Source organism: Ictidomys tridecemlineatus, chromosome 2 (assembly GCF_052094955.1).
Source record: "Ictidomys tridecemlineatus isolate mIctTri1 chromosome 2, mIctTri1.hap1, whole genome shotgun sequence".
Lineage (NCBI taxonomy): Eukaryota > Metazoa > Chordata > Mammalia > Rodentia > Sciuridae > Ictidomys > Ictidomys tridecemlineatus.
Genome location: NC_135478.1, coordinates 66138768 through 66282946, shown reverse-complemented (window position 1 = coordinate 66282946; position 144179 = coordinate 66138768). Strand labels below are relative to the sequence as shown.

At 38.1% G+C, this 144179-nt stretch overlaps 1 protein-coding gene across 1 annotated transcript; it reads right to left on the bottom strand.

Annotated features, from left to right (window-relative positions):
• Positions 1–22682: 22682 nt before the first annotated feature.
• LOC144368135 (biotin--protein ligase-like) lies at positions 22683–131594 on the bottom strand. The gene is made up of 6 exons (XM_078026742.1): positions 131517–131594; positions 120744–121711; positions 115692–115874; positions 109633–109677; positions 23226–23431; positions 22683–23022 (listed from the first exon to the last, which is right to left on the bottom strand). Exons 1-6 carry the CDS (start codon positions 131581–131583, stop codon positions 22683–22685), a joined length of 1809 nt encoding a protein of 602 aa, XP_077882868.1. The 5' UTR covers positions 131584–131594.
• Between the last annotated feature and the right edge of the window lie 12585 nt (positions 131595–144179).

Here is a 144179-nt window from a genome sequence, read left to right as displayed (position 1 = left end):
TTTTTGTTTGGGGAGAGCATTATATTGCAAATAACCTGAGTGCTCTCCTTACCTGTTGAATATAGTAAATCTTTCTCCATACTTTTTTCTCCTGATATGGCCTTTTGGTTTTGCATGCACAAAGATGTGGACCCATTTTGTTTGGTTATAAAATTGGTAACTGAAAAAGGACAATTTCCTCAGAGACTCCCAGGATTTTGCTGCTGGACTCACAAGGAGTGATGCAGAGAACAATGGCAATTTCTTAGGATGCCAGGCCCTCAGATGATGAGGGAAAGTGCCATTTCAGAGCCTGATTCAGTGGCCTTGTACCACTTTCATTTTGGGAAAACTTAGTGGCCACTTAAAGCCTGTTGCTTGGAATTATCCACAGATCAGTGAGTTATGCTGGGCCCATGTGTGAAAGAGTGAATGCTTCACCATTTCACAGAATTTTCCCCTTCCTTAAATTTTTAACATTGTTGAGTCCATGATTACATTTCATTGCTTTTTAAAAATATTCACTTTTAGGAGGCCATCCTCCAAGATGGCAAAGCAGAGGAAAGAGGAGCTTCCCTTGTGCTCTGCTGCTTGGAATTTGAATGACATAAATAAGGCTTCATAATAAGGTGAGTGTATGAAGAAAACCATTATCAATCATTATTTGTATGTTCAAGATTTGGAGAATCCCAAAGATTCTAGTGCAGTGAACAAAAGATATAAGAAACTACACTAAGACCTTGCAGAAACACTGGTGCTATGTCACTACAAAGAAAGGAGAAACAAAATGGGAAAGAGAAACACAATGGAAAAATTCACACACAAAAAGTGCTCTGTGTTTCTCACTTTGTAGGTGAGAAGGAGACCCAGCTTTGGGGATTATACCGAGTTTTGCTTCTATGGGAACCTGAGAGTCCTTAACAAATGTTTTCATCTGTCTCAGCCAGTGTTTACTGTATGACCTAAAGCACAGCTCTCAAATCACAGTCCCAAAGCATTCCCAGAGAATAGTGGATCCGAGGGAATTTGGGACAGAGATATAGAAGAAAATACATCCTGTTTACTCTTTAAGGTCAGTGACACAAGAATGACCAGCAAAAAAGGGTGAGGGAAATTGTGCAGGCAGGAGTACATAAGGTAAAATAAGTGTGATTATAATAGAGACAGAAGAATGCAGTCCAATTTCCTTTAGAGCTCTGTGGCACCAATGATCAACTGCAAAGGGTAAGGGAAGATTGATCAGGTGGGCAGAATTACATTGGGGATGAAGACTTGGAAACCAAATTTGGGTGGTAGATGGGCTACAGGAACCCTGCCTTGAACCATCCACCCAGAGGTCTGTCAATCCACCCTGAGGAGAACTCTGAAGGCAAGAGCTTAACTTCTACTCTATCCAAGGGGTGCAAGGATTTAATCTCTCCAGAGTACTTACCCGTAACAAAGATCCAAAGGCATGAAGAGTTTTGGTCACAAACCCAGTAAAAGGTCTTTCAGTTCCAATCCCTCTGTACTGACTGGTGAGTAAGCAGAGAAGCTGAGAGCAGGTTCAATGGGCTAAAGTTCAAATTTACTCCAGCAGATGGAGTGGAAAAAAATCACAAAAGAACATTCAGCTGAACCTTACCTAGTTCAGACTCCTTCTAAGAGGCACAGTAAGGGACAGAAAGATAGTTTGGTATAGAAAGTAAATACAGAATTTCAGGTACCTCAGTTGGAAATTTTCAATATTTTTAAGAAAGAACTTTTTAAAAAGCAAAAGAAGCTACTTTCACATCTGGCAGAATAGGTTTTAAGCCAAAATTTTTCAGAAAAGACATAGAAGGTCACTTCATTCTATTTAAGGGAATCATTCAACAAAGAGATGTAATTGTTTAAATATGTATGCCTCAAACATTTTGCACATATATACATCAAACAAGACCTACTCAATATAAAGAATAAAATAGACTTTTGTACAGTAATAAGGGGTGACTTCAACACATCTCTTACACAGATAGGTAATCCAGACACAAAACAAGTAAAGACTTTTCAGAACTTAAAAAATTCACATTAATCTTATGGATATAAGAGATATTTATAAAATATCCCATACATTAATATCTAAATTTATTTTCTTCTCAGCTGCATATGTAAACTCAAAAATAGACCATATTTTATGAAACCAAATAAATCTTACCAATTATAAAAATACAGAGGTAATTCCTTGAATCCTATCAGTTCATAATGAAAAAGATAGAAATTAGTAATGAAATAAAAAAATCATTTTAATATCTGGAGATTAAAATATAAGCTTTTGAATGATAAATGGAATCATAGAAGAAACCTGGGAAAAACAAATTCTTAGAGGGAAATGAAAACAGAGGTACAACTTATAAAAATGTCTGAGACATTATGATGGCCTTTCTAACAGGCTATTTTATGAAATGAAGTGCCTATATTTAAAAAAAAGAAGGATTGTAAATAAATAATATAATGTTACACCTCAAAGTCCCAGAAAAGGAAAAACAAACTCATTCCAAAATCAGTGGAAGACAGAAAATTATTAAGATCAAAGACAAAATTAATGAAATTGAGAATAAAAAAGATACCAAAGTTTAATGAAGTGCAGAGTTGTTTTTTTTGAAAAGATAAATAAGATTGAGTATCCCTAACCAAAAGAGAGAGAAGACTCAAATCAACAAACTTAAAAATGAAGAAGATTCACCACAAACACTGCGGGAATCCAGTGCATCATTAGAAATTAGTTTGAAATTATATACTTTAATAAACAGGAAAACCTAGAAGATATAGACAAATTTCTACACACATATGATCTGTTCAATTTGAACCATGAAGATGTAGAAAGCCTAAATCTACCGATATCAAGCAGTGAGATAGAAGCAGCAAGTAAAAGTTTTCCAACAGAGGAAAGCTCAAGTCAGATGGATTCTCATCTGAGACCTTCCAACTCTTAAAGATGAACTAGTGCCCTTCTACTGAAAAACAAAACTCAAAGTGGATGCAGCACTACACTCATATAATCCCAGCAGCTGGGAGGCTGAGGCAAGAGGATCACAAGTTCAGAGCCAACCTCAGGAATATAACAAGACTGCATGCAACTTAACAAGACCTTGTCTCAAAATAAAAGGTAAAAAAGGACTGGGAATTTTTTCAGTGGTTAAGCACACAGGCTTTAGTCCCTGGCCTCCCACCCACCCCCCCCCCAAAAAAAAAGAAAAGAAATAATGCCAAACTTCCTCTAATGATTCCTTGATATAAGAAAGAAAGAAGCACTCTCAAATTTATTATATAAAGCCAATATCACACTGATATCAAACATGACAAAAATACATCAAGGAAATAAACAACAGACAAATATTCATGATCAACATAAGCACAAAAATCCTTAATAAAATATTAATAAATCACATTCCAAAACACATCAAGAAAATAATACACCATAATCAAGTGAATTTCATCCCAGAAATGCAAAGTTGGTTCAACATACACAAATGGATGAATGAAATTCACCATGTAAATAGAATTAAGAACAAAAATTAATGTAGAGAAAGCCTTTGACAAAATATAGCATCCATACATGTTAAAAACTGTGTAGGAACTAGGGATAAAAGTAATTCACCTCAACATTATAAAAGATATATATGACGAACGCAAAGCAACAACATCAAGCTGGATGAAAAGATTATGAAAATATTTTCTCTTAATCAGATACAAGACAAGGATGTATGCTTATTACTCTTATTTAATAGAGTTCTTGAAACTCTAGTCATAGCACTGAGGCTAGTAAAGGAAATTTCAGACACACAAATAGGAAACAGACAAGTCAAATTATCGCTGCTTGTGCCATGATCCTATGTCCAGAAGACTCCAAAACTCCATCAGAAGCCTCTGGAGCTGATAAACAAATTTAGCAAAGCAGCAGGATACAAGATCAGCATAGTGAAATCAATAGCTTTTCTATACTTGAATAATAAACCAGATAAGAAAGAAATCAGGAAAACTATTTTATTCACAATGACCTCAAAAATTTTGGGAAGGGGGATATATGTAATCCAGCTGCATGAAATGAAATAAAATTAATTCAAACCCCTATTCCTCACCCTGAATAAAACTCAACTCAAAGTGGATCAGAAACTTAAGTACTATAATAGAAACCCTGTGCCTAAAAGCAGAAAAAGTAGGTGCAAATCTTCAACATCTTGGCCTACAATATGACTTTCTTACTGATATCCCTAAAGAACAAAAAGTAAAATCAAATCAACAAATGGGATGGATTCAAACAAAAAAGCTTCTTCACACCAAAGGCAACAATAACACAATGAGAGAATCTACAGAATGGGACAAAATCTTTACCACATGATCCTCAGATAGAGTAATAATCTCCAGGATACATAAAGAACTCAAAAAAACTTAATACCAAAAAATAACAAATAACCCAGTCAATAAATGGGCAAAGGAATTAAACAGGCACATCACATAAGAAAAAGTACAATCAATCACAAATACATGAAAAAAATTTTAACATCTTTAGCAATTAGAGAAATGAAAATCAAAGCTTCTCTAAGATTTTGTCTCACCTCAGTCAAAATGGCAATTATCAAGTACACAAGAAACAATTGACATCGGCAAGGATGTGAAGAAAAAGATATACTCAGACATTCCTTGTGGGAATGAAAGTTGGTGCAACTGTTGTGGAAAGTGGTATGGAGATACCTCAGAAAACCTGGAATGGAACCATCATTTGACCAACTTATCTCACTCCTTGTTTTACACCCAAAGACTTAAAATCAGCATATTACATTGATACATCCACACCAATGTTTATAGCAGCTCAACTCAAAATACCTAAACTTGGAATGAACCTAAGTGCCTTTCAACAGATGAATGGATAAAGAAAATAAGGTGTGGGATTCTACAACATGTACAAGTAGAAATATGAGAAATTATACTCCATCTATGATGATGCATAAAGTACATTAAATGTCACATATAACCAATTAAAACAAATTTTTAAAAAGTTTCTGCCCAAAAAAGGAAAGAAGCATGAGGAAAGAGCCTACACAATGTAAGAAAATACTTGCCATCTACTCCTCTGATAAAAAATTAATAACAGAATATATAAAGTACTAAAAAAACTTAATACTAAAATATGCAAATAACCTAATCAATAAATGGGCAAAATAACTAAACAGACATTTCTCAAAAGAAAAAATACAAATAGCCAACAAATACAAGAAAAAATGTTCAATATTTCCAACAATCAGGGAAATGCAAATAAAAAGTCATTGAAATTTCATCTCAATCCATTGAGAATGGCAATTATCAGGAATACAAATTAATAAATGCTGAGGAGGAAGTGGGGAGAAAATGTAAACTCATATACTGTTGATTGGTTATATATTAGTAAGTGTACTCGGGAAAGCACTTTGGAGAATTCCCAACAGACTAGAAGTGGAACGACCACATGATCCAGCTATTTCATGTCTTTGTATTTATTCATAAAGAACTAAAGTCAGCATACTATAGTGATACAGGGGCCTCAATGTTTAGAGCAGTGCCATTCACAATAGTCAAGTTATGAAACCAGCCCACGTGCCTATCAACAGATAAAGAAAATGTGGTGTATAGACACATGGAATTTACTCAGCCACTAAGAAGAAAAAAAAAATTGTGGCATTTGCCAGTAAGTAGGTGGAACTGGAGAACATCATGCTAAGTAAAATAAACCAGGCTCATCAAGTTAAGGGTTGAATGTTTTCTGTCATGTATCACAAAGAACAAAGTAAGGGGGGAAGAAAGATAGAGGGACACCATGAAAATAAACAGGAGCTAATCAAGTATATTACAGACTTGGGACTAGGAGGAGAGACAGGAAAAGGGAAGAACCATGGAGTGAAATTTACCAAATTATGCTCTGTACATATGTTAATATACCACAGTGAATTTTACTTTCATGTATACCTACCTATAAAGCACAAATCTAACAATACAAAAATATAAGGAACATCAGAAGAATAGAAAAAAATGGGGGAGGGAGAAGAACAGGAAATGAGGAATTAGTGGGGACTGCAATGAAGCAAATTTTGTTCCACACTGTATGATTATCTCAAAATCAACCCATTATTTGTGCACTAATATAAAACATTAAAAATTTACTTTTCATTTTTGCACCTAACTTAAAATTATGTTTGATTGGCACGTATAACATAGAGTTTTCTTGCAAAAAACTTTAAGATAATTTTAACTACAACTATAATGCACTAAAAAATAAAAAAAGATAATTTTTAAAAATTCATGTTCATTTGGAAGTTTATAATTTCAGTCAATCTTAGATGGAAGGAAAAATCTGAGATTAAGTCCTAAACTCATCTGAATGTGAAAAAAAGAAAAAAAAACATAAACCAGCTTAAAAAATACTGACTATGCTTGTCTGGAATTTTGGTAATTCTGGGTTATCTAGGAGTAATTGTTAAAAGTAAATAAACTAGATAAATGTGATTGAAATATGTGTTTATAACTGTGTTCTTTATGTACAGTCTATGTAATGTGACAAATATAAAACATGACTTATTTCTAAGAAAATTTAAATACTGAAACATTAGTAGCTAAATAATGTTTTTTTAAATAATTATTTGCTCTTTTTAGATACATGACAGCAAAATACATAGATACATATGTGGAGTATAACTTCCCATTCACTTATGTTTTTTTTTAAATCCTATAAAGAACATATATTTGAGCCTATTAATAAAATGTGTTCTCATCAGTTGTTGGTGTGGGGAAGATGATGGGATTTCATTAATAAGCGAAATGACTTAAACAAAATGTCTAGGGATTAAGGACCATAAGGAGCTATATTTTAATTTTATAACTTCTGAACTAAGCACATTGGTAGAAAGAGTGGGTGAGCTCTCAATCCAAAGATCTATTGCTAGCCTATCATGCACACATCAAGAATCCAGATATCATATAAGATTTTCTGTTAGATGTGAGTAGTTTATGGCAATCCATGAAGAATCCACAGTCAAACGGATGTTCAGAAGGGCTTCCTCTCTTCATCCAACTTGCCTTTCACATGGGACATGGATCTTGAATTCTGTCACCTCAAGGCATCCTGCATTGTTGTCTCTTCTGGGCTTACTCCTGGACACTTTCTCCATTCTGGATGGCTTGATGACCTAAACAAGGAAAACAAAAACTGTTTCTTTCCCTCCATAAGATTGGTCTATGAAGTATCAAGACACATTATAAAGAACTGTAACAATTAAAGACCTTTGGTATTTGACATGCAAAAACCAACAAATTGATCAGTGGGAAATAATACCCACTAATAGAACTCATGTAGCCAAGCATTTGTTTTATGAAACTTATTTTTCAAATTAAGGAGAAAAATAGACAAACTGCTAAATTCTTCTGGGACACTTAGTGAACTATTTGGATCTCAGTAATTTGCTGAGGCTGACCTCAAACTTGTGATCCATCTGCCTCAGCTACCTGAATTGCAGGGATTATAGGCATGTACCTACCATGCCTGACCTCATTATCATTTGGGAGGAAAAAAATCTTTAAACCTTATTCCCCATCCTGAAGCACAGATTCTCTATGCAGTATCAGGGAGTACAGAGATAAATAGTACCCCTGTGTCCTGTGTTCTGAGGAAATGACTACAGAGTAGAGTAGGCATGTGCCAAGATGTAGTAAACACCTTCCTCCACACTTTTTGAGGATAATAATGGGGTGGGAGCAATCTAAACATTTTTAAAAAAATATTAATCACACATTTTATGTCCAGACAATCAAAAGCAGGATTTTGGGTTTGTGTGTGTGTGTGTGTGTGTGTGTGTGTGTGTGTGTGTGTGTGTGTTTGTTGAAGAAATGAATGTGAAATTCAGTGAAGTAAGATGAGGGTGGAAAAGCAGGAAGTGTTCTAATCATAAATGGCACTGGGTATCCACCTGTTGTGATCCTACAGTGAAGGCAAGTTAGGGAAGGGCTTTTGATTGTTTTACATCAGGGAATTGAAAATGACTGTTGTACATTGGATGGAGGTGAGATTGGAAGCAGGGAAAATGAAAGAGTGACAAAGCTCTATATGATGGGAATGAAGGGAAATTTCATCATTCCCTCAAATACAAAGACATATTCTCAGGGCCCATTTAGTGCCAGGGGTAATGCTTAGTGCCAGAGCTACAACAGTCAAGAAGGCAGATGCAGTCTGGGGGCTCTCAGGTTTGGTTCAGTGTAGTTTAGCTGACAGGAAAATCAATATAGGGATTTACAAGGGACAAGTGTCTGTTTTGCATTTATCCTGTGAGTTCTGCGTTCAGGGTATGTGACCAGGAATGACTTCAGGATATTGAATTATCTAAAGGGGCAGGATAATCAGTAGGGTATAAAGACTATGTGGGGCAAATGGAACACCAGAGGATATTTGACCTGACTAAAAATCTTCAAATTCCACCTAAAAATCCAGGAACTTGGAAAACTGAGAAAGGATTAGAAGTTGTAGGCAGTCACAGAACTTTAGTGAGACCCCACCTCAAAAGAAATAAAAGGACTTGGAATGTGGCTTAGTAGCAAAGCACAAAACACCCCTGTGTCCAAGCCCAAGTACTAAATAAATAAAGAAATAAGAAAAGAAACTTCAAATAGTGATGATTAATGATGCTGGTAATTAAATTTTGTACAGACTTTTTGCCCATAGAATATGGGGTTTTACTATATATATAATCTCCTTTGAAAAAGATTTAGGAGGAACAAAGTATAAACTTATAATTGTTAGCTGATTTCTTGGCATCATTATGATTGAGTGAACTAAATGCTGTGGTATGGGAGAATGAGGCAAGCAGCTAAAATTTATGTGGACAAATTTAGTTGATGGGCAATTGTTATCAAGTCTTCTCAACAAAACTCAATGTCCTAGAAGCCAATTTGCTAAGTGATCGCTTTTCCAAATTCTCTCAATTTATAGGGTGTGGTTTTAACACTTTGACAGAAATCTTAAATAGGCTTATTGAACACGTTTACTTTGGGTCATGGAGAAATGAAATGGTACTTTGCTTTGTTTTCCTATTGAGTACTGAAGCCAGGGGCACTTTATCACTGAGCCATAACCCCAATACTTTGTATTTTACTTTTTAAATTTTGAGACATGATCTTGATTAATTGCTGAGGGTCTTGCTAAGTTGCCAGATGGCCTTAAACTTGTGGTCTTCCTGCTTTGGCCTCCTGAATAGTTGTGATTTCAGCTGTGCACCCCTGTGCCATGCAGGAATTATGTCTTTTTAAATGTTCACCTGAATGTTGATGTTTCTGAGCCTGCACTATGCTGTTCACACCTCTATCATCACATGGCTCCAACTACAAGACCTGATGTGTGCTGAGCTCTTACCATGGTGGGAATTTTTAAATTGTTCTTTTTTAGTTTTTGGGTATCATGAATTGAACCCAGAGACACCTTACCACTGAGCCATATCCCCAGCCCAGAGTCAGGTTCTTGTTGAGTTTCTTAGGGCCTCACTAAGCTGCTGAGGCTGACTTTGAACTCAATATCCTCCTGCCTCAATCTCTCAAGACACTGGGATTACAGGCATGTACCACCACTCCTGGCTCCTTGTGGGCATTTGTAACAAGAATGAAGGACTCAGAAAACATGTTCTGAAGGCAAGCTTCATATAAAGAATGTGAAGTAGGATAGCAAATACAAAAGAGATTGGCCAATATGTGTGATAGCTAGTGAAAATTACCCATGAGACTGGGCCATGTGGAGCTGATTCCTTGGGGTGAATCATGGAGTGAGCTCCGAGGAGAGCCTGTCTGGAGCTGAGGAAAGAGTGAGAACAAGGCAGTGAGGGTGTCTGTCCACTAGTTTTGGGAAGCTGCTTGATGGAGGATGGGAGGAAAGGCAACTGGTGTGAATTCATGGTACTGAGAAAAGAAGGAAACAAAGCTGATGGGAACTTTGAATTATTGGGAAACAAGTAAAATCAATCTAAGACCTACCATTTTATTGGATTGATAGAATAATTCAGCAAAATAAAATTCTGAAATAGTTTTTGACACCAATGGGCCAACTACATTTTAAAAATAACAACTTTATAGACAATAAAAAAAAGAAAACTGTTATCTTTGACCTTTAACATTATCTCTTACAAAATATGTACTTATAGTCTAGCTAAGTACATAGACACAAAAATTACTGGAATGGTGGGAATAAGATACCTCCACCCTTTTGCTCCCGATGAGTGAACCAGGGGTCATTAAAACTGAGTTACATCCCGAGTCCTGGATTTGTATCTTGGTCAGGGTCTGACTCCATTGCCAGGCAAACTTTGGGTGCTCTGCCTCAGCCACCTGAGGTGCTGGGTTCTATGTTTGTGGCACTGCAACCACTGTTTTCTTTTTTTTTTTTTTACTTTTTTTTTTCTTCTTTACTTTTTTTTCTTCGTTGAGTGTATAATGAACATGGTCACACCAAAATAAGGTCAGAACTCTTCAAAAGCTGGTTTGGTTTTCTATGATGATTAAAAATGCTTGACCACTATGAAAATGTACAAAAATATGAAATGAAAGTGAAAAAATGAAAACTGTCTTTTTAAAAGTACTTTGAAGAAGAAAAAACAAAGAACCATTCTGTGTTGCAAATTCACATTGAGGTCTCGTTGAGTGGAGGGAGAGCTCACGTCATCTGTCAATGGTGCTGACCAAAGTGGGCAGGTGGGACTTTCTACTGGAAAATGACCAGTTGAGATTGAGATAGGGAGTAAAGGATGACTAGGTCACATGACATTTAAAAACATCTTAACTTTTCATTGTTTCTCTCCTTGTTTTCTTTTTCTTTTTCTTTGGTGCTGGGGACTGAACCCAGTGGTCTTGTTTACCACTGAGCTTCATCCCTGGTTCTATTCATTTTCTATTTTGAGGCAGGGTCTCACTATACTACTGAGTCTAGCTAAAATGCTGAGGCTGAGGCTCCAATTTGTGATCCTCCTTCCTCAGCTGCCTGCCTGTGTTGCTGGGATTACAGTCCGGTGCCACCATGCCTGGCTTCGTTTTTCTTTCCTTGCTGTCTTGGCATTGGTATCAACATTGCCATACACATACACATGCCTTCAGCTGCCTGTTTGCCATAGGCACCACAGCCTCCTCCTTGACATCCCCATCCCCTTCCTCACCACCACCTTCCTGCCCTTCTTCAGCTACTTCATTGTCTGCCTGGCCTCCTGTTCCCCATCATCCTCATTAGCATTACCATTGGCAGGGGCGGTTCCATTCTGACTCTGCCACAATTTCCTTTTTCTCACTGAAGTCCTTGGTGGTGATCTCAGAGCTGGTGCACATGGCTGTATTTCACATGGTGGGAAAGTCATGATTCCATGCAGAGGGTCCAAAAAGAAAACATGAGACTTAGATTTTGGAGTCAGACCTGAGTCCAAGAGTAAAGAAGGCCATCAGCAGAGGAGGCTGTGGCTAGGGGGAGTGGAATCCTAGAATAATGCCAATGGATTTGGAGCTGCTGGTGGCTCAACCCAATTTTGGTTTGCTCTACTCCCTCAGTTGCTAATCTTTTTAAAGCCTTCTCTTTCCCAAAATATTCCGCCACATACTCTAAATCACCTTTATTGTCTCACATGACAGGTTGAGTTGCTCAAGCAGAAAGCACAGGACCCATCTGCAGTCATACCCCACGAAATGACCTCCATGAATTTATTTGCCCATCAATCTGTTCCTTGTGCCTTTTCTTCATTTTAGATGCAGAGATACCATCTATCCTGGGATCAAGTTAGAAAACCACATTCCTCTCCCCTGCCCTTTAAAATTTATCTTCTGTAGTGCTGCCATTAACTTGCCCAGTTGCAAACTTATTTTATTTATTTATTTAGGTACTAGGAGTTGAACCCAGAATCATTCAACCAGTGAGATGCAAATCAGCTCCCTTTTATATTCTATTTAGTGATATGGTGCCACTACATTGCTTAGGACTCTGCTACATTATGGAAGTTGGCTTTGAACTTGTGATTCTTCTGCCTCAGAGCCCTCTGGGATTACAGGTTGCACCACCATGCTTGGCAAACCTTATTTTTCTCTGATTTATCTTGTTGTAGTCAATCTCCTCAGAGTTTGACATCAGGTAATTTAGTTAATCACTTTGAGCTTCAGGACTCATCTATATAATCATGTATATCCCCATAGGGCTGCTAGGAAATAATGTGGGAAAAATCAGTTCCAGCTGCAGAATTAGCCTTCAAACATTTGGAGGTTCAATCCCCAGGAAGAAAAAAGAAAAAAAAAAGTCATTTGTTTCAATAGAAAGAGAGGCAGGCAGATTACTCTGATTCAGAAGAATGAGAAACAACTGTTAATCATGGGTTGCATTCTCTACACCTGAAGTACAAAAAAAAAATCTTCAAAGTATTATTACCTCCTTTCCACATGTGGGAAAGTACAAAGTCCCAGAGCTGTGAAGAAAATTCAAAGGCCTGCAGTTTCCCCATTTGTGAAATGAAGATTTTTGCTCTCTATCACAGGACTCTATGAAGAACAAGATGAATTAAGCAGGCTCTGTGGTGCATACTTGTAATTCCATACCTGTAATTTTGCGGCTGAATCAGGAGGATTGCAAATTGGATGGCAGAACTCTAACTCAAAAAAAAAAATCCTGAGGGATGTGGCTCATTGGTAGAGTGTCTCTGAGTTCAATCCACAGTACTGACAAGAAAAAAATATGTATCTATTGTTATTTTTTTGACCACTGATCTAAAGATCATAAAACATAAGTGTTATGTCTTATAATGTTCCTATTGTTCCTATGTGCTTATTCAATTTCAATCTGTACCCTCTTTTGCTTCTGAGCTCAGAACTCCATAATCAATACCCTATCAAGTGTTGCAACTCATCTTTGAGTAAAGAATGATGAGAGTGTGATAGAGGAGCACAAGGGTTTAGGTTCAAGATCAGGGACATACTATGGCTTAAATTTATGTGTTCCATTGAACTCAAGTCCAGGTGGGGAAAAATGAGTACGCTATGGCGGGGGGGTGGGGGTAGGGGGCATCAGGGGGTGCTGGGGTTGTGGCTCAGAGGTAGAGCGCTGGCCTCAGCACTGCATAAAAATAAAGATATTGTGTTCACCTGAAACTAAAAAATAAGTACTAAAAAATATACCCTACCTTATATAGATGTTATACGGATTAAATCTGATGAGTTTCAGTGGGTGCTCAATGAATGGAAGGTAGGATTTCCTGAGGTAGGTGTTAGGTTAAACATAATCAGATGTGTCTAGGGTGGGTTGCAGGCTAGGGCGGGACCAATTGTGCTGGCCATGCCTCATTGGGTGGGCTGCTTGTGTCTATCAGGGGCCAGGCCATCTGAGGGCGTGCCTTGGGCGGGCTGTATTAATGGATGCTGCTCCACAGTTGCTCACTTTACCATGGAGAAAGCCTAGGAGCAGAGATTCAACATGACTTCTAAAGGTGAGGTTCTTTGGTGGAGGATTAAGATGTGTTTTTTCATGGCAGGCTGTGGACTGAATGAGCTAATGTTGGGGAGTGGGGGTTTTTCAGCTGCCTTCTTCTTTCCCTTCTCCCCCTTCTCCCGTCTTTCCCTTCTCCCCCTTCTCCCCATTCTCCCTTCTCTCCCTTCCCCCTTCTCCCTTCTCCCCCTTCTCCCTTCTCCCCCTTCTCCCTTCTCCCCCTTCTCCCCCTTCTTCCCCTTCTCCCTTCTCCCCCTTCTCCCTCGCCCCCATCTCTCCCTTCCTTCTCCCTTCTTTCTTCTCCCTCCCTCCTCCCTCCTCCCTTCTCCCGTCTCCCCCCCGTCTCCCCTCCCCCGTCTCCCCCTTCTCCCCTCCCCCGTCTCCCCCTTCTCCCTTCCCCCGTCTCCTCCTTCTCCCTTCCCCCGTCTCCCCTTTCTCCCCCCTCCCCCTTTCTGCCCCCTCCCCCCTCCCCCTTTCTGCCCCCTTCTCTCCCTTCTCCCCCTTCTCCCCCTTCTCCCTCGCCCCCATCTCTCCTTTCCTTCTCCCTTCTTTCTTCTCCCTCCCTTCTCCCTTCTCCCTTCTCCCTCCCTTCTCCCTTCTCCCTTCTCCCGTCTCCCTTCTCCCCCTTCTCCCCTCCCCCGTCTCCCCTCCCCCGTCTCCCCCTTCTCCCTTCCCCCGTCTCCCCTTTCTCCCCCTCCCCCTTTCTCCACCCTTCCCCCTTTCTCCCCCCTCTCCCTTTCTCCCCCTTCTCTCCCTTCGCCCCCTTCTCTCCCTTCGCCCCCACGGGTGCCCTGTCTCTCCCCCACTATCCCCCCGTTTTCCCCATTTACCCCATCTCCCCCCTCTCCCTCCCATCTCCCCCTGTTCCCCATCTCCCCCACCTGTCTCTCTCCCCCACCCTTCCCCCATCTCTTCCCCCTATCTATTCCCCCCTATCTATCCCCCCCTGTCTCTTCCCCCCTGTCTCTTCCCCCCTGTCTCTTCCCCCCTGTCTCTCCTCACCCCCTGTCTCTCCTCACCCCATGCCTCTTCCCCCCTGTCTCTCCTCACCCCTGTCTCTTCCCCCCGTCTCTCCCCACCCCCTGTCTCTTCCCCCCTGTCTCTCCCCACCCCCTGTCTCTTCCCCCCTGTCTCTCCCCACCCCCTGTCTCTTCCCCCCTGTCTCTCCCCACCTCCTGTCTCTTCCCCCCTGTCTCTCCCCACCCCCTGTCTCTTCCCCCCTGTCTCTCCCCACCCCCTGTCTCTTCCCCCCTGTCTCTCCCCACCCCCTGTCTCTTCCCCCCGTCTCTCCCCACCCCGTCTCTTCCCCCCTGTCTCTCCCCACCCCCTGTCTCTTTCCCCCTGTCTCTCCCCACCCCCTGTCTCTTCCCCCCTGTCTCTCCCCACCCCCTGTCTCTTCCCCCCTGTCTCTCCCCACCCCCTGTCTCTTCCCCCCTGTCTCTCCCCACCCCCTGTCTCTTCCCCCCTGTCTCTCCCCACCCCCTGTCTCTTCCCCCCTGTCTCTCCCCACCCCCTGTCTCTTGTCTCTTCCCCCCTGTCTCTCCCCACCCCCTAACTCCTGCCGCGTCTCTCCCGCCGCGTCTCTCCCGCCCTTCCGCCCCCCCCCCCCCCCCCCCCCGCCTGGGTCTCTCCCGCCCTTCCGCCGCCCCCCCACCCCCGTCTCTCTCCCCCCCCTCTCTCCGGCCCTTCCGGGGCCCCCCCCCCCCGTCTCTCCCGCCCTTCTGCCCCCCCCCCCTGGGTCTCTCCCGCCCTTCCGCCCCCCCAGTCTTCTCTCCCCCTCCTTCCTTTTTTTTTTTTTTTGTTTGGTCCTAAGGATTCAACCCAAGGCCTTTTGTAGAGGAGCACTCTACCAACTGAGCTATATCCCAAGCCCCATTTTTTAATGGGCGGGTTTGGGAGCCAGGGATAGTCCTTGTTACTGACAGAATTTTCTATGGCTGCTGCACAGTGGAACTGGGGAGCATGGCTACTCCAAAGCCTTTTATATTTAAAAACTAGCTCCTGGTTACATTACGTAAAAGGGATTTCTTAGAGATATATGGAAGTATTTTCAGGGCAACTATGTTTGAGATTCCCATTAAATCAATGAAGGGAAATGCCAAGGAGATGAGGCAAATGATAAGGTGGATCAAATAAAATAGCCAAGAGCTGCTCGGTGTTAAGGTGGAGGGATAATTTATGTTATTTTCTTCTTTCCTGTGAGTTAAAAAGTGGGCTGGTTGCCATGATATGAACCTGTGATCCAGACACCACAGAGGCTGTGGCACGAGGATCCTGGCTTCATGGCGAACCCAGGTGTTTTAAAAGTTAATGGGGGTGAAGGCAGTAAAAGGCTGGGGAAAAATATAAATAAATAAAAATTAGCTAAATAGGCTAGGGGAGGGGGGTGGTTCAATAGTAGAATGCTTGCTCAGCATTTTAGGTCTGCAAATGTGAGGCAGTCGGAGGTCCTGGGTTCCATCTGGCTACTTTCCCATCAAAAAATTAAAAAGTAAAGAAACACATGGGTAGAGCTTAATGGTGGGGTGTTGCCTAGCAAGCCCAGGTTAAGGATTCCATTTCCAGAATCCCAAGGCAGGGAGGGCTGAGAAACTACATTGCAAGAATTTTATGAGTGGACCTGGGGACTGTTTTTCAAGTACATAATTTTTTTAATCTACTGTAAAATTCAGAAATAAATTGGAACTTTTGAAACCTAGGATAATGGAAGAGATTTTTGCATGCGAGCTTTTTGAGGAAGTGCACTTACAAAAGTCTTGATTTTGGTTCTAATTTCTTTTTTCAGATGAGCCCTAGTTCAGAGGCGAAGGTTATAGGGTCAGCTGTAGCTGTCTTGCAACTTACACATGACCTTCCTTCCCAGCTGTACAGAGTAGACCCAGGAGTCCACTGGCCACATGGACATAGAAGGAAAAACATGCATCTAAGGGCCCCCCAAACAGTGATAACTCAATGGCAGTCACTGTGGGATGTGAATCTGCCATGGATCTCTGGTAAGCAGGTGGCAGAGTCCTGCTTCTAACCATGGAGCTAGAGTGATTCAAAGTACTATCTCTTTTATTGCTCCTCCTCCTACTGAGCTTTCTTTTGAAAAATCTCAAGTCTTTCAAATATTTTGAATCAAGCACTTTTGTTTTTCAGAAAATCTAAGCGTTTTTATATGAGTTATGGGGTAGGGTGTGTGATAAAAGAGACCAGAAGCTTCCCTAGAATCTTGGTGGAGCTCATCTGAACACCCCAAGTGTGATTTTGCTGTGAATAGTGTTTTGTTTTGTTTTTAATTGTAAATCACCACATAGGTGTTGTTTCTAAACATGGGGAACTTGCAATCTCATGGCTAGTTCCTCCTGCTGTGCATCTAAGATGGTTCTCTAGGACAAGAGGTTGAAAAGTGGTCCTGCATGTGAAACGTGGGGGAAACTTTCTGTCTCCTGGGTCCTATTATTAAAAGCATTGCTTCCTTTACTCTTAACAGCCCCTCCTAGAGAGGGAGAAGCTTCAAATGTACTCTGCAGAGTTCACTGTCATGACTAAATACTGTGTTCAATTTATTTTTGTAAAGGAAATTGCACTTTGCTCCATAAGACAGAACACAGAACGCCTGTATTTTAGGGACAACTGTATATCTCATTAAAAATATGTCCAAAAAGAAAAAGAAGCAATTCCAATCAGGCATTGCTTATGGTGAGGGTTGTTTCTGAGAAATGTATAGGAGATTTTTGTTGTGTGGACGTCATAGAGTGCACTTACATAAACTAATATAACTCTGATGTCAATCTTCACTTGATGATATGCTCTGTGGCATGACCATCATATATCCAGTCCATCCTTCACCACAGCATTGTTACTTGGTGCATGACTAAGAGTAAAATAGCTCTGGGTTCAGTCCAACTTGAATGAAGTCTATGATGAACCCCCTGAAGTTGCTGTGTGAAAAACTTAAGCTCCATGGAACAGCATTGTGAGCTGTGGTCTTTAAGGCCAGGGAGGCTCCATCCCCAGAGTGAATTAACTCTGTTATGTGGAGTGGGTTAGTTATCACAGAAGTGGCTTTGGTGTAAAGGTGAACTAGGTTTGTCTGAAGTGTATAGATTCAGGTCTTCTCTTTTGAGACAATTTCCTTGCTTTTATAAAAATTTTAATAAAACATCATGTACAATTTACCCTCACCACCATTTTTAAATGTACACATCTGTGGCATCACGTACATGACATTGTCCTGTAACAATTACCAGCAACTGTCCACAGAGCTCTTTTCATCTTGTAGAACTGATTCTTTGTAATGCCTCAATGTCCCCTCCACAGCCCCTGAGGACTATCATTGTATGTCTCTGACTTTGACTACTCTAGGTACCTCATACAAATGATACTGCTGGATAGCAGAGTTCTTTTTTGTGTGTGAGCACGAACCATATTTTTTGTCTCAATCACTACACCATTTTGTCTTCCCACCAACAGTGCATCAGGGGTTCCAGTTCCTCTGCTCCTCCTCTGCAGCTGTTTTGTTTTGGTTATTTGGTTTGGGGATGGTAGCTGTCCTAACGGGAGTGAGGTGTTATTTTACTGTGGATGTGAATTTGGTTTCCCTAATGATTGGTAATGTTGACCATCTTTTCACATGCTTAATGAAAATGTTTATCTTCAGAGAAATATATATTCCAATCCCGTGCCCAGTTTAAAATGGAGTTCTGTGTAAGTTGCTGCTCTCTGTCTTGAGATCAACACTGTCAGATGTGACTTCCAAAGAGATTCTCCTATTCCACAGATTGTTCTTGCCTTTTCTTCATGTGACCTTTCATGCCACAGTTCATTATTTAGATGTAGTCCAGATTCTTGTGTATGTGATTTTGGTGACATATCTAAGAAATCAATGCCAAATTCAATGTCATGAATCTTTCCCCCAAGTTTTCTTTCAGAAGGTTTTATGCTTTTCTAGCTTTATTTTATTTCAATTTTGAGTGAATTTTTCCCTATGGGGCGAAAGGTCCAACTTGATGCTTTCATGTGGATATCTGGTTTTCCAAGCACCATTTGTAAAATCCTGCATATTTTTTCTTTTGAATCAGAAATAAGTGTTCCATTTTTGTTTTCTATGGAAGAATGGATGCCTTTCAAGTGGATTAGTTCACCCAGAGAGGAGGGGAGGACAGAAACGGGGAGGGCCTATTAATCAAACATTTTTATACATGTTTGAGCTTTTCACTACAGAATCCCATTATTTTGTACAATGAACAATGCACTAGTAGCAGTGAACAGGGATGCAATGCATGTCATTGTAGTGACTCCTGGAGCCTAAGGCAGAAGGATCTCAAGTTTGAGGCCATTGTGTGGGAAGGACCCTCTCTCAAAATGAAAACAAAAAGGACTGGGATGAAGCTCTGTGGTAAAGCCACTAGGAAAGCTGCTGGGTTTATCCCATACCCTTCTGAAAAATACCTAAAGACCAAGCCAATGAAGGGAGGAGGAGGAGGAGGGGGAGGAGGAGGGGGAGGAGGAGGAGGTGGAGGGGGAGGGGGAGGAGGAGGAGGTGGAGGTGGAGGGGGAGGAGGGACAACGACTATTTTTCTTGTTTGTATATATTACAGGTGTTTGTGTGTGTGTGTGTGTGTGTGTGTGTGTGTGTGTGTGTGTTTTCCTCCCTCCATTGTTCTACTGCTTTGACTTGAGTTTTCTCTTTTCTCTTTGGTAGTAACATGTTTTGACTTCCTTGTCATTTCCTTTTGTGTCAATTGTGTAGCTCTTTTTCTTAGTATAAAGAACATCAAATTTACAATATTTTCATGTTATTACTAACTTCAGTCTCATAAAATCTCTATTTTTTTACAGTGGTATCCCACACTTTATGTTCTCACTTTTCTTTTTTTATTTTGTTGTTGTGCTGAGATTGAATGCAAGGATGCTCTACCACTGAACTACATGTCCAGCCTTTTTGCTTTTTCTATTTTGAGTGTTAACCAGTAGAAAAGTGTTTACCTAGCATACCCTAGGCCCTGGCTTCAATCCTCACTACCACTAAACAAACCAACCCTCCATACAAACTCTTGACAGCCCATTGGAGAGGGGTTAGAAAAGGGTCATGTAAACATGCTCCACAAACTTTAAGTATTACTTATTTGATTGCTATTTTAAATGGTAAGCTCACTTTGCGTTTTTTCTCTGTATTATGAAGTTCAAAGTGGTCATAAAAATCAATACTTGTCCCATAGCAATGTTTGCTCCCTATTTTATTTAATCTTATTTCTCCCCTACTCCTCCACCAACCACTTAAACTGTGAGGTATGAGATTGATGTGAGCTGGTTTATGGTACTTTCACAATTACTATTATGACTGAGCATTTTGCATTTTTCTTCTTCCTATTTTTAAATTTTTGTCACACTAAAATCCTTTCCTACCTTGTAGAATATAATCTCATGTCATCTTTATATTTTTAAAGATAGGCCCTTAAATCCTCCCCCCTTTTTTAATGAATAAGGTGTGAGGCACAGCTCCACCTTTTAAAAATCTTGGTCAACAAAAAAATATTTTCTTTCTCTGGATGCCTCTAGTATTCCTCAATTCTTCTTTCTGTTACCATATTTTTTTTCAATGTCTTCAGTTGAAAATCGTCATGAGGAAGTAGGAGAAGCAAAACAGGAAAGTGGAAAAAGAGAACTGTGGTGCACATTATAAAACATGATTTGGAGATTGTTAATTTATCATTTGAACAGAATATGTACCTGGATTTTTCCGTCAGGGAGGAACTGACCAAACAAATGCATTGCCACATATGTGAAATCAAGGTAAGTCAAAAGTCCAAAAGTTACATGAACATATCTTTCTGTAGATGATACAAGAAATACAAAGAATTTTTTAAAAACTTTCATGCCATTTCTTCAATAGGACAGTGTTCATAATTGTCATGTATTCATTTCAGTGTGGATATGAATGTATAGTATGACTTTTATGGAAAAATCAATTATTGTGAGGCATGTTTGTGAGTAGGCACCAATTAAGATGCTCTTGTACTTATCCAGGATAGAAACTGCAGGTTTTGATCAGGGTGCTAGCTGTGGAATTCTACGGAATTAGGAAGATGGAATATTTTAAAGGTAGTTTGCAGAGATGTTGAGTGCTCAATGAGAGGAGTTAAGGGTGCCTCTAAAATTTTGTCCTGAACAGTTTTATGCCAGGGGAAAGCAATTATTTTGTTTGTGTCTCACTCAGGGCACCTCCTATATTAGTAGGTACTTAGCCATTTGTTAGGTGAGCCAATATTTTGGGGGGGGAATTTCTTATATGGTTATTTTTGTAAATCACTGTTACAGTTGCACAAAATTTTACTACACTAGGATTGCCCTAATATACACTGAAGTAGGTTTCTATATCTATATCTATATATCTATATCTATACATCTATATCTATATATATCTCTATCTATATCTATCTATCTATCTATCTATCTATATATATATATATATATATATATATATTCTGTCATTATCTATGGTTCATTGAATGTTTTGGTTTCTTGATAGTAGAACATTTTCTTAGAGGAAATGAAATATAAGAACAGTATTGGAACATAAATGAATAGCAAATACTATGTAAGCATGAAGTTATTGTTTTATAAATTTTCATGAATCAGAAATATTTTAAAGTTCTTGAAAAGCAATGATACTATATAAATAAGTAGAAAATCTGAACAAGATAATGACTGGAGAGGAATGTGAATTGAAATGAGGTACATGTGCTTAGAGAAGGCCCATGTGATCAGGAAGCGAGCATGGTTGGGGAGAGGACCCCAGTAGGTCTGAATGTGAGACAGGGAGCACCTGCCTCTTGGTTTAGTCATTATGTAACCTATCTGCCACCTGGGTCTGTTATCACTGAAAAATTATAGATACTTGTACCCCATCTTTCTGTGTACAATTATATTGGGAAGATAAAATGAGAGCATGTGGCACCCAACCTGCATGCCCAGGTGACTGTCAGAATACTCTGGATTAACAAACAGGGCTCTCAGCTCACTGCAGGAGCCTCAAGGAGTTCTTGAAGTTGCAGAAGCTGAACCTGTGGCTTCAGTTTAAGTTCTGTTTCAGTGAGAACCTGGGCTGCTCTCTACCAACTTGCTGTCCATCTAACACAAAAGGTAGCCCATTTAGGAGGGTGGAGGTATCCAAATAAATTTTTGTCAGGGAAAGATTCTGCCAAGAATGTGAATTGGAAATGGAATGCACAGCAACAGGCACATTCACTGTGAGCACAGTGGGAGTTGAGGGCTGGGGGAGATTTTTAAAGTTAAAAGTAAAAAGAGCTACAACACATATTTCCAAAAATGAGAATTGGCAACTGTGGTAAAGAACAAGGGAGATGTGAGTCCAAAGTTAAACAGACAGTTTCTGGAAACACATCCCTGCAGAAGTCTGTCCTAAAAGGCTGAATTCCAGCAGACTCTTGTAAATTCTTGTCCAGCAATGCTGGCTGAGATGTCTTCCTTCATAATGTCTTGGCTTGGTTTGTTGGTTTGCTGGTGAGGGTGAACACACATGAAAATCCATTGTGATGCCAATGACACTGTCAAATTTCAGAGGACCCAGGCTGTCCTGGCAGGGTATAATATCCTGAAGATTCTGTTCTGGTTCAGGGAGAGCAGCAGCCTGCAGACCCCTCCATACAAAGTCACTTTAGAGGATCTTATTTCCAAGGTGGAGATAATTTGTGAGACGGGGCTGTGCAAGATGGATCTAGCTAGAGCACACATTGGTTTGAATCTGGCAAGTGCTGTCTTTGTGCCTGTTGCTGTGGTAGTGGCTGCATGAGTCCAACTTTCTCCAGACGACTACAAGAGGCACGGTCAGGGATCTACCACTAGTGGATACTGCTACCCATCCAGAAGACACTGAGAGTTCAGGAAGCTGTGAGGAAAGGGGGTGTCAGCTGGGATAAAGGGGGGCTGTATGAAGGATAGGGGGAGTTTTTTTAATTATTATTTTTTTTAATTTTGAATGGCATTTGGGATTTTTTAAAATTGTTTTTCTTTGTTTTTGTTGTTTTCATGGAAGTTTTCTCCACTGACCACCTTTATGTGCAGATTCAAGAGAGTCTTAGCTCTGACCCTGAGGGGATGATTATAGGATGACTTCTGACTATAGCTGTCTAAAACCGCATGCCAAGTACTTCAGGTCAAATTTCAGCCAAGTCATCAAATTGTTCATAACCCTCACCCAGATCTGCTCAGTTTGGGACCTGGGCTACTCTCTAGCCCATTCCTGTCCATCTAACACAGAAGACACTGAAACAAAACTCATCTCCATTTGTGGAGGAGATGCACACTGAATCTGAGGACTTGAGTTTTCTCCATTCTTTTGACAACCTGCATCCTGGTCTTGTTGAAGGGAGGAAACCTGCTGCCCAAAGTTGTCATGCTTCTGACACATTAGAAGTGGGTCCTGAACTGGCAGCTTCTCTTGGTAATTCTGGAGCTGTTGCAGCTGTGGATTATAATATCCACAGTCACTCTGATGCTGTGCTTCACACAGATCAGAGAGCTCCATGTCCTGCTGCTGCTGCTGCTGCATCTTTCCCTGCACACTATCAACGCAGGGCAAAAGCAAGTCATCAAATAGCTCATACCCCTCACCCCAGACCTGCTGATTTGGGGTCCTGGGCTGCTCTCTAGCAAATGACTGACCATCTAACACAAAATTCTCTGGGAGAAAACTCATGTGCATTTGCAGAGAAGATGCACATTGAATCTGAGGACTTGAGTCTTCTCCATTCTTTTGACAACCTGCATTGTGCTCTTTTGAAGGGAGGGCAACTGCTGCCCTAAGTCAGCCTGCTTCTTAGACATTAGAAGTGGGCCCTGAACTGGCGGCTTCTCTTGGTAATTCTGGGGCTGTTGCAGCTGTGGATTATAATAAATCCAGTCACTCTGCTGCTGTCCTTCACACAAACCAGAGAGCTGCTGGTCCTGTGCTGCTGCATCTTTCCCTGCACACTGTCAACATAGGGCAAAGGCAAGCACATGCTTTGCTGTCATTCCCCTGTTGGGATCATGGCCCTCTCAAAATGCTGCACAGGTGAAGCAGGATGACTATACATGGTTTGACTGAAGCTGGAAGAAGGTCCACTTCCTCTGGCCTCTTGAACCAGTGAAGTACAACTTGGTTCCATTCTAATGCCTGTGAACAGAGTCATATGAGCCATTCTCTTCATTGGGAAGTCTCCATTTCTCCACAGGAAAGTAGCCCGTTTTTCCCTCTGGAGACTGCTGGAGGCAAGAAGGCTGTGCAGTGGCTCTGTTGTCATATTGCATCTGGGCCTCCTGGTGACCTAAAACAGAATGATGCCCTTGGACAAGAAAATCGTGTCATCTCCTGGCAAGAGATGCTGTTTCTCTAAGTCATAGTCTGGATCTTTTTTTAAATTTGGTTTCAAAATAAAAGAAATTCTCAATAATATATTTTATAGTGAAGCTTATTTTCAGCATTATCACTGATTTGCTCATTGACCTGGAGTAGACACAAAAAGGCAATCCATCCTGGGCTTAACCTGCAGAATAACCTCCATGATTATGTATAGTTAAAATTCCAAACCCCCAACTCTTTCCAGAATCGGCTCAAACCCTTCTGTCCATGTGAACACAGGCTTTTCAGTCTCCCAGAAACCTATTTGCAACCTAGGAGAGCACCAGGTGTCCTGCACACTTTCCCACAGCCTCTTGATTTTTTTTTTCCCAAGTGGCCCCATCAACACCCATTCATGACTCCATGTCCTGTAAGATTATTCATAAATTTGTTGAATTTAAAAGCCATAAACAGAAGAAGCAAAAGTTTGTCAAAACTGGACAGTGCATTATAGATGTGATCCTAACAAACACATAGAACAACTCTAGTCAACATTTTTTCTCCTGCATCAATTGAGGATAATTGCAATGCCAGACATAGTCCCCAAAGCTTTCAGGTATGTGTTTAAAAATGACAAAATGCTTTTTAGACTATGTAACTTAATTAGTTAGGGTTGTAGAGGCACACAGTCAAGAGTGTCTGGAAGCCTTTGGATATTTGATCACTGCTGAAACCCATCTCCAAACCAGAATGAATTTAGGTTAACATCTAGAAAACTCTTTGATCTACACTTAGGAGATTTAAAATTGTAACTATACACAACAAAATTGGTACCTCTAAACACATGCTTTCATTTTCCCTTCCAACATAATTAGACATTAAGAAAATCAGATGTGAGCATCCATAATTTGTCAGCAGGTTGGTTTAAAATTATGAGACCAAAAGGCAGATGCTCCCCTTCTCATATTTAGACCTCTAAGGATCCTCTTCCGGACAATGATTGCTTCTGCGTCACATGGGCTTATTCTAAACAGTTGCACTGCTTTTCAAACAATTTCCTCTCCCAGTCATCATCTGGTTATGATTTTCTACTTCTTTGTATAGCATCATTGACTTGCAGGATGTTTGAAATGTTTCCAGTTCATGCAACTTTTGAAATACAATAACTACATAGCTGGCAGAGAATTTGCTATTTTATTTTTCAACACTGTTATTACATTCCCTTATTTTCTCTAAGAAAATGTTCTAGTCTCAAGCAACAAATATTTTCAGTAACCAATGGATATTGATAGAAGAGAGATGCAAACCCAGTTCACTCTACCCTAGGGAAATCCCAATACAGTAAAGTTTGTGAAGCTTAAAAAATAAGCCACAAAAATCATCAGAAATTCCCAAAACAAAATATTGGCTCATGTCCCAAATGGCTACAAAGTATCTACAAATGCTATGAGGTGTCACATGTGGGACATAATTGAACCAAGTCCTTTCTCCTGCACCTGGGGTGATCACCTCCTGGCAGTTAGATTGGAACATCATACAAAGTAAATCACAACTAAAAACCTCTAATGTCTCTGCCAAAAAACAAATCAGAATAAATTGAAGTGCCATCCTTAACTCTTCTCACAGAATATTCTACATCTTTGCAAACTATTCTTCTGACCTTTAAAATATCCAGTCTTCACAATTTTCCATAATTCCATAGCCAGCACCATGATCAAAAACTGGCACAGTTCCAATTCTGAATACTTACTGAGCATGTTAATGGTGCCTATTTCCAAAATTGCCTCATAGTTCTTGATTTTTTTCATAAAAGTAACATCATAAATTCACACCACACTGAAATGAATCTGACAGGATCAACAATATCCTTTGTAAAGAAATGACAGGGGACATTTTCAAACAATCTTTGCATTTTCTGTATTATATACAAAAAGATATGTTCATGTAAGTTTTCCAAATTATGACTTGCATTATTTGAACTTATGGGGCTAAGCATTTGCTTGGCCAGCTCTTCCCGAATCCCCAAATCTGGGTAGGAATTCTGTTCAAATGATCGATTAAGAATCTCCAAGTAATGTTTTGTAAATGTGTGTCATGGTTTTCCTATTCCTCTTTCCTGTTTTGTTTCTCCTACTTCCTTAGGACTATCTTCAACTGAAGATGCCAAAAGTATAGAAACGGAAAGAAAAATATTGAGGATTGCCAGTAGCATTCAAAGGAAAAAATATTTGTTCACCAAGATTTTTATAATGTAGAGCTCTGCCTCACACTTATTCATATTAATAACACCAAAAATGGATTAACTGCTGATCCATAAAAATATGAGGAAAACATGAGATTATGATCTGCATAGATTTTTAGTCTTACCAAAATTCAAAATATACAAATAGAGACAATAAATAAAAAAATGCTCATTCATAAAAAATGAGGAAATACAGATAAACCAGCTCAAATCAATCTGATAACCAACACTGTAAATTGTTGGTGGAATAGTAGGGAAGGAATAAGGTTATAAAACTAGGAAGGAAGCATTGGGATGGGACAAGTATTCATCACAATGACCACTTTGATTTTTTGCTCATATGATGACATTCAAAGTAAGCTTAGCCTTCAACATCACAAATAAAGGATACTTGAAGTTTTGGGAGCATGTTTACATGACTTACAGGACCCTTTTTTAAACCCTCTTCAATAGAATATCAGCCTTAAAACAATGGACATAGCATGGCACATCAGGTACACAGAGTATGTTTGTTTCATGATAGGATTGGATCCAGGGCCTCAAGCATGCTAGGCAAATATTCTACCACCGTGTCACACTCAAAACAAAACTAGAAAAAAGGCTAGGGATGTAGCTCAGTGCTACATCACCCTGGGTTCAATCCTAGCACCACACAAAAATAAAGGAAGAAAAATGAGAACATACAGTGGGGGATAGTACTGTAAAGGCACAGTATCTTTATGAGATTGAAGTTAAGTTAGTATTAAGAGGAAAATAAAATATTGTGACTTTAATTTTCTTTTCTGTAAGAAAAAGATATACATAATTGATAGAAAGAAATTGAGAAGAAAGTTGGAACAACCCAATACCAAACATAAAAGTAAAACCCCAAGTAAAAGCAGTAGAACAAAGGTGGGAGAAACACACACACACACACACACACACACACACACACACACACACACACACACACCTGTGAAATATTCCAAATAAGAAAAATGGGAGTATTAGCCATAATCCCTTCTCCTTGGGCCTCTCTCTCTCACGAGTGGCTTCGTTTTCCATTATTTTTCAGATGGAAGGGGATAAATCCAACTGCTGTCACACTAGCTGTACACAGAGCTTTATTTCAGCCCTTTATTATTTTTCATTTAGAGACGGGGTCCTATAAAGTGTCTTCAAACTTGAGATCCTCCTACCTCAGGCTCCAGGAGTCACTGCCATGCCAGACATGCTCCCCATTCGCTGCTACTGGTGAACTATTTATTGTACAGAATATTGGAATTCTGGGAAACATGCTCAACCATTCATAAAAACATTTTAGATTGATACACCCTCCCTGTTTCTATCCTCTTCTCTCTAGATGAAGGAATCCAATTGGAAGGCATCCATTATTCCATAAAAGACAAAAATGGGACATTGTTTTCTGATTCAATAGAAACACTAGACAGGATTAAACCAAAAGCACAAATAAAAAAATATTAGACTACCAGCAAATAAAGAACTGTGCTTGAAAGGACAGAAGGAAGAAAATAAAAAGACAATCTGTGGAATAGGGGAATCCCTTTGAAAATCACACCTGATAGAGTGTTGATATAAAAACAAAAGAACTATATCTCTAAAGTGGGCAAAGGGTTGGAATAGCATTTCTCCAACAAAGATAAACAAATTGTCATTAAGCGTGTGAAAAGATTGTCAATATTACAAATCATTACGAAAGCCAAATTCAAATTCACAGGAAAATAGCACCTGAATCCCATCACGAAGGCTACTATTCACAAACCAAATAACAAAAACAACTGCAGAGGATGAGCAGAGGAACTGGAACCCCTGAGGCACTGTGGGTGTAAAGACAAAATGGTGTAGCTACTATGGAAAAAAATATGGTCATTGTTCATAAACAATTAAAAATAACTATATTACCCAGCAATATCATTTGTATGAGGTACCTAGAGTCATCAAAGTCATCAAGACAAAAATACAATGACAGTCCTCAGGGACTGGAGAGGGGACACTGGGGGATTGTGCTTTAACAGTTACAAAATATCAGTTCTACAAGATGAAAAGAGCTCTGTGGACAGTTGCTGGTAAGGGTAACAGGACAATGTCATGTACCTGATGACACTGAAGTGTACATTTAAAAATGGTGGTGAGGTAAATTTTACATGTTTTATTAAAATGAAAACAAACAATAACGCAAAGAAAAAAGACCCAAAAGAGAAAATTTGAATCTGTGCAATTTACACGAACATAGTTCACTTTTGCAGTAAAGTCACTTATAAGGTAACTAACCTATTCCTGAAAAAAGATTTAATTCACTCTCAAAGTGGAGCTTCTCTGGATTTAAAGGTCCCTTTTACAAATAAAGTTCCAGGACACATAAATTTTTCACACAGGAACTTCACCATTGACTCCATTCCAGTCAGACTGAGCCCAGAGCTATTCCCTCTCAGTCATGCAGCAAGTAACAATGTTGTGGCCAAGGATGGACTGGGTATATGATGGTGATGCCTCAGGGCATACCATTGAGTGACTATTGACATCAGAGTTATATTCGATTTTGTAAGTGCACTCTGTGATGTCCACACAAGAAAAATCCCATATGTTTCTCAGTAACAATCCTCTCACCATTAAGCAATGCCTGATTGGAAATATTTTTTTGATGATTTTATTATGAAAAATACAATTCCTCTTAAAATACGGGCATTTTCAGTTCTGTCTTATGGAGCAAAGGAAAATTTTAAATAGAAAAAAAATTTGAACATGGTATTAGTCATCATGGTGAGCTCAGGAGAGTACAGTTGAGGCTTCTTCCTGTCCAGAAGAGGCTGCTGAGAAAAGAAGCAGTACCTTTAATATTGGGACCTAAAAAGTTTCTTCAACTTTTTATAAGCAGTACCACTTTTCAACCACTTATTTTATAGAACCATCAAAGATGTGCAGCATGAGGCACTAGCCATGAGAATGCAAGTTTCCCATTGTTTGGAAACCACACCTAAATGGGAATTTAAAATTTAACAACAACAACAAAAATCACCTATTCACACCAAAATCACACCTGGGGAGTCCAGATGAGCACAGCCAAGTTTTCAGAAAACCTTCTGGTCTGTTTCATCCCACTCACCACCCAATAAATCATCTATAAAAGTCTCAGATTTTCTGAAAATCAAATGTTCATGCTTCAAATGTTTGAAAACTGTGAGTTTTTAAAATGAAAGCTTAGTAGTAAAAACAGCTACCAAAGATCTAGTCCTGTGGACTGCAGTAGCCCCATGGGTAGAAGCAGGGCCTCTGGTGCTACTTACCTGAGATCCATGATGACTGTGTGGAGAAATTTACATCCCAAACAAACTGCTGCCATTCAACACTGTTGTTATTGGGGAGAAGAGGGGTTTCTTGCACATTTTCGCCTCTGAGACTATGGTGCTCAGAGGACTCCAAGGTCCAATGTGGACATTTGGGGAGGAGGTTCATGTATAAGTTGCAAGACAGCTAGAGCTGAAACCACAGCCTTCACCTTTCAGCAAGGGCTCATCTAAAAGAAAGAAATCCGAACTACAACAAAGACTTTTGAACTTTTACTATGCACACAAAAAATGTGCCAAAATATCTACTATCCTAAGTTTACATTTTTCCAATTTATTCCTAAATTCCACAGAATATTAAAAAAAATCTGAACTCGAAAAACAATCCCCAGCACTACTCAATAAATTCTTCTGGTATATTTTCTCACCCCTCACCCAGCTTTGGGTTCTGGAGATCTAACCCAGGACTTGGGACATGCTAGGCAAGTACCCAGTCATTCAGCTATGACCATGTATATGTTTGTTTTTTGTTTTTTGTTTAGTGCTGGAGGAGGCAAGAAGGAACCCAGGGCCTCACACATGTGGGCTCCTGCCTAGTAGGCAAGCACTCTGCTACTGAGCCAAACACGAGCCTATCCTGTTGATTTGTATTTATTTTTCTCTTTGCTCTGTGCCCTTTACCAACTCTATCCTCATAAATATCTAAAACTCTTAGACTGACCATGAAGACAGAATACTCCCCTCTCAGCTATCTACATAGCTAGGATGACAGCCACACTCTACCATGCCTGGCTAACTCTTCATCTCACAGGAAAAGAGAAAGAGAACAAGAACCCAAAGAACATATCCCTGGACTTCAACCCAGAGCAGTACCTGGTCAATCTCATTTGATCCACTCAGCCATGCTGCACATCTTCTAGGCATGCCGCTTCTTCTTCTTTTTTTTTTTTAAGTGGGACTACCAGATATATGGTATGGCTGGAAATATTTCCAAATATCTCTAAGTTTTATTAGAAATCTCTTGCATGCAGTCCACACCCTGCCATGAAATACCATATCTCAGTCTTCCACCAAAGAACTTCACATGGAAGACATGTTGCACTTTTACTCTTCAGGCATTCTCCCTGGTAAACTGAGGAACTCTGGAGCAGCATCCTGAATATAGCCCACCCTAGACACACCCACAGATGACTCCACCTCTGAGTTATGATGCCAATACCCATACCATGCCCCCAGCCCCAGGCCCAGTCAGTGTCCCTGGGGAAGCAGACTCAGCCCTGCCCTAGCCCACAGTACAGTCTAGACTCCCCTGATGATGTTTATCCTACCTCTTCCAATCCTAGCTTCCCTTCATTGAGCACCCACTGAAACTAAACTTATTTAATCTCTACAACAGCCATATAATGTTGGTACTATTTTGTGCCCACTTGGACTTGAGGGTAACAGGAATGGAGCTGTTTACGCCTTCCAGAGCCACTGACCTCAAACCTCCTCTCATCACAATGTCACAGCCCACACATACTATGAGTTCTGACAGTCTTGACTAAAAGATGAGCCACATCATTTGAAATAGTATTGCTTAAGTCATATTAAGCTTAGAACTAGGAGAGACCATGCACTGGAATTGAATAAGAATATTATAAGACATAGAACTAATGTTTTATGAAACTTAGATCATTGTTCAAAAACAAAAAAAAAACCACCTTTTATTCTTGTTTTCAGTAACACATCATGAACATACAGGCACTCTACCCTTAACTACATTCACAGTCGTTTTTTAGTTTTTTATTTTATTGTTTCATCTCAGCAAGTTAATGGCAATAGTGCAGAAATTAAAATTTTAAAACAAAAACTGCTGAAGGGATCCGGTTTTCTAACTTAATTCAAAAATAGACAGTTTATCTGTTACCAAAAATGAAGAAGAGGCCCAACAAACAGATTGATGGGCAGTTAAATTCATGGAGGGCCTGTCATAGGCTATGACAGCAGATGGGCCCCATGCTGTCTGCTTAGGACAGTACCACTTGAAACTCTCCCCAGCTCAAAAAAAAGAGAAAAAAGTTAAATATACAAATAAATGTCCCATGACCTGGTCATCCTTCACTTCCTGTTATTAGCTAAAGTCGGTCACTTTCATGTATGGACAATAACTGGTTCTAAGGAAACCCACCTCACAACTTTGGTCAATACCACCAACAGATGACATGTTCTCTCCTGCCACTCACCAAAACTACAACATGACTTTGCAAGACAGAAGGGTCTTCCTTTATATTTCTTCAAAGTACTTTAGAAAGAAAAACTTGCAATTTTTATTTTCATTTTATATTTTTGTACATTTTCATACATATTAGGCATTTTTAATAACCAAACCAGCCTTCAGAGCCTTTATATATTTTGACCATGTTCAATATAATCTCAAAGGAGCACAAAGAAAGTTTTAAAACAAAATGAAAATATGACTGCAGTTGCACAAATCTGTAACCCCAGCAACACATATGACTGAGGCAGAACATCCAAATTCTGCCTGGCAATGGAGCCAGGCCCTGGCCAAAAAATAAATAAAGAAAAAAAATCAACATCTCGCTATAAGACTCAGTGTTAGTGGCCACTGGTTCACTCCTAGAAGCAAAGTGGAAGTGGCTATCTTATTCTCCTCATTCCAAAAATTTTTGTGTCTATATACTTAGTTAGACTAGGGGTACATTGTTTGTATGAGATATTCTTAAAGTTCTGAGATTAAAGATCCTTTTTTTTTCTTTTATTATTCATAAAGTTGTGTTTTTTTAAATTTGTTGGTGTTTTGGTATGAAATCATGTTGTTCAATATTACCCAAGATTATTATATTGCTGAGTTCTTCTAACAGTCAAATGAAAAGGTTGGACTTATATTGATTTCTCTGGATTTTTCCTTTGTTTATCCCAGTAATACAAAGTTTCCATCACCTTTGTTTCATTCCCTTCTGAGTATCCTGAATTCAAGCCAGGAAGTGACCTATTTGCCTCCACTCCTCCATCAAATCCACCTGGACAGACACCCTTGCTGCCTTGTTCTCATTCTCTTCTCAACACCAGTCAGGCTCTCCTTGGAGCTCACTCTGTGATGTACACCAAGGAACCAGCTCCACATGGCCTAATTTCATGGGTAATTTTTCTAAGTCATCAAACTCTCCAGCCAACATTTTCTGTTTCTTTTCCTAGTCCACATTGTGTATGTGAGGCTTGGCTTCAGAGCATGTGATCTATGTCCTTCATCCTTGCTATAAATGCCTGTGAAGGTAAGAACCCACCACACATAAGATCCTGCAGATGGAGCCATATGATTATGGAGTTTTGAACAGCAAAGCACAGGCTCAGAAAAATCAACATGCTTGAGAACTCTGTTTAATTGTTTTAGCTGTAGATGAACACAATGTTTATTTTATTAATTTATTTCTATGTGGTACTGAGGATCAAACCCAGTGCCTGACAAACAGGAGGCAAGCACTTTGTGATCAAGCCAAAATCCCAGCCACTCTGGTCAACTTTTAAGAATACATAATCCCTGCATGGTATATGGGTGCACACCTGGAATCACAAGTACTCAGGAGGCTGAAGCAGGGGGACTTAAACTTCAAGGCCAGTCTGTACCTTAGTGAGAAACTAAGTAACTAAATTAGATCATGTCTAAAAATTTTTAAATAGAATAAAAATGACTGCTGAAAAGGCTCAGTAGCAAAGTACCCCTAGGTTCAATATTAAAAAAAATAAATAAAAAATAAACCCACAATAACACTTCTTTGTTTCATGATGGAAAGTAAACATGTTCTATAAGGCTAGCTAACATTCCTGTGAAAGTCTCAAACCACACTCCATGAATTGGATGCATTTGGCAAACTGAGGACTCAACATTTGCTTGTAGAACATTGAATTTTGTTGAGATGATTTGATATCACTTGACCATTCACTGAATTTGTATTTTGTCCACCTAAATTTTAGCTGCTTGCCTCAATCTCCCATACCACAGCATTTAGTTAACTTAACTATAATAAGGAAAAATAGCTAATATTTATTAGTAGATACTTTGTTCCACCTCTAACCTCTTCAAGGGTACATAAAAACCAGTATTCTTTGGGAAAAAATGGAGTACATACTTCAATTATCAACAAAATTAGTCATCATTACTCAAAGTTATTTATTTATTTATGTATTTATTTATTTATTTATTTATTTATTTAGTACTTGTACTTGATCCAAAGGTCACTTTGCTACTAAACTACATTCCAAGTCCTTTTTATTTTTTTATCCTGAGGTAAGTTTCCCATCTGCTGTGACTGACCTAGAGATAGCCACCCTATTATAGCCTCCCGTGTCTATGAAAGTCTAGGTAAAATTTGAAGACTTTAGTCAGAAAATTATCCTCTGGCATCCCCTTTGCCCCACAAAAGTCTCCACACTGATTATTCCTTCCTCTTTGTTCATTAGTCAATGTCCTGAGGATATTCCAGGACACAACCCCTGAATGCAGAATATCACAGGATCAAGGGAAAATAGACTCTTGTCTCTAGTAAATGCCTATGATTGATTTTCCTGTGAGGTGAGCTACAATGTATCAACTTGAGAGCCACCAACTGCATTTTCCTTCATCACTGTTGTACTTCTGGGACCAGGCATTGCCACTGGCACTAAAAAGGCCCTCAGAAATATTTCTTCCAGTGGACCAATGATTATTGTGGCACATTTGAACTAAATCACATGTCATTCTTGAAGGAGGACATGAAACTTTATTTGTCATTGCAGGTGAGAAGGGCAGCAAGCAAGTCCCTTCTGCAATCTTTGACACTGTGCTGATAATGTAACTTTGTATGGCTAAAACCCACAATATACCAGTAAGTAAAGGCATAGCAATGTAAGAACTGCGTCAGTACACACTCAAGAAACATGGGGACAAAACAGAGAACATCTTACATTGTATAAAAGGAATATTTTTCAATGGCTATGTGTTTGTAATTCTGTTGTGCTAAGCAGAATGGCAGAGACAGGGTCTTCTCATGGAAGAAGTATTTTTATATGAAATGGAGTCTCAGGGTTAAATGAAGTTTGTTTTTTTCAAGGCAAATATAGTTTGACCCATAACTTCCCCCAATCTCTAGAACTAAATAAACTTTTGATTTCTCTTAAATTAGGTAAGCATTTCTCATGGCCATGCATATACATTAACGTGACTGGTGAAATTTGGTTTTTCTACCAGCTTGGGCCTTACAACATAGTCCTACCAAGAGGAAAAACCATGATGCCCTTTTTTTTGAGTCTTATCTTTAGAGCATGGCTGGGTTCCCTGAGGGCTTTCCATTCTTTTTTTAGGACACACATTTGCTCTTTTGACTCAGGTGTGATGAATAAAGTCCTTCCAAAGAGTGTTAGTCCTTCTTTTTAGAAATTTAATCATAGTCTCTGGGCTGGAATGGATGTGAAAAGTCCGCAGTCTCACAGGACTGGTTCTTTCAAAAAAATTTATGAGCTTTAGGTTGAGCCTGTTGGAGAGACTTAGCTACAAGTTGGAGTAGAAGCAGTTTATCTTGGTACTGGTGGATGTAGGGCCCTGGAGGCAATAACATAATCCACCAGAGGAGGTCTCTCAATTTCTGGATCCAAGCTGGCTTCTATTTCTGTGTTCCAACCCAATCTGATTCTAAACCAGTTTTTCTGGTCTCTTGGATAGTGCTACCTATATTTTAGCCAGGCATCTACACTGACTGTCTTTAATTGTTTTTTTTTTCATTTTCAGCCTCTAATTTTAGGTAGACCTACTGCTGTAAGAAGAAGGGAATTGAAATGACATGGCTTGGTCAAGCACGTTGGAGTCACCTTTTAGAAATTTAAATATACTTGTTTATATTTAAATTTAAATTTAAATATAAACACATAGTAGAATTTTTTTCAATGATCACAGCAATTTTAAAACTTTCTGATTTACCAAACACATATAGACATGCAAACACATGGTATACATACATACACAAAACAAACCAACAATCAAAGGCTTTGTCGATTTTTAAAAACATTTTACATTGAGAGACAACCCTTTTAAATTGGTCTCTGAACAAATAGTGTGTATATACAAAACCTCTGTATTTGGATAAAATAGGATTGATCTGAAAAACACATTATCCTATGCAGGCCAGATAAAAATTATAAGCTCAGAAAAAAAGTACAATTATAAAAGCCTTCTTGGCCTCTGGCCTGATGTAGCCCTCAAATGTTAAAAGCATCCAATAAGAGAAAAGAGGGCTTATGGGCACTCAGACAAAGAGGATTTGGATTTTTTTAATTGTAAGGGAATATAGACAAAGGCTGTGTCCACACCCCTTTGTGAAGGGATTTCCCAAAGAAGCAGCAAGGGAGCCTGCTTCCATCAGTCTAACAGTTAAACATTTTGGGGAGAATTTTCTTTTTTAAAATTGGGTCCTGTTGTGCCTTGTATGGTGGCATTTTTTTCTGGATTCTGTGGAACTCATTAGAGAGTACAGGACAGAGTATTCTGCTCTAATATCCACTGCAAGATTGACACATAGGCACCATATCTTGAGTGTTACTATAGATTCATAGGGGCTGAAAGGTATCTCTGTGTTTTATATCTGGTTCTAAACCAGCTTTTCTGGTTCATTGGATAGCAGTACCAATATTTTAGCCTGCCATTTTGTAGCTTTATCAGTTGGGCTTCATGGTTCTTAAAAATCGTCTGGGCCTCCTCCAATAGTTGGGATGTATTTATGGTGGCAAATTTTATTAAAGCAACATGAGGGAGCAACAAAGAGAGAAGGAGGGAGCTATAAAATTATTTTGACTTTTTCTGAGTCTCAGCCTAGAAGAAGTTAAATAGACTTTTTGAAAAAAATCTATATTTTTACATTAGTTCTCTTCTGAGCCTTTTTGCAGTCATGTATATTCCAGTGCAAGCCTTAGTGAGGTTCCTAGGGCTTCTTAACCATTTCCTCCACAATCCAGTGTTTTGTAATCAGGCCAGGTTAGGACATCAAAGAATATGGTCAGGAACAGAGACAGACATGAACAAACAAGAGACAGACCTGGACAAGACACTCTCTCCACCAATACCTGGCATCAGACCATCCCCAAGGTCTATTTACTGGCTCAATGTGTTAAACATCCTGTCAAAAAGTGCTAGGGTTACATGTCTGAGCTGCACCAGATACTCTTTCACAGGTTTGCTTGAATCCATGGACACAGGGTGTCCAGACCACTCAGCCCAGAGAGCTCTCACAACTTCAGAGGAATGGCAACCCTCTCTGTAATCCAAGGATCAAGATTCCCTCATGCCCCAGAGCCCCAGTTCTGACACCTGAATTATGGCTGTAGCTTCCAAATGTTGTGGTACATGGGAAATAAATGACTGGGTTAGTCTTGAAGCAGGACAAAAAATTCTATTCACCATGGAAGGGGTGAAAGGCCAGCAAGCAACCTTTGACCCTTTGCAGAATGTAAGGTACATATTGATAGCTAAAAATTATAAGCAACTAGTAACTCAAAACCATGCCAACATAAGAACTTGGTCAAAGTGACCTATCTAAGAGAATAGTACATCCCCCCCCCATAAAAAAGAGAGGAATAAAAGAAGAACATCTTCCATCCTCTAAGAATAAAAGAAACATTTTTTTCAGCTGCTATACATTGCAAAACAGGGTGTGCTAAGAAAGATGGGAGAGGTGGGTTTTCTTTTGTGAGAGCTATTTTTTATATGAAATGGCATCTCACTGTAAAATGGAGTTTGTCTGCTCAAGGCACCTATAGTTTAAGCCATAACATGATGAAATCTTAGAGAGCTTTCTCAATCATTCATTTTCCCTGCTTCCAACTTCACCTCCATCCAATATACACCAGTCATTTTCAATTCGATAATGGAAAACAAACAAATGAGAAGACTTTACTAACTTGCCTTGGCTGAAGGATCACAACAAATTGATACACAATGTCCTTTAGGACACTTGCTGTTTTCCAGCCTCATCTTCCTCCACTCACTTGCATAATCATTTATGCATGCCAAAAATGAAAATTAAAAAATAAGTAAATTAAACCAACTGCTCCTGATTCTCTGGATGTATGATGCTTGAATTATATTTTTAAAAATTTGTTCATATTGCCCTTTCTCCATTATGGTCCTGAAAAAATGTGGAACAAGAGGCTTGCTACATCTTGGCACATGCCCATTCTACTCTCTAGCCATTACATTAGAACACCCCTGTAGGTATTCTTTATCTCTGTACCCTGTGATACAGCATTGAGAATTTGTGTTGAGGGATGGGAGCAAAGTTTAAAAATATTTTCTTCCAGAAGATAACTAGGTCAGCCATGGTGGGTGAATGCCTGTGATACCTGCAACTCAGGAAGCTGAGGCAGAAGAGGTCACAAGTTCAAGACCACCCTGAGCAACATAGTGACACCTGTGTCAAGATAAAAAGTACTGGATTAGAAATGTAGGTCAGCAACAGAGAGCTTACCTACCAAGTACAATGCCCTAAGTTTAATCCCCAGAATCATTTAAAAGAAAGAATGAATGAATGAAAGAAAGAAAGAAAGAAAGAAAGAAGAAAACAAATTCTCAAAGCAAATAAAATTTAATAAACACATAAGGAAATGTAATATAAACAAGGGCTCTTTTAGAAAGAAAAAAACCTGACATTTAAAAAGGAAACAACTGAGCAATATGTCACAGGAAGGAATACTTCAAAATTCATATACTGAGATCAGAATTACATACTTTCAGAGCCCAAGACAGTACATGAAAACTATAGACAAACAAATTCTGACAAATGTTGTGAAAAAAGTATTTACCAAATTCTAACAAACTGAATTCAGTAATGCATTTCAAAATGATAGGACTAAGAATATAACTAGGAGATAGGGTATGTATCTAATGCTCATAAGGTTCTGGGTTTTATCCAATAAACACACACACACACACACACACACACACACACACAAATGGAAAACAAATAAAACCCTCATATACAATGACCAGATGGGATTTATTCCCAAACTATAAGATAATTCAATGCGTGAAAAATCAATGCAATCTGTTACATTCATAGAAGGAAGAACAGAAACCACATGATTATTTCAGCAGATGCGGGGGGGGGAAGCACTTGACAAAGTTCAACACTCATTCATGGTAGAAACAATTAATGAATCAGGAGTAGAAGGCATCGGTCTCAGCCTCATAAAAACTATACAAGAAAAGCCCACAGCTGACACCACACTTAATAGTGAAAGACTGGAAGCCTCTCCTCTAAAATCAGAAATGAAGCAAGGATGCCTAGTCTTGGCACTTCTATTCAACAGAGGAGCTCTATGAGCATTTAGACAAGAAAGAGAAATAACAGACATCCAACTTAGAAAGAAAAGGTAAAACTATCTGTTCATAGATTACAGAAAGAAGCATCCTAAATGTTCCTCACAAAACTTTCAGACATGACTTAAAAATTCATCAAATTATAGGACAAAACTAAATTATATTCCTATGTGCTAGAAATGAACATTCCAAAACAGAATTGAAGAAATAAATCTTATTACATAAACAACCAAAAAAATGAAATAGGGACTGTGGTTGTGGCTCAGTTGTAGAGTGCTTGCCTAGCACATGTAAATCCCATGTTTGACCCTCAGCACCACATAAAAATAAATAAATATACCAAAGGTATTGTATACAGCCACAACTAATAAATAAGTATTACAAAAAAACCAGGTGGCATCTGGGATACTTAGATAAGGTACCAGTTCTATCACCTCATCAGCTACAACTTTTATGATTCCCATTTGTGGCTAAAAAATTACAAGATGAAAGCCTGTCATGTCATTACTGAAACTGCATTGCTTATTTTTTCATAAGGCACTGTCAACTGTTCTCCTTGGTTGACATGGGCTTTTAACAATAATGAAACAAAAAGAGAGAAAGAGTAATGTATCATTTCACGGCGATGGGACAAAGCTCCATAACATTACATCCAGATGAGGTGAAGATTCATTAACATCAATTGTACAATTGTCCTGTTTCTTGAAATTGTGAAACACCAGGAAAGTTGAAAAGTGACATAAAACAAATGCGATTGAGAAAAAAATATATGTGCAAAGGACACGCCTGAATCAATTTTTGTACAAAGTATCATTATCCAATTTGTGGATTATAAGCTCTTAATAATTAAGAAGTAGAGTGGACTTCCTTCTACTCTCTTATTCTTTGTAGGGTTTCCTTCATTATGACTGTCTAACTGTATAAAAGGAGAGGAAGAAAGAGGAAGTGAAAGTCAAATGAAGGATTAATGTAGCAGAGGGGATGGCACACCATGATCCGTGTCAGGAGTACGTGGAGCCCTCAGGGCATGAGGTGAAATTCTAAGAGAATCAGGAAGAGTATTTTTTTTTCAGATAGAATCAGAAAGAGCACAAAGATGAAGAAATAGGCCTACATTAAAAAGTTATGAGTTGAAAGAAGAAAGCAATAGGAACCAATTTCATTTTCTTTTCTATTTCTCTGTCAAACAGAAAATAGCTATTTGCATTAAAAATTGCCATAAATATCAGAACTATTCAATACCAAGAAAAATAAAGAAACTATAAAACCAAAAACCTTGGGGATCTAAATATGTCTTGGCTTCAGGAAATTACTTTCAAAATAATGAGCATTTTTCCCCTCAAAACATGATCAAATTGTACAGTTTCTACTTTTGTGGAAAGTGGAAGAAGAAACAGAATAAGAAATAGAAAGATTGGTAAAATTTGTGTTGATGTAAATCAAAGCTATAACAGGTGACTAAAAAGAATGTTGGTGAACATTTATAGAAGCAGTACAGTTTTAAAATGTTTTATTTATTTCCCTTTTTAAAAGGGTAACTAGTAGATGGAGGTACACACGTAACTGAATTACAGCAAGAGGTCTCTCAGTTTCTTGTACGGCCTGCCTTTGGATACTAACCTGAGAGACCTGAACTAAAATCTGTTAAAATCAGTGAATTTATAACTGGCTGCACAATCTACCTAGAAAATAGGGCTTAACTGATCACATAATTCATGTCCTTGGTCCTGATCCATTCAACATTTGTATCAACCAATCAGATTCTCAGACTTGTGATCTGGGAATAATTTTTGTCTATACTTACATATCTGTTTCTCTATCTCAGAACTCCAGAAAATGGGGGGAAAGAAGGAAAATGATACTTGTTGGACTGCAGGATCAGTAAAGAGAGGAACGTCTGCAGAATGAAATGATGAATATATTATAATACTGTGGGGATAGAAAGAAGTAAGGAAAAGAATGTGGATTAAATAAACAAGCCACACCACATAAATGTACAATCTAGGAGCTGGGCATTCATAATAGTAAAAGCCTTTAAAATTTAAGGTGATAATAAACCTATATATTACTATATGCTATAGATGCCAATGTAGTCCAAAGCTAATCTAATTCTAGGCTGTATTAACATAAACTTAACAGTTGCTTCTATTTCACTTTACTTGGGCTAGACCATACCTGGATTATGGGCTTCATTTCTGGGCATTTATTTACTCTTTCACGAAGACACAAACAGGAACATGTTCAGAGAACAAGCAGTAACAAAACTGGCACATGACTAATACATAAAGGAGATGTGGTTGGATCAGGAGAAGAGGAATTGGGATATAAGAGGTATTTATTTCTTTATTTTTGTAGGTAAGTATGTACTGGAGATTGAATCTAGAGTGCTCTTCCACTGAGCTACCTCTCAAGACCTTTCTATTTTTTGAGACAGGTTTTCACTAAGTTGGCCAGGCTGACCTGGAACTTGTAATCCCCCTGCCTCTGCCTCCTAAGTCACTGGGGTAACAGACATGCACCATCACACCTGGCATGAGAAGTACTTTAAATAGAGTTAACACTGAGTATAAAGCACAGTGCATAACCCCTACCACCGGAAGTGTATTCAGTTTCACTAGGTCACCTGTTGTTGAGGGATATAGCCAATAATAGTTTGGACAAGCAGGACCTTGGAGCTCATTCTAACCTTGGGCTGCAGGATTTTTATAAACTCACTTAAGGATTGTCCTATGGAAGAGTAATTAGTTCAGAATACAGGACTAAAACTAAACATACAGGAAATAGAGAAAAGTCGACACTGATTCAAAGGCAGGAGCAATAATATTTGCTCAGTAAATGAATTGTTTGTAATATTTAGGACTGCCTAGAATCAGAAGTCTGCTTGTAAGAGAGTGAGCTCCTTGTCATTGGAGGTGCCTGAATAGTATTTGGAACCATAAATTTGGATACCCCTGAGGAGGTTTAGGCAATTGTCTGGCTGTAGAATTTTGTAGTTATGGGAGAACGTTTGATAGAGCAGAAAGTGAATTTCTCCTAACCCTATTATCTTCCTCCTTGCCACTCTCTTAAAATAGAACATGATATTTGTCTGGAAACTCTTTATGGCATTGTCAAAAGAGTTTTTTAATTCTAATAAAAGCTAGCTTGCAATTCCTACATTATTGGTAGTTAAAAACACAGTAGGAAAAAAATCTGTAGATGTACATAACTCTTTTGCATAAATGGAAATATAATCAAAATTATATATATTTTTATATCATCTTTTTTTGAACACTTTGGACCACCCTTTCAAATTCTTTGTTGCACTCAGAGAAATCAGGTTTCAATTCTTTTTATTTATTTATTTATTTATTTTGGAGAGGGAATACCATAGATTAAACTCAAGGGCACCTGACTACTGAGCCACATCCCCAGCCCTATTTTGTATTTTATGTAGAGACAGGGTCTCACTGAGTTGCTTAGCACCTCACTTTTGCTGAGGCTGGCTTTGAACTTGCAACTCTCCTGCTTCAGTCTCTGGAGCTGCTGGGATTACAAGCCGGCACCACCGCACCTGGCTTCAAATCAGTTTTATAATAAGGAGGACTCAGAAAAAAATAATCAAACAATATGCACTGAAATGAGTTCTCCCTCTGAAGATTTGTCAGTACAACTATTGGAGACAATTCCAAACAATCCATGCCCTTGTTTTTTTATTGATGCCTCAATAAGGCAATTTTGTTATAATATTTAATAATTTTTATAATTTTTATAAGGGAAGATGTTTCCATTAATCCACCTATAAAAACCCAGGAAACACGTGCAGTGTGTTAAAAAATAATTGTTTCTAAACACGTGCTGACTACTATTTGTAAAAGAAATCATTTGATTTTAAAGAAAGCCACACAACAACTTTATAACACGATTTTAAATATCCATGAACTTGAGCTGTGCCCTGTACAGGTATCTAAACTAAACTGCCTTAAGTAATCAGCTAGCATATAGGGAAAAAATCTGGCATAAATTTTTAAATTTATGGCATTTTCCTCAAAGGAGTGACTCTCTAGGGTTATCCTTCAAAGTCTGTGATGTTTCTAATTTTAAACATATTATCAAGGGATTAAAACTTATCATTAAAACATTATTTACTTGTTAGTCTATTCTATATATGACAGGTAACTTCTGAAAATTTCTTGTTCTATAATTTATATTTTAGACAAAAAATTCTTAAAGAAAATATATATTATATTGGAATATTGATATAAAACTACCAAGTTTGAACTAATACTAATTTTAAACTTTGACCAGACTTGGTATACTAATAAAACAAATTCTCCAGTAGTACCAGTGGACAGTCACCTGTGTAAGAATTCCATGTAATTTTAAACCAAATGGTATGTAAATCATGTTAAAGGCCATAATATTATATTTTCCCAGGGAATAAATGATTTAGTATCAACTGTTTTGTGACCCACCTGACTGCATGTTAAGATGGAAAAGTTCATAGTATCATAATATCAGAAGTAGAATAAACTTAATATTGAAAAAAGTCCATTACCAGCAGGGATCACACCTGAATGTCAATAAACAAAGCAGGCTGGGTGTCCCTGTACGTAAGCAGAATTTGCACCCCACTTATAGCAAAGGAGCTCCATTCAGTTTCTGCCAGCTCAAAGTATAACAAAAAGCTGGACCCAAGAGTGCCAGATCTGCCCATTTTCCAAGAGAAATTTTTAAGATTTTAATATAAATTATCCAATATCAAAATGTTTGCAACTAATTTAGAAAAATCAATAAGATTTATCTACTACTGGAACCTGGTCCATAGGCAACCAGTTTTGCAGCCTCTAATCTGTTCCCTTGAGTATTATTAACTCAAAATACAGAGAGAAGATTGCACAAAACAGTGCAAACATTCCAATAACAAGGAAAAATAGAGACATTGAACTCTTTTCCCCCAGTACAATCCAGGATGTTAGTCTCTACACTGAAAAAAAAAAAAAAGCTCATATAAGTTGTGACAGTTTCTCAAACTACAACCATGTCGGCACATGCCATTTCATTTGACATATTTTAAAAATCTAGAGTTATGGTCACATTATTATACAAAATTCTGGGTAGATATCCGGACTCAAACTTTGCATTCTTCCCTGACACTTTTTATTAGAAGGACACGGCTCCAAAGTGGAAGTAATACCACAGACCAGCATAGAGTTACAGCAGGAGTAGTCACCACTGTAATGGTGATATGAAGAGCTGTCTCCATTTCAATTCTGTTTGACTTTTCTGCCTAAAAACATAAGATGAAGGGTGAAGTTGTAAATCTTCACATTAACTTTCTGAACAGATCCAAAGTATTTAATAGATCTCCAGATAGTCCTTTCTTCCTGTAACTCCTCAAAACCCATTTCCTTTTACAATATTATGGAATAATTGTAAATGACTACTAAAATAAAAGGTTACAAGACTGAAAAGTAATTTCATACTGAGCAAAAATATATATACAGAGAATGGCTTTCTAACATTGTATTCTAGAGTTCCCTAACAATGAAGAACCTTTAGCAACTTTGCTTTGTTGACACAAAGCAAAGTTTGTATCTATGCCCCCAAATAAAAATGGCATGTGTCGTGGGGTGAAGCTTCATGTGGCAGAGAGATAACAACAGATGGTTAAATGGTAGAATAGTATCTGCCACTGTTTTCATCAAAATTAGTTATTATCAAATATATTATAAATTATTTCAATGATGAGAACATAGTATGACAGAAATGTAAAACAGTGAAAATGGTTAACTTGTAACTAGTGGTTTTCTGCCATATGATGGATAGCAGCCATTCTCACAAAACAAAATAATTTCTGGTTTTCAAAACACACCTGATAAAACTATGCTAATGATTTATAAGCTTTTCAAAGCTTATCTTCTCAAAGAACAGTTCAGTAGGATAAAAATGAGTTGAGGATGGGGTAGAATCAAGGCTAAAAACTATAAGACTAAAATTTTTGTTGTCTGCAAGGAATATATCAGAGGCTCCTCAGGATTTTGGTACTGGCATTCTAAGACCTTTTAGACTTTCTCAACCACTAAGGAAGAAAAGGAAATAAGATACCTAAGAAAAGCGACTGACTTCTCCAGAATTGTTTTCAACTTTTCTCTAACATTAAAGTCAAGGCAAACACTTGTCCCTCAAAGGCTATGATGGAACTATCTAAGATTTCATCTCATCCCAGTTATAATGGCAATTACCAAGCATACAAACAACAATAAATGTTGGCAAGAATGTGAGGGAAAAGGTACACTCATACAATGCTGGTGGGACTGCAAATTGTTGCAGCCACTATGGAAAGCAGGATGGAGATTCCTTAGAAAACTTGGAATGGAACCACCATTGACCCAGCTATCCACTTTTCTGTTTATACCCAAAGGACCTAAAATCAGCATACTACAGCAATGCAGCCACTTACTTCACTGTTTATAGGAGCTTAATTCACAATATCTAAACTATGAAACCAACCTAGGTGCCCTTCAACAGATGAATGGATAAAAAATATGTGGTATATATATACACAATGGAATATTACTTAGCCTTAAAGAAGAATGAAATTATGGCATTTGCAGGTAAATGGATGGAGCTGTAGACTATCACGTTGGGAAAAATAAACCAATTCAAAAAAAAAAAACCCAAAATGCAAGTGTTTTCTCTGATATGCAGATGCTAATTCACAATGGTCATGGGGGGCCTAGGGAAGAATAAAGTTACTTTAGATTAGGTAGAGGGGATTGAAAGGAGGGGAGGGGGTTTGAGGGTAGGAAGGGTAGTAGAATGAATCAGACATTATTACCCTATGCACATATATAACTATATGACCGGTGTGATTCTACATTACATACAATCAGAAGAATGAGAAATTATACTCTATTATATATGATATATCAAAGTGTATTCTGTCATATATAACTAATTAAAACAAAAACAAAACAAAACAAAAAAAAACAACTGTTAGTGGACTGTACCTGGGAGTCAGAATGATCTTTGGTGTGCTAGTCAAGAATGGTCACTGAGGGCTGGGGTGGCTCAGTAGTAGAGCACTCGCTTAGCAAGTGTGAGGCACTGGGCTCTATCCTAAACACTACATAAAAATAAATAAAATAAAGGTATTGTGTCCATCTACAACTAAAAAAGAAAAATACATTTAAAAAAATAATGGTCACTGAGCTTGTCTCCCTGCAATTTTGGAAGGGAACAATACAAATAGTTTTCCTTGTTTATTAAATGTGCAAGAAAAAAATTAAGCACTTAATTATTAAAGGTTAATTATGTTGTCTTTAATTCTAAAATTCCACACCAAATAGAGAGCCATTTATTTTTTTTTAAAAAAAGGAGTTTATGAAAGATATATTGAGTTATCCAGAAAACTGTACAGATTGCTTTGAACACATACCTACCTTTTCTTAATAGGGATTAGAATATAAATAAGAATAGGTTCATATTTATTTGTTTTTAGAGCTTGCACAGGTAAAAAACCTGTACTTGTGGACAACTCTGTTTCACAGATATTACAGGCAAGAGACATTATGGGTAAATATACAAATAAATGTGCATATAAAATTTATCTATAGTTAGTCTAAGAATTAGTCACACAGAATGAAGCATAGTACAGCATTTTAAATAACTGGTTGCAAAAAAAGGCAACCATTTGATAACTATTAGTCTGAGAAACAACTTGGGAAACTCTCAGAAGACAATCAAAACCACATAGCAGATGTAACTTAGAATGAAGGTATGTCTCAGAAGATTCCCTGGTTGGTTAGCACATGTGCATCCGCCCAGCCTTCATCCTGTGTGTCCTATCTTATGAGTGAAAGAATTTCCTTTTGGAAATCCTGAAAATCTCTCAAAGTGATGTCTCCTCTTTGTGATGGTGAGGTCAAAATTCTGGAAAGAGATTTCAAGGTTGGGCCACAACTAAAATAGTCTAGATAAACAGGTCGACTCAACTTCTAAAAATAGGAAGCATGACAAAAGGCCCAAAGAGTAAAAATAGACTAGAAAACAATTGAACATTATTCTTAATTAAAAATTGGATGGTATCTCTCTAAGCCTTTCTTCCCTCTGCCAACAAACTCAGACTATTCAGGCTGATGCATTCTTTTGAAGACATGGCGAAAGAAGTAAGAATTGCCACCTGTTGTTTCCTTGTACTTCCTAAAGTTACAGTTAGTTCCGCCATTGCACACCACAAACGTGGGCTTTAAGCCAGAACAGCATTGTCACTGTGCTGTGGCAATTTCTTTCTTCTTACCTACCCACCATAATTTTCCTATCTTATCTATCTATCTATCTATCTATCTATCTATCTATCTATCTATCTATCTATCTATCTATCGTACCAGGGATTGAACCCAGGGATGCTTAATCATTGAGCCACATCCTCAGCCTATTTTTTTTTTATTTTGAGACAGAGTCTCACTAAGTTGCTTAGGGCCTTGCTAAATTGCCATCCTCCTGCCTCAGCCTCCTGACCTTCTGGGATTACAGGCATGTGCCATCAAGCCAGGCTTAATTCTTAATTCTTATAAATTATTTCAGGCTGTAAAGTTGACTAGAAACAGTGATTTAGGTCATTGATGTTCTGGATGCTGCATTGGAGGTTTTTAATCCCACCTTTTCATCACTGACACCTTTATCAGCAGATTCATACTGAATTCACAAGTTAATAAAGCATGAGGAAAACTCCTACAAGTTTTTATGGTAGTGGCATTGTGAAAACAACAGTGTTACTTTAGCATTATTACTATTACTATTATCCTCTGTGCTTAAAAAATAAAAAAGCATCAGATGTGATGTGGTGGTACACATTTGTAATCCCAGTAGCTCAGAGACAGAGGCAGGAGGATCACAAGTTTGAGGCCAGCCTCAGCAACTTAACGAGACCCTAAACAACTTAGTGAGATTCTATCTGAAAAAAAAAATTAAAAGACTGGGGATGTGGCTCAGTGGTGAAGTGCCCCTGGGTTCAATCCCCAGAACCAGGGGGGGGGGAAAGAAAAGAAAAAGGAACACTATTAGCTCATTAGTGGTCAGCAAAGGTTTATCTTAATATCAGCCAGCATTCTTCAAAGTTTAGAGATGAAAAGTCAAGTTTCCTTACTCTCTCCAAAGTCACCGCATGACTGCATTTGAATTTGGACCTTGTAACTGACATCTTTCTTCCTACAAAGCCGGTCCTGTTTGCCAACTGTGATTTACAGACTGTGTCTGCTACAAGGAGCTGCTGGACACATTAGTCAGGTGTGCTTATGAAAGGATGCTGCTGTCTGGCATTAAATGACTTTCCAGAGACCCATCTCATCCAGACCTACAGGAACTGTTCCCCCTGAACATGACCTGTCAATGCATAAGCCCTTGTTCCAGCCCTTCTACGAGGAAGAATCAAAAAGGGCCTGCTAGCCCCTTCTCTAAATTCCAATGCAACACTAGAATGCCATTTCATACTTTCTTGATTTCTTTTGGTTAATTCACTTCAAACATTTCCAGCTGCAATATAATTCTGCACTTGATGGAAAAAAAAATGGGTGCAATAATGTTGAATTTTGTTAAATTGCTTATAAATTACTATATTATTATTTGCAATAGGCTCATTTTAATAAACACTTCCAACTACAATTTAAATTGAAATTTTTGCCTATTGCAAATACAAATTAGAATACTGACTAAAAGCTTACTCTTTTATATAATATTGAAAGTCACCAATTCAAAATCTACCATTCCCTCCACATTTAATTACATGCTTCAGTTGCAGTTATCAATGCAAATAATTGCTCTAATTTATATAGTTATGACAAATCTAAGAATCTTGTATCTAAATTCAAACAAAAACTAGCTTGCTGAAATATAAGGCAAAGTGAATAACATCTTCTGTATAGTTTTATATTTGAGGGAGGATCATTAATGTGCTACCTATCAAGGAAGTCTTTAAATTACTTATTTAATATATTACAAAAGGCACCACTTATAGTGAAAGAAATAGAAATAATATTAAATATATGTAGATATATATTCTGTTTCATCTAAAATCTTTCTACTCAATTTCAAGAAGAATGTGAAATGGTGCACATTAATCTAAAACAATGTAAAGTATGTGTCACAAAAAGTAAAAATAAGAATATTGCAGTTGAAGTAAGATGTGTGGATAAAAGTGTGGACAGAGGAAAACTTCCCTTTACTTTGTAAAATGGAACAAAATAATTATTTGACACGAATGTTATTGTGCTTAAAAGAAGGAAGTCCAATGGTTATTTAAAATTGGTTATCTCTGTGTCCTCTATTCTGTACCATTGGTCCACCCACCTGTTTTGGTACCAGTACCATGCTGTTTTTATTACTATTGCTCTGTAATATAGTTTGAAATCTGATATCGCTATACCACCTGATTCACACTACCTGCTTAGAATTGTTTTTGCTATTCTGGGTCTTTTATTTTTCCATATGAATTTCATGATTGCTTTATCTATTTCTACAAGAAATGCCATTGGGATTTTGATTGGCATTGCATTTAACCTATAGAGAACTTTTGATAATATCGCCATTTTGATAATGTTAGTTCTGAACAGGGTATATTTTTCCATCTTCTAAGATCTTCTTCTACTTCTCTTTTTAGAGTTCTGTAGTTTTCATTGTATAAATCTTTCACCTCTTTTGTTAGGTTGATTCCCAAGTATTTTATTTTTTTTTTGAGGATATTGTGAATGGAGTGTTTTTCCTCATTTCCGTTTCAGAAGTTTTGTCACTGATATACAGAAATGCCTTTGATTTATGCGTGTTGATTTTATATCCTGCCACTTTGCTGAATTCATTTATTAGTTCTAGTAGTTTTTTTGTAGACCCTTTTGGGTCTTCTAGGTATAGAATCATGTCATTGGCAAATAGTGATAATTTAAGTTCTTCTTTTCCTATTTTTATGCCTTTAATTTCTTTCATCTGTCTAATTGCTCTGGCCAGTGTTTCAAGAACTATATAGAATAGAAGTGGTGATAGGGGGCATCCCTGACTTGTTCCAGATTTTAGAGGGAATGCCTTCAATTTTTCTCCATTCAGAATGATGCTAGCCTGAGGCTTAGCATAGATAGCTTTTACAATGTCGAGGTAAGTTCCTGTTATCCCTAGTTTTTCTAATGTTTTGAACATAAAGGGATGCTGTACTTTGTTGAATGCTTTTTCTGCGTCTATCGAGATGATCATATGGTTCTTATCTTTAAGTCTGTTGATGTGGTGAATAACATTTATTGATTTCCGTATATTGAACCATCCTTGCATCCCAGGATCATTGATCATAATGCACAATGTTTTTGATGTACCTTTGTATCCGATTCGCCAGAATTTTATTGAGGATTTTTGCATCTAGGTTCATCAGAGATATTGGTCTGTAGTTTTCTTTCTTTGAGGTGTCTTTGTCTGGTTTAGGAATCAGGGTGATGTTGGCCTCATAGAATGAATTTGGTAGAGCTCCCTCTTTTTCTGTTTCCTGAAATAACTTGAAAAGAATTGGTATTAATTCTTCTTTAAATGTTTTGTAAAACTCTGCTGTGTACCCATCCGGTCCTGGGCTTTTCTTGGTTGGTAGTCTTGATTGCTTCTTCTATTTCATCCATTGATATTGGTCTGTTTAAATTGTGTGTATCCTCCTGACTCAGTCTGGGCAAATCATATGACCTAATAAATTTATCAATGTCTTCACTATCTTCTATTTTATTGGAATATAGGTTTTCAAAATAATTTCTAATTGTCTTCTGTATTTCTGTAGCATTTGTTGTGATATTGCCTTTTCCATCTCGCATGTTAGTAATTTGAGTTCTCTCTCTTCTTCTCTTCGTTAGCATGGCTAGGGGTCTGTTGATCTTATTTATTTTTTTCAAAGAACCAACTTTTTGTTTTGCTAATTTTTTCAATAGTTTCTTTTGTTTCAATTTCGTTGATTTCTGCTCTGATTTTAATTATTTCTTGCCTTCTGCTGCATTTGCTGTTGTTTTGCTCTTCCTTTTCTAGGGCTTTGAGATGAAGTGTGAGCTCATTTATGTGTTGGTTTTTCCTTTTTTTGAGGAATGACCTCCAGGCGATGAATTTCCCTCTTAAGACTGCTTTCATTGTGTCCCATAGATTCCGACATGTTGTGTCTGTATTTTCATTTATCTCTAAGAATTTCTTGATTTCCTCCTTTATGTCTTCTGTAACCCATTGATCATTCAGTAACGTATTGTTCATTGTCCATGTGATGTAGGATTTTTCCTTTCTTCTTTTATCATTGATTTCCAGTTTCATTCCATTATGATCTGATAAAATGCATGGTATTATCTCCACCCCTTTATATTTACTGAGGGTTGCCCTATGGCATAATATATGGTCTATTTTTGAGAAGGATCCATGTGCTGCTGAGAAAAAAGTATATCCACTTGATGATGGTTGATATATTCTATATATATCAGTTAAGTCTAGGTTATTGATTGTAATATTGAGGTCGATAGTTTCTTTATTCAACTTTTGTTTGGAGGATCTGTCCAATGGTGACAGAGGTGTGTTGAAGTCACCCATGATTATCCAGAATTCTTCACCAGAAGATGTGCTGAGATTAGACTTAGATTTCATTTTAATATCTGTGTGGTCATTAACAGAATCTTCAGTTAAAGGCTCAGGCATTCCACTAATGTGTTGTTGCCCTGTTAATACAGGGGGTTTGCAAACTGTTTCCTCTTACTTCTAAATATTTTAAATGAAAGTTTACTTTATTGGATTACTCCATTTATTCAATAGGGATAAATTCACTTATATAATTTTTTATATTAAAGAAAAACAAGATTTAAAGTGTTACGATGTAGGCAGGGTCGTTATTCCTTAACCTTTCAAAATACCTCTTTTTTTCTTATTCCATAAGCATACCCATTCAATAAGTAACCCTGACACATAATTTACAACACTGAATTCCAAGGGAAATATTGTCCACATATCCACCATTCCTTGTAAAAATAATTTATTTTCCAAATTGACCCACATCAGGAGAAATTTTAAAAGGTACATGGGTTTAATTCAAAATATCAACTATTAACAGTTTAAAGGGTGAAAGAGAACACTCAAAAGGAGATCTCTAATTGGATAATATAAGAAGAACATTTGAACATTATAATGAGCTTGCTGCATCCATGCCAACTGTGCTGAAACTGGGAGCATTAAAATAATTTTCTCACAATTTATTTCTTTCATTATGTTATATTCATTCCCTTTTATAGGCAATACATTCAAGACCCAATGAATAGTGTATTCATTGATTCTAAAGAGGAAGGTAAGGGTTAAATAAATAAGAACATCAAATTAATATCCAGGCCTAAATGTTTTAGCAGGGCTAAAAATCTGTTTAATCATTTAAGTCAACAAAGGTTAAGATAATAAAATAAATTTCTAAATGCTTTCCTTTTCTGAAACTTAATCTGTCTTGCTGAAGATGTTTTAAAAGATACTATCAGCTTTGCATAGTCCCAGCTGTTATGAAAATTTACTTTGAATGTACTAAGAAGAGAATGGAATTTTATGAAAATAGCTAAGCAGAGCTCCTGGGTGGTTTATTGAAACTGTGAGAGCTTAGGACTCATTTTAAACCAGCTGTTGGCTGATAATTTAAGACCAATAACCACTAAATCTCTTATTTATCAGGGCTCTGGGTTATTTGGCAATGTAATGATAACCAAATGATTAGGAAACTAATATACAGTGAAAAGATAACTTACAGTGTTTGTTACTTTTATTGCCTCAGTTTGATGAATAAATTTGCCACATTTACAGGACCATTTCCCAATTTTAAAAGACAGTATTAAATATTAAAACAGCTTTGCTTATTGTTAAGGCTATGTTTTCAAGTCACTAAAACAGACCAAAGAAATATGAGCCATTATCATCAAAGTTTGGGTAGAACTGTGATTCCCAGGGCTGTGGTTCATGATGAGGGCAGATACCTTTATGAACTGAGCAAACAAAAATTTCACTTAATGAAGAGAGATAGTGGTAGCAATAGTGGATGCAGATGAAAATGAGAAAAGCCTGAAGAGTCTTCAGTGTTTTCTACTTGACAATGAGGTCCTGTTATTGATTGAAAAATGTAATTTGATTTTTGCAGAGAAGCTCAGAATAAAAGCAGAATCAACAAAATAGCCCATAGAACATACAAATAGCTTTAAGAACAGTAGAAAACAGACTTCATTCATCAGATTTTCCTGGAGAAAAAAAAATTACTAATTGCATGTATAACCAGGATCTTGGTATATAATTTTCCAACAGTGCCATTGAGTTGAGAAGTCAAAACTGTATTATAAGAATGTAATTGGATGATCTTGCATTGTTGGATAAGAGTCAATGTTGCCCTGCTTACCTATGTTCTACCTAGAGAAGTTCTAGAAGATTACTATGTGATATTCATTCATTACTTTTTGGAGGGCTGGCACTCCATGGGTTTTATGGACAGTGCATATCATAATTGCAAATAAATAAAAGATACATATTTGTGTAGTATTCTCCGACTTTTTCAATGTAACTCACAGAAGAATGGAATCTCAAAGTCAGAAAGGGACCTGGCCACCATCTGGAGGCAGTCTGGCATTGTGGAAACAGCAGACTTTGAAATTTCAATTTGGGTCCCAGCATTGTCTTGAATAAGTCACGTCCCTGCTTGATGCCAATCCTCATCAGAAAAAAAATTCATATTCATATTTGTTCCATTAACTCACAGAATTTCTTTTGAGGATAAGTGAGAGAAGCCTATATAAAATGTGATCTTGTAAGTATTTAGGTTCAAATTCTGGTTTGGCCACTCACTTCAGTTATTTTGGACAAAATAGTTAAGTTTTCTAAGTCTAGGTTTCCTCAATTATGAAATGGGAATCTAAAAATAACTATTTCATAGGGGTGTTGAAGTAAGCTATATCTTTCATATAGTTCAGTTATTAACATCATTTAAGAAGAAAAATTACATATCATCACTATTTTTATTTTATCCATACATGCTTTTTATTTAATTTTTTTCAGTACTGAGGATTGAATTCAGGGCCTTGCAACTGCTCTGCCACTGTGCTACATCTCCCATCCTCCATAGATACTTCTATAACCTCTGTTATTTCACATTGATGTTGATGACTATCTTATTTACAGGGAAGCAGTCTGGTCCACCAGAAATAGTAAAAACTAGAGGGTATCAGAACTGGATTTGAATTCCATTGCTACCACTTACAAATTGTGTCAAATTGGGCAAGTTACTTCACCCCAGATTCCTCACATGACATCCTGGAAGAATAATCAGTCAAGATTTGGCAAGGGCCCATTATAGATTTTTCACACATCATTTTACTAATCCTTATCATAACCATAATGACAGGGAGTAGTAAAGTTAGAATTTGATCCCTGTCCAGCCTGACTCCAACCCATGGAGGCAGTAATTTCGCTCACAGCATCTACACTTCCTAATTTTCTCCTGTTATCCCATCTTACTCAACTGTTGAAGGCCTAGAGATGAAGTCTAAAACTTGTCAACAAAGGTAGTCACCAAGCGGTAAGACTAAGTAATAAGAAATTACAATTATTAGATAAGGTATTCTTTACTAGGCCCACCTTCCATTCAGTCTAGGAATCCCCTACAACTCCTGACAGCAGGTCATTCAGCCCCTACGAGTCATTATAGGAACACATCATAGTCTTCTAAACTTGATGTTGCAAAGCTGTGAGGATGAGATTAAGAAAATCAAGCCTGGGCTGGTGACGATGGCCCAGATAAAGCACCATCTTCATCCTCCAGGCTTAAAACCTACCTGCAGAAGTGTGATGTGTGCAAAAAAAATGAATCAACGTTTAATGGAAAAATCTGTAATGACATCTCCCTAGGAACTGAACAGGGAAGTGCAATTCTAATGCCATAATTCATTCATCTGCAGAAATCTAATACTGCAATTTTATAGTCTTGAATAAAACCAATTGATATTTACAATTGCTATGCTGTACCTACAATTGTAAGCTTGAAACCGGCTCAGAGGAGACTGATAAAAAGCTGATGCCCAAAAAAGCCTTAGCCTACTTTCTTCCGCATTCAATCATATGCCATCAACTGTGTTCAAAGATGGTTAACTTGCTTCCCATTTACCTTTTAACTTCATGTCATCTGACTTCTCTACTCTCAGTACTTAACAAAGCATATCCCAGGACTCCAAACACCAACCCAGCAGCTTTTTATGGACCTCATTCCTGGGGCTATAGATTTACCCCTATCTATAATAATTTTAAAAAATTATAAAGACTATTCTGTTGGCCACGTGTCTTTAAACTAGTTCTTCCTACAGTATTCACACTCTGCACTATCATGGCTCTACCTCTGAATGTCCCCTGTCTTTGCTGACAACCTGTCCTAGTCCCACTCCCCAAATATGGATATTTCCAAGGGATTCATCCTAGGCAGAGTACTTCCTTCCCTCCCTCTTCCTCCCACCATTTTTCTGACCCTAGCCTTTCACTTCTCACTCAGTGACAGCTCAGTTCTGTAATTGTCATCTCCAGTGATAGCGCCACTTCAGAAACCCAGTATCATGTTTCTCTTTGCTATAATATCACAGTGAACTATCTCACTGAGATCACAAATTAAATATAACTAAAAATTCAACCAACGTATCATTTGTCCTCTGGATTTTCTTCTGATTGATTTTATGATGTAAGAAAGCTGGAAACTTCCAACCTATCTTTATCTTATTTTTTAACTTCAGCTATTCCATCCAGTTAGCTTCAAGTTCCAGTATGAATTTTCACATTTTAAAATGGAATCTTTCAATTTTTCTTCCTGAGATTACTTTTTAAAAAAATATTTAACCTTCACCCAGGGTCACTGATTCTGGGTGAAAATCTAATAGAGAATGAACCCATCTCTCGCCTTTTGCTTTAAGATCTCTCTCTTGTCAAGTTTCTTCTACAAATGCCATCCCTGGATTTTCCTTATTTGTGTGTCTAGGCCTTAGCTTGGCACTTATGGAAAACTGTATCAGTGAGATGATCTGGCTTTCCTTTTCAAATTTCATTCTCCTTGTCCCTTCCATTTTGGGATAACTTTGTGACAGTGTGACCAATGAGACATAAGCTGAAGTCTGCTATGAAATTCATGGGGGAATTTCTGCTTGCTTTCTTTTATCCACCCTGCTAATATAGACACAGATATGATGAGTGGACTTGAAACAGCCTTCTTCCTGCAATTGTGAGAGAAAGGCAAAGAGATTCACAGAGACTTTCACAGTAACATCATGAACTATATAACTAACATCACCAGTTGTCTTCTCCATATTTGTTATTATGTGAGAAAAAATAAACTCAAACCCTCGCTCCTGTGGGGAAAGTGGAGTTTTCTTCCATATTTTGGTGATCCATTCAGAATCTCTTGCTTGCTTGTCCAACTTGGCTCCTCCCCATTGCTGAACTTCTCACTTTGATACTAAGTTTTCAGCTCAGCATGCCCCCTTGTCTCCAGGGATGCTTGATGTTCCATGATGAACCAGCTTATCCCTTCAAGTGACCTCCATGCTGAAAACCAGACAGTATTCTTCTAGCCTGGATTCTTCAGACCTTGTCCTGGATGACTGATATAGTTTCCTGGTCTATTTGGTCACCCTACTTTCAATCTTTCCCAATTTCATTTTACAGTAGATACCACCACAATTAGATTTTTATAAAGAATATTTGGTAATAAAACCCAATGGTAATACACATCAAATGATGTACTAAAATATCTTCAGTGGTTCCGTACTGCCTGCTTAACTAGATATTCAAATACCCCTATAGTATCACTTTATTTAATCAGCCTGATTACAATTTTTCAATATTTAACCTATTTTCTTAGAAAATAGAATGTTCTTGTTCTTTAAATGGATCCTTTGATCTTCTACTTCTATAATTTTGTTTAAACTATTTCCTCCCCCTAGAATGTGTAATGTCTTGTTCTTCATTTTTTCCTCTAAAGATAACCCATTTATCAAGTCTTAGCTCAAGTGTCTTCTCTTCCACAGCATAATAACTTAATTTGGAAAATTTTTCACTTTTCTAGCATCTCTTGGAATAGCTACTTAAGGCACACAACATAATCACATAGTTTTACTGAGGCACTCCTGAGATTAGCAGCTTCTTGAGAGAAGAAATGATTTAATAATACTTTATACATATGTTCAATAAATATTCATGAAGTCTTTTTTCTATGTGAAGACGGTGCGAACAAGAGAGATAAGGTCCTTCTTCTGTAGTTTATGTTCTCGGGATCAAGGGGCAAATTTTACAGACAACAAGTAAGGGAATAAATAAACAAAATAGGATCATCTCAGATTCAGATTGGGCAGTGAGAGAATTTTTCCCCAAGGAGGTGGTATTTGAGATGAAACCTCAAATGATAAGAAGAACCAATCGCAAGAAGACTGAAGAGCAAGTAGGAAGTTGCTGAGTTGGGTCTGACTATGATGTGCCTGGAGAACACAGGGAGGGCAAGTGGATGGAGGATGGTGGGCAGGTGGGGGAGGGACAGGGAAGGCTAGTATGACATGAGGTTGCAGAGGTGGTAAGGGCTGACCTTGAAGGTCTGTGAAGGCCAAGCACAGTGGCTTGGATTTCATTCTAAGGTTTTAAAAAGGGAGTAATACGATCTAATTTACAATGTAGAAAGATCTCTCTGGCGGCTGTGGAGAAAACGGATTATATAGGGTCAAGAGTGGAAGCAGGAAGATTAATTGGAAGACTTCTGCAGTAATCAAGGGTATGATATAATAGCAGGTTGGATTTGGTGGTTATAGAAAAGGAAAGAAAAAATGGACTCACAGTCTCCATGATATTATGCATGGTAAGTTGAAATATAGCGTTCAACACATATATGCCTTAATATGTATCTACTTCCAAATAGTTTCTCATTCTTCATTTCTATCATACCTTTGAGTTTTTCTGGTTTGGATCACACAATATGGCTTAATATACCCCTGTTTGGCATTTGAAGAGCCAAAGAGAAACATACAAAAAAAAAAAAAACAAAACCCTTATATAAATTTAAGGAAATAGTAAGGGATCTACTACCAAAAGTCACAACCTGAAAAGCTGGAGTTTGGAGGGTCATATTGCTAAGTTAAAGAAATAAATCCTTCGAAACAAAAAGTAGAACTCAAAATGTGTGATAGGATGAAAATGAATGGGGTATTCAAATACAAAGACTGCATTAAAATAAAAAAGAGTCTCCAGTTAATACTAATTGCAACAGTGTGCCTTAATGATTGATAGGATAATTAATTTTCATTGAAATTGAAGATTCTCCAGTTCTAACTTACTCTTGCTTCTCTGGAAATATGAAATCTTCACATTACTATCTTTACATGATAAATTTCCCCGATAAGTAAGCTAACACTACCTTAAATATTATCTTACTAGAAAGGAATGTTTATAAAATTCTAAGAGCACTGAATGTGACCTGCTTTGTTTCTAAATTAGGAATCTGGGGAAAGATGAGTAAATTCAGTGGGTTCTCATTCTCTTTCACATATGCCTTCCAGTACATTTAGGATATTGCCTATGAAGATTCATCCTGCATTATGAATTAAATCCAAATTCCTTCATTACAAAGTAAAATCCTGGAGAAAATAGGATGATTTTTTGCCACTTTTTCACCCAAATCGTGTGAAACTTGGCCCCAGTCGGTGTGAAAACTGGCTGAAATCTGTATGAAAGGCAGTCTGGGTTTGTCAAAGTAGTTCATGAACTTTGAACAAACTTTCAGGGAACCGAGTCCAAGTCTTAGTTTGTAATGCAACATGAAACCAGGTGAATTTCAGAAGATTTCAAGTTTCATCCTGAAAATTTGGCCTAGCTTTATAATCAATCATCACTCTTGGTCACGATGAAAGCCAACACACCTTTTTGAAAACGAGAACTGCATGCAGACTGATGACAGCTAAGCTGCGAACCACCCCTTCACTTCCTTTGCCAAAGAAGAGTTCTCAGAATGGAAACAGTTTCCCTCTTACCTGGAAAGGCAAGTTGAGTGATTTTGGCATTGGGTGTAGAAAGAAATGATAATCAATATGTGGAGACACGCCTTGTGAAATGATCATCACCTACAGAGCAAGTGGCTAATGTCTAATCAGTTCAAGTGATGGGAGATTTATTCCATTCCCTTCTATGCAGTAGATAAGCATGATGTTTACTCTCTTGACCATTAAGATCACTGGCTAGAATAAGTACTCTGAAAACTCTCCAAGGCGTAATCATTATTTCTATATGAAGAATGAAGGATAAAAAGAAAAGTAAATCAGAACGTAACTTCTATCTTGTTCAAGAAACACAAGGAGATAAGAAGACAAAAAACTTTCAGGTTTGCATCAACTGCAGTTTTTGCAAAAAACAAACCAATGAACCCCTGAAAGCTCTATGCAGTATAAATGAATCCAATAATTAACTAAACACAGTACACTTTACAGAAAGACCACATAGTTTCTGTTTTCAACCTGAAAGTTTCAAATGTGTTTCCACTGGAAAAATTACTCTCTTCAACCAATTACTTGCTGTTGTGCATAGTGACATGAGAAAATTAAAAGGTATGTCTGAACAGAGCCACTACATCATTGGAACAGTATGTCTGAACATTTGGATAATAAGGCACAGATGTGAAGCAGAGGACTTGGCACTGCCAAGGTAACAACAAAGCATTCACCATTGGTTATAATGGTTTAAAGGGCCATATTTGAAAAGAATAAAAGATTGCCCTTCCTCCCACTATGCTAAATCATGTTACACCTTTTATCTGCCTAAAAATATGAAGAAAATCAGACAAATAAGTATTATTCCAACACAGGATAAAGAATAAATATGTAGAATACATTAATATTTTTATCTATAATAAAGCACATTTATGCAATAACACGTAAAGTTTAACTTAAAAAAAAAAAAGACCACATGGCCTTTATGTTGCAAAACAATGCATACAAACCCAAAGGACTCAACAGTCATTGGGAAGGTGGCTGCTGAGGACAGCTAGAAGTGATGCTGCCCCTTAATCAGTGGTCTAATTATTGCAGAATGTTTTACTCATGGGCATCAGGTTAAGATAATGCATAAGATATATACATTAGTCATTATTAAGCTTTTTCACTTACAAGCACTGTGGTATTTGTGTCAGTCATTACTAAATCATGCAGCACGAGGGCAGTTATGACAGTGGGGTACTTTCATTAAGTTTGGAGCAAGAAACTAATTTTCTGCCCAGAATAGGAAAAGTACAACTTACCCAAGGTCCCTGATCACCCTGTTCTCCCTGTATAATTGGAAGATAAGATGACAGCTTTAGCCAAAATCCATATGTGATACTTCTTAAAAAGGTCAAAATATAACACAGTACAGGGTCATGCCAATATGAATTTCCACTAAATTAGTTTTTGTCATGAATTTTCTTGCCTTATCACCTTTTGGACCAGGGGGGCCCTGAAAAAAAACAGAGAGAGGAGAAAAAAAAGTGTAATTTAGAAAAAACAATTGCAGCTTGAATAGATCCATTAGGTCAGTAGAAGATATATACAAAGGGCATGAAGATACAGATGACAATGACATTTCTCAATACATTTTGGTTTCTGAACTATAATTGTATTATAATTGGAATATGAAAATGGCAATACGTGTGTGTATGTAGACATTCATGCAGTTATGTTTCATCATCAGAATGTGGTATGTTGAATGGATTTTCACAAACTTAACACACCTATGCAAGGAGATCTCAGTTAAAGAAAACACTATCAGCAAGTCAGAAGCTGTCCTTGCCATTACTCTGTACCACTTGTTAACTGCTATTCTGACCACTGGCAACTTTATATAAGTGAAATTACACAGTAAGTGTCTGCTTGTTTTTGATCAAAGTGTATGCAGTTTATTCATAATTTGTGCATAGTTGTAGATGGCTATTACTGCTTTCTAACATTCCACTGTATGAACATAGCATAATTCATTCATTCATTCTCCTGTTGATGCCCATTTGTTTCCAGAAGGTTAGAGGCACTGGGCTAAAAATAGTGCTACAACAAACAGCCTCATACAAGTATTTTGGTGAAAAGTTGTATTCATTTCTGTTGGGTATATAGCTAGGAGTGGAACTGTTTGGTAATAGGAGTATACATGTTTAATTTTAGTAGGTCCTGTCAAATAGCTTTCCCAAGTGGCTTCTGCAATGTACACCCTCATCTGCAATGTATGAGAGCTTCAGTTGTTCCACATCATCATCAATACTTGGTATTTTCTATCTTTTTCACATTATATGTTCTGATGGGGGTGTAATAATTTCAGGTTTTTTAAAAATTTGTATTTCTTCTTGGTTCAGTAAGTTGAACCACCTTTTATACATTTATTGGCCATTTTACATCCTCTTTTATAAACTATGCACATCTTTTTCTCTTGTTCCATTGAATTGTTCTACTGCTTTGCTATAGTTCATTACACATTACCCATTATATGCCATGCATTTGTATGTAGATGGGTAGGGATATATAGTAGAGCTCTTTACATACAATGAATGAGTCATTCATCAGCTATGTTAATGCAAACATATTTTCCCATTCTGTGTACTGCTTTTATATTTTCTAAATGTTTTTTTAAATGAATTTTAAATAAATTCAATATAACTTTTTTTCTTTATAGTTGTCTTTTTCTTTTTTGTATTTCACTTAAGAAATCATTGCCTACTCCAATATCAAGAAGAGATTCTTCTACATGTAGTCTAAAAACCAAAAGCTTCATTATTTTATCTTCCATATTTGGATTTGAACTCATTGGGAACTGATTTTGTAAATGATAGGTGATAAAGTTAGGATGCTTTTTTCTCTAAGTGGATATCAAATTAACCAAACACCATGTAAGGAAAAGGCCTCTTTTCCCCATTGAGGTACTAGGTTACCTTTGTCATCAATCAGGCGACCATACATATATGTCTCTTTTCAGAAATTTCTTCTTTGGTGGGCAGCTGTCTATTCTTTAGGCACTTTGAGATTTTCTCTGCCTTTGAACAAAAACACTAATGGGAAATACTCATTCTAGAGGTATTAATTATGCTGTCTTCTCTAGTTCTTAAATATGAAGTCATGTTTTGTGGTTCAGCCCAACCTAAGGATCTGGAGCATTTTTAAGTCACCTTTAATCTCTCAGCTGTTTGTAGCAGGATTGGGAGACAAGGTCAAGCTCAGATAGGAGGTAAAGTCAAGGTTACTAACCCCTATCTTAACTTTCCCTTGCTGTTCCTCTGCAGGTGGGCACATAGCAATATTCCATCTAAATACTTTCTTCTGCTAAGAGCCAGTCATAGAGGAACTACTCTAGCTAGAGCTGAGAGATTATCATGAAATTAAGAGTAACAGATCAGGTCTCATGTTTTGTTTATTTTACATTGACAAAGAACTTTCACCTGTTATTGCTTAATCTTTCCCACAATGCAAGGCAGAACTTATTATGGTAATCCTTACATAAACGTCCCAAATGAAACTCAAATCTTATCTATGTTAGGCCTCTTATGAGTCTGTCAGGCTTCTAATCCAGTCTTCATAACTTCAAATGCTGGGGTTTTGATACTAAAGCTCTTGAACACAGATCTAGAACTGCATTCTCAGAGTCATGTCAGGTATCTGGTACCTGCCCTCAGCATTGTGCCCTCTGAAATGCCTCCCAACTACACATTCCCCACTGCCATGGACATTGGTCCCAAGACCTCAAGAGTCTAAATGAGAGAAAACAAGGAGATCCGGAGGGTGACAGGAAGCTATACCATGCGATGACCTTGATAAAAACCTTTCACTCAGATCAGTACAGGAAAGGGACCTGGGAGTGGTAGGGGGGAGGGATGGGAGCAGTGCTAGGGACTGATATTGGTCATTATTGCATGCATGTATGAGTATGTAACAATAAATCCCACCATTATGTACAAATATAATGCACCAATAAAAAAAAAACACGGGGGAAAAACATAAAAACCTTTCTCTCTTATCTGCAAATTATTTTATCACTGAAAAAGGGAAGTGAGAAAATTATTCTTTCTTAAAAGAGAAAATTATTTTTCTTAATGTTTTCAGTAAAATTTTAATATCCTTATTAATATTTTCAATAAATCAAGTTGTAAGTAAAAATTATAGTCTACCTACTGTCTGTAAAACTAAGGAATTTACTTGGTAATTTTAACACATACAAATGTTCATTAATTCTGTTTAAGTCGAATTCTATTTTTGGTAGAGCAAAGGAAAGAATAGTGAGGGGATTCCTACCATCATATTTATGCAATAGAATGAAGACTCTAGTCTTGATTTAAGTTGCATGTCATTGAACTCTATTTTGACTTTTACATACATCTGTTGGATGTTTCTAAAGAGTTCACCAATGTTCTGAGTACTGATAGAGCATATATTGGGAGAGGCTGATTTAGAAAGATGTGGTCTGTCCCTGTCCTTAAAAAAATAACTGGTTTAGCACAATTTACTGGCCTTCAGGAAAAATGACTCCTAGTTAAGTCCAACTACTTTAAGGTCAGCTTTTAATATAGACTATACCCAGGTTTTTCCCCTCTTCCCCTGCCTGCTTTTGCTAATAAGATTTCAGAGGCCAAGCCTTCCAAAGGCACTCTGTGAGGTTCTAAGGCATGTTGTCAAGCTTTTCTGTAAAAAAAATTTTTACAGTAGGGAACAGAAGCAACTCCTTTTCTCAAAGTCCTATGACCAAGACAAAAGCCTCGCGTATCAACTAGTGCTCTATTGCTGGAGCGCCTGGAGCAAGGACGCTTAATTCATGAACACATGAAATCTTGCACTCAAAACTGAGCAATAAATACTGCTGCTTCAAGGGCGGGTGTTTCTGAGCAGACAGCATGGCGTCCTGACACCTGCCAGCTCAAGACAGAAGCCAAGCCGAGGTCAACCTCCACTCACAGCTGTGGTGGCTGCTTGGGACACTCAGCCCCCACGTGTGTGTGGGATTAACAGCAGGTGTTTTCTTATGTTCTGACTGAAATCCCACTTTTCTTTCTGAGTTGAATTTCTTCACTGAAACCTGTATTTAATCTGAAGACCAGAGTGGGCCACCTTTGTAAACAGCATTTCAAAATTTGGGATCTGTGGTTGTTTTCTAAGCCAAAACATTACAAATTTTTAAAAAAGAGAGAGTTCTTTGATTATTAACTTTAGTTAGATCATGATTTCAGTTTTGCTTTGTCTTTAATTTAAAAAAAAAACTCATTACTATTTATTAAAGGATAGAGACCAATACAAATTAATAACTCTAATTGATTTATAGTGTATCAATAAATGGCATTTTGTTGTTTCCAACAACACCAAGTTTATCAATCTAAGATGTATTTGTTGTTTGGGTAACAATGTCAATGTCTGGATGGTTAACTATTGGTAAAACCAAGTTGAGATCAATGAAAAGATGAAATAAGGCAAAATTAGTATCGTAACTAACTAGGCTGTGAGTCACAGATTTATATCAGGTTTCTTTGGGGATTCCCCACTTTCTTGTCTTCTCTAGAATGTTGGAATTTGATCTATAAAAGATGTATTAAAGCACACTTTAATAAATAAAAAATTTGAAATGATTTTTCTAGATAGATTTATGCATAAATTAGGTCTCATTACATAAATTCTAAAAGGTACTAGTAACATTCATATTTATTAGTGTTGATAGTAGTTGGAACATTTCTTTTAGAGCATTGTTAGTGTTAACAATGTGGCACTCAGTTAACTGGTTTGCTGACACACTCTTTATAAATTTGGGGGGCAAGCTTCAAAGTAGCTCTTGTTCAAACAACTTTAAATTCAGCAATTATAGTGTACCTTTCTGTTTGTTCCAAGTTGTTGATGTAGGTCTTGTCCTATATTGATTCTAGTCTCCCAAATCTATATCTTGCCCAACAACTAAGGTTTTAGCTATTTTTCCATTCTCTATTGTCTATTTCAATTAAATGGGAAAACTAAACTAAAAGCATAAAGAAGTACAATGAATAACACTCAGGAAAATATTGGATTTTAATCTACATTACAGAAACTGAAATGCAACTGGCAGAAAGAGAGATTCATATGGTTTGAGCATCCCCCAAAATGGTCTTGTATTCATTAGAACCATACATTTTACTTCTTTTCTTTTTTTTATTTGTTAAATTTTACTTATTTTCAACTGGAAAAAGTAAAGAGGGACTAATTTTTAAGATAACAATCATGAAAACAAATTCTGCTAGTTCTACTAAAGCTAGGAAAAAAGAGAATAGGAGCAAATCCTAGGAATTCTTGGCAGCCAGGGCTGATGGGATAGAAGTGAGGTTATGATTTCTAGCCCAGAAAAATGTAGATAAGTTTATTTTTCTGGGCTAGAAATCTAACAATTTTTTTTCTGGTTAATCTTTTCATTACTGTAGAATTATGAGGACAAGCAAGTCGATTCTCTAAGCATTTATGGCTTTCATACAGGAATCTGGAGGAGGGACATATAAGTCAAGTCTTAGTCTATGGGATAAACACCGTGTTGTGGGAGAATGGAGAAGAAGAGGTAGGAGAGCTGGAGTTGAAAGGTGCTACTGTGATGTTATCCAGAGTTAAGGGAGCCTGGGAGGAGTGCTCAGACAGATGGGAAGGTGTGTCTAAGGGTGAGAAGGATACTGTGTTATCAGAGAAAGACAAAGAGGTTGGGACAGTAAGAACAGAAGTGGAGTGGGGACTGGAGATAGGGAATAGTGGAAAAGAGAAAAGCTGATCAACTATACCCAGGTGTCTAGTCCGATTCTGTCTTCAATTTAATAAGAGGAGATGAGATGAAATGAAGCCTGCTTTGCTTTGTGGCACTCAGAGCAGGGAGTGTTAGGGCTCCCTAGGAAGTTGTAACTTTAGTCCAGGAGAGAGATGGTAAAGGTCTGAATTAAGTTATGGTGGTGAGGACACGTGGAAAGTTCTAGATTTGGGAGACATTTCTGAGGCAGAACCAATGAGACCATCTAACTGATTGGACAGGGAGGCCACTGGCAGATCAACATGGTTTGAGCAGGTCCTGCTAATTGGAACAGTTACAGTTCTGTAAACTTGCAGAAGAGCATTGGCCTAAGTCAGTTCAATCTAGACCAATGCAGCAGTTCAGAGCGAAATGAATCATATCAGGTTTAATATCAGTGTTTAGGGTTGTATTTCAAATCCAAAGTGTTGGTAGCTTCAGATGGTCTAATTGAAAATAGGAGAGAGAGAGAGAGACAGAGACAGAGAAGGAGACACAGAGATAGAGAACTGTCATCACTACCAAGTAAGAGGTGCACAGATGATACATTACAGACACTGTGCCACCACCACTCTGAAGCCACTATTCTTCCTTAATTTCTGCAAAGAGGACATCTTTATTGCATTTCCAAACAGACTATAATATTCCCATATTTTAAAAGAATATTTTTCCTATTCTTTCAAAAAGTAATAAAACAGGATCTCCCACCCCAGCAGTTCTCTGGGAACACAGGGCAACGCCTTGGTCTGATGTTGGTCTTCTTTCTGAAGGGCTCAGGCACTCTTGCAAACATCATTTTATAAATATTCACAGTGTCCCAGGGAGGAAGAAACATGGAATATCCAAATTTTCTCTTGCATTAACTAAAATATAAGAACTAATTCTACTGATTGTAAGACTTCTGCCTTCTCCTTAGATCTGTTACTGACTTGGCCAGGGGTATAACGAGATGTGCACTCAAACCATATACTTATAAAGAAATTGAATTTGAGATGCTAATTTTTAACAAGTATCTGAATGTGCAGAAAACCATACTGCAAATAGTATTAATGATTGAAAATTTAGTGTTTTATTTGAAAAATACAATAATCTAATGATGAAGAGAGTAAACCTACTGATGTCCTTAAATCCAAAGGAGTCTTGGAATATGTCCCGAGTGATGGTTGGAAACAGACTATGCAAGTTTAATATAGTTTACCTCCTTTGTTCAGGAATCATTGTCAAAGAAAACAAAACAAAAACTTCATTGTAGTTTTCACCACATTACTTTAATGAATAAAACAAGACTGAACTTCAAGTCCTAGAAACACCTAGTTACCTCTACCTTAAAGTAGGTGCTCAATTAATTCTTGCTGAATCGAAACAGAAAGAACGCAGTAAAACTTTCTGCTGTTCAAAGCAGAAACATATAAAGAATAATAGAAGAACCAGATTAGCTGTTTATTATAGTGTCAAACTCTGCTAAGCCAGGGAAGGGAATTATAGCTATAAACAGATTTATAGCTTCAGACTTTACACTTTTCATTTTACATTGAAGATTAAAAGTGACCAAGCAGAAGGGGGTAGATATAAAGCAAAATTCTGAATATCAAAAACAGCTTTACTTACTAGAAAACTAATTTTTATAGCTATTATTTTCTGGACATTTTCTGGAGTGAAACAGTAACTCAAAGGTCTTTTGTGACATCTGCTTGCACCCTGAATGAGGGACTATATGTGGCCATGGTCAATCTTAAATCCTAAGCAGCTGCCACAAGAAAGCAATTAGTGGGTCTAGCACTAGAAGAAAATTTAGAAAATCCAAACATTAAAAAAGAACTCTGAAAAGTAAGACTGATGTTATGAAGTGAAGGGCTTATAAAACAGTGGGGATCAGGGACACTCACTCTGGCTTTCTTTTCTAACACAATACAAATTAAATACAGTCACATTGCTTCTCCTGCCAATAAAAACTAAAGGGTCTATTCTTCCTAACATCATTATTTGCTCTAAATGTTTTAAGATATTGCAAAAATTTTCTTTGATTAACTTTGAATTTTTTATACTTATTTTTAAGAGGTCAAACAAAATGAACTCCATGGTGAAAGACTTGGAATTCTAAACATTCCTTTTGTGGAAAGAAAGTATCATCTTGCTCTCCATGTGGCCATAGTAGCCCCTGTGATTTTACAACTCATGGCGTAAGCTATCCGCAACACTCTTATATCTTGATATGATTCAAATGTATTCAGAGATACATCCATCATTAAACCTCAGGTTTATTTTATAATCTATTTCAACATGTTTCCTAATACACCAGTCCAACATAATTTTGTCCAGGCTTCTTACAAAGGTTAAGATGATTTGAAGGTCAATTTGATTTTTTTGCTTCATTTCTAATATCTTATTGAGCAGTATACATTTTGTGAAATGCAGTTGTGCACAACACAAGGACAAAGGCAAGATGTCCTTTAAAGCCCAAGGAGATATTCAGAAGGAATGAAAAAAAATCCCTTACACCTGTCAGGTGTGACACCTGTCAGGTGAGTTTAAGAGAATCTGAATCTCAGGACATGGATATGCTTCTCAAATTTCCAATGTAGACTGGATCTTCCTAATTTTGGCTGGTGGCTAAGATGATCAGAAGCTCTTACTAGAAGCTTCAACAACAACCACACCCTGCATGTTTGGATTCTTCATTATTTTCCTCCTCTCTCTCAGTGGAGTGAACATAACATTGCACCTACCCACCTGCTTGTCTGCTCCCCAACATGGCCCTACTTGTCCTTTTCCTCAAAACAACATGACCATTCCCTTTGACTTCCCCCCAGAATCTCCCAACACATTCACTGACTTTCAAAGACAAGAGCACCATTCCCTCCTTTAAATGTACTATCTTCTCTCCTAGGAATTCCACCAACTTCCCAATATAATAAATAGGTTAGAGGAAAAAAAAGAAATTAGATTTGTGGGAAGAATGAAGAGGGAGCAGAGAAATCCTATTTTTATTGTCTGGTTTTGGGAGAAATAAAGGAATATGAGGCAAAATACATACTGCTCCTAGGGGCACTGCTCTCCATCAGGAAAGGAAAGCTGACATATGGAAGGGAAACTGCTCTTCTAGTCCTGTAGGACCTGGCAAGGATCGATCCTGGGCTAAGCCAAATAAACTGGAGCTTTGGGAGAAAGGGCTGACAAAACCCATAAATGTTCTGATTGCTATAATTTGTGCCTCAACTTTTTTCTTTTCACTCAACTCCCCTTCGTTAGCTATCAAATACACCCCCAGGCTTCAACTTGACTTATGTCCTCAACGCCTTTTTAAGCTACAGTTCTGTATTTTCAACTACTCGCCAGATGTCGAAGCCGAGATAGACCATTGTTAGCTCAAACTCAACCTTCTCAAACCAAACTTCTCCATTTCTGCTGCAAGACGATCATGATTACAGACTTTCCCACTTTTGTTAAATACACAACCACTCCTCCCGGCGTAAAAGCTGAGTTTCACATTTGATTCAGCAAATTTGATCTAAGTCAAGTCCTGTAAGTTTTATTTCCCATAAAATCCCTTGAATCTATCCCCATCGGCCCATGCTGGCTGCCAGCATCCTTGTCCACAAGCCCCTCTTGATGTTTCCTGACTCTACTCCACCCTACATGCTTTGGTGAAGCTTGGTTTTCTCTCTGGGCATGGTGGCACATACCCATAGTGCCAGCTACTTGGAAGGTTGAGGTGGGAGGATCACTTAAGTACAGGAGTTTGGGGCCAGCCTAGGTAACACAGTGAGACCAACACAGGGAGAACATTTTTTTTCTAAAGCACATTTCTGAACATATCATTCCTCAGCTCAAAAAACTTCAGGGGCCCATTTGAAAACCCACCGAGCAGAAGCAGCCCTGGGCAACAATAATTAATGGGTGTAAAAGCCATTTGGCAGCACTGCTGACAGAATCAACTAACTGATCAAACAGTATGTGCTTCCTGATGTAAACTAGGAAGTAGACTGTGCCTTTAAAACATGTTTCCTAAATATTGAAACAAACTTAACAAAACCTCTAAATGTAACTTGTAGTTTAGAAAAAATACAGAAAATAGGGGAATGAGTTAAACAACATCATAAGGAAATATTTAGACCAATACAGAATGTGAGAATACACACACACACACACACACACACACACACACACAGGACAAATGTCTTAGAAAAATTTTTAAAAAAGGGAAACTACTATAGAATACCAGAGACTGAAGGATTTTAATAATTAAAGGCTCAGTGTAGGCTTTGGGTGTTGATTCAAACAAAGCATTTGTACAAAGACATTTTGTCAACAAATGGGGGGAACTTGAATTCAGACTGGGTATGATGATATTAAGGAATTTTTCTAAGACTGTTGATGATGTTAAAATACACCAATTAAAAAAATGATAAGAGTGTGTGCTTAACATGCGTGAAGGTCTGGATACAATCTCCAGCATAAATAAATAAATAAATAAATAAATAAATAAATAAATAAATAAATAAATAAATAAATAAATAAATAAATAAACAAGTGGAAAGGATGTATGAAATAAGATTAGAATTTGTATTTCTTAAAGCTGAGTGACAGGTGATGTGTCTAGGTCAGTTTACAATACTATTTTCTTTTTTGAGTGTGTTTGAAAAATTTCCATAAGTAGTTACCTATTTTTAAATTCATTTAAAAAGGTCCTCTGATTCCTACCAAATCAAGAGTGATTGTGCCTATGTCCAATTCCTTTATAACCTGCAGTTAATTTTCCTTTTTGCCTTATTTCTCCTCTCCTCCAGCCAGCCTTGAATACCTGCTGTCCCCAGAGTGACCTTTGTTCCTGCCATTTTCTGTCAAATAAACATCAAAAATGATCATATTGTTTGGAATGATTAGAGCACATCTTTTATAACACCTCTTACCTGGCAGCTCAACTATGGTGCTACTTAGAGTCAAAATAAGCAGGACACTTTTGAGTTTCTGAAGGAAATTTCTGTCCTTTCAGTAAAGTCCCCTCTCCCTGGCCCACCCCACTTTGGTTATAGATCTCAATTTCCTTAGTATCACCTCGTCCTCCTTTCCATATGCCCTTTCCTGTGTTTCAACTCCTGAAGCACAAGCTCCTCTTTCATGAAAGTTGGCTCACCCTGCTGGAAGGAAGGTTTGTTCACCCTAAAATACTACTTCCTAGGCAGGAGAAGTACAGTCTATCCTCTTTGCTGGGGAAGAAAAACACTGACCTTGGAGTTTTATATGTGCTAGCACATGACCTCTGGCAGGACATCTAAATTCTTTAAGCCTCAGTTTCTTCATCTGTAAGATGGAGTGAAGATAATTACCTCCAATGGGAGCTCAAGGAAGCAATTAAAAGACCAGGGTTTTCTGTAAAAGTTACTTCCTTTCACATCTACTTTAATTCTAGTGTGTAGTTTTGTTCCTTCTACATGGTAAATATTTAATAAATACATTAGCAGGTTTCCTGCAACTGTTACTCACCAGGGCCAAAATTAGTATTCTCTTAACAGCCTGTTGGCAATCAAAAAGTGACCGATACCTGTGTGCTCAACTTGCTTCTAAGAACTGCTAGTGAATACATGAGAATTCAGCTAGAAATTTTATCTTTGGGGATCACTATGATTTCTCATCTGTTGACTCATGACACTAGTTCAGAAGAAGTAAGACTAATAGCAAAAAGGCACAGTAGTGCATGCCAGTGATCCCAGCCACTTGGGAGGCTGAGGCAGGAGGAGAGCAAGTTCAAGGTCAGCCTGGGCAACTCAGCCAGACCCTATCTCAAAATAAAAAAATAAAAAGGACTGGAGATATGGCTCAATGGTACAGCACCCCTGGGTTCAATTCCCATTACAATCAACCTTGCATTGTCTTTGGGGGTGAAATAAACAGAATTCAATGAGTTCAATAGGAAAAAAAATTCTCATAAACCTAGGCAGATAGTTTTGGCTCCTGTCTTTTCCCTATGACTCCAGACTTTGAGAAAGAATGTGCTATTTTTCAATCTTCCCCTCATTCAATACAAAGTCACTCCTAAAATCACATCAATGCTGCTTTAAAAAAAACACAATGCTACTTAAATGACTAAATGACCTCCTACTTGCAAACCTAGTGACGGTATTTCACAAGCCTGGGTGCCTTCCTTAGCTTTGTTGGCAATGCTTTCCTCTGGGGCTTCCATCTGATAGTGCTTCCTTGGTCTCCTTCCTCAATCCTCTTCCTTTCTACACTCCATAACTAATCTCACCCCTAGCTTTTCTTTCCCCTCTACATTCACTTCCACACTTTCAGCTACTACTTTCCAACTCTATTCCCAGCTGTGGCTTCTCTCCAGGACTCTACTTGTGTCCACCCTACATCTTCTCCCAGATAGCATGTTCTCATCTTAGATCACTATGTCCACCATTAAGACCAGCTAGTTCTCTTCTGAAATTGCATACACTTTCTTCAGGGCTCTACTGGCCCATATTGAGGCTTTGTATTAGTTAGATAAGGAGGATTTTCCTCTGGATGGTGGTAGCCCCAGGCCAAGGTTCATGACTTGGCAAGTAGAGCATGAAGTGATTTTAGAGAGTACCCTGCCCTTGGCTGAGCCCCCTTGTACAGTGCACAACTTACACAAATGTTAAGTGGCAGGCGTGGTGGTGAGTTTATGGCAAGTATAATATTTCTTTCAAAAACTCAAAACCCTACTGTGCCTTTTCTAAAATTCTCCATAACTCATGTTGCCAGGTATGATGCTTCAAGAAAGGTGCCTCAACATGATAACCAATATTTATTTGAATATGTCAATTGAGGATGTATCATCTCTGAATTACACTCAATTCCATGTATTTCTTATTAAAAGAATTTTTTTTCTAAATGTAAATTATTAAAGTAGATTTCTACATGACTTAAGATCTGAAATAATTAGCACAAATATGCAAATATACTGGTCATTTGGGTAGGGGAAAAAATACCCGAAGCCATAAATTTCACTTACAGCGGGAGAAAAGTCTTATTCTTTATGTTAACTAGGTTTAAATGTATCCAACAAAAAGAAGGCCTTTTAAAAGTCTGAGATGGCTCAAAGTACATTGATTTTATTTCAATAAAGAACAAAATTTTGAATTTAAACTCTGTCACTAAAATTCTTTGAATTAAAACGCTATAATTAAGGATAATTACATTATTTAATTCAAAATTTTGAATTAAAACACTATCATTAAGAAGAGTCATGGGGCTGGGGTTGTGGCTCAGTGGTAGAGTACTCGCCAAGCACAGGCAAGGCCCTGGGTTCGATCCTCAGCACCACATAAAAAAGATAAATAAAATAAAGGTATTGTGTCCAACTACAACTAAAAAATAGATATTAAAAAAAAGAAGAGTAATGGGCTAGGGTTGTGGCTCAGGGGTAGAGCACTTGCCTAGCATGTGTGAGGCAGCGAGGCACTAGGTTCAATTCTCAGCACCACATATAAATAAATGAATAAAATAAAGGTCCATTGACATCTAAAAAGTTAAAAAAAAGAAGAATCAGTTACACAAATTTGTACATAACTGTTCGTTTTACAGAAGGTCCTATACTCTAACCATATCCAACAGCGATAATCACTTTTCATGAATTTCCTAACTTTCAGATTGAATTAATTATCTAAAACATCAAATATTTTGAACAATTATAAGATTAATTCTTTATGACTGTTTCAGTAAGTATTCATAAGAGAAGTACATATGTGAGTGTTTATACACAAATAGACTTTAACAACGCTGATTTAAGTGCTTCATTAAGTTAGGTATCAAGTCAAAACCAATCATCCTCATTTTACATTGAAAAACTGAAGGATAAAAGTTAGATAACCTGCCCCAACTCATCTAAGTTGTAAGTGGTAGACAGAATTTAAACCTAGGAGTCTACATCCAGAGCCCACACCCTCAATTCCATGTGTGTGTGTCACATGCTACCTTAAAATAGACTTCTAGTTCACGGGATTAGACAAAGGAAAAAGAAACAAAGGTGGAATGCTAATAGGAAAGACAGTAGAATGGATTAGACACAACTTTCCTATGTTCATTATGAATACACAACCAGTGTAACTCCACATCATGTACAACCACAAGAACGGGAAGTTATACTCCATGTATGTAAAATAAGTCAAAATATACTCTACTGTCACGTATATCTAAGAAGAACAAAATAGATAGATAGATAGATAGATAGATAGATAGATAGATAGATAGATAGATAGATAGACTTCTAATCCTGAGTAACAGGAGCAAGGCTTTGGCTATCACAATACCTGATCTTAAATTACACTACAGAGCTATCATAACAAAAACTGCATGGTATTGGCATAAAAACAGAAACAAAGATGAATGGAATAGAATGGAATACACAGATACAAATCCACATAAATAGTCACCTGATCCTTAAGGAAAGGTGCCAAAAATATACACTGGAGAAAAGACAGCCTTTTGAGCAAATGGTGCTGGGAAAACTGGATATCCATACATAGAGAGTAAAACTAAATCCCCATCTCTCATCCTGCAACTAAAAATAAATCAAAGACCTAGGGATTAGACCAGAAACAGCCAAATTGCTAGAAGAAAATATAGAGGTAACACACCAAAACATTGATGCAGTCCCTAACTTCCTTAATAAGACTCTTAATGCTCATGAAATAAAACTAAGAATCAGAAAATGGGACAGCATTAAATTAAAAAGCCTCTGCACAGCAAAGGAAATAAGACTGTGGAGAGAGAGTCTAAAGACTGAGGGAAATTTTTTGCTAGCTACTCTTCCAACAGGGATTAATAATCAGAATATATAAAGAACTGAAAAAAAAAAAACTTTTACACCAGAAAACCTCATACACTCAATAGATGGGCCAAAAATATAAAGAAACATTTCTCAAAAGAGGAAATATAAATAGTAAGCAAATACATAAAAAAATGTTCAACATCCATAGCAATCAGGGAGATGCAAATCAAGAGTATACTGAGATTGCATCTTACCCTAGTTCGAATGCCAATCATTGAGAATACAAATAATGATAATGCTGTAAGGATGTGGGCTAAAATGTACACTTATATATGGCTGATGGGACTGAAAATTAGTACAAACACTTTGGAAAACAGCATAGAGATTCCTCAAAAGACTGGAAATAGAACCACCACACAATCCAGCTTTCCTACTCCTTTTTTATCCAAAATAACTATAATAAGCATATTATAGTGATATGTGCATACCAATGTTTATAGCAGCTCAATTCACAATGTCCAAGTTATGAAAACAACCTAGGTCCTCATCAATATATAATGGATAAAGAAAATGTAATATACATACACAATGCAGTTTTATTCCATTTATATAAAGAAGAATAAAATCATGGCATATGCTGAAATGGATAGAATTAGAGAATGTCATACTAAGTAAAATAAACCAGATTCAGATTGTCAAGGGCTAAATTTTTTTTTCTCACATGTGGAACTAAGGATAAATAAAGGAATTTAAAAAAGGGAATCTCACAAAAGTAGAAGGAAGATCAGTAGAATAGGAACAGGGGAACAGGGGGAAGGAAATGGGAAGAACTAGGGAATCAAATTGAACAAATTATACTAGGCATGAATATACCACAGTGGATTCCAATTTTATATGTAACTATATTGCATCAATTAAAATAAATAAATAGAAGGAAGAGCAATAGAATATAGGAAAGGGATGGGAGAGAGGGAAGAAAATGGAGTAAGTGAAATGGAGGCTACATGCATTTTATGAGTGTGTCAGAATGAACCTCACTACTGTGTGTAACTCTAATGCACTAAAACTTTTTAAAATTAAAAAATATATACTGCTAAAAGCTGATATCTTCAGTTAGTTCATCCATTTAATCATATGCACATAAATTATCATTAAATACAAATTAGTAAATGCATATATATTTTTTTCTTTTTCTATTTCTTTTTTTATTAGTTGCTCAAAACATTACAATCATCTTGACATATCCTATATCATACCTTTGATTCAAATGGGGTATGAATTCTTATTTTTCCACGTGTACAGATTGCAGGATTACATTGGTTATACAGCCACATTTATACATACTGCCATACTAGTGTCTGTTGTATTCTGCTGTGGGACTGGGGGTATAGTTCAGTGGAAGGATGCTTGCCTAGCATTTGTGAAGCCCTGGGTTCAATCTGCAGCCACCCACACACATACACGCCCACAAGTTTATTGTGTGTTTTCTATGTATTAACACTGCATAAAGAAAATGAGATACAAAACTGAGTGGTTTGGGTAGTAACAGCTTCCATACAGGCAAGTATGGATTAACTTAATTATTCACGAAATTCTACGTGTTGTTCACCTTAATTCAGATGGTATTAAGAGGAATGTATTTGCTAGAGAACATGGCATAACACTGGTGATAGAAATTCTTCAATATCAGTGGGATAAAACTGTAAACTAGATTAAACTTTGAGATAATATTATACCATTTAAATACAGAAATGATAATGTAAAAATATAATATGGATTCTAGTAAGATAAACAAACTTATATTATGTGCATTCTTAATACTATAAATCATCTGGAGTACAATGGAGGCTTTCATACATATTATTTTTTTAAGAAAGAAAGAGAGAGAGAGAGAGAGAGAGAGAGAGAGAGAGAGAGAGAGAGAGAGAGAGAATTTTATTTTTAATATTTATTTTTTAGTTCTCAGCGGACACAACATCTTTGTTGGTATGTGGTGCTGAGGATTGAACCCGGGCCGAACGTACACCAGGCGAGTGCGGTACCAGTTGAGCCACATCCCCAGCCCAAAATATTTATTTAGTTGTAGATGAACACACAGTATCTTTATTTTTATGTGGTGCTGAGGATTGAACCAGTGCCTCACACATGCGAGGCAAGCACTCTACCACTGAGCTACAGCCTCAGCCCTCTCATACATATTAACCATGTACTTAAAATATCAAAAAACTAGTAAAGCATTAATATTTGTATTATTACCATCTTTTTCATATAAAATATAGATAAAATGTATGGGGGATGATAATATTTTGCAAGTTTAGCATGATTTACTCAATATGGGCTCCATTACCAGCTTAACATGACAGCTCTATTGTCATTTGAGTAAAATCAAGACTTTTTCCCCACATGTGTGCACACGCATGCACATATTTCTCAAAGAATGTGTATGTCCTCCCTCTGCCCCCAAGTCAAACTATGCGAATCTGGAAAAGGCTAGATGGAAACACAAACATGAAATATGGGAATTGCTAAAGTGTTAGGTTAGAAGGAGCTTAGTATATAATTTAAAACATATGAATAGAAACTTAAATACTGCCCCCCAAATATAATACTTTATCCAGGAACAATTCCTTACAAGGCATACACAGCTTGGATTTTATAAATTTTAGCAAAATATTGTGAAATGGCAATGACAATATCAGAAAAAAAGAAAGAAACAAAAGGGATTTGGGTGAAAAGGCAATGTGACATCTTCTATTTCTTTTCAAGTGTATCTGAGAAAACACAAATGGAAGCCACACGCCTCCATGTGCAGTTGTCTGATGGTATTTGCTTTTGGTTTTCTCTTACATTTCTTTCTCACTGGGTAATACAGAATTACAACACACACCACTTCAGTGCTCCAAATTTCTAAGGGAATCATAGCTCCTTCATGTTTACATGCAACTCCAAGTCCAAGTTACAAGAGGGATTAGAAACTGTAAAAACTTTATGTAAAAAAAAAAGAAAAAAAATCTTGATATGGAAGGGTACCCCACCTAAGACAATGATCCCACTACTTCATATCCTCTATTGAAGGTACAGACAGGATTATATGGACCACAGAAAATGCATTTTTGAGAAAAGTGTATGATGGAATTCTATGAACCTTTTAAAAAACAACTAGCTTCTACATTTTCTATTATTGTAATGATTTATTAGTGGGAAAATATTAATTGTGTATTATGCCACAATCACTATAAACTACTTAAATACTATAAACTACTTAATACACAATCACTATAAACTACTTTCTCCAAGATTTGCTTGTTAAAAATCAAAGCCAACTCTTGAACCTCACAAATAAATTGTTAAGAAATAAAATATCAGAAGTATGACCCTGGGTTAGTGCTGTTTATTTTCCCCAAAGGTAAGATATCAATATAAATAAACTCCTACAATTAAAGAAAAAAAAGGTATCTAAAGTCTACAAGCCATATGGAATCAAGATACTGAAACTGATAAATGTTGAATAAAGTCCCAGCCCTCAGAAACCTCAAAGACTTGTTTTGCATGTCATTATTTATGGCATGATGTTACGGGCTGGGGCATTTAGATAAAGTACAAAAAAATTGATCATTTTATCTTTCCCCCAGCTTCTGTTTCCTTATGCTCTTCTATTTGTTGAACTGTTGTTATGTGCAAAGAACTAAGTTAGATGTTGTGGAGAATAGATCTTGCCCCCTGAAGATCATAAAAGCTGTTAAGAAAGTGGAAAAAAGATGTTTATAAATATGATACAACTCTAAGAGGAAGAGGGAGAAAGGGTATTAATATTTACTGAGTGCTTGCCATGTTCGAGGCACTACATTAGACATTCTACATACAGCATATTATTTTAATCCTCTCGCCATCTGTTGAGATAAGATAGTATTATCTCTGCTTTACAGATGGGGAAAATGACCCTCAGAGTGACTGAGGAATTCACCCAAGATGGCAGTGCTTGCAAGTGGTAGAGCTAGGATTTGACTTATGATCTGTCTGACTTGAACATCGATGCCCCTTTTCTTCAAGAGTATAATATTATAAAAAGATGAACAGATAAAGTGATGTGGGAATCCAGAAAAAAGCAGAAGTCACGTTTGGGTAAGGGAGAGTAAAGACATCTTGTTAAAGCAGCAGCATTTCACTGTAAAAGGTGATCATGTATGGACACGTGAAAACTGAGGGTTAAAAGGGAAGCTGTTTATGAGAAAAGGCAAAAAAAATGTTTTTGATGAGAAAAAAATTAAATGTTTTCATTTCATTTGGGTGATGCATACAGTCTAGAAAGAGCATTATTGAGAAGTTAATGGAAGATAAGTCTGGAAAACCGACCAAGTCAGAGGATGTGAATGTCAGGTAAGAAACTAGATTCTAGTCTAAGTGGTAAACATATTGAGACTAAAAGCTTCGGGGGATCATAAGAGTGACATAATCAGAACCATAGCAGAAAATGTTACCTGGCCAAGATACACAGAACAAGGTTGATAGAATACTCCATTCCAACTCTCATTGCTTTCACAATAGAGGCAGGAAAATGCCAAATATTTGCTTTTCTCTGCTTTTCTTATTGCTGCAAAAAATGGCCAGGTAACAGGCATGTCTTCACAGCGAGAGGAATGGAAATAGGGAAGTCAGGGCCAAAAGAAATGGAAATCCAGAATCCTGTCAAGTAGTCGGTGAGCTGGGGCATTTAATCATTCAACCCACCATTAGCATGGCTGCATAGAACTATGACTCTCTCACTTAGTTGGAAAGAGGAAAGGAAAAGGAGGACCTGGAGGAACAGTGTAAGGTAGAAAGGGCATATAGGGTTGGGGAGTTAGAGGATATCTCAGTACCAGAACAGAGTTACCTGGAGCTGGACAGAAATCCAATTATTAAAACTAAGACATGATACCAGGACTATGCTTAGAACAAGGTACTGATCCTGAGTCACCTGCATACAGACAAAAGACCTCCTTAAGTGTCTTATGTTTAAGGTCCAGATTGAGCCTGAGGATTACTCAGATATGCAGATATAGTGCAGAAATGCAGGTGAGGTTAAAGCTTTCCTTGGAAGTAATAGGTCTGGAGATTTGAGAACTTCCACACTTTATTGACCAATAGTATTAAGCTATCAAACTATCACAAGAAATGTGAATTTTTTTTTTCTAAATTAGACATACATACAGGACATGTAAGCATGTTTAGCACACTGTCAGGGAAATGCAAATAAAATCTATAGAGAGATATAATCTCACACCTCTTAAGATGGCTATTTTCCAAAAAACAAGATACAAGATATAAGTGAGAGTATGGAGAAAATAGAGCCCTGTTCATTATTGGTAGGAAAGTGAAGAATCACCATCACTATGGAAAACAACATACAAGTACCTTAAAAATTAAAAACAGAATCACCATTTGTTCAGCAATCTCACTTCTAGGAATATATTCAAAGGGAAATGAAATCAGGATATTAAAGAGATCTCTGTAAGCCCATGATTACTGAAGTACTTTACACAGCACCCACAATATGGAATCAACCTAAGTGTTTATTTTCCTTTCTCAGATGAGTAAGAAAAATATGGTATATAAACACAATGGAATACTATTCTGCCACATAAAAGAATAAATCCTGCCATTTGCAAAAATATGGCTGAACCTGGAGGACATTATATTAATTTAAATGAGCCACGCACAGAAAGACAAATATTTCCTAATATTACATCTATGTGAAATCTATCCATAATAGTCAATATATAGAATCAGTATAAGTGTCCATTGACGGATGAATGGAGGTGTGTGTATATATATATATATATATACACACACACACACACACACATACATACACACACACACACATATGTGTGTGTGTGTGTGTATGTGTGTATACATATACATAATGACAACAGAATATTATTAGCTATGAGTGAGAAGGAAATCCCGGCAGTTTTGATAACATAGATTAACCTTGAGGACATTCTACAAAGTAAACTAGAGTCACAAAGACAAATACTGTATGATCTCACTCATATGTCAAATTTAAAAGAAGCTGAATTCATAGAAACATAGAGTCGGGACTATGGGTGGCAGAAATGGGGAGATTTTGGCAAAAAATTACAAACTTTCAGTGAATAGAGGAACCACTTGTGAGGAGGTAACATTGTCTTGCATGGATAGAGGTGGATGATAATTCTTTTGTTGTAACCATCATTGATGTAAATATATATGAAGTCATCACTGTTCACCTTCAATACATTCAATTAAATATTTAAATTAAAATATATAATTTTTCAAAATAAAAATAAAACAGAGTCATTGTAAGAACAGAAGCTGAATCTGTTTTATTCACCATAATTCCAGTCTTCCTGTGCCTTAGCAGGGGTTAAATAAATACTTGTTGAGTGATTGAATTTAATTATGTTAATATGAGTTACTGAACAAATATCAGGGTCACTTTCATTTCAATAGCTTGTATTTCAAACTAGAGACAATGAAAAATACTCAAACACTCATCTGCCTTTTTTCTAACTTCCTTTCCTTCCTTCTGCCCTACTTGTCCTCTGTTGTCACTTATTTTTCCTCTTTACACTCATGTTTTTCAAGTCACTGTGACATTATTTACTCTAGTGTGTCGTCTTCCCCCTCCAAAAATTTAATGTCCTTTGATTCAGTAGAGTCACAGCAACATCCTCTCCATTCACGTCCTGCCTCTTTATTTTTTATTTATTTTTTACCTTAACCCTAGGTGCTAGAATTGCTTTTCTCCTTTATTTCTAATATCCTTTCATTATTTTGTTTTCCATGTCAGGAACCTTCCCCCCACTCTACCCCCCAGGTAAATGCTAACACTCACCTGTCTTCCCTAAGCTCTCCTTTCCTATCAGATTTATACTACTATTGTAACAGGGTTCACTGCCATTTACTTCTCAGTCTTATTCACAATGTCTTAAGGATCTCAGCTTAAGTCCATCTAAGCTGTATTCAACTTTAGGAAAATGATCAGAACGACTCACTGAATAACTCCCTCATAACCAACAGTCTTCAAAATACAACCTTATTCATCTGGAAGCCCTTATGAAAGAACACATGATATGGAAAAAAGTATTAAAGAAGAGTTCTACACCTTTTAATATTGTGAATAAGATGATGTGGAATGGTTTAAAACTATGCAAAAAATCATAAACATAAACTTTTGCACAAGAATAACAAGTGCCTAGCTGCAATTCTGTTCAAATCTTTTTTAAAAGTTAAAAGTGTTCAAAAATCACAATCAAACATTTCTGATTCTCTTTGGAAGTTAATTGTTTGGAAATCTTATTTTGTCTTCCCATGGGGATTATGATATAATTATTATAATAATCCACAGGTTATTCCCAATCCCCCCAAATATTCTTATTATAGAAACAAACCATTAATTGGTACTTGTATCTTAATGAAAAATCCATCAAAAATTGGAATTTGACATTTAGAAATGTATCATTCAGAATACTGCTCAACAGTAGTGGATATTCAAAGGACTAGGCAGGCTAGATAACAGAGGCCACAGGTGATATGGCTATGACTCAGGGAGGGGAAGGAAACTTGGAAATAAGTTGTCCCTTATTTACATGGCAAACTCTCTTCTTTTTTTTCCACCTCCCTAAAGTAGTTGCAGAAGGAGATGGGAGAGAAGATAAGAAGGAAGTTTTTCAATGTTCATGCCCTTCCCTTTCCCACAGTTAATGGCATGTGCAAAGGTTAAGAAGGAAGAGGATCAGCAGGGAGGAAGTGTAGGTAAATTATATTAAATTTTACACCCACACAAAAAGAAGAAAGTGAGGGAAACTAAAAACATTGACATTTTAAGGAAAAAGAAGAGATTGTTTTAAGTCATTAAAAAAAAAGAGGAAGACATACCCCAAATTACAAGTTCCTGGTACTAGAAATACATTCTATGTGACTAGTCGTTTGCAGTGGCTAAATAACAGAATAAGAAAATTTTAAGATAAATTTGATCACATAAAATAAACCTTTTAACCATTTATAAATTCATAAAATTTCCCAACTTTGGGTTTTAAGTGTATATTGCTTGCTTATTCACTGAATGCACCTTATGAAGCTGTGTTAAACAGATTTAATGGATAGTTTATATGAATTTACTCAAGAAAAAAGTAGATGCATTATAAAGTGTGAATGTAAGATATAATTGTATAAAATGTAATAACTGCTGCACTAATTGATAATCACATCTATTACAGGAGTCATTTCTAAATGTTCAGATTTTTGATAGATGAATTTTATTTCTTGAGTTAAAATCCTGTTGAAAGTCTACTTTCTTTGCAAAATAAATTTCCCAAGAACAGATTAGAGCCTGAGAAATTAACACATTAAAACAGGTAGTGGTGAAAATTAAATATAAAGATGGATAGGAGCCTCTATATAAAATTCACTTATAATTTATAAAGATCCTCAAAACAGCTAATGATCATGTACTTAATTGAAAACTTCACTAAGAACTATTTAATACACAAAAATGGAAGTTTCTTTGGAAAACTATTATGATAATAATGGAGTCTTAGGGGTAGGCTAGACTTTTTCTTTTGTGCTCCAGAAATACAATGTGAGAGTATGAGTTGGTTTTTCACTTCCCTCTCACACCTATTCTCCATAAATTCATTGCACTCCTCTTGCTGTGATCTGAGGAAGATGTTTTGAATTAAATTCTCATGTGATTGTCTTGGTCCCTACAGGCTAAAACAAAGGAAAAACAAGAGCAGGGCACCATTTGACAATTCCAGGTCCATTTTCACTCTAAATTTCCAGAATTGTCAAATACACATGAAAATTAGATCGACTTTGTGTTTTTTTCACAGTAAATATAAGACCTGGAATCAAGGTCCTCTGAAGTACCATGATACATGTTCAAGTCTTAGCTATAATGATCCATGATGCTCCTGGTTCTGTCCATTCTTGGCTTGTCATCTGGCTTACTCTCTTTCTTCTATTCATCAACTACGGCTAATACTCAAGACCTATTATGACTGTACTTTGCTATTTGTAATTATTTTCTTTAGCACTTTCTTAAATAATATACTTTTAATCTTGTCTTTATTTCCAATATCCAAGTCTCTATATTTCATTTGTAAATTTTCCATCCTGTTTTATGTAAGATGCTTTCACTTGGATGTGGGAATGGATGTAGTTGCCCACCCACACCACAACCGTGCTCAAAGACAGTGCTGGAATACCCATTCTGCATGTCCCTACAGCTTTCCATATTTCTCTAGCAGCTGGAGTATTAAGACCTTCTGGTGCAGGCCAGAAGTACCACAGAATGAAAATCTGGACCGGACTTTCAAGAAAGAAGAAAGGGAAATTATTGGATAAATACATCAACTTCCTTGCCCCTCAGCAGGATGTTTCTGAGGCATGTTCTACATTGTCTCTCACAGGTTTTTCAGCTGGATTGAACCTCAGCTGTCCACAGCAATAACCTCTTCATTAATGTATCAGCTTTTTTGTTGTTGTTGTTGTTATTCTGTTTTCCCAGAATAATTTTTCCCCTACAATGTCTCCTGGGATCCTATCTTGAACTACTTATGCCCAAATTCTTTTTTTTTAAAGAGAGAGTGAGAGAGGAGAGAGAGAGAGAGAGAGAGAGAGAGAGAGAGAGAGAGAGAGAGAACTTTTAATATTTATTTTTTAGTTCTCGGCGAACACAACATCTTTGTTGGTATGTGGTGCTGAGGATCAAACCCGGGCTGCACGCATGCCAGGCGAGCGCACTACCGCTTGAGCCACATCCCCAGCTCCTATGCCCAAATTCTTAAGAATTACTTGGACATGGTTGGAGATGGCTGGCTAAAACAGAGGTTCTATATAAACTTCAAATGTGTTAAAGATAACAATCTTCTTTCAAAACTAACACTCCAACTTTACCATATGCTGTTTCATCTTCTTTTCCCTCAAAGGCTGAGTATTAGAATATTAGGGTTTGGAGTCAGAATGACCTCTGCTTCCAGCTCTATGGTATCACCCAGGCAAGTAATTTATCTCTTATGAATTTATATATCTATATATAAGTATATTTTACATATTTATATAGGCAATTATAAATACATGAATATGTTTATATTTATATATGTACATATAAAACTACCTTCTAGTATAACCTGTCCAGGGCTTCTGTAAGCATTCATTAAAATAAAGCATGCTAAGCTCTTTATACTTTGTCTTTATCCCATTATAATTTAGCTCAAATTTAGAAAACAAACCATAATTCCCTTCTGTAGGTTTTTCTTCCTCTAAAAACTACCTTGAGCTCACCTGGAATGCAAGAGTGAATGTTACAAATAACGAGAGTATTCTTTGATAGCAACATAAACTAATTAAAGATAAATTTTTTTTTCTCCTGAGCTTAGTATGAAAAGAACTGACTGACGCAGTGAGATTTTTTTTTTTTTGGATTATTATTCTTATACACAGAGCTCCCAAAAACTATGAAAAATATTCTTGTGGTCTACTGTGAGGATTATCACATGATAGGTAATTCATAATATTGACTGCAAAAGAGAGAATGGCACTCAATGAATAATTGCATTGTTTACAGGTTATTACGGTGTTCTAGGTAAAGCATTAATAATTGTACTTCCTTCCCAAGAGCACCTCTCAGATTATCATTAGCACGGACACTGGGTTTGTTGAGTTTAAGTTTGTCGCATTGACTATTTCTAGAAATATTCTTCTTTTGTTTTTAGCTTTATACAAATTCTTCCCCACACTAAAATTTTGTTATTTTCTTCAATATGATTTAAGGCTCAAAAATTTTCTGTTGACTGTATTCATGCTCAATTACAATTCATGTCAGCTGCAGTTAGTCTATACTGAAAATGTACAACAAAGTCAGTATCTGTCTATATTGAATCGAGAGAAGCTAGCAGAATTACAGTTTAAATTATCAGAGACTGTGTGGGTCTACAACATTATTAGTCCATAATTAACCACTACCTAATTCAAATCAGGTCACTTCCAACCTTAACTAAGTCATTCTGCCTTCCATGACAGTCGTGTGGCCCTGGTCGAGGTCAGTGAGGAGTTTTGCTTTATATGATGGCACTCAGCTCAATTTGCCATATGGCCTAACAGCTGATGTGGCTCACACAACCCTACAGAGGCCCCAGGGCTTTACTCCTGGGAAATATTTGGTCAACAATGTGGTGTCATAATTACAATCTCATAGCTTTCTTATATTCTTTGAAAAAGAATTGAAGAAAAACTTGAGAAAATCCTAAGTTGGTGCCAATTTATTAGAAAAGAGATCACTTACCTGAGGACTAGGCTGACCCTGAAATTGATAAGAAGACAAATAATTATAAGATTGTTATATAAATATTTTTCACTACTAAAACTTAAATTAGCCCTGAAAACCTAAATATAGAAGCTTCGAATATGTACATTATAATATGTAATCTACCAAAATAATAATAACTAACTACTGACAAACTTTGCTTTGTGGCTTCCCCAATTAAATTGTATCTTGATATTTTTACTCTACACTATTGTTCTAAAATTTTGGTATTACAATTTGTTATGTATAATTCCAAAATGATGTCAAGGTTGTAGCATGCTCTAGAATTTAACTGAGGAAAGAGAAGTCACAGGAGTATCACATCTCACAGCATCCCATCAACAGGCTACTAGAAGGAGGTCTTCCAGCATGGGTGTTACTAAGATACTGATTCAAACATGACATGGAGGAGAAAGGGGGGTGGGAGGGAGAGAGAGAGAGAGAGAATATGAATGAGAATATAAGGTAGAAAGTTTAGTTTTAGAACTCCCTGTGTCTTTGAATTTCTCATTGTTTCAATAATATCTTGAGTGAATTTTTTGATTAACAGCTCTCTTTTACTTTACAAAATCAAACATAAGGGCATTTTAGGAGTCTGCAAGGTCTCTAGATCATTACAGTACAACAGAACACCACCCACAATAGATTATGTGACCTCTAGGCGATCTAATATGTGTTGAATGTCACTCTCTTGTTGTCTAAGCTGATAAAGATTTCAGAGCAGTGTAACTGTATGTGCTTCTAGCTAAAGAAAAATCACTTTTTAATAAAAATATTGATTACACATCACCTTATTAATCCCTAATTGAGTTTTATGTCAGAGGAGATTAAAGAATAAGTTCCTTCTAAGTTAGGGAATCTATAAAAAATGATGTGCAGTTTCATTGTATTAGCTGTATATCATTGGGTAATATGCCTGGGTACACACTCTCTCTCAGCCTCTCTCTAGGATTAGAATTTCTCTAGGAATTTCTTCTCTAACTCACTGGGGATAGACCAGATAAAACACAAGAGTTTTGATTAAAAATGTGATGGAACAGATTTTATCTAGTCAAACCAGGAAGAAGAGCGAAACTAAGTTGCTGAGGATGTTATCCACTTCATTGCTATACTCTTCAGTGGTAAAAGAGAAAGATAGTAACATTTCTTACTAAGTACGAGGCACTTTGGGATATATGTTGTTTCATTTATTCCTTATAACTGCTCTACATTTGACAAACAGAGAAACTGAGGCTCAGAGAGTTAAGCTAAAAGTTCACACAGTCTATAGATGGAAAAGCCAGAACTTAACACCAAATCTGATAGCAAAGTTCATGCACTTTCTACAAAGCCATTCTGCTTTTCCCTCTGGAAATTTAACCTCACATATACATCTAGATTTGCTGGGATAACTAGGGTACCATGGCACTCTTCAACTGGATGGACACTTCCCAGGCTGCTACAGTATGCACGTCTGCTTCCAAGGCACATTCAGGACCAATAGGCACCATAGCCTGTTAACTAATACCTGTACAGGCAACAGTTTGGAAGAGCTTCTTCTGAAATCAGCACTAAACAAAGTTTTCAGTCAAGAACCTCCAAAACCAGGTTCTCCAGTGACATGTAAATATAGGTCTAGAAGATCCACGGACTAAATAAAATTTTGATATGTGCAATTCTTCTCTGTCCCTCTTTTTCTCTCTTCTTCCTTCTGCTCTCCTTCTCCCTATTCATCTCTTTCCACATTAAATTTCTGGCCTTTCTAAGGTTTAGAACTCATATAAACTCAGAAATATGAATGTGCATCTCTAAAACCCTAGAATATATTACATCTCTTACATGTATTATATGAAAAGTTAAAATGTAAGATTCTTTAAAATCAGAAAATTAGTCTTCAAAAGAATCAATTTTAGCACAGTTGCTGAGATTTTCTGATTCTTATGGTTGTTCTACAAACTTTTCCTGTTCATCTTTAAAATGTGGCACTTCTGTATTATGCCAAACAAATTATTTAGCATAGCATGCACATTTATATCATCATATACAAATATCAATTGTTCTATGGACTTCATTTTAGGGAGAATAACTAGGAGTAAATGACAGTGAAATTTTAAGAAGCTGACTTCTATCTAGGCATTGAAAAATAGCACCAGAGAACTAAGATCATTTTAAAGGATGGTATATATTTCAGGTCTATGTAGCAGGTGTGTATGGGTATGTGTGTGTGCAGAGGATGGGGAACATGAAAAAGAATAGATGTGGTTGGTAGAGAGGTTTCCCCAAGAAACAAGCATAAAATAGTACAAATTTGGTAAATGCCCAAAGTCACAGATCACACAATACAAGCCTTACAAATCATGCCTGCACTATGTCCTCTCCATACGACATCAGAGTCTATTCACCAGTGCAAACCTACAATACACCTAAGGAGATAGTCTGGAGGCTGATCATCAGAACAAAGCCATGTGACCCAAATAGGGCTGATATCAAGAGGATTCTGGTGTGTGGCAGGGTCTGCTTCTGAGCGTGCAGACAGAAAGACAGCAGAGCCCACCAGAGAATTTCAGAAACCCCCTCCTGAACAAGGGCCCTAGGTGAATTGCCACAGACTAATTGCCAGAAGAGATATTTCAGAATGTCCTTACACTGCTTCTGAGTCATTTACTGAGGAATGGAAGCATTTTCATTCATTCATAGTGGATACTTTTCTAGGTTATTCTCATTTATTGTAGTGAATATTATTAATAATAAACCATGAAAGTTAACTTTTTAAAAATTCTTCCTAAAATACACCCTAAACGAGTACTTACAAATATGATGAACCCTCACAAATCACAACTTGAGATATTTTTTTAAAAGCAAACTTACTGAATAGGTCTCCCCCACCCCAAGCAAATAACTAGAATGTTTCACATAAATAATAATCCAAATCTAGTATAATCTAGGGCCATGTTAAGCAAGGGTTAAGTCACAGAGATTCAGAATCACACATGTCAGGGGCATCCAGTGGAGAACTCTGGGCCTCTCAAGTGGCTGATTTACAGCCCTCAACAGCTAAAGCAGTACCCCCAGGGCAGCTCAGGCTCTAGTGGAAGTAAGAGAAGCATCCGAAGAGCTGCTTTAAAAGTGTTAATCAGAACAGTGTGGGGAAAACCATCAGCCAGTAGCTGAGGCTTGACTGGAAAGAGTTCCAAGGAGGCTAAACACTGTGAGGCAAGTAATCCACAAAGGAACATGATAAATGAGATGACCCATCACTGGAATATGTATTGTTACTTGAGGCAATTAAAGAGCAATAGTAATATCCTTTGCGGGGCTGTTTTCACAATTAGAGTTGCCAGAAATTGCTAACACACTTTGCTCAATCGACAAAGTCATTTGGATTTGTGACTAAGATAATTAGTTTCACTACATATTACTTTTTTTTAATGGATGGTAAATCTGTATCATTTTTTTCAGATGGGACCAATGTGGTTTTTTGTTGTTGTTGTTGTTGTTTGTTTTTTGGTTTTTTTTGTTTGTTTTCACTTAACATATGCATAGACAGAGACACAAAGGTTGTAACTTCAAAATGTTATTTAAAATTTGATTGAGATAGCAGATTCACATATATCTTTACTGTGTTCAGTTTCAAATAAAAACTCTTTCAATTACAAAATCTTGAGGGAATATTAGCATTATTCACGCAACTCAAAAAGATGCTACCTCTACTTCAAAATAATGAGAAGAAAATTGCCTCAATAACTCAGAATCTCATCATTGAGAAAACCAAGCTTGACTATTGCTGTTATTTTAGCACTTGAGCTCAGAGTCAGATGTATTTCAGTCTCCTGAACTGAGGAAATCATTTCTGTTTTGCATTTGGAAACCTTACTGTCTAAAAAATGTCATTTGAATAGATATCCTATAAATTCGTTATTTCTTAAAAATTCACACATGTGGATGTCAATCTCCCCCCCCCAGGTAAAAAAAAACACCTGTAGCAAGCAAGCATCTGGATAAAGCTCTAGAACCACAGCAAAGGAACTCAGAATGGCATCCTAGTGGCAGGATGTCTCTCAAGGACCAACAGGAATCCTATCATGGAACCAATGGGACCCCTTAGCCTCTCAAGAGTCTCCAGCAGTTTGACCTTCACTCTGTGCCAACAAGTAGAACAGATGTACTCTGCACTTGCAGCACCAGAAAGCAGGAATTTTTCCCAGCCTCCCTGCACTGTGAATTTCAATCTCTAACACACCAGTGCTCAAGCTAGAAGATGCTTCCAAAACAATTGCTGAAATGCTATAAGCTGAAAATATTTTGACTGGCTCAAGGTTTGCCAAAGATATTTTAAAGAACCATTAGAGGGGTTTCTGTTGCTACATTACAGGGTCACATTTTCAAAATAAAGTTTCTCAATCTAATATTTCAGAAAGAGTTCTCTTGGCTTCTGTTCATGGCAGAATCCAAACACATCCGTGTCAAGAGGAAGTCTGCCTCCTATGGAATCTTGTTCACATAATAAAGCTGGAACTCAGGCAGCTGCAGGCAGCAGAGTCTTCAGGGGTGCGTGTGTGGTGGGGTGCATTCCTACTGACACATGTGCCACCAAACTGGAGCATGAAAGTTCTGTCTTCAAGAAATAGTGCCAAGTTTGATTAAGACTCCATACCCAATTAATAAGAGAATACACAGTTACAGTATTTTGTATGCTATGCTGTACAAAAGAGCAAAGAGATTTTAAACAGGCTACATGGTCAATACCAACAATTTATTCAATTCAAATTGACATAAAAAGTGTCTATTAATTTTTAAAGCTAATTAACATGCAAATAATAAACTAGATAAAGAAGCAATTGAAGAAATAAAGCATTATGGATTATGTGTGTTAATTAAAAAATGGATTTTCAAGGACTGCATAATCTCTCAGTATCTCCAAGTGACTCAGGCTTTCAAGGACTCATACATTTGGTTGAAATAAACATAATTCATAATTTATATTACCTATTGTGCTGCCCTACAGGATAGATATTAATAATTCTTACCTTAGCTGCAGTCACATAATATTACTTAGATAAGAGTCCTTCAATTTAAAGTTTTCTTCTGAAAAATACTTAATCCTTAATGATTTTAATGCAGGAAAGGAAAAAGCCATATTCTACTCTAGAGGAAAATAAATAGCTAGTATCAAACTTGCTTCATATTTCTCTTTAACAATTTGAGCAAGAAAGTGAGCCAGAATGAACATGGAGATGGTTTTATTAGGATTGATGTAAAGACAGTAAAAATTGATTCAAAACTAGGAAAATTTCTTATATAGCACTTTCCTTTCATAAATTAAAAAAATGTATTTAACGATGTACTCACATTTAGATGGATTCACGTCTTTCCCATATGAACTCAAAGGCTGCATTTTCTAATATAATACTACATTTACTTTTTTCTCTTGTATATTCATATGAGGAGAATTAGAATTTACTTAATTTTTAAATTAAATAGTTTAATTTAAATAGTTCATTCCAATTATTAACTATTTACATTTATGTAGATATTTATTCATATTTTCGCATATGAAATTCCCATATAATTTCTAAGATATCATTTAATAAGTGTACATAAGTATATTTATTTAGACATGTAATTCTAAATCTAAAAAGAGAAAGAAAAGAAAAAAGCAAGCAAGAGAGAGAAAGGAAAGGAGCAAAGAAGGGAAATCAAAAGAAGAGAAGGGAGGATGTAGGTGAAAATAAAGTGTACAAAAACTGGTTATTTCTGGGTGGTGGAATTTTGGATAATTGCTTTATCTTTGCAGTTTTCTGTGCTATCCCAGACTTTAGGTCTATTGTTTATTAAAAAAATTTTTTTTTTGGTACTGAGGACTCAACCCAGGGGAGCTATACCACTAAGTCACATCTCCAGCCCTTTTTATTTTTTATTTTGATACAGGGTCTAAGTGTCCAGGTTTCTTCAAACTCATTATCTTCCTCCTTATCTCAAGTACCTGGGATTACAGGTATGGACCACCATATCTGGCTTTAGGTCTTTTCTTGATTAGAAAAATACATTATCACATGATAACTAATTCATTACAGAAAAAAATTAAAAGAACCTTAATTATTAAGTTGCTAAATTTTTTCCATGTTAGAGTCATTTAGTGGTAGATCTAGGCAGTGACTTTGACCTCTGGTTTCTAACTTTTTCCCAATTCATGGTGTTTTTAATGGCTTTAGAAAAGTCCTGCAAAATTCTTCAAATATATTCTCCATAATTCAGTGAAGCTTTTAAATTTACCTTGTAGATGCCCCACCATCACTTTAGGAGTATATTGGGAGAGAAGGAACAGGAGACTTATTGATTACAATGAAAGAATGTGGTGGCTCCATATAGACTTATGATAAGCCTGCTAGGCCACAGAATTTGTTGGAACCCTTGCTATGTTCCAAACCAAAATATTTGGGTTGGAATTTAGCTATGTTATTTTACAGTTCTTTATATAAAAGGACTTTTGCTTTTGATAATAAATATGTACCATACTTCTAAAAACATAAGCCTTTTCAAAATCTGGCATGGAATCAAGATTGGCTTCCAAGATAAAAATAAATGATCAGCTTAACAGATATATGTTTAGTGGGATACAATAAACATAAGGAATACATGGGAGGGTAGACACCTGCTCAGCTTCCATAGCTTTAAAAGGCCATTTTTTTCTGACCCATCAATTTTCATTACATTGTACATATTGAATGACTTGGTTTCTGCTATGTTTAATAACATCCTTCAAAGTGTGCTATTTTTATTGTTCCAAATACTGAAAGCCAATGTATAAACATCTCTCAGACTGATTGAATTTATTTAAATGCCCAATTCCATTTTTTCAAATATTGTGCTAAAAAAATGGACTTACAGTACTTTGTGCAGCTGTCTTAGATGTTGTGCATTAATAAGTGCATGTTAGCAAATTTCTAACACCCAGAGTCAATTAATTCATAATGCATGAGTCACGCAATGTTTATTTCTCCAGTGAGGCAGAACCCTAAAACTGAAAATATATTTTAAAATTAGGGAGAAGCAAGTAGACAAGAATATGTGCTTTAGGGACCCAGATGACATGGGTCATCTACCCATGACAACTACCACTTATTGACTACTATAAGTCTCCAAGAGTTTTACAAATGACAAATGACATCTCTCTTTGTTAACAATAATCCTGCATAGGGGAAATCATTTCTGGCCATTCTGTAGTTAGAAAAACCAAGTTTCAAAGAGGCTAGGTAATGTTCCCTGAGTCAGCTTCTAACAGAGGAAGCTGGACCATGAACATGGGTGACTGGAACCCTTGTGTGTCTCACTTTCATCACGCTGATGGCTGAAGCCAGGGCCTAGGCGAGATTACCCAGGGTAAGAAAGTACCCAGGATTCTCAGCCCTCGTTTGAGTTGGATAAATGCTACAGTTGCTCTGGTTAGCTTTGAAACACTTTAAAATGTTACACACACACACACACACACACACACTTAAGTTCATCTGCAGATTCCCTAGGAAATCATTCTCTTAAGGTTAAGAATCCCTAAATAGGGCTGGGGTTGTGGCTCAGTGGTAGAGTGCTTGCCTAGCATGGGTGAGACAATGAGTTCAATCCTCAGCACCACATATAAATAAATAAATAAATAAATAAAAAGTTATTTAAAAAAAAAGAATTCCTAAATTGAGAAATAGAAACACTTGAGGGGTAAGAGAAGAGTATCTGAAAAGGAAACTAGGAAGGAATAGCATTTAAAACAAATAACAACAAAAAAGAGAGTCCCAGAAATCAAGATGGATGTGTGTGTGTGTGTGTGTGTGTGTGTGTGTGTGTGTGTGTGTGTGTGAGAGAGAGAGAGAGAGAGAGAGAGAGAGAGAGAGAGAGAGAGAGAGAGAGAAAGAGAGAGAAGAGAGAGATGATTATTTTAGGACTGCAAGGATTCCAGAAGTTTTACTGTAATTGATGGAGCAGTGAGTCGAGGAAATTAAGACAAGAACAAGCTCCACAGATGTCAAGCAGGTGTCCTGCAAAGTGCCAATTCTGATTGGTTGCCTGGAATAATGTATTAAGAAAGCTGAGTTTAGGAAAAGAGTGCTGGAATTAATCAGCAATATCTACAGAAGGTAAAAAGTGGAAAGGGGATGTGGAAGGGATGTGTGCCAACACTTGCTAACCTGAGTAGTTAATTTAGTAACTGTGTAAAGGGAAGAAAAGAAAGGAGACGTAGAGTTGGGGAAAAGTGCTTCTTTGATCCTGTGGTAAGGTACCAGGTAATTGTAAATGTCTCTAAACTGACAGAAAACTGTTCCATTGGGAGAACAGAAATGGCTTGAGGAGCAAAATTAGTATGTAGGAGAACACAAAAGGAAGTAGAGTAGGAGAATGAAGATTAGGAGAATGGACAGCACTTTACCTGAGAGGAGGAGAAACTGAAGACGCAAACTTACATGTAGAGAGACAGAAGTGGAAATATTCCATGCCCCAAACCTCAAGGGACTCTGAGGTAGAAGTCTGTTGGGAGTGGGAAGAATAAGCTTGACAGCTTATTTATGTATTCACCTAATATATGTTAAGCACCTACTGCATGCCAGACATACAGAGTAAATAAAGTCCCTGCTATCCCTCTGGCAGGAGAGGCAAACATTAAGAGAAAGGTTTATAAATAAGGTGTTCATGGTGATGCAGAAAAATATCAGAGAATACAGAGGCCAGAGAATCCAGAGGGAGGGTGCTCTTTTACAGGGTGGTCACGGGAAGACTCAGAACAGAGGAGAAGAGACAAAGGAAAGAGCAAGAGGACATGCCTTGTAAGGTGGAGAGGGCTGTAACATACTCTAGTAACTGATGGCACGTCCAACCTGGAATGAGTGACAGGAAAGGGTGAGGAGTCAAGTCATATAAGGAAAGGGGCCAGGCCCCATGGACTATGCAGGTCATGAAGATGACTTGAGTTGAATCTGGAAGAGGCAGGAAGTCAAAGGAGAGGTTTTACGTGAGGAAGCAACACAATCTGAGGTGTTTGAAAAGGATCATGGTCACTCCGAAGAAAAAGCTGCAGGAGGAAATGGTGGACCTATGAAGAGAAGTCAGGAGATTCCTCTAATATTCTCAATGAAAGATAAATGATGGCTATGCCCGCATAGTAGCAGTGGAGGAGGTGAAAAGCCGTCAGATTCTGGAGAAAATTTTGAAGATAGATTGAATGTGGGGTGTGAGGAAAAATACAAGGAGAGATGGGAACGATTCCAAGGGTTGACTGGAGCAATTAATGGGATGTGATGCCCTTTATCCTTTATTGGTATGCAGAAGACTGTAAGAGAAGCAGCTTTGAAGAATAGAGGTGGAAATTCCAGAATTCAGTTTAGACATATTGAATTTGAGATATAAATGAGACATTCACATGAAGGTCTTGAATTGACAGTTGGATATACAAGTCCAGAGTTCAGAGAAGTCATCTGGGCTGAGCTATGCACAAGGGAGCCTTTGGAATACAGATAATATTTAAAGTCACAATAGAAAGTCACCTAGCAAGGGAATGTAAAGAAGGAGAAAGATCCAAGGACTGAGCCCTTAAACATCCCATCATTCAGAGACTATACTGAAGAAATACAACCAACTAGCAAGGCAAGCTGAGAAGTGGTGAGCGAGTCAGGAAGAGGACCGTGAGAGAGTGAGACCCAGAGAAGAGAAGAGCAAGCAATGTATTTCAAGAAGAAATCAATCAACTGGTCAAATGTAGCCCTGAAAAATTTGATCTGAACCCTGATCATTAAATTTATCATGCTGAAGATAACCAGTGATCCTGAAAAGAAAGTTCCAGCAGTGTGGTATAGAGATGCATACTTTAAAAGAAGAGAATAGGAAAATAGCATTTGAGAAATGGACGATTCTTTCTAGGAGTTTGGTTATAAGGGGGAGGGAATGAATGGATGTGACAAAGAACTAGAACAGTGCAGGGAGAAAGAGGTGGGGTCAAGGAAGCTTGTGCTTTATGATGTTTTTAAGATGGAAAATATGGTGGCATGATTTTATGCTAATGGAGTTATCCAAAAGAGAGGGAAAATTGATGATACAGCAGGAGGGCAATTGAAAAGCAATGATCTTGAGCAAAGCAGAGGGGACTGGACCACTGCATGAGTGAAAGGACAGTCCATGCCTGGCAACAGGAGGGAAGGAGGGCACGAATCTCAGTGAATTAGCAGACAGGGTGGGGCAGAGTATGAATGCTACATTCTGATTTATTCCATTTTCTTATGAATAGGAAACAAAGTTATCAACAAAGCTAAATGGGAGGGAGCTACTGGAGGAATTGGGAGCAAGAAAAAGATGTAAAATAGTTAAGAAAGTAAGAGAATGACTGCATTAGGGACCTGTAGTAGACTATTGACTAGCACTACCCTCTTGAGATTAGGGCTCCTGAGTTAAAAATGGTACCAGTGTTCAGAGATGTTATCCTTTAAGCACATTCAGGGATTCTGGTCTTGGTGCTAGATAGGGTGAGCTGGTATTAACTAGGCATGGGATTTTCCCCCAACAGGACGGAGAGAGAGAGAGAGAGGGAGAAGATAGAGAGGATTGTGCAAGAACAGTGATTTTGATGGTAAAGCAAGACATCTAATCTGCTAGGGAGGGAAATGAGGAAATGGGAGGTGTGTGAGATACTATTTTCCACTTCTATTTCAGAAACTTCTTTTTATTCTTTCCACATTATTTTTGTGATATGCCCACAAAGCTAGACTTAATAAATTCAATTGCATCAAGACTTATCAATTAGTAGAGGATTGATTTATTATTATTAGTTTTTACTGGTAATGCTTAAACAGTTTTTTAAAAACATGCTTTTTAATTTATTTCAACTGTTTTATGCTTCTACCTCATATTTAATTAGTCTCAGTAATACATTTTATAAAAAAAAGATATTATATTTATTCAAATAGGACTCAAAAACCACTTATGTAAACTTGGAATTTTTAATATATGCTGAATTTCCTTTTAATTCTTAGATATTGCCTTTAGACATGCTCACGGTGACTTATCAGAGAAACTGCATGAATCACTCATTCCTACCTTTTCTGTAATAAAGCCAAAGGAACTTTACCAAGCAAGTCGCAACACTACAGGATGACAGTAGCTCTGTATACAGAGCACAGACAAAATGTCAGAGAAAGAACTCTTGTCCTTGGAGCCCTCAGGCAGCTCCAGCAGGATGGACTGGCCAGGTCTTAAAACTTCACTTTTCCTCCATCATCAAAGGATCTCCTTTGGATCAAATCAAGGTGCAGTTAGACCTGGCAGTCAAAGCTCTGGGCTCTAGCCTCTAGAGAGGCTGTTAGCCCTGTGACCTCCCTCCAATTGCTACCTGCTTCTGACCTTTGGAACACCGTTGTTGCTTCTGTCCCACAGCCCCAAGTGGCCTTCTGCTCACTCCACTTATCAAAATCCCATTCATGATGAGGGGCTTATACCTCGTTCACAAAGCTTCACCTTCTCCCCTGTGGCAGAGAACTTCATTTCCTGTGAATATCCACAGATACTGTCTCAATTCTTTCATGACGTTACAATGTGCCTGAAATTACAGACATTGGTGACTCATCTCTCCTACTATGCTGCATGCTCCTTCAATGGCTAACGGACATGGGGCAGTGCTAATGCTTTTTGTGAACTTCAGTAGGTGCCATGAAAAGCCCCACCTCACTATTGTGAAAACTAAGAGAAACATTGAGTGACTTGCCCAAGATTACATAATCAGTGGAAATAACTGAGCTACAGACACTCAGTTCTGTTAGATCCTAGAGTCTACACTTTTCTAACTATGAGGTCATACCACACAGTCCTTGGGCAGTGAGAAACATATCATAAACATCTTACTGTAAAAATTCCTCCTTTTATGCATTTGTATTTAGTCAAATAAATGTCAGGCACCACAGGGATGCTAGATAAACAAGAAAAAAATAAGGTTTAGACCCTTTAATGGGGGACTTACAGCCACAGGCAACACAGAGACTCATAAATTCTTTCAGATTTCCTTATTTTGTTCCTATGCTTCCCAAGCGATTAGAAAACCTTGTAACAGAGGATCAGATTGTGAGAACTAGTTAAAATTCTCTCCTAATTAAAAAAAGAATTGATTGTAATGAAAAATAAACCATTTTATTTTAACAGGGAACATTATACTTAGTGATGCTGGGATTGAATTAGAAAATGTAATATTACTGAGAGTATTCTGAATACATTTCTTTTCTACTGTAATACAAATGTTCTCGGTTGAGACAGAGAATGTAGTTTAGCATTTTTAGAGCCACTTGCTAAATTACCTCTATTGATGAGGCTCCCCAGGTTCTTTGTGAATGATTCTAAATAACTGCTAAGGGATAAAATAAAGTGTTACATGGGCTGTAGCCACAGCATGCTCAGGAGTCTACTGGGGAGAGAATGGAGCACATGGCCGCATGCACGAATGGCTTCATCTCCCACCTGGGGCATGGCTGACTGGCCTACTCTGAAATTGTATAAATGAAAGGAAGTAGGCTAGGGTGGACATTTGTATTAATAATTGGTGTGCATGAAGTAAATCAGGCTAGCCCACCAGGTCCTTCTTAAAGGTAGAAAGGCAGTACAAACCTTCAGAAATAAAGTCTGCTAAAGCCATCTTTTCAAAGCTTTTGACAAAATGCAAATCTCAATCATGTTATTTTTTATTTTTTTTATTTTTTTGAAAGGAGAGTTCATGGGAAAGTTTCAGCTCTGTTCACACAGAACACATGCATGTGAACTCTTCCAAAGTCTGTACAGGGACATGAAGCATGAACTAGGCCATGAGCTATATGGAGACTCTTTACACACAAAGGCAATCAAGGGACCTGGTTCTGCCATTAAGACGAGGGAGGATTTTTCACCAATGTCAGAGGGCAGGTATAGTAGAGTTCCGGGCTCCTTGAGCTCCTGTGTAAATTCCCACATGAGCCATCTATAGTACAGTGGAATCTGGCCCCCCTGTTTACACAGTTTTGTTGCAATGCCTGGAGGGAGCAGTGTAAGGCACTTCCAACCAGGACACCGCAAGGTTAAGTATTTCAAATAAGCCATGATTCAGATTTTCAAAATTGTTCAGCAACTGATAGATTTGGAACATCTTTGCTTTATGATCCAAGAATATCATAAAAAATGAAACTTTAACGTGCCTGTTTTCTGATGTAGAAAAAAGTCAAGGTGTTTAAATTGTTTTCAACACCTCCTTTTCATGAACAGCACATAGTAGGCAATAAGAAAAAATATTAAACCCATTTAATGATTCTGTAGAATCATGTTTTCCTCTAAACTTAGTAGAAAAAAATCCATTGCATTTTGATGGCAATATCCTTTACCGCAAACACACATATTATTCAGTCTTATACCATTGCATAATAAATTTTGAATCTTACAGGTGTACAAACATTAATATTTAAATAATATTTGAATCCAAAAGGAACAAAATCAGTTACCAAGTTATTCAAGTATTTTAACTCAATTCAACAAGTAAATTCTCCAACCTTCTCTCAACCCCATTGCCATTTAAATTAAGATAGAGCCAGAGATTGACAAAATTTTGAAGTCTAAATCAAGTAATTAAAGGATAATCAAGTAATTAAAGAATGTTATTTAAAGAATAGGAAATAAATTCCTTCCAAAGTGTTATTCTACTCCTTAACCCCACAAGTATTTAAGAAGCAAAAAATGTAATAAATAGTTCATGGCTAACTGAAACTCAAAAAACATCTTGACCTACAAATATTCACTTCTCTTAAGATCTGAAACCTCCATATGCACAAACAGAATGCTTATTCTAATCTATCTTCAGTTTCACTCAAGACATACTTGTGATGTCGTTTGTGTCAAGATGAGGAGAACAGAATAAGCTGTGAAAATATCATTTCTGGAAAATTTGTTGGCTATAGTTCAGCAAGAAATGAATCTTTCTAACAGATGTGACACAATGACTTTGATGAATTGAACTCTTTATTATATGAAGCATTTTAAAAGATATTCCCTCAGAAATGAATTAATTTAGGTACACTATACTGAATACCATTATTCACTGTGTCCTTTGTCACTACTGCCAAATGCTTCTATGTTGGTGTAGCAATGGCCCTCTTCAAAGTCCCACTTGAGCTTCATCTGCAGTTCATTAACTTAGAAAATGAAGAGATAACTTGGATTCAATCTCTAAGATTCCCAACTACTAAACACTATAATTTTAGTGTTCTGTGAATTCTCAGACTTTCCATGGTTTGAAGATTAAAATATTAGGAAGAGATTCTTCTAAAACTTTATTTTTCTCACTTAACAGAAAAGTTTGAGCTACCAAACATTCTGACTGAAGAGATAGTATCTTGGTTGATTTCTATAGATACATTATTTTAAAATTTATTAAGAATAAAAGTTTGCACATGTCAGATGTTAAAACTTAATACTCCCCTATGGAGTTAATATTCCATAGGCTAGATCTATCTATCTACACATTATATATATATATATATATAATAAATTATATATATATATATATATATATATATAATTTATACATATGTAATTATATATATATATGATTTATATACTTCTACATATATAAAATATATATTATATATAATATATATAACTATACATATACATATATACATATATAGATAAGTAGCTAAAGTTTTATATAAGTAATCCATATTATAGAGCTTCATAAGATAAAATGAATGGATAATGTCAAACATTCAGCTATTTTTGGTTATAAAGTAAAAATTTTGAAGATTGCCAGTCACGATGGTGTATGCCTATAAACCTGCAACTCAGGAGGCTGACAGGAGGATCACAAGTTTGAAGCCAGCCTCAGTAACTTAACAAGCCCTCAGCAACTTAGTGAGACCCTGTTTCAAAATAAAAAGTGTTGAGTGTTTAGCTCAATGTTAAAGCACTTTCATGTTCAACCCCCAGTATCAAAAAATAGATTTTTTTTGAAGGTCTGCAATTTAGGATACCATTTAGAGACCACTCTTGGTATGCTAAAGTATTTAAAATCCTAGCCAGTACAGAGTGAGGCAAGGTGAAAATACTGCACTAAGAGCTGTTCTTTTGCAAGAGATTCATCATGATGATTTTAATAGTATGCCACCTTTCATAGCTACTGTCAGTCAACAAAAGCAGGATGTAGTGAGGAAATACTTCACACTTGAAATGATGCTCACTTCCAGTCCCAGAACAAGAAACATCCTAATGTAACCCATCGCCCTGACTGCTTCCAAACTCTTCCCAAAAGGAATGCTTCTATGGCCAATGAAGACTAATTTACTGACATTATAAGAGTGTTAAAATCATTGAAAGTCCTAGAGTAGGCTGCCTTTTGGTGATCACCCTATTTTTAGGGCAACAGAAAGAAGACCTGCAACAGAAAGAAGACCTAACACTACAGAGAAAAGGAAGGTCGATTTCCAGTGATAATTTACATGCATGAAAACGTCCTGTTTAATTTATTTTTAACAGAAACCTAGAGAATGGAGTAATTAGTTTTTGAAGTTTCTAGAAAGTATGAAAAGTTCTGAAATAAAGTATGATATGAAAGAGGGATGAAAGAAATTGACCACTTTTTAAGGATACTTTTTAATGACAAAATAAAAGCCTTCCCTCCTCACAATGATGAATAGGAGGTGGTTTCCCAATTCAAATTCATTTGCCTTGTGTTTTTGATTAAATATCTGCACATAGAAAACATCATATTATAAGAAATATATAATCTCTGTAGTGACTTTCTTATAAATTATGATATTTGATACAAGGTCAAGCCATTTTTCACTTTGTTCCAACGATCTGAAATTGCCATCAGCTTATTTACGTTCTCCAAACTCTCTTCTAAACTGTATTAACATCACCAAACTCAAGTTTAAAAAGGGAATTTCTATGCCCTCTAAAGAGGGGAAGCTAATTCCTCTGGGAAAATAACATTCTTAACAAATAAAACCCAGGGGAATCTCGTCAGGCAAAGGGATAAATCCTCATCTTTCACACGACTTTCAAACTAGTAAACAATACGAGAATTCTAAAATAGTTTCTTTTCAACTCTTGCCATATAATGTACAAAGTAAATTTGTATGCAATGGCAACTCCCAGATCAACTCTCCAGACATGGAGATTCAGTGATTATAAGTTTAACTTTAATATGCAAAGTAGAGGGTTGGATGGAGGTGAAGGGGGCTTCAGGATAAATAATCCACACAACTGGAAGTGGAAGTTTAGGTCATTTCCTATCCAAGGATATATATAGGGCATATTGAATAATGGTCAGACTACCTAAAAGGAAACCACAAGCTGATTAGTTCCATTCCAAGGGATGGTTTTTAAAAACTAGTTCTTATTCTTTACCATTGATTAGAAGTCTAAATGGAAGGCTACATATGGTGAAAGATATATACATTCAGCCGTTACCACAGAAGGGCGATAAATTATCTGGGGTGCTTGCAGAGAACTCTCTAATCCACTCTTTCAACTTCCACTCTCACCTGTGAAAAAGCCTGAGACTGTATGCCAATTGGTTGTTAATAATGCTCTCTGGAAGGGAGCAAGTTGAAATGGTTCCCAAAACTGCAAATCAAGAGACAAGTATGTGTGTCTACTACTGTTGAATGAAATTATATATCAGAATATGCTTTCATGGGCACTATAAAATCCATGGGCCCTGGGCAGCACAAAGCTCTAGAATGCTTATATTTCTACTCACAGAAGAATAGCCTAACATAGAAGTAGTTAACGGAAGTCTCCAAAAGGAAGTTTGTGATATGAAATTTAAAATAATTGTTTTTAAATTTTTAGTTTCCAGATTGGGTTTCTACTATGCCTGCCAAACCTTCCCCTTCTTTTTCTGTGGGTTAGCTACACAAATATGGATTTCATTTGGATATTCATAGAAGAAAGTGGTGATTCAGCCACTTGGTGCAGATGCTCTAGTTTTTCCCGTCTCCACTCTCCTCTTTGCCCACAGAACACTGGGAGGTGGGACAGGTCCAGAGCCAGGAGAAAACCGTGGGGGGAAGAAGTCAGGAGGAACCAGCCCCTCACCTCTGTGGCTTGGTCTGCAGCCCAGGCTGCCTGACTCAGACCTCCTGACTGATGCACCCCTCAGTTCCTGGGCACCCCGGACTGCTCCAGGACTGTCCTTTTTCCTCCCTCCTGATACAGGCTCCAGGCAGCAGAAATGCCATCACCAACCACTCTATCTTAAATATAGGTTTTAAATTCTGAGTTTTCTGGAAATTTTTCGTCCTCAAATGTGTCAAATAGATCATTTTGTAGCTGTTCCCACAGAAGTGTGCGTCTGCATTTATTTGCTGCAGAAAGGTCAGATACAAGCATTCAGAGCTCATGCTCTGCCTACCTGCCATTTAGAATCTGGGCTAGTCAGCTCTGTGTCACCATGCCCAAATATCTGACAAGAATGACTTAGAGGAGGAAAAGTTTATTTTGACTCATGTTTCTAGGGATTTAGTCATGGTTGGCTGACTCAATTGCTCTGGGACCAAGGTGAGGCAGCGCATCATGGTGGAAGGACATGGCAGAAGAGCGCTACTTACTTCATGGTGGCTGGGAAGAAGAAGGAAGAGGGGAAGGGACTGCACCCTTCCAGAGCATACCCTGAGTGACCCACCTCCTCCAGCCATGCCGTACCTGCCTGTAGTTTTTCCTTTTTATTTTTGGTACCAGGGATTGAACTCAGGATCACTCAACTACTGAGTCACACCTCCAACCCTATTTTTGTATTTTTGAGACAGGGTCTCACTGAGTTGCTTAGCACCTCGCTTTTGCTGAGGCTGGATTTGATCCTCCTGCCTCAGCCTCCTGAGCCACTCAGATTATAGGCGTGAGCCACTGAACCCAGCTCTGCCTGTAGAACATTCAAACTAGGATGGACTGATTGGATTATAGCTCTCACAATCCAATCATTAAACCTCCAAATACTCCTGCATTAACACAGGAGCTTTTGGGGGGATATATCACATCCAAACAATAACAGGATCTATGTCCTTTAAGCCTATCACTCCCCTTCCCTGAGTTCTACTAACAGCTATGTGAAGTAAAACAGAACAAAGCTCTCTGCCCACCTACCTCATAGGGCTGTGTCATCAAATGATCAATAGGAAACTGTTTAGGCATCTAATATCTAATTGCACTACTGTTAGCCAGGAATGGGTGTCACGTTACACAAGCATAATCTTAACCCCAACGTTACAAAGTTATTCCCATGGAATATGAAAGCTAAATCATGGAAAGAGGTAATGGAAGGAGGAGGAAATGATTTAGAATGGGAAGAAGAAAGAAATATAGGACAAGGGTGAGTGTACATCTGTCATGTTCAGTAGAGATCTGAAAAAGCTGAGTTTGAAGCGGTGTTTATTTTAAAACATCAGTGTAGAAGGATTATTAACTTTTTGTGTCAGGTTGATTAGGCTCTGGTGCCCAGCTATTTGGACAAACACTAGTCTAGATGCTGCTGGGAAGATATTTAGTAGATGTGATTAGCATTTATACTCAGTAGACTAAGTAGAGTAGATTTCCCTCAATAATGTGGGTAGGCTACAGCCAGCCAGTGAAAGGGCTTGTGAGCAAAAACTGAGGTTTTTCCTAGAGAAGAGGGAATTCTACTTCAAGATTCAGCAGAGAAATCTTGCCCGAGTTTCCAGCCAGCTGGCCTGCATACAAATTTTGGATTACAATTGTGTGAGTCAATCTCATAAAATAAATCTCCCTACATATTTAGGTTTCCTATTGGTTGTGTTTATTTGACAATCCTGACTGATCAAATCACCAAGGTCATTTTTATTAGTAAGCCCATTGATCCTTTTTTAAAAAAAACTCCTTTGGCATTTTGCAGGAGCACCAGCACTCCAACCATGCCAGCAGCTCAGCGTGAAGAGACTAAAACCCCCAGTGCATACTCATTTGTGTCACAATGGGAACAGCTTGGAATCTCTACTCCATATCTTACCAATAACTCAAACCCAAAATATTCAGAACTGAAATCTATTTTTCTCCCTAGAAGTCTCCTTTTCTTAGGTTTCCGCACCTGCAGTATCCTTCTTTGCCCTCATTGGAGAATCATCCTCAATCTCTTCCTCTGGGACACTCCTCCCATCCTCTGTATAAATCCTGAAAGTCTCCCTGATACCTTCTCAGCGGAAGACCTCCACATCCTCCTTCCTCTGCTCTTGCTTTTTTATTCTCTGTCCCAATGGCATGGCCCAGATTCCACCTGAGAGCACCCTTACTGCTCGCTCATCTTCACTACTCTACCTAGCCGTGCATCTCACCATTTCGACCTCATCAACGTCCCTCAATCTTCCCCATCCTCTGCATCTCCCCTGCTACCATTCTTCCACACCATTCTATTTCCCACCTTAATAGCTGCAATACTGTCTTGATCATCTTTCTCTTCCCATTGCTCCTCCACCTTGGCCTTTAGCATGAGTGCTCTTCCCCACCCATGCTGCTGCTCTCCTGCTTAACTGAGTCTCTCAGAGACAGTCTACATTTAGGGAAACAAATAAGCCTGCATCCGCATTTCTTCACAGCCTCTCTCCCCAGTCTCAGCTCTCACTCCTTACTTTCCAATCTCCCTTCCTGGACTTTATGTTCTAGCCTTACTGAATACATGATTTCCCTCAAAATGCCATTCTTTCTTCTACCTCAAAGGTATTGAAAATGCTAACTTCTTAAAAATACCCACTACTTTGATTTGTCACCTTGATAAGACCTTGAAATTGATTAGATCCATAGGCATCCCTGATGCCCTTTGTATTGCTAAATCTGGATCATTTACTCCTCCACTGTCCCCCCACCACACCCTGACATATCATGAACATATTTCTCTCATAATAGTGCTAGGATTTTGCTTTATTTCATTCTCCACAAGATTCTAAGTTCCCTGAAAACAGGGATGTGTATTATTTGCCATTTTTATCTCCATTGTACTGCAGAAGAAATGGCACAAATTAGATGCTAGGTATAAGTTTGATGAATGAAAGGATGGTGTTTTAAATAACCATATGAACTAATGATTAACTATCCTTAAAGCATTTCCTGTGTCTAAATTCTACATTATACCTTTTGTTCATTCCCTTGACACAGGGAAATTCTAACAAAAAATTATGTAGAAATAAATACATTTTGTGGGAATCTTTGAGGCTCAAAATACTAGCAAGTAACAGAAAAGCAAAAGTTTTATGTAATTTAACTCTAAGTTAATTTATGAAAGCAGGAAGATTTGTGAAATTAAACCATGCATTATAAATATCATTATAAATTAAAACATTGAGACAATTTGGAACACTTTAGATTCCATGGCTTGATACCTTTTAAATTCCACCAAAGGCAAAATTTCAGGACATTTAATAACTAAAGGAAGGAATGCTTTCCATATTCTAGCTCACAACCTAGTTCAGATCAACAGAACATTTTGTTAACTTAGACCAAATACAGGAGAGCTTCATGGTGTCCACGTAAAAGGAAATTAAACAGGAACCACACTTTGTTTAAGAGGAATCACAGCATTTTAAGTAGCTAGTTTAGAAGAATGAGAACACTGAGCTCTGATCATGTGCTGCTGAATACTGTCAAATGCTCAGCCACTGAGGAGGAAAAAATGGTCAACCAGATCACTCATTTGACCTTGTTCAAATCCCAACATTCACAATGGTTCTGCCTGCTTTTGTTACAGCACTTGATTTTAAAGTGGATACTTGAATATAGGTAGATATTACTTTATAAATCCACAGGAGTCTCATAATAATTTTTCCCATAAGATATTTACATGTGTGCTCATATAAACAGCCCTAAGAATTTAGCAATGTAACTAAGTATTTGGCGACAAGAAAGTAAAACAGGCAGGGGTTATGTGACACTCCATTTGTTAGTAGACTGGGTACTAATGGTGATATGCAGGTATCTAATCAATTAAAAGCAAAGACTTTAAAACTAAAGAATTGAGCTTACTTTTTTTATAGCTGGGAGTATAACTCAGTGGAAGAGCACTTGCCAAGTATGTATGAAGCCCTGGGTTTATCTATAAAGTTTATTTTTAAAAAATCAGATGGACATGTACTATATTCATTTTTTAAGCACTCTTTAGCTCCCTTTTATTCTACCTACCCTCTATCCTTGGAAGAGAGAGGATTCACCCCTAACCTCTCACTTTTTCTGCTTTAATCACCTGACTTCACACCATAAGAACAGCAGGGATCACGCTTCACACTTCATGAAAGTGAACCTAAAAGTGCTCATCCTTTCACCTCAGAGTCCTTATTAAAGATCAAACTTCAGTGTGAAACAAACAGGAATATGAGACAACATAGATAACCAGTATTGTTCCTAGTTAAGGAGGTTTCCTTGTTCCTAATTCTGTTACCGATGAAAAGCCATGAAGCCATTCAGTGGCAGAGAAACAGAAGGAAAGGCCATAGCAATGTGGACTAGTGTTTAAACATGTGGAAAGTGTTTAAAATCAAAAGGATTTATGAAGTTACCCGGCAGGCCTGGTCTCACCCCCTGGTATTAATCCATTAAATTCCAAGTTTTCAATTTTGCAAAGATTTCAATGAAATCAACACATGTGCATCAAAATAGAGCTAATGTATTAATATTATAACTTCTTAAGTTATCCCCAATGTCCCAAGTGAGTAATTGGTGTGTGATAAAGGATCAAAAATTAAAATGTGTTTTAAACGGTTACATATTACACTCCAATCTCCAACATATCACATGATCCCCAAATTGTGAAAAAACAAACAAAAAATATTTCTTTCAAACTTAAGTACTCCTAAAAGGTCAACAACATGTTTCTAGTTGAAATGTAGGTAATATTTTGATGCCTTTAACCAAATTTTAACATACATGATGCTGATTAATGTAGAAGAGCCCAAGTCATCAAATATACTTACAGGAGGACCTGTAGGGTAAGGGGTAGAGAGAGAAGAAAAAGAAAAAGGGAGAGATGAATTAGTGAGTGTGCAAAATGCTAAGACTAAATAAAAGCTTGAAAGTTCTTCATCATTCTCATCACAATACAAGGGACATGGAAGTTACTAAGAACTCAGTGATTATTGGTCATTTTGTTCTAGATATGGACTTTTTTAGGTCATGAGCTCCTTGAGACCATCTCAGAAAAATGCCTGATACTGGCACAAAAATTTTACATACAATCTCATGGGATTTTCAGATTCCTCAAGATCTGTTTGTCAATTACTGAGAGGGCCATCATTTTTTTGTGGGGGGGAGTGCAGGGGAGCCAGTACCTGGGATTAAATAGGGATGGTCAACCACTGCGCCACATCCCCAGCCCTATTTTGTATTTTATTTAGAAACAGGGTCTCACTGAGTTGTTTAGCACCTCCCCGTTCCTGAGGCTGGCTTTGAACTTGGGATCCTTCTGTCTCAGCCTCTCAAGCCAATAGGATTTCAGGCATGCTCCACCATGCCTGGCCAATTATCTTAAGTGAAGTCTGTTCCATTATAAGTTTAGATAAAATATGAATCAAGAAAATCTTTGGTTATTTAAGACAGACCAGTTAATGAGAATTGATATCTAACTTCTTGAGTTAGGTAATACAGCCAAATCAGAAATGTACCTGTGATTTGTTTTAAGAATTGTTTTCATTCTTAATGAAAATACAATACTATCAAAACATAAAAGACTAACTCCTAGTGTTTCTGCCAGGGTTTCATTAAAACTATGGATTCTCTTCAAAGTTCAGGCAAAGTCTAAGAAAATCTCAGTATTTCCTGCACTATATGTTCAATTAAAGCACCAATTCTAAGTAGCAAAGAAGTTGAGAATTGATTTTTATGTTTCCAATAAAACTTTGCATAAGCATAAAATTTTCTTTTTTCCCTTAAATGCTCTCTTTCTTATAACAAAAACGTCATTTCCATAATTATGTGACTTCAGCAATATTTAGTCACTTCTTTTACCTCAAATTTATAAAGCAGCCTATTTAAAAAGTTTGCACTTGGTGAAGGGATACCTTTACAAGTTTTCAATTATTCAGTTTCAATGAGGTTGAAAGATAGCTTTTGAGGATACTTTTAAAGAAATCCAGCAGCTATATGGCTCACATTAATGAATTTTCATAATCTCTTTTTAATTTGACAGTTCTTTTCAAAACGGAAAAGGAAATGAGACCTCCCCAATCTCCCAATTAATCTGCAGTCTGCTCCTCCTGGGTTAGTCTCCTAAGGTTTCAACACTCAGTAACTGACCATTTTGATACTAATAAACAACTTACAGAAAAAAAAAATTCACAGCATGTTACAATCAAACTTTAAATTACCTTACCATGAAAGTAGGAACTAATGAGCTGATAAAAACTTCATCTGGCTATTTACATTTTTGGAACCTTAGACTTCATAAAACAAAATAGTAAGTGAACTTACCTACTGGTATTATCGTGGTTGCAAAAATATTTTAATTTGGCATTTCCATTTTGGTTTGCCTTTAGGGATTTGGCCTGAAAGCTAAAATGACTGGAGAGGGAGTCAGGACCATTAGTTCTGTTTCAAGTTTGGCTCATAAAAATTGCATGGCCTTGGAGGGATCACCTGACTGCTCCAGGCCTCTGTTTCTTCAACTACAAAATGAATATGCTGGATTGAATACCAATGCTCTTGTCATCACTAGAAGTTTTCAACTATACAAGAAGGATCAAAATCTTCAACACTTCAAAAGAATGGGAATAAAAGCATGACAAAATTGTGCCAGTTGGATGACATAATAATAAAGCTTTCCAAGGCATGTGCCTCAGTGTCCTAAGGCAGATATTTTTGCAAAAATCCTGTATTTCCTGACTCCCTACAGAGATGGAAACATGGGCAATGTCACCACACTGTGCACAGCTAAGAAACCCTCCAGTGGGCACAGCAAAATTGGGAGTCAGTGGTTATCAAACTGCAATTAATATTTTGTAAACTTATTATGACTTGATAAAAACAAGAAGAGTAAAAAAAAATATCTAAGTCTAGTGTAGAAGATTTAAACATACACTCAACCTCCAATAAGGCAGTAGTATCATTAATTAGAAGAAACAGATGTGAGGACCTCACTGGAACATGAATGACACAGCAGCTGAGAGAGACTTACCAGATTCTCCTCTCCGACCCCTCTTCCCTCGTTTTCCTGGAGGACCTGAAATACAAAAAATACATTTTTGAGTGTACTTTAACTTTTTTTCCCGGGGTGGTGGTGGTGGGGCATTGCAAAATGGTTAGTACATGATTTCTATATATTTTCTCACTGTTTTAAACCACCAACTTCAAAAAGAGACCTGATGTTTGTAAAGAGCAATGTTGTCTTTAGTGTTTCAGCAAAACTGTTAAGCTCTATTTAATTATAAGCTGATCTGATCTTAACATTAGAGTCAGAATTTTTGTTCATCCTGCTTAATATCATCAGTAAAGAAAGGTTTTGCAAAGCAAAGTGTTTGTATTGAGATTTTGTTTGTTAAAAATATGTATTTTCTGAAAGTTTTAGTATATGACCAATAGAAAGTACTGATTCCCCAGTGACTACAATTTCTGCTCAGTCAGGTTTATCATAATCTTTCTAGAAATATTTAGTTAGCCATTAATTAAATGTAATATCAGTCAAGGAAAAGAGCTGTAAAATATTTCTATTTTATTACATGTGAATATATGAAACTTCTTTAACTGATAATCACTTGAGTAAATTTACCTCTCTTAACTGCACTGCATTTGGATAGTAAGTTTAATTTTTCTAGAGATGGGCTCATTTAATGAATAGTCTTTGTGAGGATGCTATTCTAAAGGTACAGAAAAAACTTTTTTTCCAGTGAGTTGACTCTAAGGACCACCAAGCTGGTATGTATCATACTTAGCACAAAGTTCTAGACATTCATAGCTTTCAAAGCTGTTATTCTCAATTATATAATTTCTGTCCTCATTTCCTTAGGTAGGAATAGCTTCCACTGAATTATGGTTCAGGCAAATAGAAGAGAATAATTAGCCCACCATGAGAATGGAGGGCCTATAATATTGTTGGGAAAAAAGGCCAAGGAAAATAGGGAGCTGACTGGATTCAAAGCATGAGTTGCAGTATAGGCTTCAGCACACAGTGACTCTCAGTGTGACACAGAGCCACCAGCTTACACATGGAAACACGAATACAGAAAACAATAAATGCTGGAGAGGTTGCAGGGGAAAAGATACACTGGCAGCTTATTAATGGGACTGCAACCTGTCCCAGCCACACCAGCCCCTCTGTGGTCTGCTGCCCTTGCCTGGCTGGCCAGACTCCTGGTTGGACGGTGGCTTCCCAGCCTGGGTTCCCAAGGCTGGGCTCCTACTTCTCATGTGCTCATCTGTTGACCCCAAGCACCATCATGCCACAGTGGATGGGCCCAGAGGGGCTTCTGACCTCAGTGACACTGTGCTGAAATCTGTCCCCTCACAGACTTCAGGGCAACCATCGACAAGAGACACCAGGAGCCAAGATGAACCTGGAGATGTGGTTTGTTTGGTCCACCCATTTTGAACCAGGGCTAACATTTAGAATGGGGCTATTTCACACCACCTCTTCTGCCTCTTCTGAAAACAAAGCAACTCTTCCCACATGGCAGTTACTGGCTGGGGCCAAGTGGGACAGACTCTCCAACTGGACCAGCATGTCCCCCAACTGGCCAGCTGCACTGTCTGCCCTTCCTCCTTCCTCCACAGGTATCTGGTGGAGGCCACTCATCTGGCCCCGATCCAGCAAATTCTCCCCTGGGGCCCTTGATGACACTTTTCTGGTTAGGTACATGCTAGTTCATCAGAGTGAGTCTAGCAACACCGACCCTCGAAACAGAAAGGGCCAATTATAGGCCAATTTTTTCTTAAAAACTTAAACAGAGAATTAACATATGACCCAGCAGTTATGCTCCACCCAGTCACCCAAAAGAGCTCAAGCAGGGACTCAGATACTGTATGCCGCTGCTCAGAGAAGCAGCGTCCACCAGCCAAGGAGGAAATGAACTGTGTCCATCGACAGATGACTGGATAAACAAGATGTAAAGGGGGCGGGACAGGCATTAGATATAATATTTAATTTAATATTATCCAGCTTAAAAAAAGAATGAAGTTTTGATACATATTACAATATGGACACACCCTGAAAATATTACGCTAAGTAACATAAGTCAGTCACCAAAAGACAAATAACTGATTCCACTCCTATGAAATACCTAGAATAGACAAATTCATAGAGGCAGAAAGCAGAACAGAAGTTATCAAGAACTGGAAGTTGAAAGAGAAATAGAGAGTAATTGATTAATGGAGAGTTTCTATTTGGGGTGATAAAAAAAAAGTTTGGGAAACAGTACCGGTGGCTGAACAACACTGTGAATGGGATTCACACCACTGAATTGTACCCCTAGAGATGGCTGATGTGGCAGTTTTACTTTACAGATACTTGATCAGGAGAGAGAAACAGGGAGGAGGCCTCGATTCCTTTATTCCCAAGAAGCTCCCTGATCTCTGTGAGTTCACCTGCCACTCCTGAGCCAGATGGCACCTTAGCCACTCAGGGACTTCTCAGAACAAAGTCTCTTCCAGAATGACTTTCCACCCGGACCGAGAAGTGACCAGCAGCCTCTTTTGCCAACAGTATGAATGCCACACCTGTTGCACACTCACTCGCTCCCTGCTGAGCACTGTGCTGGGCGCCCTGGACCTGGGTCCCCACTCCTCCCCAAGCCACACCACTGCCTCAGGCAGCATTAACAGCATGCCCAAACCACAAAGGCAGTTAAGTCACAGAGCTGGAATTTGAACCCGTGAAATAAAGTCTGCCTGCCCCTAAATCCTTGCCCTAATTTTTCTCCCACAAGCCTCATCCAGGAGACCCACGGGACCCAACACAAAGCAACATAGGAAATGCCTATCTACTGCCACCAAAATGCTGATGGCATCACAAAGAAACATACACTCACATGGTATGCAAGCATGAGGCAGTGATAAACATGGGCAGGGCTTGGAGCTGGGCAGTGGGGTGGAGGGAGCTGGGCAGTGGGGTAGAGGGAATTTGAAGCTTGGATCCACCACCCACTAACTGCAGCTACTTAGACAAAGATCCAAGAGGACATTTTCACATTTTACCACATGAGTGAGTTATGGCTGACCTCCGCACAATCCAATTTTGGCAGAAGAGATGGCACTTTGAGAAGAATTCAACAAAGAACTGCCTGCAGAGAAGCAAAGCGCGAGGGGCGGAGAGGCACCAGGGCCAGCAGCAGGGACGACAGAGCCACTAACAGGAGCTGCTAGCCAGGAGAAGGAGAGGTAGGGACACGGCTCTGGACTCTGTCCATCAGTCCAGCCAGCGCATCCCAGTGTTGTAGTCAACCAGAACTAAGAGGAAGGGCACCCAGAGAAGAGCCAACAGCACAGGGAGCAGGGTGGACAGTGTGGCCAACACCCTCCAGGAGGGAACACCACCGTAGCTCAGGGCTGGCTATGTGGACCCCTGGTTAACCACTTAATCCTTGCACTGGCCGGCCCCGGGGTGCTGTATGAGCTTCCGCACATCCAGATCTTTCCCCAGTGCCTAGACCAAATCTACCATGGCAATTCTGCGGCTTTGAAGGATCTCCCACGTAGGGTCTCACTATCCGAATCCTAGGAGTTGCTCAACGGCTGAATCAGGCCTGGTCATTTCCAGATCCCACCAATGCCCGGTCCATGTAGGCATCCAATAATGTCTGCTAAGCCATCTTCCTTTTATCACATAAAGTGATAGCTCAGGCTCGTTTAACACAAAGTTTTAGCTTGGGTATTTCCGTTATGCCCACCCTAAAGAATATACCAGAATGGGCTGAGATTGTGGCTCAAAGATAGAGCCCTCACTTAGCATGCATGGGGCACTGGGTTTAATCCTCAGCACCACATAAAAATAAAATAAAGGTATTGGGTCCACCTACAACTTAAAAAAAAAAGAATATACCAGAAAAGACAAGTGTTCCAAAAGTCTGCTCACAGGCCACTCTTTCCTCTCTGTTCTCAGTCCAAGAGTCCCAAGGTCCCAGTCCCGAGTCCACCATGGTCAGAGCTCCCAGGAAAGGTGAGGGAGCACTACCAAGGGCCAGTCTGGTCCACGTGGGAGGAGCCCCGGAGTAGACAGGCACTCCCTCCCAGTCCAGTCCAGCTCAGGAAAGGAGGGAGAAGCTCCAGACCATGACATCACACTCCCCCAAGACCCGCAGTCCTCACCCACAGGGCCCCGCCCCTCCTACAAGGGGCTTGTCTACAGGACCTGAAATGCCGCAGATGGCTTTATTGTGGTGTTTCTGTACGACACAGTGGTGCTTTTCCTTCTAGTATCTGAATGCATGAAACAGATGAAAGATGGGGAATTCTGAGTTCCTGAGATGAAGGTACAAACAAAAGCCCCATCATAACTCCCTAGGCATGCATCAGGAGCAGGGCAAGCTGTCAAGAGTTGGGTGAGGAAAACACAGCAAGAGCATGTTTCTTAAACAAGAAACAATCCATTGCTGCATTTTAAAAAATATTATTTTAGTTGTCAATGGACCTTTATTTATTTATATGCAGTGCTGAGAACTGAACCCAGGGCCTCACATATGCAGACAAGCACTCCTCACTGAGCCACAACCTCAGCCCTCATTGCTGTACTATTAATTTTTAAAATTAAACACATTACCTTTGATTTTTCTAGACCAGGTGCCAGGCACTGGTCAATCACATTCTAAACTTTAACTCATTCAACCTCCCAAAAACCTATAATAATCATTATTACACTGTTATTTAAATAATAATTCTTTGTATCATAATGTATATTATATATAATCATATAGTACATAATTATATTTTATTAAAATAAATTGTTATTATGATATTTTATTATTGGCTTATTTAATAAGCTGTTATTTAATAATAATTCACACAGAACTTCCACAGATATTATTTCACTCTGTCCTCAGGGAATCCTGTGAGGCATCTCTCGGGTTTGACATCTGTCTTCTCTAAGGAGCAGATGGCATCCCTCTGTAAATTCAGCTTGCCAAGGACCCGAGCGGTCAGGAAGACAGTGCCCTCTCTAGCCCCTTTGTTGGGGCGAAGGTTATATTTCGTTCTTCTCAAGGGAGGGCAGGTGAACCTGGTGTGTACGTCACCTGGGCAGCAGGGTATTTTCTGAAGCTACATGGTCACATCACTAAACTGAGATCCCCCTGTTTAGGGGAGACAATGGAGAGACACCCCCAAGATAATCAGATTGTCACTAGGAATAAGAAACTGACAGGCAGGGCCATGTGAAGGGATTAGCAGGAACACACACCTGTAGAATTTGGCGGCCTGCCCGAAACCTGGTTTCAACAACAGGGAGCAAATGAAGACCCGAGGCCAGAGAATCCCCAAACACATCCCCAGCTCAGGGCATTTTCCTTCTAGACACAAGTGACAGGGATGGAGATCCAGAGCACTTCTGCCACAAGATGGCAGATGTCTGCACAACACAGGGAAGCTGGGACTTTCTCATCCAAAGATACGCTGAGGAAGGCCCAGAACAAAATAACTCATTTTTATCCCAAACAATTATGGTTCCCAAATGCAGCCATCCCTCGGAATCCATGGGGGACTGGGCCAGCACTGCCTTCCAATGCACACTGAGGTCCACAGGTGCCCAGGTCCCTCATAGCAAAGGACAGAGTATTTGCATTTAACATACGCACATCCTCTGAATCCCCTAAATAAACTCCAGATGACCTGCACACCTCCCACAATGTGAGTGCTGTGTGAGTAGTATCACACTGTGTTGTCTAGGGAGTGAGGACAGGAGAGAAGCCTGCACGTGCTCAGTAGAGACAATTAATTTCTCCACTGTCTTTTGCAGTTGGCTGGCTACACCCTCAGATGCAGAGCCCACAGATGTGGAGGGGCACTGTTCACTCTTGACACACACAACAGGGATCTTCCCCCTAAAAAGGGTCATAACTTGCAGACCTGACACCTCCTGAGTTCCAGTCTTCTCCACCTCCCTTACCTATGCACACCAAATCAAGTCAGAGACACCCGCACATCAGTAAGAGGGTTCCTAAACTCAAAGTCAAAGCAGAAATGGAAAATCATGATAAAAATCAACATCAAAGCCAATGGAAACAGCCACAGAGCGGAGTATGAGGTGCTCACCTCCGAAGCCAACAGCAGGTACAGGGGCATTAAGGCAGGAGTTTCTCGCAGGTCACAGCTGACACCCAGGGCCAAGAGGGTCTCCTGGAGGAATTCGTATCTTCTCATGTTGCTGGATTTCAGCAGGTTGAAGTCTTCTTGGGTCTGCACCATGAAGGAACTGGGAGGTAGTTCTAAGTGCACCTGGACAAAAAGACAACACTTGTTAAATCAAGGCACTTACAGTCTCAGAGAGCTTCTTCAACGGGTTTTCTAAAAGTGTGAATCCCTCTCCTCACCAACAGCAATATAAACTTGGGACCTGAATATCTGAAAAGTAATGGCAATAAAAACAAAAATATTCAAAAGGACCCTTTCATTGTTGTTGTTGTTGGTGGTGGTGGTGTTACTGGGGACTGAACCCAGGGGTGCTCCACCACTGAGCTACTTCCCCAGGCATCTTCAATTTTTATTTTGGTGGCCATACTGGGGGTTAATATCCTGAGTTGCCCAGCTGGCCATGAACTTGTGATTCTCCTGCCTCAGCCTCCTGAGTTGTTGAGATGACAGGTGTGTGCTACCACACCGGGCGCTGAAGGGTCTCTTGCACTTGTTGCTATCAGGCTGAGACATTGGGTAGAGTCAACCATGAGGGGTTATCAAACTCTTTACAGGTTGATTTTTATCACCAGCTGTGTGACCTTGGGCAAGTCACTTTAAGTTGGTTGTAAGCCTAAGTCACCTGCAGTATCCTTGTGCTGAGAGCCTAAATGAGGTGTTACTGAGCTCACACAGGGAGGCAGAGGGCCAAGCTGAAAACGTCCACCCTGTCCATCAGTCCAAACTGGGAAGCAACCCCTGGAGGACAGCATGGGGAGCATCTGTAGGAACTGAAACACAGGGGACCTCCCCCACTGCCCTTCTTGACCTGGTGCAATTCTAAGACTCAGAGCATCACGTGCTTACCCAGACCTGCTGTTCAGTGAAAATCAAATCATCTCTACCACCAACGTCTGTCTCGCACACTGGAACTTCCAGCTCCCCCGAGATCAGATTTTAGTTGTGTTTTAAAGCCTAGAGCTTCCAGGATACCAGCAAAGTGACCAGAACTGGTTTGCTTTACTTGGTTTTTGTCCACTGTATGGAGACCTTCTGACCTGAAGATTAGGAAAATAAAAAGCAAGGTGCCAGCCTTGGGTACCTGCACAACTCTCGATTCCCACCTGAGCTCTGACCAAGCCAAAGACTGTCCCAATATACTGTCTACAATGGTCCAGATGCTAACATCGAGGCCACATCTGAAAAGGTTTGCAAACACTGTCCAACATGGTTCCCATGCTCCAGTTAGGCATCAGTGGCTGGGGCTTCCCCACAGACTGAGCAGGCCTGTCAGTGGGCAGCAGGGTCCCGCCTGTCCTCCAGACAGCCCTGGGCAGGGAGGAGGCAGAAAGCGGGAGCATGGATGGGATCTGTGTACTCCTGTCTCCTTGCCCCAAGATGGGCCTCTGCTCTCAAGTAGACACAGCCAGGCTGGTGGACAAGCCACACCACAGTGGACACACTTCCTTCAAGTGAACAGGTGGCCATCCTGGGGGTTAACATGCCAGGAGTTAAAATGAAGGAGAAATAAAACAAGCACAGTTCTGTTCCCACCAGAGCTCACGGAGAGAGGGAGGCACTGAGTGAACACACATGAATTCACTGGATGGGGTGAATACACAGAATATTCTAGAAGCTGGGGAAGTGAAACGTGCTGAACTCATCCTCACACGAGAAGGACACCGAGGGGGACTCCATCCACTGAGCCACCATTAGGCCTCTGAGTTCCAGGAGACAAGCCACTGAATGGGGAAAACATTTCTACTTAGTATCTTACGGTTTCAAGATTTTAGGTGCTGGGCCTGGTACAGTGTGGCACATGCCTGTCATCTCAGCAACTCTGGAGGCTGAGGAAGGAGGATCACAAGTTCGAGGACAGCCTCAGCAACTTAGCAAGGCCCTAAGCAATGTGCTGATGGGGGCCATGGTTGGGTACTCTGCTATAAAAGCAGAACCAATCCTGCCCTGAGTTAAAGACTCTGTCTCAATAAATAAAAAAGGCTGAAGTTGTAGCTCAGTGATAAGCACTCCTGGGTTCAATCCCTGGTAGCAAAAATAAAATTTAAAAAGAAACAAAAAATGCTAGTTGCTGGACTGGGGTGTAGGTCAGTGGTAGGACACCTCCTGGCATGCACAGGTCCTGGGTTCAATCCCTAGCACCACAGAAAAAGGTTTAGGTGCCATGAGAAAAGAGGATGCATCTGGCTCTGTGCTGTTAATAAGGGACAGAACAGCACCATGGGTGTGTGTGTCAGGTGTGTAACTGGTTCTCCACGGTGTCAAACCTCAGTCTCACCCTCTGCTTATAAAACTACTACCACAGAGACAGGCCCATCTCCATAACTAAGCTTTTAAACTTCAGGCTTTTTAACTGGACTGAAAGTTAGAACATCTCTGGCTACAAATGGGGTTAAAGGCCTCTAGCAGGCAGAGCCAAGGGATCCTGCCAACCATCCTAACATGCACAAGGACCATCCCTCCCCACAAAGAGTTATTAGGCCCAAAATGTTGATGGGGCCATGGTTGGGAACTCTGCTATAAAAGCAGAACCAATCCTTCCCTGAGTTAAAGCTCAATAAGAAAACACAAAAGTCTTAGCTGGGCGCAGTGGCCCATGCCTGTAACCCCAGCAGCTCAGTGCTGAGGCAGGAGGATCACAAGTTCAAAGTCAGCCTCAGCAATTTAGCAAGGCCCTAAGCAACTGAGCAAGACCCTGTTTCTAAATAAAATACCTTTTTAAAAAGGGCTGGGGATGTGGCTCAGTGGTTAAGAATCCCTGGGTTCAATCCCTGGTACCAAAACAAAACAAAATCTTTCTAGATCCATTTTTGAGCTTTATCTGTACAATTTCATGCCATACTCTTGATACATTTTATATCAAGAGTACAGCAAATAACAGCTTTAATCCATGGCCTTATATTTTCCCTGCAAACTTGGTCAGCACCGGAGCATCCAAATGTGTCCTTTTTCCCTGCATCACTGAAAGTGAGTGGGCATCTAACAGGCAGCCTGCCTGATGGGGTGCCTCAGCCAGCACAGCTGTGTGTCACCTGCAGTACTTCTCCTCCTCATGACCAAATTAATCACAGAGATGAAGACGATGGAACTGAACAGTGAAAGGAAACTGACCAGATTATAATATTTACTGGTTGATCCCGCCGAGGGATCACAGCAACACAGCCTGAGGAAGAAACACGGATTATGTCACACAGAAGACTGGAAGTCATCTAAAATAAAAAATGGCATCCTAATCCTCAGAATCTGATGTGTGGAGCGGCATCATGTTGCCTTTTGTCCTCAGGCTACGCACTGCAGTATCAAATTTTATGACAGCGATGGGGTCAATTTAAATGGTGCAGCCAAGATATTGGCTGTGTAACTAGAAGAAGTGGATAGCAACAGTGCTGAATCAACTTCCTACTACAAATCTGCACGCAGAGGTGGTAAAATTCGCTCTTCAGAACTGAAATATGGCTCTCGGAAGTAGGGTGTTTAGGTGGATTTTTTGAGAATGCAGTCACTATAGTGACCATATTTGCAGAGAAGATAAGAGGTACATTTATTAGAACTCCAAAAACCAACCCAGGTGGCTTGCAGCCCTACAGGAAACCTACTTAGATTGCACATATTCATCTGGACCAATGTCCAGATTTCTTAATCTTAAGCATCTCTGTCCGAGTTTTCATCAGAACAGATGGGTGGGCTTTAGGATAGCACAGAAACCAACTTGACCAACCGGAAGGGCACTGGCTCAGAAAACTCAGGGGACTGGAGCTTCCAGAGGGACAGGAAAGAGACAAGACCTACAAAAGGAAAACGAAACAGAGGAAGTGATGATTCTCAAACCTAATAAATAAAACCAAATCCAGGATGGCCACCATTGGGAGCCTTCTGGGCAAAACACCTTCATCTCCTCAGCTCTTTAGATCCCGGTGCCTTGAGGAGGGAGCATTCCTCTAAAAACTTGTGCGCTCAGTGTTCAGGATTTGCAGTAGATGATGAATGATGCTGATTTCCTCTGTGACTTTTCCCCCAACAACAAAAAGCCAAAGAGGAAACCACAGAAGAGTCCAAGGACTCCCTAAGCTTGCGAAGGAAATCTGCATTTCTCTTGTCCTTCTTCCGTTTTCTTCTTACCTGTGTATGAGTATGCCATTATAAACCTACGCAACTTCCACCTTATTTATTTATTTATTTATTTTGGTAATGAGGATTGAACCCAGTGGCACTTAACCACTGAGCGACATCCCCAGCCCTTTTTATTTTTTATTTTGAGATAGGGTCTCAGGGAGTTGCTTAGTGCCTCACTAAGTTGCTGAGGCTGATTTTGAACTTGTGATCCTCCTACCTCAGCTTCCTGAGCCTCTGGGCATGTGCCACCAGGCCCGGCTCCACATTCTCTTACTAGGAAGTTTCCTCAATGCTTAGTTTTAAGAGTGACAGAAAGGAACTGTGGATTGGAGGATGTTTCTAACCCTAACTCCCTCCACGACTGACTGCAATATTTTAACAAGATCATCAGTCACTGATGTCTGGAATCACCACCCCTGAGTCTTCCAACTTCCCACATTAAATAAAGGCTCCTGATATTACCCAGAATGTACGTGAAGGCACTGTGTTTCAGAAAGACTGCAACCAATAAAGATGGGAACAAGAAAGAACTTCCAGGCTAACGCTTGCTTAGCCAGCAGCCCTCCTGCCTCCTGCCTCCTTCACAACACATGGCTCCTCAGGGTTTTCACAAAAGCCCTGGACCAAACTAAACTTCCCCTCACCTCAGAACAACTCTCAGTTGGAGTCAAAAGTGCCCAGTGGGCCAGGCAGGCTCAGCCGAGGAGCACTTGCCCAGCTCATGTGAGGCCCTGGCCTCTGTCCCCAGCACCGCGGCATACAGCATTGAGACCTATACACATACAGCCTTCAAGAGCATGCTCCTTCCCAAAGACACCCAATAGCATCACACTAACTCAGTACCTGGCAAAGAATGGCTTCCCCTCCGCAGGTTCCAAAAGACACTTGCATGATCATCCTGTCCTTGTCCTCATTGTCCAGGTGGCCCTGGAGCTTTCCAGGGCTGAGCTGCTTCCCGGGGCCCTCCTCATAAACACAGCCACTGCTCAGAACGCTGAGCTTCATCTTGCTCTGGTCAGCCTTGGAGAAAACCAGGCTCTGGACTGTCTTCTGCAGCACACCCTTTCTTGTCACCTGCAAGCCATCAAACGTGAAGGATGAAGACAGGCCCAGTACCTTCCTTCCCTGAGAAAGATAGGCTAGGAACTTCTGGTACAGGTCTTCAGGGATGAGTTCCCTGATGGCAATGACCAACAACAGGCAGATGTCTGGCCATGGGTCCCAGAGCACACTTTCCTCCTGCAGGTGGTTCAGAACATAGCTGTCGGTGTCCACACAGTCAGCCAGGATGGCCCACACCTGCTGGAGCCACCCGAGGGCCTCCTGGGAGTCGGGGCCTACGTACAGAAGGATGTTGAGTGCCTTTCCCGTGATGTTGACTCTCCTCCCTTCTTCTTTAGGGCAGATCTCATCGGCAACACCCTCCAAACTGCTGCCATGATCATAGGGAAGGTCTGGAATGTTCTCTGCAGATGCAAACTTGACCGAATCAATGGTGCTATTCTCAAGTTCTAAGCATTTGTGGCAACTAGACAGGTGGAGGTGAAAATGCTCCAGAGGGCCCGCTCCCTGCTCAGTGTCCCCAGGAGGCTCACTCCCAGAGGCACTGCCCCTCCTCGGCTTGGAAGAACCTTCTGGAAGAGAAGAACCTTCTGGAAGAGCCTTTGGGTCATCCTTGCCAGGGTGCTCCATAAAGTCCCGCGCAGGCTCGGTCTCCAGAGAGGGCTCAGGGTTTGGCTGTAGGACTTGGGCTTGCTTGTGTACAGCCTGATCCTTGAGTTCCTTCAGAGCAGAGTCTTGCAAGTGCACAGCTGGAGTACAGGAAAGATCACAGAGGGCTCATCAGCACTTATTTGTCATGCAGCTGGCAAAAGAGCCTCACCAGCTCTCCACATTCTGCCACCTACAGTATGGCAGAGCCACCTGCACAGCTCCCACTTACATCCCCACCTCAACTCTGGGCATCCCTGGGAGCCACACAATTGCTGCCACCAGCTGGAAGGGTGCTCCTGAAGACCCCCAGTGAAATTCCTGATTTCCACATCCTTCCTACTCAAATCAGAACCCCAGATCATCTTCTTGACTGGTGAAGAAGGTGAGATTAAGAGGGGAGATTTTGCCTATTAGAGATTCAACTAGGCTAGGCTGTTATTCTCCTACATGACACTGAAACTGAGGAATAAAAAGGACACATTAATAGACCCTACCCAAGCATGCCCCAGGAGGAGTCATGCACAGGACACTTCAGAGGATCTGCGAAATGGTCTATCCAGTGCAACATAAGCTTACAATAACTGATCCAAAAAACAGGTATTGAGTGCTTTCTGCACATGGGACACAATATTAGGCATGTGTGCATGGTAAATCAGATTCCCAGAGCCAATAAGTGGCACTTACTTGCCTGTGAAACAAATGAAAACATCACACACAAGCCTAAGGAAAGCAGGTCATGTGCTACCTGTCCAAAACTGTGAAATGCATATTTAAATAAAAAAGCCTTTAGATTTAGACCTTCACAGTACAACTGGCTATTATTCCCTTTCAGTCAGAACTATAGGCTAGAACCATTATATTGTGTTATGTTATGTAAAATAAACACTATAAGTCATCCAATATGGATGCTATGTCACAGATATTGCAATTATGAAAAACCCTGGTTTTTAATTAAGCACTAAAGATACATCTCCCTGACCCCAAAAAACCTCAACACTTGTGTGAATCATATATTTTCCTTATTAAATCAAATCAGTTTTCTGAATCAAACTGAAACCAAGCACTGCCCTACGTTACACCAACAGCAGCACTCCAGAGTCTATAAGCTGACAACCTAGGACGTTCCACACAGGACAGAAACATTTCCTAAAGTTACGTACAGACAATCTTTTGGGGCACCAGTCCATTATCCATCTGGAGAACATCCATCTGGAAAACATCGCCAGAATGTTTTTTTTGTTTGTTTGTTTTTAATTTTTGAGACAGGCTTTCACTAGGTTGCCCAGGCTGTCCTTGAACTTGCAATGCTCCTGTCTCAGCCTCTCCAGGTGCTGGGATCACAGGTGTGAACCATGCCCTATGTTATATGGCACACCATGTCTTTGTTCTTCTGTCAAGAAGGGGATGTTGAAATCAGCAGGAATCAGTCAGGACCCTTCCTGAGAAGTTTGCAGGGAACCAAGCATGAAAATTAATAAATGAGAATAACTTGAATTCCAAATCCCACAATACCTGGAATCAATTTTTATATATTCAAGCTTTTTTTCTCTCTTTTTTCCCCCTAAGCACATCTTTTCTATTTTGTCTAAGCCAGGGATCCACCCCTCCAGGTTCTCTTATAGTAACATTTGGAAAATTAGCTGCTTCCATGGATCAGAATTTCACAGTAAAGTTTCCTCCAGAGCCCAGAGGGTTCCATTTTCCATGCTCAAAAGATGGGGGTGGAATGGGGCCTGGGTCCTAAATGGGACATCATTATCCCAGAGGTCTCAAGTTATCCATTTAATCAGAGTGGGCCTATTAATTCTGGAATCCAGTGTTTTCAGTAGCATATTCCCTTTGTTGAAGTGCACCTTTTCAGGTCAAAAAATTGATTTGCTCATTCAGGGTTCTGATCTAGTGTGGGGTTTATTACCAAGTCCCCTATCTAGGTGGCCACAGTTTCATGCTCTACTAACTTAAAATCCACTGTATGTAGGGAAGGCAAAATCAGACAGGAAGATGGGGGAGTTAGCTGCTTCTGGGGAAGAGAGTCTTGGTAGTGTAGGCCAGTTTTCAGGTTGATTAATGATGTATTTGTTTCTTAAATATTAGACTTTATTTACCCATTTCAAAGCGTCAAGAATACCTGCAGAGTTCCGGGGAGAAGGTGCTAGCCAGTTTCCCAGTGCAAGCCACCCTTCATTTCTACAATGATGAGTCTGAGCTGGATTCAGATGAGGAAGAGCAAGGGGAGGAAACACAGACCTACCATCTTCAGTGCCAGGAGTCAGAAGGTCACCAGGAAAATGGCCCAGGGGGACAGGGCAGAGGTGGGCTGGTAAACCCATCTAGAGAAGGGGATGGTCTAAGGGGTGGCCTCCGTGGTAAGAGTCAGCTCCCTTGTGGTGATCCTCCTGGGGGCAGTGAGTGTGTCTCATGCAAATGAATTGGGTCTCTCCTGTGTCTGCCCCACTGTTCCCTGGGGCTGCTGCAAGACCCCTGCTTGTGTCCTAGAGACAGCCCCGGCAGGACATGACATCTTCCACTAGATATTCAGAGGCTGGGGACTGCGTGCACTGCCTCTGCTTAGCAGGCTGAGAACACAGCTTTTACTTTTTCTTCTCCTGGTGATTCTTTTTTGGTGCACTCACGCAGACCTTTTCAGAAAAGGTGCCAGGACAAAGAGGTCTGTGTCTACACAGGTTGTTATCAGGAAAGGCCAGCTTTCAAAGCTCACTCAGCGTCATCACGCTCCTCATCAGATTACAAGTGATTCCTATTAATAGACTGTCACCCATGCTTGCCTCTCACTTAAACAGAGTCATAATGCAGCTATTTTTGCTTTTGCAAAAATAATTTAAATATTAAATCCCAATTTTAACTCATTGTCCAATGAAAAACTAGGTGATGCTCCATAATTAGAGAGTTTGTTTCTTTAGAGACTAATTATGAACTCTGATAATCAGTGTCAGCCTTTGCCTGGAAGGAAATGAGTCACCTTCTCATTAGTAATCAAGTTTGTCCATTTTTTAAGAGTGACCCAGAAATTCAAGGATATGAGTTTCAGCTATACAAGACAGAACATCAGACACCACAAACATTATACACAAATGGGACTAAGGCAGAAAAATTAAAGTCAAGGAGGTTCTTGAGGTACTTTTTAGGATGACTGAGGTTTCAGAAAGGACAAGCTGCCTGGTGAAATAAAATGTGTCTGGCTTACACAAGAACCAAAATTTCAAAATCTTAAAGGGATGAGTGTTTAAATGACTTAAGGCACTGCCATGGTCTAGGCAGGAGAATTTAACCACTATTAAATGTTTTCCACACAGAATAGGCAGTCCTGGTTTATTCTGGATAATTGAGGGTTTGGATATGTAGTATATAATCAGAGGAAACAAGCAGTAAAGAACAAGAGCTAATTTGGGGTAACCAAAGACTTGGCTAACAGATGCTTCCTTACTCTGGATCCCTAAAATGAACAGATTCTGACCAATATTCACTGGACAAAAGAGTTTGAGACACCTGAATTCTCAGCTAAGAAACTGAACCACGCAGCACTATGAAGACCAGCCCTGTTCTCTGTTTTTCTATCACTCCCTCTACCACAATCCATTCTTTTTCTTGCCCTAGAGATTCCTGGACTGTTTGCTTACAAAAGAGTGTTCACAAGCCTACCTGGCTGCTCTGTCTGGCAGCAGCACAAGAATCAACAGTCAAGGCCAAAAAGGTCTGGGGAAGGGAATGGTAATTGCTCCCAGCTGCCCTCTGTTCTGGTCCCCTGGTCCTCCCCTCACCCTTTTCTCCAGGCATTCCATCTCCAAACAAAGCTAACACATGCTAAAGAATGATTTTTCAAATCACTTCCCTGTCACTGTGAAACCAGATTAATCCACACACCATCTTATTAAAACCTCACACAAATGGAAGCAGAGACAGAAAAGAGCCACCAAAATGTAGAAGTTTTGAAGTTCTATCACTGAAGAAGAAATAAAGAAACTGGTATTGACTACTGTAAGTGTTAATAGTGCTTTCTAGTTTCCTCAGTATCCCCACCCATCCTTTTTCTATCACTCCATCTCCTACAGCTCCAATAATATTCCAAGATTTAGAATCTGAGTAGTACACCAAAAATCCTTCGGTCCCATTGTAGTTGTTCCTCATGGGATGCTCAGTAGTTCTTTTTTTCCGGGCCACTTCAGGAAGTTTTATCTTATACACATATGTATGCTTCCTCCCCCCAGCAAGACTTCAGAGGGCTGCCACTCTTCTTACACAAGAGAAACAGTGTGCACAGACACAAGCTCGCATGGTACAACTGTGGATAATTCAGTCATAGGCCTCGTGGTTTTTCTGCCTGTTCACAACACCCAGCATGGTGATCGGGCATAGTAGTCTGCTCAATAAATATCAGTGTGATGTAAACTAAACCTTTGTCTGAACAGTGAGAATTCTATGGTGCTTCAGAGTCCATCTAACCCTACAGCATTCAGGATTCAGGGTCACAGAGAGAGTAACTGCAGGAAACTGGCTTGAATCTACTCTAAATACCACTGTTCTACACAATCACCAAATTACACTATTTTCTCACTAATCTTCTCTTCATATTTATTTGGGGGGAAAAATTTGGACAAAATTCTCCAGTTCAATGTGTTCACAGAGTAATACCACCTGTCACTTAAATAACTTTCTTGTTCTTTACTTTCACTTTTCTTTCCTAAAGCCCCTTTCATAATGATCAAGTAGGAGACTACTTTGGTGAAGAACATTTTAAATTGAAGGTATTGCATTAATAATGATAGTGGTACTAGTCTGAGAATCAGCAACCATTTTAGACATATGAGACTAAATGCTTAGTGATAGTTACTAATAGTGAATAAATAGGTTCTAGAAAATTTGGGGAAATCCAAGAAAAATTCCAATTTACCTGACATCAGTATGTAAGGCAAAAAAACAGGACAAATATGGAAACAGCATACATAATACTCACACATATACATACTCATACAGACACACGTACGACAGCGGAGGTAGGAGAAATACTAAACTTCATTCCTACCTACAAAATTCCTACTACTGGAAATTGAGAAGAGGGCTTCATAAAAACCTCCATCATACCCACACATTTATGCTAGCTTAACAAATAAAGTCTACAAGGTTTTCATTTTTATTGTATTCTGATATGCCCTACTCCTTTGCTAGCACATATAGATAAAATTAAAATGAAGGACTTAATTAAGCTTCTCTAAATCCTGAAAGAGAAATATTTTTCCATTCTGCTTCCAAGAGAAGGGACAAAAAAAAATTCCTACATGAAATGAATGGTGCTGACAACCCACAATTGAACAATAAGAAGGAAACTTCACATAGGATTATTGTTAACCTGGAGACTGTGTTGAAAGAAGTCAAGCTAAACTCATATCTATTAATGCCAGGTTTACAGGCCACACAGCACAAGAGGGAGACAGACAGTGAAAGCAGACAATGAAAGTTTTATTGGATGGGGAGCCAGAGGCATCTGGAGCTGTCAAAACAGCTGGAATTTCCTAGAAAAGACAACCATAGAAGAAGCAGCTCAAAGTATGCATAGAACTCTGTTCAAATCCTTTAACAATTCACTATGCAGAAGCATATGGGATTCAGGAAACCAAGAGGAAGCAAGAAACTCAAGAGTGAAAAAGCAGGCAGAAGGCTCCTGGTTAGAGCCTTGCCAAATTAGTGGGCCTTGATAAACACTCCAGGGTTTGGTCAAGCCCTCATACTTTCCACAGAACTCTCTGAAGGGTCCTTAGAAATAAGGATCACATCTCAAGACTAAGATTTCACCTGTTAGAAAGAGAAGCAAACCTATTCTCAAACTAAGCCTCCATCAGATCAATGTTATCTCTCAGGAATGGAACTGCCTACTAAAACAAAATTCAACATTCTTTAGTAGAAAAACCTTTTAAATGCATCAACCACAATGTCCAGTCAATAATTAAAAACTAAAGCATACTCAAAGTAAAGAGCAACTGAACCCATAGTCAAGAGAATAAGTTGATAGAAACATAGCCACAGACAACCTAGATGTTAAGGACTGACAGAAAAAAAACGTTAAATAATAATTGATAAATGTTTTTATAATACACATTTTATAAACTGTATAATTCATAACCTCACCTACCCCCAGCATCTCAGCAAACTTGAGTTTCCCATGGTTTTTAATCAAAATAGGATTTGGAATGGGTTATTTTTGAAAACCTGGAGCAAACAACTTGAAAGTGATTAATGACATCCAAACTTAATTATATATTTACACCTCCCAGTAGGACAAGGGAGAGAATAAAATGCCTTCTCTCTGTGTAGTGAGAGGGCTTTATTAAAACCTGACAGCAACTATTTAGCAGCAATAATTGAGTTTTATGTGAGATTACAGATTCCCCTTGTCTGGCATCACAATCTGATCACACACTGACAGGGTAGGTAAGTTTCTAACAGTGAGAAAAAAACAGTAGAGCTTTGCATAAAACCAATCTTTAAAAGTACTTTTCCTCATCTGTCAATGTGATATTATCAAGGGTTTCTGTAATTTCTATAAACAATCATTATGTTTTAGCTGAGTCAGTAACACAATGCCCTCTTTGAGGAGTCAGACATCTTCTGTTTTAAAAATCACTTTCTACCAATTCCCACCCTCCAAAAAAAGAATTTGGCTTCAAATTTATTTTCTTAATCCACTGAGCAATCTCATGAATAAAAATGTAATCACATACCCTGCATGTCTGATATAATTTTCATAAAACTTTCTAAATATTTTAATATTTATTTACTATTTTGTGAAAATATTTACTGAACATGCCGGCTTACCTTCTTTCCCCTGGGAAGGAAAGAAAAGAAAGAAAAAGCAAGGCTGATTAAGATATATTGAAAAGTATACCAAGTACACATTACTTTTGCTTAAGACTCTGTGAAGGAATCACCAACTCAGCCTCTGTGGTGAGTTCTTGCTTTCCCTATGAGTACAGATGGTGACTTTGCCATTCCTGAAAAGGCTAATCTTACCTTTTCTGAAGTAAACACTCTTTTTACAAGTTCAGTTCTTCATATTGATTTCTCAGATGAGAAGGATGGCTTTACCATTTTTTTTCTTATTCTCCCTTTCTCAATCAAGGACCTTGCTTCCCTCAGAGCAGGATTGGAAGATACCAGAGGGACTGACTGACCCATCTAGAACTTTATATCCATAAATATTCCATTCTATCAACAATTAACACAGGCCCAGTGACAGAATTTAGGTAGCTCTATTTTTGTTAGCCACAAAGGAAGTTCCCTGCTTCTGAGTAGTGTTTCTCACAGAAAATGTATTGAACATCTTTTACTTCAAGAAACACATTGTTGGGACTGGGGTTGTGGCTCAGTGGTAGAGTGTATGAGGCACTAGGTTCAATCAGCACCACATATATATAACTAGAATAAAGGTCCATCAACAACTAAAAAAATATTTAAAAGAAAGAAATACATTGTTGAGCAATAGCAAATACCAGGTACCTTGCCTCTCTGGTCATGCTTACGAAGTCTGAGACTAGAACTCACATACCTGCTTCCTCACAAAAGTGACCCTTACTGTTCTCTCCAGGTAAGTGCTCAGAGCTTTCTCCCCTAGAAATTTTCTCTCCCCATGGCAGATCATAATCTATAGACCAACATTCAGAACCTATGTGAGGGCTGGGTTTGTAGCTCAGTGATAGAGCACTTGCCTAGCATGTGTGAGGCACTGAGATCCTTAGCACCCCATAAAAATAAATTTAAAAAATAAAGGTATTGTGTTCATCTACAACTAAAAACTATTTTTAAAAAAGAACCTATGTGAAATTCTCCCCACATAAATCACCACATCAAATTATATCCAAATAACTTGGCTCTCTGTATGGTACTACTATTCCGGATGCTGCCTAAAGCAAATGAAATAAATAAAAGGAGAGAACCTGTATCTTTTTTTTTAATGTTTATTTTTTAGTTGTAGGCGGACACAATTTTGTGTGTGTGTGTGTGTGTGTGTGTGTGTGTGTGTGTGTGTGGTGCTGGAAATTGATCCCAGGGCCTTGTACATGCAAGGCAAGCACTCTACCAACTGAGCTGTATTTTTATGTGGTGCTGAAGACCAAACCCAGTGCCTCATACATGGTAGGCAAGCGCTCTATCTCTAAGCCACAACCCCAGCCCCCAGTATCTAATTTTTGAAAACAGTTAAGAGGCATATAAATTGAAGAGCTTTTAGTTCAGGAAGCACACTGTTAAGCAATAGCTACATGGCTGGTCCTGTGCAAGTTATTAACCATGAAATATGCCTAAGATCAAGACCTCATAATCTAGTGAGAGGAAAAAAATATCGACAAGTAATCACAGTGTAATGGGTTAACTGCACAAGACAACTGAATAACAGAACTGAATAACAAAGCAAGCAAGCAACTAAGGCACCAGATGCCTCTAAGAGACTAAACAAGATTTCAGTGACCAATTCTAAGGTATTAAGTTCCCTCCCTTATTATCTCCAGTTTTAGTCCCATTCTTAGAGGAGAATACACCACATGTTTTCTTTGTCAGCTAGAAAAACCAAGTGAGCAGTCCATAATCAGTTACATAAAATCTTTCATTTCCAATGTTATCTTTATTTCAATCCAAACAAACTATTGTTAAGCTTTACTGTCATCACAGCTTAAAATATTTTCACTTTGTTAAAGAAAACTGTTTCTGACTTGGGAAAAAAATAAATGTGACATTAAAAAAGTTAGATCCTGGTGTCAGAATGAACTCAATTGGCAAAATTTTTACAATTATATGAAGAAAAAGAAGAAAAATATTATCAAATCTTATTTTTCCAACATTTTCCCTGAAATAAATAGAATGATACTTTATTATCAAAACTTTTCAGTTAAGATTAAAAAAAAGATCTAGAGAAAATATAAAGAAGCTGTTTATGAAATTATCTCACAGCTTTCCTCAAACAAGAAGTCTGGCGAATTGTAATGCATTCCACTGTTGTCATGAAGGAAGAAAGGAAGGAAGGAAGGAAGGAAGGAAGGAAGGAAGGAAGGAAGGAAGGAAAGAAGGAAGGAGGTAGGTAGGGAGGAAGTCTGGCGAGACCACAAGGCTGGAGAAAAAGAAAAGAAATGCTCTTGACTCAAAAACTAGATGGCACAGCCTACCTTATCCCTCCTCCTCCTCAACAGTGATTTAACCCCACAGGATGCCCACTCACAGCCCTGCCCCAACCTTACATATGCATATACTGGGCTAATGAAGGGTCACAGCATATACATCTTATACATCTTCCTCCTTCACAGTCTCACTTTCAGAACTGGATTTTTTTTATACCCGGAGGAAAATTTCATATGATTATAATATTACACTGGACAGAATTAAAGTTACTATCTAGAGTTTATCTTAAAAATAAGATCATAGATGATAAGAGATTCTAAGGCTATGTTTTAAACTGAAAAATATAAGAGAACACACTCAATATGTATTAATTAGCCACTCACTAAAAATTCCTTTTTTTAATTTTTATTAATGCATATTAATTACATAGAACAATGGGTTTCACTGTGGCATATCTATACATTCATAAACATATTTTTATCATTTCAAGCCTCATTTTCCCGTTCTTCTTCCCTGCCTCTCCACCTGATCCCCTTTCTTTTCTCTAATAGTCTCCATTCTATGAAGTCTTTTTTCATAAGGCAAAATATAATGGTAAGATAGCAAAAAATTCTTATTGACCATTTATCTGACATCCACATCTTTCTTTATTCATCACCCACTAAAACTATCAGCAAAGTCTAAAACCCAATAACATTTCATAGAAATATTAAAAATAAAAAAAACAAATATTGTCCAGTATCCTACTGTATAAAAAGAAAATATGTGAAGAGAAAAACTTACTTGCAGTAGCCAGTGCCATTGTGATAAGTAACACAAATTCCTTCATTAACACAGGGCTCATAGCCATCTCGACACTGCAATGCTGAAAACAAGAAACATACATATAACAGAAATTAGTCACTAATCATAACCCTCAACACCAAATGAGATCCTCATCAACACTGATCCCCACATCTAATCTGATCTGGGTTTCCCCTCAAGTTTTAATCAGTTTATCTTTTAGCTTCTAAATTCATAAAAGCAGAAAAATTCATTCCTCAAGTGTCTTCCCACATGAACTACTTTTGTGGTCTTATATGCTTTTATTTCTCTGTGTTTCTGTATCTTTGGCTATTAGATCTCTCTCCCAGAGACAGACAGTAAGACACTTTAATCTATAACATCCATGGCATGTCATAACTATCTTGAGATTTGGATACTTCAGATAGAGTAATATTAGAATTTATAAATGAATGTTTAGAAGACCTAGGTAGATACTAGGTCACCATATTAGGAGTTATTTAGCCTTAAGCTGAAAGTTTAAAACACTTCACACACAAAAAAAATCAGAAATATCAATAATATCCATTCAACAAACAGAAATTGAAAGCCTAGTATACACACTCCTAAGACCCAGGGAGATAAAGGAAAAAATTTTGAATATATTTTAATGAATAAAACATAATCTCTAATTATAAGGGCTCACAAAAAGGGAGTAAATCATGAATAGAGATTGTAGAGGAAGGGAGAACAGAAGTTAACAAAATGAGGACTGCAAATTGATGCATCTACTCTGGAAAGCATTATGGAGATTCCTAGAAAACTTGGAATGGAACCACTATTGGATCCAGTCATCCCACTTCTCGGTATACGTCCAAAGGATGTATACTACTGTGGCACAGCCACATCCATGTTTATAGTAGCTCAATTCACAATAGCAAAGCTCTGGAACGAACCTAGGTGCCCTTAAACAGATGAATGGATACGTCCAAAGGATGTATACTACTGTGGCACAGCCACATCAATGTTTATAGTAGCTCAATTCACAATAGCAAAGCTCTGGAACGAACCTAGGTGCCATTCAACAGATGAATGGATAAAGAAAAAGTGGTGTGTGTGTGTGTGTGTGTGTGTGTGTGTGTGTGTGTGTGTGTGTATACATACATACATATACATATATATATATATATATATATAAATACACAATGGAATATTATTCAGCCATAAAAAGAAATGGAATTATGGTATTTGCAGGTAAATGGATGAAACTGGAGATTATCATGCTAAGTGAAATAAGCCAATCCAAAAAAAAAAGCCAAATGATGTATGGATTTTATGTGTAAATGCATAATAAGGAGTGGGGAGAAATAAGGAGTGGGGAGAAATATAGAAGAAGTTCACTGGATTAGACAAAGGTGAATGAAGGGAAGGAAGTGGGGATGAGAACAGGAAGGCAGTAGAATGAATTGGACATAACTTTCCTATGTTCATACATGAATACATGACCAATGTAACTCCACATCATGTACAACTACAAAAATGGGAATACTCCATGTATCCACAATATGTCAAAATACACTCTACTATCTTACAAAAAAAAGTACATGTATAATGGCATAAATTGACGTTAACATACTTTATATACATAGATATGAAAAATTGTGCTCTATATGTATAATAAGGATTGTAATGCATTCCACTGTTGTTGTGTATCTTTAAAAATAATAAAAATAATAATAAAATAAAATAAATCAGACTACTCAGAAAAGAAACTGCACTAGTAGAAACTTTCACTGATTTCAGCCAGGAAAGTCCATCCCAATCTGCCATGCACTTGTCAGAAACTTACGGTTTCTTAATTGTTTTAGCTTTAAGAGTCATGATTTTCATCACCAAAATGCATATCATTAATCCTAAAGACAATTAGACAGGAAAGACAGAAATAAACTTAGTCTAACAATTGAAATCAAAGTTCAAAAACTCCATTCTTGGAGACCATGAAGATGTCCATCTCCTAAGATGTACATATACAAATACTTGAAAGCAAAACTGGGAAGTCCCCACATTTGAGTTTCTCTAGCCACAATGTTCTATATATAAACTGTGCAGTATCAGAGACTATAAGCTTGCCCATCCCAACAGCAAAATCAACTTCTTTTCCCAGAGAGCCTAGGTACAAGCTGGATGTCAGAGCAAGTCCTCTGACATACTACATAAGGACCCTTCATTAGCCCAGTACTGCACCAAGAAGTGGAATAATCTGAGAACATGTTTACAGAAACCTTATATCATCCTTTAAAATAATGCTGTTTAAAAAATAGTAATGACAATGATAGTAGCAAACACAATGTAGCACTTACTAAATACCAGTTACTATCCTAATATACATCCATTAATTCTATCTTCACAACAACTATAAAAAGTTGTTAATTTAACTTTATGTATTCCACAGAGGGCACCTGACTTGATTACTATTACACTAATGACCTAAGAAGTCTGAATCTAGAAACTGTGCTCTTAACTACTGTGCTCTTTACTACTCTGCTTCCTACAGGCTGACACTGGTCCTCACAGGAAGGGCAGGGAAGGCATTATCACATCCATTTACCAGAAAGTGGAGGCCAGGGACATTAAGAAGTCCCCTCATAGACATCACCCCACTAGCTGATGGCAGTGCTGAGCCTAAGACCCATGTCTCTTCCTAAGTCCCAAAACCATTTCCATAACAGCTGCTGGGATCACATAAGCAGTCACTGGGCCGTGGGTGGAACAGGCAGATTCAGAAAGAGGGTCATCTTCTTGCCCATGTCCCACTTCCCTGTAAGGCTCAAGTGCTCCCTCTTCCCCACTGATAAGCCCAATGCAAGAACTATAATTAAAACAGTTAATGTCAAGTTATTTCCTCCATACCAAAGATCTCAAACTGATTTTTTTTATTCTCTTTAGACACTTTTATTAGTTTCCGTGAGAACTTCCTGGCTTTTCTCTATTTGCCCTTCTCCTTTAAATAAAAAGGAAAACTCTCTTAGGAAAGGAAAAGTCCTCCAGGCACAAAGCAAGGTGCTGGTTCCTGTGAGAATCCCCATGCAGTGGAGGAAGGCAGCAGACCTAAATTCCTGCCTCAACTATACCTTCCTACGCCATTGCAAGCAAGGCACAATCTCAAAGGGCTCAATTCCCTATAGGTAAACCAATCTGGAGGTGGACTAAATGCCCCTAAAGGTCCCTGTGATCCAACAATGACTCTCCTGTATTAAAAGAACATAAACAATATGCCCCATACTTGGAGAAACCTATCCAGGACCCAGCCATCCATGACTCAGAAAACTGTGGGTGAGGGGGTGGGGGGGGAATCACAGTCTGTTCCTATTAAGTGTCCTGGCAAATCATTATAGTTGTGACAGGTTCAGAGAAATACAAACAACCCAAAGTCAATATGTGGCAATCAACCTAGCAAATAACTTTATAGCCTAGCCTTAGTGAACCAATCCAATTCGTGACTGAAAAGGAGGCAGGCTTACAAGGCTAATAATTAATGTTGTTTGACTGATTTGTGGGATCATGCTACTTTGAACCTTTAACATTTATTATACCACAGTCCTCAAACTCTAGTATGCATCAGAATCACCTGAAGGGCTTGTTAAAACACAGTGCCAGACCCAACCCCCACAGTTTCTGATTGAGTAGGTCTAGAGGGCTCCTGAATATCTACATGTCTAACAAGATCCCAGGAGATGCTAATAATACAGGTCTGAGGAAACACATGCTAAGAATACAGGCACTGAGAAGATGTAAGTGTCTCCTAAAACCATACACTCCTCCACAGGTCTTAAAATATCTAGATATACTGTCTGAATAATAAAAATAAAAATAAAGTAAAATTCGAGACTCATGACTTTACCTGGGGCTGTTTCTAAATGAATACTGTAATTATTTGTAGAAGTGAAAACTTTGATAATACAAAATGATGAGATGAGACTGGGAAAGATCTCATCTCAAACTTTAATTTTCTTTTTTCCAACATACATTTAATTTTAACAATGAAACTGAAGGCATCTTAATATTTGTAGAATGAAAACAAAATACTAAATCAAATTACAGAGAACAGATGCCTAGGCTGATGCTTCAATGGTTTCAAGACAGAAGCCACTCAGAGTGTTTTCCTTGAATTTTTTTCTTACATCACACACAGTAGATACTTAATAAATACTAGCTGAAAGAATTAAACAGACACTTCTTAAAAAACACAAATGGTCAACAAATATTATGGAAAAATGTTCAACATCTCTAGCAATTAGGTAAAGGCAAATCAAAACTGCATTGAGAATTTATCTCACTCCAGTCAGAATGACAATTATACAAATAGGGACTGGGGCTGTAGCACAGTGGCAGAGTGCTTGCCTAGCATGCATGAGACACTAGGTTCAATCCTCAGCACTACATAAAAACAACAAATAAAATAAAGGCATTCTGTCCATCTACAACTTCAAAACAAAAATTTTTTAAAGAATACAAATAATAAATATTGATGAGGATGCAGGGGAAAAAGGTACACTCATACATTGTTGGTGGAAATACAAATTAACAACCAATGGAAAGCAGTATGGAGATTCTTTAAAAAACTAAAAATGGAACCACCATTTGGCCCTGTTACCCCACTCCTCAGTATATATTCAAAGGATCTAAAATCAGCATTCTACAATGATATAGCCACATCAATATTTACAGCAGCACAATTCACAATAGCTAAGCAATAGAGACAACCTAGGCAGCCTCCTCAGGTTGAGGAGAAGGAAGAAGGGACAGAAAAACGGAAGAATAATGGCATGAATCTGACTGAACTTTTGTATGTGCATACATGGATGTGGCATAGTCCATTCCACATTGGGTGTATCCACAGGGGACACTAGCTTATTTTTTAAAAATAAATCAACTGTACATGGATTGAAGAGAATAATGGAGTGGAGAGACAGGGAGCAGGTTGTATTCCATGACAGTATAACTATGTCAGAGTGTATCCTGGTGTTGTATATAACAAAAAATAATTTTTAAAAATTTAAATTAAAAAATAAATACTGGCTGAGTGAGATCAATCTTACTATATCTGTGTGTGCTTGTGCATGCTCCTCCCCAACTCAAAAAAATAAACAAACAAACAAGAAAACAGAAGTAGTGAATTTCAATGTCATTGCTCTATCACTTGGCAAAGTAACAAAAAATCTAGAGGCCAATTTCCAATTTAAACATTTTTCAACATAGTGTGCTTCAAGACTAGCACACTAGTTCACAACAGACTCACAGAGCATCTGCTATGAGCAGGTGTGTGCCCTGATTTCAGGAATACCATGGCTAACAGATCACCCTCATGATCCTTATTTGTTTTAGGGGGAAAAATGGATAACAAATAAAAAACTACATAAAGCCATTTCAGACAGTGATATATCCTGTTAGAAACAAAACCCAGCAATGGGATACAACGCAGTCATGATGGCTGAGGGAGCTGGAGAATACTTTCTAAAGTGTGCAGAAAAGGCCTGCCTGAGGAGGTATCCTTTAGGCTGAGAGTGAAGTGGACAAAAGTCATGAAGATAGGAGGAAGATCACTCCAAGAAGAGAGGATGTGGAAAGCCCTTAGGTGGTAATAAGACTGGCATTCCAGGCCTGCACAGCCAGAAGTTACTAAACAAAAGGATAGAAAAAGAAGACAAGCAAGGGAGGAAGGCAAGGGTTAGAACTTGGATGGATGTGGTCAGAGTTGCAGCTTCTACTCTCGGTGGGAGGTTAAACTCCTGGGTTGTGTTAAGCAAGGGAACTTACAAGGAAATAGCATAATTTAACATAGGATATTATATTAATAAATGGAATAAATTCTTCCCAACTGCCATCACTAGCAGTCTAATAAAAGACATAACAAATTGCCACAAACAAGACAAAACAGAACTCATTCTTCTTCTTTTAAAAAGGTTTAGTGGTCAGGCGCAGTGGCACACACCTCTAATCCCAGAGTCTCAGGAGGCTAAGGCAAAAGATTATAAGTTCAAAGACAGCCTCAGCAACTTGGCAAGGCCCTAAGCAATTCAGTGAGACCCTGCCTGTAAATGAAATATAAAAAAGGACTAGGTATGTGGCTCAATGTTTGTGTACCCCTGTGTTCAATTCCCAGTACCAAAAAAAATTTATAGCATTGCAGGAATAAAGAGAAGTGATTGACTAAGATTGACTAAAGGTAAAACAAACACTACATAAGCAAAAATGTGGTTCATATTTAATAAAAAGAATTCCACTAATATTTGTTGAAGAACTATTATGAGCATGGCTCTTTATTAGGCAATGCATGGAAATCAAACATGAATAAAACAATCCCTGGTCATATGGTCCTTACAATGTAATGGTGGGAAGTTAGAGGAGTAGGGGCTGAGAAGCTATGACCCAAATAAATGTAAGAAAAATATGAATGAAATAAAAACTGCTCTTATTACTACTAATATCCATCTCAGAATCACCCACAAAGAGCCTTTAAGAAAGAACACAAACTCTTGCTGTTTAACAAAAATCTTAACTCAATCCAGACAAGCCTCTAGTGTGTTTATTCAAGCCTATCAGACTCAACTATATACAAATACTGCAAACAACAAACTAAGCTGTCATTGACTTTTACCAGTTCCAGTGCCTCAGGAATTTATCTCTTTTAGGGATAGGCTAGAAGTGTCCAAACTCCACAAAATCCTCCTCCTTGATATTCCCTAGGTTTTCCAGTACCATGCCAGCTACATATCACTGGCTTAAAAGACTCCCTTTGTTTTAGGAATCTCTAACATGAGTAATTAATTCTGGTACCCAAGACAGTGTAATCTGAGTAACCTTCAATGTGTTTCACTTGTTGCATTGACGTGTAATAGTTTTAAATTGGTATTACTTGTTGCTTTGTAGCCTCTTCAAATAAACTTCTGTTGTCTATCTCACATGATTCTCTGTTGCAGATCCATAGCTCACTCAGAAGACTTGAATGGTTGGGGTTCCTAAAATATGTGAAGAAGAATTATACAGGGTCCCCCCTCCCCCCGCAATGTTTATGCAAATTTCAAGTAGCAGTATTTGAGAGAAGAAGTCTGAGTTTACTCCTAGGACTTGGCGGTGTTTGCCTGCTATTGCTTCTGGCACATAGCCTCTGGAAAAGGCACAGTAAAAATGAACACAGCAAAGTTTTCTAAAATGACTGTGTGTATTATTACCAAAAATAGGAGAACTGAGGGCAGACAAGGAGACACTGGGGATTTGCAATAATTCTCACAGCACCCTGCAATTTCAAACAACAAAGCTTTTACTAAATTTTTTCATTCCATTTTTTGGGGATCAAGCCATTTTAAAAAAAAGCAAGAAAGAAAAGAAAATAGTACAAACAAACAAAATAAGTGTGGAAGCTTCAAATTCCAAGTGGTACATTTAAATAAAAATGAAGTGGAGAAACATCTGTCTTCCTCCTTTAAATTAGTCTTGATTAAAAGGCAAAGAAAAAAAAAACTGCAATGAGAGACACAAATTTTATTTTTTTTACAGTGTGAAACAACACAAACTCTTGCTCTTCACAGATATAATCTATCAGAAAACGTGTTTCCTACCTGAAAGAAACCAATACCAGATCCATAGATTAAGGGTAAGGCTACCCACATTTCACAGCAAAACAGAATTGGTTTTCAAATCTGGAAATATGCCTTGATTTAGGGATATGTAATCAATATAAATTGAACTTACAAGACAGAGTATATTTAGCGTGACTAGTAGAATTTTCATTTTATAAAGGAATTCATTCCAGAATGAGGTTGATTGTATTATGTGATGTGCATGTAAGAATACAACCTAGGGCTGGGGATGTGTCTCAAGCGGTAGAGCACTTGCCTGGCATGAGCAGGGTGCTGGGTTCGATCCTCAGCACCACATAAAAATAAAATAAAGATGTTGTGTCCACCGAAAACTAAGAAATAAATAATTTTAAAAAATTCTCTCTCTCTCTCTCTCTCTCTCTCTCTCTCTCTCTCTCTCTCTCTCTCTCTTAAAAAAAAGAATACAACCTAAAGAATCCCCTATAGGGCTGGAGATATAGCTCAGTTGGTAGAGTGTTTGCCTTACATAAGGCCCTGGGTTGGATCCACAGCATCAAAACAACAAAAAAAGCCCCTATTATGTATCATAATGTACCAATAAAATAATAAAAAATTCATTACAGTGAATTAATAAATCTACAATAATCCTGGAATTCTAAAAATTCCAATTGTCCTTTTTATAACATTAGGTTTATTACAAAAACTAAAAGTCATCAATTTTCTACATCATATGGAAATTTACTATAAACTGTTTTTTTCCCTTTTACTTTTGTTTTTCTGTCCTTATAAAGACTACAGGGAAAAAAAAAACTTTATGAGTAAAATTCCAATTCCTGGGCTTTGCAGATGAAACTAATGCATTTGGAGATGAAACTCTTCTTAGGAAATACAAGGTTTAAAACTCCACACATAAATGAGGATGTGGCTGATTTTACTGATGATCACCTCCATACTTTTTCTATCTGGGCCATAACAAGTACTCAACATTCAACAAGACATTCAATGAACTAATATCTGTATCTAAGACAAAAATCTATTAACAAACCCAGCAACCAGTTTGTGTGTTCAACATGTTCTAAGATTCCAATGTTATTAAGTATAGAAATACTTAAGATGTGACTGTCGAATTCTTACTTCACTGTGTTTAAGAAGTAGAAAAAGTAAAATTGAAGGAAAAAATAGTGCAAACTTCCTGGCCTTTTACAAAGATGAAAAGTTGAGAAAGTAGAACTAAACTTTTTTAATCTTCACAAAACTAAAACAACTTTGTAAGTTCCTATCTTAAAATTTGCATGAATGAAGTTACCCCCTCCAACCTGGCCCCTCTGTGACTCTTAAGCTATGTGCATTGCGGTAAAAACTGCCTGAAATAGTTTGAACAAAAGCCAAAATAATTTACATTTAAATATAAAATAATAATAATAATTCCAAGTTAATGGTAAAATAGTCTGTTTTCATTGTATGGAACCATTTTCCCTAAATAGCACTGATACACAACCACAGAACAAGTACCAATGAGATCCAAAGGAGCCCCAACATACCACCTCAGAGTAAGTATCCAACCCTTGGTAAAATGACACTGACCAAAATAAACACAGGGTGTACATGTCCAGAAAGTTCAGGATCTTGGTGTTAGAAAACCCAACAAAATAGAAGAAGCTGTATAATAATATTGAAAAGTTCAATTATTTTCTATACAAAAAGGCTGTATACTTGTGTTCTTATTAGTGTTCAAAATCAAAAAATGTCAATCCAAAGTGTTTTCATTTTATTTCTCTATTATGTATTCTCTGTTCAATTCTATTATCTCTCTCTCTTATCAAGACAAATTTTGCCTGCACCAATATCCTGTGTTTCTAGCAAACCCTCCCTTTTTAAGAAAGTTTCTAAAGACAATTGTTAAGTACAACTTAATCTTTTTTAAAGCCATTAATTTTAAATAGATGTTGTTAAGTACCCTTGCTGGAAAAAAAAGTGTTCATTTAGCTTAAATTGTTCAGAACACTTTATAAACGTAGGAGACAATTTCTAGTGTTTGTTCATTTAGAAGTAGACTCCCAAAAAAGGGCAACTTATAAAATGGAAATGGAAAAAGCTATGATTGTTTCATATTGTTATACAAAATTATGAAGACTTCCCAAAACCAAAGAGGGAAAATCCAGAGAACAGTCTCAGATTTCCACCATGTGCATCCTTCCACATAGACTTTAAAATCTCTCTCCCTCAGGATAGGGTTGTGGCTCAGTGGTAGAGCCCTTGCCTGGCATGTGTAAAGCACTGGGTTCAATCCCCCACACCACACTAAAAAAATAAAATAAAAATAAACAAATAAAATAAAGGTATTGTGTCCATCTACAACTAAAACAAAAATCAAATAAAATAAAGGTATTGTGTCCATCTACAACTAAAACAAAAATCTCAACTAAAAAAAAATCCCTTCTCTCTCTCTTTCCACCCCTCCCTGTGCCCCCCCCACACACAACAAAAACCCTTGTGCTGGCAATGAAGTTAATTCTCAAGAACTGAGGTCGAGAGGAGAGTCCCTAGAAGGCCAAAACCAATGTACTGTGTAAATGATGGTAGATAGGGCAGTCTCATATAAGGTCCAACTGTACATGGATGATTGTTCTGCAGTGCAGGTTTGGAGAAGCTAGAGTCCCAACAAGGGGCTATTCTTACATTTTTATCTGGGCCACAGAAGCTCTATACCTACAGCCCAAAACAAACCCTGCTCACCTGTGTATAGTACCCAACCCTGCACATGTCACTGAGAACCATCTAAATCTTAGAGTCTCAAAAAGCCCTAACCCTTGGCTTGTACTCAAAACACTTCAAATCAACACAGAAACTAGCATTGTAAGGAAAATATCTAAATCTGGAGATGGTAAATGAATATCATTCCTATTTCTAGAGAACATGCCTGGGGTCAAAAGCCTTGGAACAGAGGAAGGCAGACAGCAGGAAAATATCAAACCTTTATTAAATACTAAGCACAGAAAAACATATGAAACATAGCCCCAAACTTCAACTTTTATTTTGATTTTTCAATTTCTCACTTTCTTTGATTCTTCATACATAAATCTGTGTTAACCTACACCAATATAACTTAGTCAACTGAAAAAAATAATAATGAACCCCTAAAGCATAACTGATAAACAGCTAATGACTTCCATATTCAATAAGTTCCTCTTATAAACCTCAGTCCTCAACTCTATATTTTTCAACTGTTCATACATTTTCCTTACTATGAGCAAAAGTTAGAATTTATCTCCAGGGCTGGAGTTGTGGCTCTGAGGTATAGTGTTCGCCTAGAATGTTTGGGGCACTGGGTTCCATCCTCAGCATGATAGATAGATAATTATATATATATTGATATATATAGATATATATATAGATATAGATATAGATAGATAAAGATTATTTCCACCTATAACTGAATATATATATATATATATATATATATATATATATATATATTTTTTTTTTTTTTAAGAATTTATCTCCAAAGCGACACACATTTCTGTGGAGTTGTTAGTCAATTTAATAAAAAACAACCCTGAGCACACTAGCAAAAAAATCACAATTTGTTTTTGCAAATACAACTGTTCTCTTTGCTCATCTAACTATTGCTCAATGAACAAAGACAGCACAAATAAAAAATTTTGTAGACATAATAAGCAACCGTGTTGCAACTTAAACTTCCCATGTCTGTATCTTCAAACACAAGGAAACTCTAGATTTCTCCATCTGCAGAAACACCTGATTGCCAAATCCAAAGAGTTACAGTCTTTGACAAAAGTTTGCTTGTTTGAACTTCAGTGTGGAGTTCTCAGAAAGGTTAAAAAAAGTAAATAAACTCCAAAATATTAAATTTAAAGTCTGGGGGCAAGTCCTCTAAGAGGTGTTGACTTTCCTTAACTCAGTGCTTCCTCCTTCCCTTTCATGGATGAGACATAAGTTCCTTAAAGAATTTTTAAAAAATGCCCTGGCTTACCCTGTCCCCCATCCCTTCATCTGCTTCACTTCCACTCCTGTCTAGAGCCTGAGAGAGTTCCAGAAGAATGCGGATTCTGGAACTGGGCAACACAAGCCATGTCTGCTCTACCTAGTATCAACCCAAATATGAGGCCTGACACAAGGTTAGGACTTGGAAAATGCTTGCCATGCTGAACTGTTGAAGGGGAAGACCTGTGGTCTTCTCAGTCCCTCCAAGAGAATGATAAACAAGATTTTAATTTCCCATAAGACAAAAAGAAAACCTGAAAAATGATAGTTTATTCTAGGCTTTTAAGGTCACAATGACTTGACAGAAGAGATATTTCAATTTCTTTTGTTTATCACTCTTAAAATTTTTCTCTTCCATAAAAATTCATCCCATTTGGGGGACTGAGAGTGACACTCATGATGAACACTAAGGATTTACAGAGGGAGTTTTACCAGTTTCACCACTCCGGGCCTAGTGGGAAAGTGCTTCCCGCCATCTCCTCTTCACATTATAGGATTAAGTCCTTTGGAAAACCAGTATGAAAGCAAGTAACCCTCAGTTCAAGCAAAGGGACAAAAGATTCAGTGAATGTGGTTATTAATGCAGTGTTGTACTTAAATAACATTTCTCCTCCTCTCCCACTAAAGCACACGTTACCTCACTGAAAATATTAAAACCAAGGCATTATAATCATTTTGGCTATGAGCCGGAATGTAAGTTACCACAGAAAGTCACAAAAAAACTCTTTTAAGTTTTATATAAAAAGCATTAAGCAAATAAAATATCCACTCCCTCACCCCCACCTAATTTAATCTGATTTTAGAAATGTTAACTAGAACAAGTTTATAAATTTGAGTGTAGTGAGTTTCAGAAGTGCCCACCCACCTCCCACCCCACCCCAAATCAGCAACCTTTCAGAAGACAATACTCTCAGGAAGTAACTCTAAGGATATGAATTTCAGAAATTGGCATGCCACATCTTAAGACACTCTAATGGTCAGCATCCACCTGGTAAAATAAGACCAACAGGCATCTACTATACCAAAAGATGGAGCTGGTATTGACTAAGCATTGTTATGGAGAGCAAGGCCATGGACA

What these genes read in the sequence shown, in the direction of transcription:
- LOC144368135 (XM_078026742.1), bottom strand. Translation starts at nt 131,583, where the DNA reads ATGGCTATGAGCCCTGTGTTAATGAAGGAATTTGTGTTACTTATCACA. An exon ending in GGGTCGGAGAGGAGAATCTG is followed by an intron (nt 23,432 to 109,632) that starts GTAAGTCTCTCT and finishes CTATGTTGACAG; the next exon opens with TGTGCAGGGAAAGATGCAGC. An exon ending in TCCCTTCAAAAGAGCACAAT is followed by an intron (nt 23,023 to 23,225) that starts GCAGGTTGTCAA and finishes CTGCGTTGATAG; the next exon opens with TGTGCAGGGAAAGATGCAGC.